Source organism: Hyaena hyaena, unplaced genomic scaffold (assembly GCF_003009895.1).
Source record: "Hyaena hyaena isolate Hyena2069 unplaced genomic scaffold, ASM300989v1 scaffold_735, whole genome shotgun sequence".
In the NCBI taxonomy this organism is placed as follows: Eukaryota; Metazoa; Chordata; class Mammalia; order Carnivora; family Hyaenidae; genus Hyaena; species Hyaena hyaena.
Window position 1 is genome coordinate 72,855 of NW_024081369.1, and position 144,179 is coordinate 217,033.

The following is a 144,179-nucleotide window of genomic DNA, read 5'->3' on the forward strand; positions in this document are numbered from 1 at the left end:
GGGTGGCTCATTCGGTTAAGCGTCCAATTTGGCTCAGGTCATCATCTCCCAGTTTGTGAGTTTGGTCCCTATGTCGGGCTCTATGCTGATAGCTTGGAGCTTGGAGCTTGGAGCTTGGAGACTGTTTTGGATTCTGTGTCTCCCTCTCTCTCTGCCCAGTTCAGACTCTGTCTCTCTCTCTCTCTCTCAAAAATAAATAAACATTAAAAATTTCTTTAAAAAAGCCAACAAATATTGAAAAAACTAATTGAATGTTATGAGAAATATCTGTGCCAACTACTAGTGAAACATAACAGGTTCTTCCAAAGACACATTTCAGGGTAGGTCGAGATTCTTCAACGCACCATTAAATGACAGGAAGTATTGCAATCACATCTACATAATTTGTAAGGAAAAGTTGGTTATCTAATTTATAATTTAGAACTACTCTTTACTTAATGCATATAAGCCACAAAAATGATGTTCTCACTTATTGAAGTGTTCAGATACAAAATGCCTATGCTCTCTCCTTGAAAAACTGACTTGACTATCGGCTTCAATTAGCTGGCTGAAAAAAAATGAAGGAAAAAACAGAGAGCTGGGTGAGACATAAGAATCAACAATCCAAGAATGGGAAAGTCATGGCATACAATTAAGGGTGATGATCACCAAGACAGGTTAAAATGAAATAGCTTAAAAAGTTGTGAAAAACTTGGACATACAATGGAATGCCAATTTCAAATTTGTCTTCTTGAAGATAATACTTCAGTATTTAAATATGACTTGATTATAATTATCTGGTTCTGAGAGTATATATCATAAAGATAAATGCATGAATGTTGCAGAATGCAAAACAGAACAATGTAAAAATGCCCACTTACTTTTCTTGGATAGAAGGAAATCAGAGTTTATTATTTTGTTCTCAGCTTTGATGCATAAAGGACTTTAAGTTGAAGAATGTTTTTGGAAATCTTAAATGTAACCATGAGGGATATCATATAGAACATGTACATTTTAAGAAGAGGGACAGATAGAATCAAACAAGACAGAAGCCATACAGCAAATAAGAGTAAGCAAATGAAACTACAATGAAGCAGAAAAATCTTAACCAGAAAGTTGCCAAACATAATAAATACGTCAATCCTGACAAGAAACAAAAATGAGACAATAAACACAAATAAATACTAAAATTAGGCATTCAGATAGGTCATGAAGCAAAAGCTCAACTATGTGCTGCCTACACCTGATAACTATATAAAATACAATGTTTCAAAAACAGTTAAAAAATGTGATGTACTAAGCTAACCAGAGAATTACAATAACATAATAATATTAGGCAAAGTAAAATGCAAGGCAGAAAGCATAAAATCAGTACAAGGAGACCTATTTATAAAAGTCGGAATTCTTATGAGCCTACCGGTGCTGGAAAACAAGACATCAAAATAGGTAAAGCCTCAAGTGAGGAAAGAACAGGCATCAAAGCACACTAGATGTGGGAGGATTTATTACATTTCTCTACTTTTTTTAAAAAATATTTTTTATTTATTTCTAGGAGAGAGAGAGAGAGAGACAGCGTGAGCAGGGGAGGGTCAGAGAGAGAAGGAGATACAGACTCTGAAATTGGCTCCAGGCTCTGAGCTGGCAGTCAGCACAGACCCCGACGCGGGGCTCGAACCCACGAAACGCAAGATCATGTCCCAAGCGAAAGTCGGACGCTTAACCGACTAAACCACCCAGGCGCCCCTACATTTCTCTAATTTTTGACAGATAAAGCAGACACTAAAACTAATAAGAAAATATATGACTTGTGTAAAACAATAAAAAATAAAATAAAAAGTAAAGTAAATGAGGTTACATCTTCCTCAAATATCTATGTATTATTTCTATAAAGATATTTTATGTACTGGGTCCAAAGAAAACAAATGCCTAAACATAGAGTTCACTCTTGTGTGAACCCCAACACTAGCCCAGGTACTGAAGGGTTTGTCCCTTAACTGGGAGTGACTAAAAAATTTAGTGGATCCTACCCAATGTGTGACTTTGGCCTTCTGCCATAATGACCTCCCCATAATATTTCTGGTATTTCTCAGGTTTATTATACGGTCTCATATACACTTCTCTTATTTGTTGGGTAGGGATGGAGTTCCCCAACTGTTGTGCCCAATTCACGAGTTCCCAGAGACCTCCAAGGAGCTGACACCGATGCAAATACAAAAGGGTCTTTATTACAAGCTCGAGCAGGGGCTCATCTGCTACCGGTGTCGTGGCAGCAAGATGAAGCCAAGAACAATAGCGAATAGGGTTTTTAAGGAGTAAGGGATGGGGGTGTTACAGTACATGTAGCATCATCACATAAGCACCAATTACAATTACAGCTTTGACCATTCAGTATCTGTGAGGTGTTCATTACTTTTGGTGGGACCCAATCATGACTTTTGAGAATCCTTTGAAAGTGACCAATTATGAGGTGAGTTCAAAGGGCCCACGTGGGGTTCAGGCAAGTGGTGAGAAATTGGCTAGTTTGTATCTGCAGTTCCCAGCCTTGACTCAGACCATAGGAATGTTTTTTTGATTAGTTGAACTGAGGGCAGTCCAAGGATGGCTTTAGCCTTGAACAATCTGAGATTGGGACTGGGATTGGAGATACGTGCAGCCTGAGATTTCTCTTAATGGAGGACTTAATTTTTGGCTCTTCACAACCTCACTTTATCTGCTGTCTTAGATGAGCAAACAAGTTGGGAAATTGAGTGCCTTGGTGGCTCAGTCGGTTAAAAGTCTTGACTCTTGCTTTTGGTTCAGGTCATGATGTCACAGTTTCATAAGTCCGAGCCCCAGGTCAGATTCTGTGCTGGGAGCATGAAGCCTGCTTTGTATTCTTTCTCTCCCTCTCTCAATCTCTCTCTCTCTCTCTCTGCCCCTTCTTGACTCACGCTGTCTCTGTCTCTCTGAAAATAAAGAAACTTTAGAAAAAAATTTAAAAAAGGAAGGTGGCAAAACTATCATTATGTCCCTGTGATATGACTGAATACCTAGGAAGCCTAAGGGAATCAATTAAAAAAACTACTACCAAACAATAAATAATGTAGTATGATACCAGATTACAAAATAAATGTAAGAGCATTCCTTCATTAATACAAACAACAATCAGTAGGAGTACATAATAAAAACAAGACTCTGTTTACAGTAACTCCAAGTTCAAACTTAGTAAGAAACATGTAAACTAGATAGGAGGAAAACATTAATATAAGGTGTAAAAAAAGTAAACATAAGCAAATGGGAATACTTAGCAGTTTTTTGAATGAACAGATTCCAAATGATAAAGAGGTCAATTCTCCCTAAGTCAACTTATAAATTTAACATGCCCACGCTAAAAATGCCAACAGACTATTTTTTCATTGTACTAGTCAAATTTATTCCAAATTTATATTAAAAAAGAAACTAGCAAGAATATACAGGAAATCTTTAAATCTGAAAAGCAGTGAAGGGGACCAAGCCTACTCAAAATAAAGACATGTTATAAAACCTCACTAAGGAAGCAGTACAGCATTGGACATGACTAGTCAAATGAATGGAATATAACAGGTCCAGAAATTATTACATATACATGTAGTATTAGGTATATGATTAAGGTATATGATACATGTAGTATTTAGCATCTGAAACATGTAGTATTTGAGTATATGATTATATCTCAAGTTAGTAGGTTAAGTAAGATGATTTTTTGTTAAGCAAATGATACTAATATAATTGGGTAGCTCTCAAAAAAAAGAATGGCATTAGAACTTTGCTTGATTTAATATACTAAAATAAATTTCAAAAAGAGCGTATCTTTAGAAAGAATGAAAAGAAAATATAGGTAAATTTCTTTTTAAATTTGCAGTAGGGAAGGGCTTTTTAATATAACTAAAACCCAGCAGACATAAAAGTCAATAATGTTAATAAATTTTTAAAAATTTAGTCTCACATGAAAAAATAAGAACCATCAAAAGAATAGCTTCTTTTTAAAAATTGTCAACCCTTATAGAAGACAAAGAGCTTATTCCTGACTATATAGAGAATTTGTTAAAATTGATAAAGAAGACAGCAATCAAACAGAAAAGAAGGCAAAGCTATGAAAAGATACATAACAGTAATCGAATAAAAGAAATACAAATAGTCCTTAAACCATGTGTACAACTGTTTCTCATGAAAAGTGTGATGCAAATTAAAACCACAGTAAAATGCCATTTTTTATTCATCATATGGTAATAATTCACAATTTGGACTACATAGGAAGTCTCATACGTTGCTAGTGGGAATACAGATCTAATATGCAAGGAATTTTGTCAACATTTATCAAAATTACAAAACCATTTATTCTTTGTCTCACAATCTTACGTCTAGGAATTTATCACATACATACATCTGATCACATATGAAATAATAATATAGTTACAAGGTTATTCATTGCAACTTTGTTTTCAATAAAAGATTAGAAACAATGCAAATGTCCACCACTACAAATTTGGTGAAATAAAATGTCACATCCCAGCAGAGGAATAATAGAAGGCTGCAAAAAAAAGAATGTTAAGACTCTTTTCTATTAATATGGAAAGATCTCCAGGATGTTTTTCAAAGTGAAAAATAAAAAGCAAGAATATTGCAGGTGAATTCTACTTTTAGTTAAGAAAGAGTAGGAAATGATACATACATGTGTCTGCTTGCAATTATATAAACATTAAAGAACACATGAAACATGATGAACACTGCTACCCACGAAGGGGTGCGCAGTGGAATAGACATGGATAGGTGTAGAAGTGAGATTCCTTAATTCATAATATGAATATATTGTTCCAATATTTGAAATATGTAAATGTGTTATCTGTTCAAAACAAATACAATATGAAATATAAGGAAGATGAAATTCAAGCTGAGAAAAATATTTATAACACATATCACTCTCTCAGGCATGATTTTTAAAGCTATTAATATAAAAGAGCTCTGATAAATTGTTGTGGAACCTGGTCTGGATCACTGGCAGAAGAACCAAGGGGCACAGGGAGATCTTGGAAGGGAGGAGGTTTATTTTACACTAGTGGGCTCAGAGGAGATCATTGTTCAGAGGTCTGAGCCCAGAGCATCAGCAGAGGAAGTAATTTATAGCCTGTTACCTCCGCATTCCTCATTAATGCATGTGACAAGCAGGGTGAGAAGAAGAACCCAGAAGAGGGAGCCTTTGATCAGGGACAGGTATTTCCTTATCAGTCCTGTCGGCCATCTTATAACAGATTTTTCTGTATCAAAATTAGTAAGAAAATCTCTATTTGTCCTTAGAAAAAAGCTGAAAACGACCCTTATACTGAGCTGTAGACTCTGTACAATAATAGTCTGCCAGATATCCTACAGATCCAGGGACTCAGTGGTCTACAATCCCAGAGATTTGGTTCCAGTCCCTCTCAACTGTAGTTTACCAGCAGTACTGACAGTCCAGAGACCCAGTGGGAGATACTCTTATCTGTGTCCCCAAAGATCCTGAAAGAGTAACAGAACTGAAGGGATAAATAGCAATGCAGTAATACTAGGGGACTTCAATATTCCACTTTCAATACTGGATAAGTCATCCAGAGAGAATACACAATAAGAAAACAGTAGACCTGAACAACACTATTGACCAATGAACCTAACAGATATATGCAGACCATTCCATCCAACAGCAGCAGAACATATATTCCTCTTAAGCACACACAGAACATTCTCCAAATAAATCTTATGTTGGGCCACAAAAGAAGCCTTAACACTTTTAAGAAGATTGATATATTAATTTTTTTTTTTGACTGGAATGGTATAAAACTAAGAATCAACAATAGGTTGAAAACTGACAAATTCACAGATATGTGGAAATTAAATAACACATTCCTGAGTGATCAATAGGTCAAAGAAGAAATCAAAAAGGAAATCAGAAAATGTATTGAAACAAAGATAGACCGAAATGCAACATACCAAAACTTATGAGTTAGAGGAAAAAGAGTTCTAAAGGAACTAGGGAAACTTACAGCAATAAACACATAAATAAAAAAGAGAAAGATCTCAAGCAACCTAATGTTATACCTCAAAGAAATAGTAAAAGAATGAACTAAACCCAAAGTTAGTAGAAAAAAGAAAATAATAAAGATTTGAACAGAAATAAATGAAATATCAAAACTAAAGAGACCAAAAAAAAAAAAAAAAAGTCCACGAAAGTGCTGAGGGACCATATGGCAAGTTGAGGGCAAAGCACAAGCTAGCACACCCCACCCACCCAGGTGGAACGTGTGTGACATTCCTCAGGCACTCCTGGCTGCCCAAGAACAAAGAAAAGAAAAGAAATGGTTAGCTAATAGAGATCATAGTTACAGGGGACTTGAGTCTCCATCAGGTTACAAATACCTTAGTCAACTGCAAGAAAAAGGCAATCTTAACAGTAGCCTAATCTCTAGACACCTATAGACTCAATTTCCTGGAGCCCCAACATCATCCCTCCATAGTTTTGTGGGGGACAAAGGCAAGAAGGGATGGCAGGTAAAATTAAATTTCCTTATAAATTGCAGCCCATTGACAAATACTTGAGGCAAACACAAGGTATAACTTTTCTCCAGGCACTCCCACTGTTGTATGACAATACCTTACCAGAGGAAAACAAACTTAACTTGACAATAACCAGGCATCCCTTATGTTGAGTCCTCTTTAGCATATTAAAGTCTCTCTGGAGGCATCCCTTTTGACTTTAGCTCTCCCAACTCTGTAGTTTATAACCAGTGACTCTTTACAATCCCAGTGCAGCTCTTTCTGCCCATAGATCCTGTCCCTGTGCTTTAATAAAATCACCTTTTTGTACCAAAGACCTCTTTAAGAATTCTGTCTTGGTCATCGGCTCCAAATGCCCACCATTACAAAACCTCATCAAAAGTAAGCATTGAATTTTGAAAAGACAAAAAAGAAAAAAAATAAAAACCAAACAAAAAAAACCCAACCAACTGACAAACTTAGCTAAGCTAACGCTCAAAAAAGAGAGGACTCAAACAAACATAATTATTAATGAAAGAAAAGACACTAAAGCTGACATCATAAAAATACAAGAGATCATAAAAGGCTATTATGAATAATTACCTTTCAAAAAACTGGGTACCTTGGGGAAACTGATAAATTCCTAGAAACACACAATCTACCAAGACTAAGTCATGAAGACAAAGAAAATCTGAACAGACTATCAATGACTAAGGAAACTGAAGCAATAATCAACAGTCTCCCCACAAAGAAATCCCAGGGCCAGATGAATTCACTTGTGAATTCTACCAAATATGTAAAGAATAATTAATGTCAATCCTTCTCAAACTCTTTCAAAAATGAAAGAGCAGAGAACATTCCCAAACTCATTTTACTTGGCCAGCATTGCTGTGGTAAGTAAACCAAGTAAGAATTGAAATTAAGTGTCTAAATTGCAATGTATACATTTTTATGCTCTGTGAAAAGTTTGCTAGGTATCTATTATTTTTCAATAAATTAAACTACTTACAATTATATAATTAAAAATAAAAGAAGATGCAGGCAAATAATTCCATCCCATAGAATCAATTTTTGGTTGTTAAGTCCCATAAATAGTTCATTTGGATCCTGGAAGAACTCAACTGTTCTTCCAGGTAGAAAAAAGTTTTAATGGTTTGTTTTCATTTTGTTTTGTTTTACAAGGGGAGTAGGTCTTTAAAAGGGTGTCGTCCAGGCAACTAAATGCACATACTTTTTATGTAATAGATCAGGGCTTTGCAAACCATAACAAATAAATTGCCTGGGGACTTTGTTAAATGTAGGTTCGGGTTCAGAATGATGGGTGTGGACACAGAATTTGCATTTCTGACTAGTCCACAGGAAATGCTAAACCTGCTCATCCAGGCACCACACTCTGAATAGCAAAAAAAAAAAAAAAAAATCTTAAGGAAAGTATAAATGAATCCCAATTTTTCCGCAACGGGCACTCAAGCTATTTGTTCTCTCCACGGGTAAAATGGAGTTATAATTTCAGATGGGAACGCTCTCTCTTTCAGCAAACAGCATACACTGGGTTAGATTTTCTGTCTTGGCTTTTGGCTTCTTCTACTCTGTCATCTGGCAAAATGGTTTCCAGATAAATTCTTTATCTTATTGCCCTGATCAGTGGGGTTGTGTAGTTATCATTCTCTCCAAGCCCTGCTAATGATATGCAGAAAGTCATCGATCATTTAAATTGCCAAAGACATGATTGAAGAATAGCGGTCCCTCTATGGAGGGGGACGGCAAGAAATAATGAGAAAATTTTGATTGGAACCCAGCCAGGGCAGATTTGGGTTAAGAAGAGGCCCACCCCTGGCTTCTTGATTGGGTCTGAAAGATGGGAGTTCAGGGGAAGGAGAAGGAACAGCATGGCCTCTAATTGTCCTGACTGATGAAGGCGCAGCGATTGAGAGGAACATAATCTGTACACCACAAACTGCTCCCCACGTCGGAAGGCCCACCACAAACCCACTTTCTGGCTGGTTATAGTAAATCAATGTGGGCTGAGGTCCAAGATTTTCCTAATAGCTCTTTCTAAGACCTTTGGGAACAATAGATGGGGAAATTACATCAGATTCTCTCAGGAGCCAGAGAACAGCTTTAGGTAGACACTTTCCATCTGTGCATGTAGGAGGATGAGTGAACACAACCTAAGAATTTTGAAGCAAAAAGTACCCATTTTCACCGTCTTACCAGCGACTCCACATATGGACCATCATAAGAGAACAAGTCAAAGCCTTTGAGACTTAGAACTCTGCAGGTGTGTTTACTTCCTTCAAGGTTACCAGAGTTCCATGTCAGGAAATATAATTATTTTGGCTGTTGGGCTCTAAAACTTTTCCAACTGAGGATACAAAATTAGAACTAATGCTTCAGGGCATGCAACAAACTGGGAACAAAAGATTATGGCAATCTTTGTAATAATGAAAGGATATAAACAATGTAAATGGTCACTAATAGGGCAATAACTAGATCAGACAATGGAGAGTATTAGGAAGTTAATAAGAATAATGATTTCAAAAGATATTTTTTAAAAAGCAGTGAATTTAGGGGTGCTGAGGTGGTTCAGTCAGTTAAGTGTCTGACTCTTGGTTTCAGTTAAGTGTTTGTCTCTTGATTTCGACTCAGGTCATGATCTCACAGCTTATGAGTTCAAGTCCTGAGTCAGGCTCTGCGCCAACAGTGCAGAGCCTGCTTGAGATTCTCTCTCTCCCTCTCTCTGCCACTCCCGGCCCCCGGCTCGTGTGTGAGTGTGCGCATGTGCTCGCTCTCTTTCTCTCTCCAACCTCTCTCTCTCAAAATAAATAAATAAACTTTAAAAAAGAAAAGCAATGAGCCTGGAGGGCAATTTCATTTATTTTCTATATGTAAAATGGCAATTTATTTAGAAAAGATATATAAGATATAAAATATTAAGAAGGATGCTAGAGTTGAGAAACCAGATGAGAAGATGATTATTGTGGGGAAGGGGAGGGAGAGAAAGGGTCAGAAATGACCTTGTTTAGGGCAGGAGTCAGATTAGATCAGCCTCAAAAGGCCCATCAGGGCTACAATCCTACCTGTGTGTATCTGAATGGAAATATAGAATAATGTAACATTGTGTGTCCAGTCCTGCCATAAACTGTAAAAAATAATGTATTCCACAAAGACAATAACCATTCCAAACTAATGGTGTGCTAAATGCTACTTTTGGAAAGGGGAGGATAATTTTGCCCTGGGAGTGAAGCCAATGAATCCAGTCCAACTTTATTTATGTTTCACTCTGTTTAGGACTGTTCCTCCTGCACCCAGGATTCCAGAGGCTCTTTGATATTTACGAGCTTTAAATCTCTTTCTCCAAGCTGTTTGGCTTTTAGAGCCTGGCAATGTCAGGCTCCCTTGTTCTTTCTGAAAGCTTTAGTAAGTTGCTGGTCTTGCAGTTTTCTATGAATCAGAAAGTTCTTTTCTTTCTAGGTGGAAAACATTCTGTGGTGTCAACAGGTTGGTCAGTTGCAAAGGATTACAGCAGAGTTAGAAATACAGACAGTGAACTAGAAGGAAAACTTATGAATTCCTGTGAGTTTGTTATGAGTTCAATTATGTTACCCCAAAGATAGGTTGAGTTCTAACCCCTGGTACTTGTATTTGGAAATAGGGTCTTTAAGATGTGGCCCTTAGAGTGGACCCTTCATGCATATGATTGGTGTCCTTTTTTAAAAAAAACAAAATTCAACCAATTGAATTTAAAGATGTCATTGGCTCCATTAAATTTATTAAATGATTCATGAATCTAGCAAGTAGAAGGGAGCTTCACTGAGCTAGAGAGAGAGAGAGAGACAGACAGAGATTTTTAAGGACAGTGAGAGGACATTAAAATAAAAGAATTTATTAGCAGGGAAAGCATTTGTTTAGATGAGGTTGCTTTCCTTAGGGAATGCATGGGGTCTATCAGTAAATTTCTCAGGAGTGACCAGGAAATTCCATGTTAACTGGTTAAACGTTACATTCCCAGGAAGTTGAAACCAGTAGGTTAGGTACTGGTCTTGGTTTCTTGTCTTGGACTAAGTGATGCTATTTTGGGCCTGTGGTTTTCTTTTTCTTTCTTTTTTTTTTTTTTTTTAAATACATTTATTGTCAAGTTAGCTAACATACAGTGTAGTCTTGACTTCAGGAGTAGATTACCATGATTCATCACTTATGTACAACACCCAGTGCTCATCCCAACAAGTGTTTTCCTCAATGCCCATCATCCATTTTTCTCACCAACCTCCAACTCCCTACCCCCATCAACCTTCAGTTTGTTCTCTGTATTTAAGAGTCTCTTATGATTTGCCTCCTGCTCTGTTTGTATCTTATTTTTCCTGTGGGATTCTTTTTTAACACCTTACAAGAAAAGATGGTCATTTGGGGCACCTGGGTGGCTTAGTCGGTTAAGCGTCCGACTTTTGCTTAGGTCATGATCTCACGGTTCGTGGGTTCCAGCCCCGCGTCGGGATCTGTGCTGACTGCCAGCTCAGAGCCTGGACCCTGTTTCAGTCTGTGACTCCCTCTCTCTCTGACCCTCCCCTGCTCATGCTGTCTCTCTCTCTCCTAGAAATAAATTAAAAAATATTAAAAAAAAAAAAAAAAAGATGGTCATTTGAAGACCTAGACTTACAGGGAAATGTCTTGTGGAGACAGAAGCAGAGATTGAAATGATGCAGCCACAAGCCATGGAATGCCAAAGACTGGCAGCTCCACCAGAGCTGGGGCAAAGCAAGGAAGGACTGCCCCTACAGGTTTCAGTGAGAACACGGTCCCGCTGACATCTTGCTTTTGGACTTCCGGTCACCAGAAATTTGAGAGAACAAAGTTCTGTTCTTTTAGGCCTCCCAGTTTGTGACACTTTGTCACTGCAGCCCTAGAAAATGAAGACAAAGTCCATGAAATATGTTGATTCAATGGTAAAAATAATGACCATTTATTGAGTCTGTTGAATTTAGTTTATTTCATATTTTTATTTCTAATCTTTACAATAATCCCAAACAGTGGAAATTATCACCTGTATTCACAAATGAGGAAACTGTTACTCAGTTAGGCTAAGAAGATTTTCCAGGTGGCCTCGTTAATATGCATAGAGATTTGAGCCTGGTCTTGATAGCACCAAAGCCTGGAGAATGAGCCAAACTATAGAAACAAAAATGTATCTGTAGTTATGCCAATGAATTCTCTGTGTAACGTCAACATCTCTCTAAAATAACGAATGGGTATAATCCTATAGAATATTTGTTTTCTCTGGGAAAGTCACAGTTTCTGCTGCCATTAAATGGCAATTACCCTGCAAAACTCTTTCATCCTTTTGATCTCAAACTCACCAAGTGCCCTAACAGAACAATACACTGCAATTCCCAAATCATTTTCAAAAAAAAAAAAACAAAAAACAAAAAACACACCACTTGCAAAAAGGCTTAAGAACTTAGAGAAGAAAGGGGGAAATAAAATCATGCGTGTAACCTCAAGTTCTTTGCTAAATGTTTACTTGCTAGCTTACATGAAGGACAGGATAAGGTATATGTGATTTCTAGAAATAAAACCATTAGGATGATAGGCTAATACTTGCATTCATAGATTCAAGAAATATTTATGGCAGTCCTACTCTGTGCCAAGTGGTCAACACAACCTAGCCTCGGCTCTCACTCAGCTTTGGTTCTCTTGTGCAGAAACAGATAAATACATGGTTTGACAGCTGTGATAACATGGTGGACAAAAGTGAAGCAGAAAAGAGGGATGCAGGGAATAGAAAGGACGCTGCCATTTGTGATGAGTAATCCGAGAAAGGCTCTCTGGCTCAGGAATTTGGGTCTGTTACTGTGTGTTACCATGTAACACAGTGTATTAGGAAAAATTACTACAATGCATTTTACAGAGTGCCCTTGAAGTCACTGGTGAGCTTTTGCTCAGGTGAAAATCCTTTCCTTGGTGAATTTAATCCTCTGTTCTCAAATAACATTCCTTCTCCACCATTACAAATGTAAAATGAAGCTTTCACTTTTAGTAGATTTTGATTCCCATGTGGAAAGTAGGTACTGTAACTAAAGAACTCTATGTGTTTTAATCACATACAGATAGAAGCACATGTACATACCACCAACAGTCATTCTATTCCAAATGTGCATACTTGGTTAATAATCCCAGTTTCTTAGGCGGTATATTACAAAGAAGAGTACATCTGTCATATCTGATAAAGCCATGTCAGAAATGGTGGCTCCAAGTCCAATTCTACTGAATACTACATATGGAAACTCCTCATTTTAGCACTTCCTTGGCCTTCAGGGAAATAACATACTGTGGTAACTCCAAGAGTGTGCGGTAGAAATCTCGGGCTCACCTGGAAATGAGCATAGAGCCAGACCCACATGTAAGCAGATGGAGTCTTGGCTTTCACCAAGATAAATTACCTAAAGGTCCTTCCTATTTATTCACAGAAATAACAGAATTTTTCAGTTTAGTTAAGTCACTTTTACTCTAGGGAGGAATTTTTAGAAAGGTTTGAAGTTTTTAAGATGTTAATGGTTTTCCATGAAAAAGACAACAAAAATACCAATAACAACAAAAACCCAAATAGAACTAGAATCAACTAAGTTAGGAACACTCCAGGTTAAGTAAAGTTAATACTGTTTTCAGCCCAAATATATCACAGCCTTTAATAACTGACTGTGACTCTGAAAGGAAAAGGCAATATCCACCATTTCCAAAAACTGGTGATAGAACTTCTCATGAGAGACAAGTTCCTGGGAATACATTTCTATAAAAACATTTGGCTAATGTTTTTCAGAAAGGCACAATAATGGAATTATTTCCTGGCTGAAGTAAGACTTTGTATGTCATAGCCATTCTTGCTCATTGTTAAACACATGGCTGTCAGGCCATTAGCTAGCTTCAGCCTAGGTCCATCCGTAGCAGATGGGACACAGGTCAGGAAAGCTTTGAGAGCTGGGGTTTAGTTGAGACATGGAAGACTGAGATACAGAATGCACTGGGAAGTTTGGGATGTACAATCCTAAGTCGGTCGGGAAGATGGCAGCATTAGAAATTTGAGTAAGATGTTATAAGATCAGTTGAGATTGAGAGTAAAAAGCATATTTATGTTTTAAAACTTGTTACTAGCTGAAACTATGTTTAAAAGTAACATGACGGGGCACCTGGGTGACTCAGTCGGTTAAGCATCTGACTTCGGCTCAGGTCATGATCTCATGGTTCGTGGGTTTGAGCCCTGTGTCGGGCTCTATGCTGACAGCTAGCTCAGAGCCTGGAGTCTGTCTTCGGATTCTGTATCTCCTTTTCTCTCTGACCTTCCCCTGCTCACACTGTTTCTCTCTCTTTCAAAAATAAATAAATAAATAACATTTTTTAAAAAGTAACATGACATCTAGGGTCCCATTCTCCTCACTCAGTCGGGCAGTGTCTATGGTTGGGATGCTGCCATTTGATCCATTGCCTGCAGTACTTCAACACTAAATTTATATTCTGATTGAATAGAAATTCAGTATTATTTGTTTGTGAATTTACCCAAACCCAGAAATTTCCCCTGGTTTCAGGGGAATTATGTTGTTTTCCTTTCTCAGCACCCTTTTGCCCCTCCTTTGATAAAAGCAAGACTCCAGAGTCCCTGTGGAGAACTACATCTCCCCCAGGGTCAATCCATGTGGTTTAGGTAGACTTATTATTTGGATGTTCCTTAAAGTAGCACATGAGGTAAAAATTTAGGAACAAGTAGTTTATCTGGCAGGTGATTCCTGGAGAAGGGTGAGGAATGGGGAGACAGAGACAGAAAAAGAGGAAATATCTGTACAAAGTCTAACATAGAATCGTTTTTCACAGTTGGCAACTGGAACAAAATCCTATGAGCACTCTTGAAGAAACTTTATAGAAGACAGCTAATAACTGTCTGAAAGCTGAGACATGGGGACTACTATCCATGAATCCCATGACCTATTGGTTGGGGGATGCAAGGCATCAATGCTTGTGCACATCTAGACTGCATTAAGCTCAAGCTGAGAGAGCCTCAATGGCTTTGGAGTACTCTCTGATGCAGAAAAACAGATATGGCAGGTGTCTGAAGCCCTTAAATCTAGAGGTAGGTCTAGATTAACCTAACTTGATTGGCTATCACATCCCTAGGGTTACTGAAAAAACAATGATTGGTTCAAGATGATCATGTTACTCAAGTATGGCCAAAAACAGTGAGAAAAAAATTTCAGCCACTGAGGGGGGACAACAGTCCCTTTTTTCCATTGGGCTCGGAAATTTGAGAGGATAAGGCCTGGAGCAACACAATCCATTTGCAACCATGAGGCAATTGCCTGTTCAAGGGCACTGGAGCCAGGAGAGGAAGAGAGACAAACTGGACCCTGGGATATTGCTTGAGCAGATAGAATTTGTAGTGCAGAAAGTCAGACTGACAGCCTGAAGTTTTAATTGTTGCAAGCCAATATATTTTCTGTTTTTAAGCCACTTTGTGTTGGGTTTCCAGTTGAGACTCTTGACCTGGGTGTTAATTAGAATATCAGACCAGCAGCATCAACATTACCTGGGAGCTTGTTAGAAATGCACAAGCTCAGGCCCCAGGCCAGACTTGAGGATTCAAAGTCTCTGAGAGTCAGGCTCAGGAACCTGTATTTTAACTAGTGATTCTTCTCGATGATTCTTAGGCATGCTGAACATGAAGAACCACTGCCCTAACAGATGCATTAGGTTAACCTGCCAGAGGCCAAAATATCATTGGTAAAAATAATTAAATAACCCCACATCTAAAAACACAACAAAACAAACTAAGGCAATCTTAAATGTGATTTGATATTTGGAGCAAGTTGCTTTCAAAATGTACAAAATGTACCCAGAATCAAGAGCAATCACAATAGCTTTAAAAATTTCAGGGTGACCTGGAAGGGCACCACAGAATAACTGCCATATATTTTTCATTTTTCCTTATTAAAATTTCAGATTTATCTGCACAGCTCTGCCTCATTAGAGAGTTTGAAGGCTGAAAAATGAAGACAAGAGCTTTAGATTTATTCCTTTGGATTTTACTTATTCTGACCCAAACCAGACACAAGAACAATTACAGCAGATTTTTTTTCCTTCCTTCATGGCAAGAGTATCTGATGAAATTTCTTTTATATCCTTGGGTTTGCTAATGCTACTAAACACAGTCACCTTTCAGACCTTGAATGGTATAAAATAACTATTTTCTATTGTCTGATTCCACAAAAATAATTACTCTGAGGAATTACTGGAAAGAAATAAATCCTGAATTTGATAATATTGTCCTCTAAAGCTACACAAGAAAACAAAACTTGGTATATTAGCCAAATTCATGACTGCAGTCAAATCTTATTACATCATAGAATATTAGGGAAGACCAATGTCCATTAAAGGAAGTGGAAATTATAAATATTTAAAAAGAAATAGAGATTTATTAATCCTCTGTGGGAATCATAACCTGTAACCAACTGTTTGCAAGTAGAAGTCCAAAAAGATCCCTTTTAATTCCTAATTAAGACTTGCAAAATTCATCCATATGGAAAATAGTTGATTTCTGGCATTGTTTAAACAATGCTTCTCTCAAACATCATGTTATAATTTGCCAGCAAAAATCTTCCATCATAGATTTAAGAGATTTCTAATTCCCACAGGAATCGGGTTTCCAGGGCTTTTAAAACCAGTTATTTAGAATCTCAGAATACCTTTTCCAGAGACACTATATCATAAAAAGTGATTCATTTCTAGGTTGGTTATGGAATGTTGTCAGCTCACAAAATCTCATTTCCTCTCTTCTCTGGGCATGCAACTAAACTACATTTCCCAGTCTCCCTTGTAGTTGGGTGAGGTCATGTGGCCTGCCCGAGGCTATGTGACTATGCTTTAAAAATATTTACCACACTCTCCAGATCTTCCATTCTCCCTTTTCCCTTATTTGCTGATGAGGGCCAGTGGAGGACTCTGAGACCACAGGGCAGGAATCTGCATACTACATCCTGTTTTTGGTAAATAAAATTAATTGCAACAGAGTTTCTGTCCATTTGTTTATGTGTTGTTTATGGAAGATTTGGCAACACAATGGCAGCAGTTGCAATAGATTGTATCACTCAGGGGCCCCTGGGTGGCTCAGTTGGCTAAGCCTCTGACTGGCTCAGCTCATGATTTCCCATTTCCTGGGTTCGAGCCCCACGTCGGGTTCTGTGCTGACAGCTCAGAGCCTGGAGCCTGTTTCAGATTCTGTATGTCCCTCTCTCTCTGCCCCTCCCCCACTCACACTCTGTCTCTCTCTCTCAAAAATAAATAAACATTAAAAAATAAAAAAAAAAGATTGTATTACTCAGAAAGCTGAACATATGTATTATCTGGCCCTTTAAAAATAAGGTTTACTATCTGCCGAAGCAACCAAGATGCCTGACAGGAGATGAAAGGATAAATAAACTGTGGTACATTCAGACAATGAAATATTATTCACTGATAAAAAGAAATAAGGTATCAAGGCATGAAAAGACATGGGAGAATCTCAAATGGAAGAAGTCAATCTGAAAGGCTATGTACCATATAATTTCAACATTCTGGAAAAGACGAAACTATGGAGATAGTAGAAAGCTCAGTGGTGGCCAGGAGTTAAGGATGGAAGGTGGAACACAGAGGATTTTTAGGGCAGTGAAAACTATGACACTATGAAGGGAGCTACATGTCATCATATATTTGTCTGAACCCACGGAAAATACAACATCAAGAGTGAATCTAAGCTGTGTAATTTAATAATATATTATAAGGTAATATATTAATAATATATTTTGATTTAATATAATATAATGTAAACTGTGATGTGCTGGTGTGGGTTCATTGATTGTAACAATTGTACCCCTGGTGGGGGTGCTGTCAAGGGGGCAGTGGTGTGTGTTGAGATGGGGACAGGGAGAATATGGAACATCTCTGTACTTTCTGCTCAAGTTTTCTGTGAACCTAAAACTGATCTCAAAAGTAAAGTCTATAAATATAGATACAGAGAGATGAGAGATAGATGACAAATGAGTATTCCAACCTCTGTCTAAAGGATTGTGGAGCTAATAGATGGAAGAAGGCCGGCTTTCTGAACGACCTTGAGATCTGGTGTCTTTGGCCACTGCACTTGTATGCTTTTGATTTTAATATAAGCGGTAAACAAATTTATATTTCGTTAATTGTCAAGACTTGGGGGATAAGACCAGTTGTAGAAGCCAAGTTGGGCTATCTGAACTAACACATCAAAATACCCCTCAAAATTATTTGTTTCAGTGCCGATAATATGGTAAAATTGACCCCTAAGTCATTCTGAGGTCTTTCCCAGCCAGTGAGTGATGCAGAGGCCCTTGGAGCTGTGTTGGAATGGAGGGTGTGGGGTGGACAGCCCCCACAGAGTCTGGCCCTAAAGGATGTGGCATCAACCCTGACGGAGAAGGTGGGTGAGGTATTGGTTATTCTTACGTAGGGGTTGTGGACAAATTGCATTCATGAATAGGCATCTTTCTTCACTGAAAAAAAAAATGTAGATGAAGACTTGATTGTAAATACCAAAACTGTGGACCCTGATTAAATAATTTTTTCTATATTTGGAAGTACCCTCAGCAGTAGTTTGGGGTCCAGAAGAACATTCCTTTCATAAGTGGAGAAATACATCGTTTTCCTGTCTTCTGTAAAACAAAACAAAACAAAAACTATGTGTTTTTTCCCTTTATTTTTCAATTCCCATGGATTCAATTTGCCCCAAGAGCTCTGAAATGCTTAGATTTTATTTTATTATCTTTCTTGAAACACACATTTGCTACATCTTTCTTATATTTTGCTGATATTATAACTTCTTTGGAATGAATCCTAGCATCTCCAATGTTACATTGAGAAACTTGAGAGACAGGTTTGCCATTTGCTCTACATTAATGGGCAGAGAACTGTATCCTCGGGGTAGCTTCCTGATTGCTGACTATAATAACCAGTGTCACTTACACAATAAAAAGTTTTATGTGAATTTTTTATTGTCTCCCTCCTGGAAAATTATAGTTGTTGCTCATCCAGCAGATGTGTGAGGCCGCAGGCTGAGTGCGTCTACCTTCCCTCTACATGGTCATTCTGGTCCCTCCTCCAACAGGGACCATCTGAGGCAATCTTCCCAAAGCATCCTTGCAAATCAAATCTAGATCACAGGACACCTTTACAAACATATTTGTGACTCTGCTCCCTTTTGTCTAAACTGACCTCTGTCTATCTTTTGTTCACGTGTAGTTGAAGAGAACTTCCCCCTTTCCTAGTGCCTTAGTGTAGGTTTCCATAAAGGCTGACCCTGAGTGAGAATTTCAGTGAAAATAGTTTCTCTCAGAGGTGACCCCAGAAAACACTGGTAGGCTTACGGGAAAGTTTGATGGGGTGAGAGGGAAAGCAGTCAAAAAGGGTGTGTTATCAAGGCAGTTACTACTATAGACTCAATCCCAGTGGAGAATTCTAGAAGCCCATAGTAGAGCATGCAAAAGAATTATCTTATTCAAAGGATTGGGAGCCAAATCCCATCAGCCACAAATGGATGCTTTTTGGTGCTGTCAGTTCCTTGGAACTTGTAGTTCATCACGGGGTTGGGCAGAATGGGCTTCTTAGTCCAGAGAAACCCCTCAGGCAAAGAAATGAAGATGGTGGGCTTTGAAAACTGAGCTGCTGTGTACTGACAACGTAAGAGCATGGGATTGTGGCAGGCACTGATAGCATCTGCTATACTTTGGAGGAGGGTTCAGTGTCACCTCAGGGCTTTTCCTCAGGTCTGAATTAGTAAGCAGCACCTCAGACAAAACTACCCACTGGAACAAAGGTGTTCTTCTACTTTGCTTTCTCTCTCCCTAAAGAGTGGCTTCATAAGTAAACAGGGTATATTGGTGCTTCAATAATGGAGCTTCAGAGGAAGCTGGAACACTAAACCTTCTAGACTCTTCCCTTTCCAGCACTGTGACATCTAAAATTCCAAAGTTCATCAGTTACATTACAAATTCTCTGGGGGCTCAGAAAGTGAATAAAAAACTTCACCTACATTGACCTGCGACATGAATGAGCCCATTGAAAATGTGAGGAGGTAGTGGATGAGAGGTGTGTTGGTTTTGAGGGGGCTTGTGCAGTGTATGTTGGGGGTATGCAGGTGGCCTGTGTATTGTATATTTGTGTTGAGTGTGTGTGTGTGTGTATGTGTGTGGTGTACACATGAGGAGCTCACCATCAAAGTGGTACCTGAACATATGGGTTTCACTGAGGAAGGTAAATATTTGAGATTCTAAGAACATCTCTACCTTCTCCTTAAGGATCTGGTTGGCCTCTTTGAAGAAAAGCCCCTAAACCATTTATTTAGCATCTCCCCCACCCCCCTGCCTCCCACCCAGAGCTGTTGAGTTCCTGCTGCTTTCAAATTAGCTTCAACTGCAGACTCTGCTGGCTGGGGTGTGAAGGAGGCTCTGAAGTGCTCTTATGTTCCCAGGTAACTTAGTCATGAATCCTGGATGTCCAGAGACCAGTAGAGAAGGCTCAGACCCAGGCTAGAAGAATGTCTAGGGACCATAAATGCTGCCTAGTTTAAGTGAAGAATGTGTAAAACAGGTGCCTTAAGCAAGAAAGCCAGACATTTCTGGAACTTGGACAAAGTGAAATGAGAATACCTGAAGAGCCAGAGAGAACCCAGGCATTATCTATTTTCTAGTGATCGTGCCTACCTTGCTTCCAGTTTCCTTCCATCCGTCATGTTCCCACAACTCACAGAGTGTGCCATGACCATCCTGATCCAGAAACCACTGATGCTATTGAACCAATTTCCCAACCTTGCTATGCATTGGAATTCACTGAAGGATTTTGAAACTGCCAGAGCCTTGGTCCACCCTGGAGATTCTTGTATAACTGGTTTGGGCATCTTGAACATCGGAACGTTTAAACCTTCCTTGGCAGTTCTATTGTGAAGCCAAGGTTGAGAACTACTGCACTGAACCAAGTCAAGTTCAGAGAGGTATCCCAGAGAATGTCTTGGATATTGTTGAACATCTGATTTTCATCTTAAAATTAATGCCTCCAGACCTACTCATGATATACCCCTAAATGCCCAAATCTGCTCTTCCCACTATTTCCCATTTGCTCAGGGCAATGACCTTGATATCATCCTTGACATTTCTCCCACACCTTCTGTCAGCAAATATTGAAAGCTCTGTCTTCTGCATTCATCTGGAAAGTGATGCCCTTTTGTTATCCAAACCGTTACCATCAGGTTCAAATGAACCTTGTTTGCTCATCTGTATTATTGTGATAGCCTTCTAATGCATCTTCCTACTTTCGTCTCCCCATGCCCCTTTAAATCACATCACACAGTATTCACATGAGCCTTGTCTATCACAAACATCATGTCCTTCTTCTGTTCAGAGCCTTCCAAAGTTTCTCATCTTTCTGTGGGTAAAAGCCTGAATCTCATATACCCTTATGTGACCTGCCTCCAGCTATCACAGGTAGTGGGAAATCTTCTATGGAAAGAATTCTTTGGTCAGGAAAGTATGAGAACTTCAATGTTAAGCCAAATTAAGAAGGCATGGTAGGACTTCTCCAAAACGACAGCATGCTATTTATCATTATGAAGTATCCAAGGACACACTGTATGCAGTACCTTCCAAACTCTGTCAAGCAAACCTTTTTCGGAAAACAGTAACACCATCTCCACCTCCCACTGACTATGATATGAACCAGTTTCACTGACGCATAGGGAAGGGAACTGGAAGAGCCTGCCGAACTCCATCACCTGAGCAAAAGCAGGAGGGCCTTAAAGAGAGTGGCCATATCCTTAACCTTCACAGCCAGGCCAGGAATATGGGCTGGATAGCTGGATTTCTGTTTCTGTTCTTCTTTCTAGTTTCTGCATTTGGCAATAAAATGCACAGCTAGTGGATTAGCTGATGTTTATGAATTAAGAAAGATATAGAGATTCAGCATGTTTTTAAGAGTGGTGGTTACTATGGGGATTGGATATTCCAGATAGAATAATGACAACTTATGTATTTAAAGTACATTCTTTTTTGTTTGAAAAGGCATATGTCTCCTTAAAAAGTTAATAAACAGGGGTTCCTGGCTGCCTCAGTAGATTAGGCATCTGACTCCAGCTCAGTTCTTGATCTCACAGTTCATGGGTTCAAGCCCAGCATTGGGCTCTGTGCTGAGAGCTCAGAGCCTGGAGCCTGCTTTGAGTTCTGTGTCTTCCTCTCTCTCAGCCCCTCCCCCACTCATGTTTTGGCTCTCTCTATCTCAAAAATAAACAAAAAATACTAAAATAAAAACAATTAAAAATTATAAGCATATTTTGCTACTTATCTGGACTCAAGAAATATTATTTGAATATGGTAAAAGCCTTTAAAGAAACAGGTAGCATTTAAGTAAATTGATAGCAATAAAAAATGTAAACCATGCTGAGTTGACTGATCTTACTTAGGGGATAGAAATCACATGGTTTAAGAACTTTATTGCTATTGTGCATGCTTGTAACCCTAACAAGGCAAAGATTCACTCTTTTCTGGGATAGGTGTAGAGAGAATATTTTCCATCCTTGTACGGCTTGAAGCACCCTGACATTGGTGGCATTTTGAAACCCAGAAATAGCTTTAAAAACCTGCCATCTGAACCTGGGAAAAGTAATAGGTTTTGATACGGTGTGGACATGTTATGAATTTAGCAACCAACACACTAGGCTCCAGCCCCACTCTACCCCATCTCATGGGCCCTCCTCCTTTATTGCTAGGCTTCTATTTGAGGGCAAAGAAGCTCAGAGTCTGAGACATAACCTGACCCAGCTGTCCTCTTCAGAAATTCATTCCTGCAGCTGTCCAAATGGTGATGTTGTTTTTTCTTCAAAACCTGATTTCTCTTCCTATTCCCCAGCTGAGCTCAAACAAAGACCAACAGATGACATATTTCTACCACCATAGCATGTTTGTTTTGTTGTAAATACATGCAGAGATCAAGAAAGTTAAGCCAAACTTCGCAAGGCCAGGCCAGAGGTGTTAGCAAGAGAATGGCATTACAATCGTTGGACAAAAAAAGAAAATGTTTGCCAAAGATAAGAAAGAGAAAGCTCACAGTCCCCCCACCCCCTTAACATTTTATAGCCAAAGAGGGAAATGCAAACTGTCAGGAAGGAACTCCTTTCTTTCCAAGTGTTTTTGAAGCAGATGGATTTCAGTTAGATGCATAGTAAGGCAATTAGGGTTGCTTTATGTTTAATTATAAATCAAAAGAAATAACTGTTGTTCTCATTACTGACTGGGTTACTTTGTCATTTTGAAACTATCCTCAAATACCATTTTGCTTATATTTTCCATCATCTTTGGAGATTTTCAGGAAATCTCACTCTCAGAAACAGATGCATATACTGGGCTAAAAAATTAAATGTTTCCGTTTTCATTATTTACTGCTATAATGTTTATATAGTAGAAGCTTTCCTCCAATTAATCATGCAATGGGAGTGTTTGATCTAGGAATCGATCCCCTTTGGGAAATACAGGAGAAATATATGAGTGAGGTCAGCAAGTATATGTGGCAGATAGGAAGGATGCATTTGAGAGAGCATAAAAAAATACATACAGGTACAACCGAAATGCTAGGGAAGAAAAGAAATTCTGTTTTGTGGAAGAGAGTGGGTCAAAGACAGAAGTGATATATGCTTTATATCAAAAAGCCTCTGCATATATATATATATATATATATATATATATATATCTGCTTTCAGGGGGCATATCTTCAGGTGAAAGGTACAGTTAAATGCATAATAATATCTTAAGTGGAATATGTAATATATTAGGTGATAAGTGTTATAGAGAACATTTTTACAAAATAAGATGAGGGATAAAGAGTAGGGGAAGAAATGAGTAAAATCCTTTTTCTTTAAGTTTATTTATTTATTTTGAGAGGGAAAGAGCATGAACGGTGGATAGGTAGAGAGTAAGGGAGAGAGAATACTTAGCAGGCTCTGCAGTATCAGTGTGGAACCCATGTGGGGCTCAAACCCATGAACAGTGAGATCACGACCTGAGCTTAAGCCAGACGCTTAACCAACTGAGCTGAGCCACCCAGGTACCCCAGAAATGAGTACAATCTTAAATAGGGTGCCAGGGAAAAACTCACTGAAAAGGTGACATTAGAGCCAAGACCTGAACCAGGTGAGGGATGAGGGAGTGAACCTGATATATAATACCTGGAGAAAGAAGTTGGAGTGGTGGAAATAAGTCCTAAGGTAGGAGTATGCTTGTCAGGTTCAAAGAGCAACAAGGAGATCCATGTGGTTGGGTGAGTAAATGCAGGGGAGAGTGGTAGGGGATGACTACACAGGGGTAATGGGAAGCACCAAGCTTCTGGGTAGAGGTGGAGCAGTTGTGCAGCATGTGCACTGCACAAAGATACAGGTTGAGGGAGCAAGTGAGTCTGTCATCTAGCCAGCCCTCTACTTTCCCAGGTGTAAGCTCTGTTGCAGGGTTGCACCTGCCAAAGGGGATTAGAGCATTTTCATTCTCACAAAGGCACCAACCACTTAAATAAAGTTTCAGTAAACAGAACTGAGAAGTCTCAGAGTTGGAACATTTTTAAACATTTTTGATTACGGACAGTCTATAAACTTCTAGACCATTCAAACCAATGTTTCAGCTCTGGGGAGATGGAGGGTTTGAGCACAGATGTGACATGATCTGACTTAAAAGGAGCCAGTTGTCACCTCTGTTGAGGATAGACTGAAGGGGACATCATCAGATGCTTGGAAATCAGTCAGCAGTGTATGAAACAAATCTAGCTAAGAAATGATGATGACTTACCCTGGGATGGTAGTAGATAATATGGTGAGAAATGGTGTTTGGAAAGTAGAAGCAACAACATTTTTTAATGGCACAGACTATTAGCAAAATAGAAAGGTCCATTGATTCCAAGTATTTAGCCTGAGGAGCTGGGAGGATGGGATTTCCATTACTGAGATGAAACACCTCTGGAAGAGCAGAGCTGGGGACATATTAGGTTTGAGATATTTATTAGCTATCCAGATAGACAGTCAAGCAGATATTGGAATGTATGAGTTTGGAGTTCAAGGTAGAAGTTCAGAGTACAGACACAAATTTGGAATCATTAGTATACAGATTTTTTTCTTTTTTTAAAAAGAGACTGAATGAGGTCACACAGAGAGCAAGTGTAGATGGATAGAGAAGAGGTGCAAGTCCTTTGCATTGTAATTCTCCAATATTAACAGATCATGGAGATATAAGCAAATAACTACCAGAGGCTGGGAAGGAACTGCCAGAAAGTCAGAAGGAAAACCTAAAATGTGTGAAGACCTGAAAGCCAAATGAAGAAAGAGTTTCAGGGAGGAGTGAGTGATCAGCTGTACCTAACTGCCAAGGATCCGCCATAGGGTTTAGCAAAGCAGAGAGGTCATTGGTGACAAAGAGCAGTCTGACCTTGGTGGAACAGTAGAGAAGAAACCTCACCAGAGTGAGTTTAAAACAAAATGAGAAGTGAATAATTAGAGAGATAGAGTATTGGACACTTTTGAAAAGGATTTAACTATAAAGGAAAGGGAAGGAATGGGACAGTAGCTAGAGGGAAAAGTGGATCAAGACTTGTTTTTCAGAAGAAATAAGGACATATTGGTATATTGAGGAGGAAAATCCAGTAGAGAAAAGAAAAGTTGGTGAAACAGGAGAGGGAGAAAATAACCCACTCACACTTATAAGTAAAGTATAAAGGGATAGGATGTAGTACATAAGGGTACGGTTTAGCCTTGGATGAAAACCAGCCTGGGAATTCCATGATAACAGAGGACAAAACAGTAGTAACGGGCACAGATACATGTGAGTAGGTACATGTGATGGTGGGAGTTTGTGCAAGTTTTCTTCTGAATGTTTCTATTTTCTCATTGAAACAGGAGATCCACCATCAGCTGAAAGTGAAAATAAAGAAAGCTTTATTGAAGGCTTAAGAAGAGAAAGGAAGCATGCAACAGTGTTCAAGAGAGCAGGAGAGGAAATTGAGTAGGAAAGTAGGGCATGATTGCCAGGCCATGCTACAAGCCAGCTGTGCTCAGCTAAATGGGTACATAAGATGAATAGGTAGAGAATCTAATTTAATTATGGCTGGAGTTTTGCCAAGAGAATAGGCCGAAGCAAGAGAGAAACAAAGGGATTGAGAGTATATCCAAGGGAGCAATTCTAATAATTAACTTTAGAATTGAAGCCAGGCAAAGGGACCGAAGACCATAAGGAGGTTTCGGACAGTGAAAAAGATGGTAGGAGCAAAGGACTGTAGATCCTGACCCAGGGGTTGAAGAACTGTTGGAGAAAATGACCAGAAAAAGGAGAGAGATGCTTGAAACTGAGATCATGAAGACCTTCTTGAGTGGTGATGATAATGTCTGGGGTGTGACCAGCAGTATGAATGGCTCAGTTGGGGAGGTGGACAAGATCGCTGGAGAAAAGGAGGTCAAGAAATTGATGGCACTGGAAAGTATCTTTGTCAGTGTCTTTCAGATGAGATCGGGCACGTTCAGGGTGGTATGGCCATAGACTGTCAGTGTCTTTCAAACAAAAGCATTATCACCTGGAAGGAGGAAGTTGAAAATATGTTAGGGCATTTTTAAAAATATTTTTTTTAATTTTAGAATAATTTTAGACTTACATAAAAATTAGGAAGGTAGTACCAAGTTTTCATATACCCCCCACCCTATTTCTCTTATTATTAGCATCTTACATTAGTATGGTATGTTTGTCACAATTAATGAGCTAATATTGTCAATTATTAACTAAATCCACAGTGTATTGATGTATTGACATTTGCTTAGTTTTGACCTAGCATTTTATTTTCTACTCCAGGATCTCATCCAAAATGCTATATTACATTTAGTTGTTGTATCTCCTTAGGCTTCTCTTGGGTGGGACAGTTTCTCAGGCTTTTCTAATTTTTGCTAACTTTGTGTTTTTAGGAATACCAACATTGGATGTTTTGTAGGATATACCTAATGTTTTTCATCATGATTAGATTGAGATTATGAGTTTTAGAAAGACCCACTTTACAGAGGTAGCATGCAATCTGCCTCCATTGTATCACGTGTACATGCTATCAACATGGCTGATAACAGTTGATGTTGACCTTGATCATCTGACTAAGTAGTGTTTGTCATGTTTCTTTACTACAACTTGATTCTTTTCTTTCCCTTTCCATGTTCCAGCCTTGGGAAGGAAGTCATTGCGTACAGCCCACAATTCGGGAATGAGGAGTTATACGGGAGTGCAGAGTAGCTACATAAATCATTTGGAAATCTTCTGCATAGTGGATATGTATTTTTCCTTCATTTGTTTATTTATTCAATTATTTATTTATATCAGCATGAGCTCGTGGATATTTATTTTATACTTGGTTTTGTAATCCAATACTAGTTTGCTTATTGTATTACTCAAATTGTCCCAGCCTTAGGAGCTCTTTCTTTTGACTTCTGTGCTCCTTTGACATACCCCCATCATTGTGGACGTTTTTTGTTTATTTTTAGTGCTTACTTTCGAGTCCTTCCATATGCTCCAGGTTCATTGTATATTTCCTGTTCCAGATTACAGTACCCATTTCTCCAAGGAGCTCTGGCTTCTTTTATTGGAGAATGGTATTAGAAACCAAGATTTGAGTGTTAGATTTGCTCATTATTGTGCAGTGTTGTTGCTTCTAGGGTGTCTCAGTTGACAAAGCAAGAAAATATATGTGCATATATACATACACACAGGTACATGATCACAAATATACATATATATGCTCACACACATATATGTGTATATGTTTATTTATGTGTCTATATATGTACACATACATATATATGTATAAATACACTTATGTATATAACTATATACACACATACATGTGTACACATACACATATGTATAAACTTATATATATCCATATGTGTACACATATAGATATATGTATACATATACTTACGTGTATATATATAGATATACCTGTATATATATAGATATACCCATATATATATAGATAGATGTATACATATACTTATGTATATATATATAGATATACCTGTATGTGTATATATCCATATGTATATATACACACATATACAAATAGACATATCTATACACACATGCAAACATATACCCACATCTGTAAATATTTCTATATGTAACAGTTTCTATCATATCTATATTATGCTAAGCATGAATTCATACTGATGTTTCTAACTCTAATTCAGTATCACATGGATTATTCTACCTCCTCCACTTGGTTATCTGTGACCTTCTCTGTTGGAGCATTTTCAAACCTGAAGGTATTACTGGCAATTAAAGGGTAGGATTCAGAGAAGTCAAATACTTTGCAACCCAAGAGATAGTTTCATAGTAGTGAAGAATTCCCTTCCCCTAAATAACATTATTGCCCCCATTGGGAACACTGATTTATGTGGACATCACATCCCCAAGAATTCCAATAGGAATAATACTGTATAGAGTGACAATGAGTGACAAAAACTTCAAGAAATGAAGGGAGTGTCCTGTAAGTGGGTGAATGACTGCTTCAAGGATATGAAGTGAGAGTATATGAGTGAGGGACCTTACTGATAAGCTTATTAGTTTGATTTTATTAGTGGCCCCAATTTTCCAGACCTCCCTGTATTCATGTCCTTTCAAATGTGGCCTTGCAGTGTTTCTTGTGAGGTATGGAATCTACTCCTCCACTTATTGAATCTTAGCTGGTCTTATGAATTGCTTTGGCCAATGAATGGAATGCAGTGAAAGAGATGATGTACCAGTTCCGAGCCTGAATCTCAAGAGTTTTTGGGTGTTTTGCCAGTCTTCCTATGCCTCTGCCATTACCAAGAGAACATGGCCCAGTTAATTTTCCAGAGGATGAAATACAAAAGTCTCAGAACAAAGTCATGCAGCCAAAACCATCCTAGATCAGCCAACAGCAGCTGACCCCCAGGTATAGGATGAGCCCAGTCAAAACTAGAGGAAACTATTCAGCTGAATGGGGCTGTATCTTGGATGGCTTCCAATGTTTCTGGTATGTATGCCCTGGTGAAAACTTTCTTTTGACTGTGGGCTGGACCTAGTGATGTATTTTTAATAAACAGAATACAGCAATGTGATGAAATGTCACTTCCAAGATTAGGTTACAAAAGACCAATTTCTGTCTTGCTCATTCTTTTGCTTCTCTCCTGTAACCATTGCTCTGGGGGAAGCAAACTGTTGTGTTTTGTGAGGAGCTCTATGGAGAAGTCCACATAGTAAGGAACTGATGTGTCCAGCAAGAATCTGAGGCCAACACTCACATGAGTAAGTTTGGATGTGGATCAACCCCCAGTCAAGCCTTGAAACAAATGCAATCCTGGCCAACACATTTATTGCATTCTGAGCCAGACCCAGAGCCAGAGGACCCAGCTAAGCAGCACAAGATTCCTGACTCAGCAAAACTGAGTCATTAAAGTAAATGCATATTACTTTAAGCTGCTACATTTTGGGATAATTTGTTAGTGCAAAAATAAATAATAATACATCAGCCTAAACCTGCAATCTGACGATCTGATAACTAAGTAAATCTCTATTTTGGAGATAGCTTGTTAGGAAGCATTGTCATGGCAATAGACAACTGACATAATGTGAACTTCACACCTGGGTGTTTTTAGGGAGCAGGGAAAGGGGATGGATTAGAAAGAGCAGTAAGGAGAATGGCAGATATTGTTCTCACTTTTCTCACTTCCAGGCCCAAGGCTATAGAGAGGGTATCAAATTTGTTGATTTCTGTATATAGATTTGGCAATTTTATTGTTTAAAAGCTTCATCTTGCATATAGAAATGGTCCTTTTTAGATCACAAAATCTTGTAAATCAATTGCTTAAGCTATTTTATGACAGACCAGAGAAGGATAAATTTTCTTTTCAGAGCTGAGATGCAGTTCTATTGTATCAGAATGTCTATGTGCAGGGGCGCTGGGTAGCTCAGTCGGTTAAGGGTACGACTTCAGCTCAGGTCATGATCTCACAGTTTGTGGATTTGAGCTCTGCATCCAGCTCTGTGCTGACAGCCAGCTCAGAGCCTGGACCCTGTTTAGAATTCTGTATCTCCCTCTCTCTCTGACCCTCCCCTGCTCACGCTCTCTCTCTCTCTCTCTCTCAGAAATAAATAAAACATTAAAAAAAAAGAATGTCTATGTGCAATATTCAAGGGTGTTTTTTTTTTTTTGGTTTATTGTAAAAGAAGATCAAAAGCATATTGAACAGTTTTGTAATAGATGTATCTGCATTTTTTTAATGTTTATTTATTTTTGAGAGAGAGCTAGAGCATGAGAGGGGGAGGGGCAGTGAGAGGGAGAGACAGAATTTGAATCAGGCTCCAGGCTCCAAGCTGTCAGCACAGAGCCCAACACAGGGCTCAAACTCACAAACTGGGAGATCCTGAACTGAGCTGAAGTCAGATACTTAACTGATTGAGTCACCCAGGAGCCCCTACATTTGAATATGCTTTTAAAAATATCACTGAGATAATTATACGTAGATAGAAACAAATGGAAATAATCTATATATACAGAACAGTTAAGGAAAGCCTGAAATAGATCAGGTAGCTAGACTAAATTAGAAGACAGGTAGGTATGTAGGTAGATAGGTAAATAGGTGATAGATCGATAGATGACAGGTAAGTAGATAGATGATCAATGATAGATAAGACAGATAGAGATTCTCTCCATCCACAAATACACATACATTAAAACAGTAAAGTTATCCCAAGTGTAGAAGATGCTATCCTGATTCCCTTTACTTGGGTAGTGTCCCCATCCCCCAGCTGCAGAGCGTTTGCTGCTAAAGAGCTTTAGCCTGCGCACTTCTTTGGAAACTGCTCTCTGCAGTAAAGAAGTTGTCTCACTAAGGAGATGACACTTGGAGTGACCAGCAAGGATCCAAAATGTCCACCCCTTGCCTCAAGGTGGGGTCAACTCTGAGGTTTAAATCTTTGATCTGGGACTCTCTGTGTGATCAAGCCAAGGCTAATCTCCAAAGAAGACAGTATGTTTGCTTACCTCTTCCTTCTACCTCACCAGCGTCTCTGACTCCTCTTCTCCTGAGGAGATAAATAAATCACATGCATTGGAATTCCCATCTCAGGGTCTGCTTCCAGGGAAAATGACCATAAGTTTTATACAAATTTTCTTATATTTTTCACCAATTTAACTTGTAATTCTACTTGAATATTGGCATCCTCCAGTCAGTGTGTGTAGGTGTACATGTATCACCCATGGGTGGCTTTGCACAGGAAGAAAACACTTGACACCCTGGTCCTGAGGCATGATGGCTGGTTACACCGTCAGTCTGCACTGACTCTCAGTCCCAAATGCTATCTTCCATTTGGTCTTTCCATAGAGTGAAAGAGCTCAGTCAGCAGGAAAACAGAGATTCCTCAATTCATCTTGCAATATGGCTCTGCTACACTTGGAAGTTTCTCTGGAGCATCATGAGAGAGAAATGCCTGGAGTCTGAGGTTGGTGCTCAGGGTACCAAGAGACAATTCACATATTATTTATTGTGACATTTGCCTCTGCATCCTACATCTTTCTGAGACAGTACATTCTTAAGATCAGAAACATCAGCCTGAAAGGCACTGGCAGGGAGAGGTTTCTTAAAGGCACAATGTTCCTTTTATGTACATTTCCTTCCTTTCTGGTCCTTAGATAATTAACTGGGTGATAGAGGAGATAATGTGGACTCAGGGTTGATTGAAGCCTCTAGTACATTGTACTCACTTCTTGTATAAAGTAACATGAATTATAAATGCCAGCATCAAGGTACTTTCTAGAGGGTGTAAATCTTTTGATTACTTCCACCACAAGGGGCTTGAGGGACAAAAGGAGTTTGTTTCCATTCAGAAAGGAAGAGAGAAGGAAATCTTGAATATTTTTTAAATGTCATATTGTTGAGCTGCTGTGCGGCTCAGTGGGTTAAGTGTCTGACTCGTGGTTTCAGCTCAGGACATGATCTCACAGTTCATGGGGTCTTGTCCCACATCAGGCTCTGCACTGACTGTGTGGAGCCTGGTTGGGATTCTTTCTCTTTCTCTCTCTCTGTCCCTCCCCTGCTTGCACACACTCTCTCTCTTCCTCAAAATAAATAAAGAAACTTAAAATATTTTTAATAAATAAAATGTCATATTATGAGGGTGTATAGTCACACACATATGCCAATAGGGTTAACCAGCTGTTTTATAAATTTAAGAATCCAGGGCCATCTCCAATGGTAAACAGTGTAGATATGATAATGGGAGCAAAGTTCCTATTAAAAAAGACAAAAAATAGTCTGAATCTGAGAAAGTTTAGAGTAAGGTTGAAGCTGACAAAATTCACAAAGGGAATTGAAAACACATTGCTGACTGACTAGATATCAAGCATTAGGTCTCCTCTTCTAAGTAAGCTCACATAATTCTAATTACAACCCATGAAATAGGTATCCACTCAATCCCTATTTTACAGATGAGGGACAGAGTCTTAGAGAGATTCATATAATATTTCCGAGGTCATAAAATTTGTGAGTGGCAAAGTGTAACTCTTAATATCCTTACTGTTACTAAGTGATGCTAGATGTGATTGAACAAGTCAAGTGGCAAAGGGCTGGGTGAGACTTAGGAAGGTTTGCTATGTGGAATGTGCCAAGAAGGGATAGCATTTGTACTGGACCCTGCAGCTAAATGAAGACCATGAGAGCTTATAGCAGTTAAAAGCAGTCTAGTGCTGGGGCACCTGGGTGGCTCAGTCGGTTAAGCTGAGGTCATGATCTCGCGGTTCATGGGTTTGAGCCCCGTGCCGGGCTCTGTGCTGACTGCCAGCTCAGAGCCTGGAGCCTGTTTCAGATTCTGTGTCTCCTCTCTCTCTGACCCTCCCCTGTTCATGCTGTCTGTCTCTCTCTCTCAGGAAAAAAAAAAGCAGTCTAGTGCTGTGAAGAACAATAAACCTGTGTCTACTTTGATGTGTGATCTTACACAAATTAATGGACTCCAAGACTTGGTATTTTCATCCCTTGAGTAGGATAAATAAAACCTTACTTATTAGGGTCATGATAAGGATTAAAAATGATGTATGTGCAGGGTCTGATACATAGTATATATAGTAAATGATAACCAATCAACTAATTTGTCTGATTATTTGCTTACTTCATGAACAACATAGCCCTGGGTCCTGTAGATTAAAAACTAAGCAATGTAAATGACTAACCACTCAAGACAGTTCAACTGCAATCCCATTGAGGGGATGCATATTACAAGGGCAGTGGGGGAGCTTGTGAAAGGAAACCTTGGGTTACATTCTAGATCTCCTCAGAGAATAAGAAAATGCCATTTCCAATGTTACGTTTCCCTCTATTCCCATATACACTCTATTTCAGTCATTATGAGCAATGGTGAGTTCTTTGCAATCCTACTGCTTCTCTGACTCTATGGCCTGTTTCCCTAATGTTTCTGGGTTTGTCTGGATATCAAATCCTTCCAGCTTAGCCTAGATATTATTTCTCTGAGAATCCTTCCTTGATTCACTAGATGCCTTTCCTATCTTATGCAATAGCACTTTCTATCTCCCTTATCAGAGCACTTATATCCCTGTATTGTAACTGCTCACTTACTCACTTGACTGGGATATAACTGGGTTCCATATGGCCCAATTTATGAGCAGTACTACTTAAAGAAAACAGTTGAGAGCCACTCAAAATGTTACTCTCTTTCAAAAATACCAGGGGTACCAGTGGGTACATTTAAATTAAAACATTTTTAAAATATTTTATTTAGCTAGATCTCGTATTTTCAGTATCTTTTTCATGCCTGAGAGATGCTGAAAAAAAAAAAACACAAAACTAGGAACAACAAAAGCTATTTCTTTGCTTCATTTCTCTCTTCTTTCCCCAAAACGCTCCCAAAAACTCTTACCCAAACCTAGCCTGGCTGACTTTTCTTCCCTCTCTCTTCATTTACAACACTGATCCTTATTATGATGATCAAACTAGTATGTCTACATTATTTGGACTTCTTTTCCTTTTTGCTTTACTAAGAGATGTGAAGATGACTGGTAAGCAAGAATCTTCAGTTGGAGAGATGGAATAGAGAGGAGGGTAGACACATTTACACTTTTGGTTCCTTTTTTTAATGTATTTAAATATCCCCCAAGCCCACCAAAGATAAGGTCTTGTTAAATACTAGATTCTAAGCATTTAGCATGGTGCCTAGTAAAGAGTGGACATTTAGATATGTGAACAAATGAATAGATAACCCAAATGGGGGAAACAGACTTCCTATAAATATTATGAAATAGGCAAATTAGTCTGATTTTAAAGCCTGTGAATAGCAGCCTCTGTGCTTTCCTCTGAGCTAAGGGTACTCCTGAGATGACCCTTTTATCATGTTTAACAAATAGTTAAATCATGTGGTATGGTTAAGGTTGACATAGAGTAGTTCAAATATAAATTCATTCTTAAGAGAGTTATCAAGTCTGAGGTAAATAACCCTGAACATCCCTCAGCTCCATTTTACTTAGTAGCAAGGTACTTACTATAAAGGAGATAAAATGGCTCCAGGGCTAAGATTTTAGTGTTTTCTGTTAAAAAGTTTATTTTTAATCATAATATTTCTACCTGTTGTAAGTACTTTGGGATCTTACTTTCATTTTATCACAATCCAGAGGCTAATCAACATTACCTGCTGCTAAGCATTCACTTTTACTTGGCCTCATTCAGTAGGGAAATACATATCTGCAAGGCTGGGCAAAACCCATGGAAACATATAGATAAAATATTGCTTCAAAATAAAGATAAAGTGGGGCACCTGGGTGGCTCAGTTGGAAGCATACATGACTCTTCATCTCAGAGTCTTGATTTTGAGCCCCAGTTGGGTGTAGAGATGACATCCATCCATCCATCTACCCATTGAGAAACAAACTTGAAAAAAAAATAAAGTAAGCCCAGCAGAATCATTAAAATTAATTTTTATAATTACTCTATTATAAAATTATTCAATTTTAAAAATATAATTATTTAATTATAACAATTATTCAATTCAAATTATTCAATTATTTAATATATGCTCTCATAATAGTAACTACTATATGACCAGGCAATATACACCATGCTTTATGAATACATGTGGATTCTACAAGGTTACAGTGTGAAAGGAAAGCTGATAATGCTCATTTCTGAGAGCTCTACCAACCAGAGCAGCTACATGGTGGGCATGGATATGGGTTCCAATCTGGAAAGAAGTGATGGAAACTACCCCAAAGGGGCAACTAATAAAAATTCTAGTCAATGAAAAGCCTGGATTGCCTGTGTATTGAGAGATGAAATGACTGGTCTTTTATTATTCTCTTCACTGAGAAGACAGAATTACTTTTCCATCAAGAGTTGGAGGCCCGTGGATCTGATGAGGAGGAGGGGGTGACAAATGCAGAAATAAAAGAAGACCATCCAAAGATAATGAATACAGCTTGTTAATACAGAGCCTGCTGTTGCAAGGGGGTCAGCCCTCATCCTTTTGGCAGAGACTTAAAGCAGGCGGGGGTGGGGGTGGTGTGGGAGTGGGTACAACAAAAGGAAGGCTTCTTGCATGCCTAACTGGAGGCTATTGGTATGGGGAAGCTGGTGTTAGCTTAAGTAGCAGAAGGCATCTTTTGTAATTGGTTTAGGGAGCATATTTGGCTTGTTCTTTTAAATTCTGAGTTGAAAGCAGGGACCAAAAACAAGGAAGCTGGCAGTCATAGCCTAAGACTGTTTGAGGCTGTCCATTGCAGACCAGGATTGTTTCAGGCTGGTTTGACTTCCATGACGAGTTGCTGCAGAGATTGTAGGTCATATATAGTCTGGCTATTGTCCATTTATATATTCATTCTCTCTGGGGCTTTAAGCCAGCTGTCCCTCAGATGACTGGTTGTGTTTCAGGAGAACTGGTATGTCTACGTCATCACTGACCTGTAGACACACTGGAGTCTTGAATTTTTCCAACCATTGATCTGCCAATATATCAATCATGATATTTGGAAATGCACAAAAGTGGGAATTTTGAGTCCTAGAATTATCCAAGCTCTTGCATTAATTTAACCTATATCTCTTGGCAAGTCAAATTTCAAGAACTTTGCTTTTTGCAAGTTGAGGACTCCATATGTTCCACTCCCAAAGATGTCATTCTCTGACTCTAATCCTGGAAAGTGTGTTCATCACTTTACCAGCCCCTTTACCCTGGACATATGCAGAAAAGTAGAATGCCTGTCTTCAAGGAAATAGTCCCATGAGCCTCTGGATGAAGGGGAAAGCAATTGTTTTCTCAACCATGTGTTGGGAAATGTAGTGGATAATAAATAGTTATTTTCCTTGGCCTGATTAGGAATGTCTCCCTATGTCATAAGGATTTTCTACTTCATAAAGAGGGACTTTCCCATTTAACATGCTCACATAAAATTATGGGTATTGGAACAAAACTCAATGAATATTTATTGAGTCGTGTGCTATCACAAGATTTTAATTGGAATTTTAACTTGAAAGCTATCTTAGCTGGATCTAGGGTCAGGAATATAGAAGAACAGTTAAGTATCAGTAGAGTGCAGACATAAATAGTAGCACTGTTTTCCTTTACTGAGTAAGGTATCCCTGACTATCCTAATGTTTCCCATTTCCAGGCTTCGGATAGTAGGTAGTGCGATTAACAGGGGTTCATATAATGTGGGACAACTGAATTTGAAATACCATGATTGATAAGCATGTATTCTCAGAGATCAGACCTTATTCAAATCTGAGGATAAACATTTAGTTCAATCCATGTCACTATTAGGTGCTTTATAAATATTTAATAAGGGAGCTCAAAATTCTCAATCCACAGGGGGATCCTGATTTAAGAATATTGATTCCATTTCCCTTAGGTTGAGCCATGTAAAATTGACCTATTGTTCAACTTAACATATGCATCATATTTATTTGTATAAATCCAACAGCCATAGAGGTTCTTCTTGTTTGTTTTTGAATCCTGAAGGCCAGTACTTAATAGTTTCTCATTAGCCTGACAGGAGTGGACTTTGTGTTAGCAAATGTGACCATGTTTAAGGAAATTTTCCTATAGGATACTGTTTGGAATTTTTTACTTTTGAACAAAGTGGAATACACATTCCTTTAAGTATGTTTCAGTTTAATATACACTTTTTCGAATAACTAAGGTGTGGATGATCTACTACTGGTAAACAAGTCATGAATATAAGTATGTTTCAAATTCCTTGTTTTTGACATGGGGTCTCCCTAAGCAAGAGAAAGCACTTTTACCATTATAATTAAATATGTAGTTTTTATTGTTGGCATTTAATAATAGTTAAATACTAACAGATACTACATGGGGTTTCCTTAGCTCAGTGACAAACTCTTATGCCTGATGTGAAAACACTGGAGGAGGCAGAGCAGTAGATAGTAAGCCAAGAGGCTGGGGAATGAGAGAGGGGTGAATTGGGGCTGCTGTGATTACTATATCATTGCCATCTGTCGGAGGCTGGCTCTGACAGGTCCAGGGGTCCCTGAAGGATGGATGGTGTCGGCAAGAGAAAGAGTGAGAGAGCCCCGAGATTCTTTCTGATCACCAGGCAGGCATCTCTGTCCTGTAGGTTTTGGTGTCTTTATTTAAAGGTTCAGCAACAACATGAAGTCAGAGAAAGGAGTTTCTTACAGTGGGAGGCCATTTATTATATCAATTGCAGAATTATTCCAACCAAGGAAATAACAGAATGTTCTTAGTGAAAAACAGGATAACATACAAGTTAAATTGTATATAGATAAGCTAGGAGTTATTCTGTCTGGCTCTCAAGAGGATAAATGTTTCTGAATTGGTTTATTTGTGGAAACTAACATGGGGGCCCTAAATGTGTCAGTCTTTGCACCTGGGTTTATGTTTTAGCTACTCTTATCTATCCTCATCCCAGATGCCAGTGTAAGGGAGGGTGTTTGTGGAATGCAGGCCTTGAGGAAGGGACTGATGCTTCACCAATTAGCAAAGATAGTATGTAGTAACTGTGTTTTGCCCTTAACTCCAAAATAGACTCTTTGTCTCGGGGCCAAGCTCAGTTGTAACTCTTATGTTCTTAACCCCCTTTATTATCTAAGCCTTGGGTCTGCAAGGCCCATAGGAAGAGCCTTTTGACAATCACCCATAAAGCTTTCATCTAAAGTCTCTTTTATAAAGGCAGGAATATTTTTTCCTTATGAGGTATCTGTGTTCAGAATATGGGTCTGATATGGAACATTGTGAGGCCTGGTCAATACCAGCAGCCTCATTTCCAACATGAGCCAGTTGTAGCAGAAGGAGGTACCAGTTTTCATTTCTCATGGCAGGAAATGCAAACACAGCCATTTCCTTGTTGTGACTGCCATCCAGAGAGGCCGGTGCGGCTCCCGGCAGCCATCCTATTAGAAGATGCCTTGCAATCAAAACCTGCTCCTCCAACATCCTCCAAATAGAAAGCCCTGAAGACCCAAGTCATCATCCAGCAGGTATTGTCACTGTCACCTCTAACACAGGTCCTATTTATTCTTTTTTTTTTTTTTAATGTTTTTTATTTCTGAGAGAGAGGCAGCGTGAGCAGGAGAGGGTCAGAGAGAGAGGGAGACACAGAATCTGAAACAGGCTCCAGGCTCAGAGCTGTCAGCACAAAGCCCGAAGTGGGGCTCGAACCCACAAACCGTGAGATCATAACCTGAGCCAAGTCGGACGCTTAACCAACTGAGCCACCCAGGCGCCCCCAGGTCCTATTTATTCTTGAGTAGATGTCCAGGCCACTGGAATATGCCATCTTAGGACCATGGGTGGGAGAGCAGGGGTGTGATAGAATGAAAACTATTTGGACTCCACCCTTAATTTTATTTCTTTATCCACTGCACTTGATAAAGAGGCTCTTTTCCTTTGTTAAGACTTTGTTGGGGCACTTGGATGGCTCAGTCTGACAAGCACTGAACTCTTGATTTCAGCTCAGATCATGATCTTGTGGTTTGTGTGATCAAGCCCTGCGTGGGGCTCTGTGTTGACAGCCCAGATCCTGCTTGGAATTCTCTTTCCTACTGTCTCTACTCCTCCCACTTCAAAAATAAATAATAAACATTTTTTTAAAAAAAGGAGCTTGATAAACTGAGATATTAAAAAAATGTCCAGTTTAATCTAACCTTAAGATAGTTTGAGAAGGGGTCACCTGGATGGCTCAGTTGGTTAAGCGTCCAGCTTTGGCTCAGGTCATTATCTCATGGTTCATGGATTCGAGTCCAGCATTGGGTTCTGTGCTGACAGCTCATAGCCTGGAGCCTGTTTCAAATTCTGGGTTTCCCTCTCTCTCTGCCCCTACCCTACTTGTGCTCTGTCTCTCTGTCTCAAAAATAAATAAACAAAAAAAAAATTACCAAAAAAATATAGCTTGAGAAAAAATAAAATACATTCTCTATGCTATTTCCCTGTTATTAAATTCACTAGCCCATCCTTTTTAAAAACTTAAAGAGCATAAGAATCATATGGGAATCTTATTGAAATACAGGTTGTGATTCAGGAGGCCCCGTGGGTTTGAGATTCTTCACTTCTATCAAGCTCTCAGATGATGATAATGCTACTGGTGCAGGGCTTACACTTTGAGAAACAAGGGTACAGCCACCTTGCATGTTCCAGGTCATAGGCTTACATGACTTGGGGCTTCGATGCAGCTTGAATTCCCTTCCAGTTTATAGTGCACTGTGTGTTCTATACACACAGGGATCCAGAAACAAGCAACCCTGAGCTTTACCTCTTCTGTAACTGACCCTTCAGTCCACTTGGGTGACGTCAGAACCTCCAACTACTCACTGCCCCCTCTCTGGTATCCACGTTAGCTAGCAGTTCAGTGATTAATATCTCCTCTTCCATTTCCCCTCCTTTACTCCAATGAAGAAAGGGAGGGCAAGAATATAGCCAAATCAAACAAATCAATCCTTGTGCCCCAAATAATGTATTATTTCTGTGGGGTCTTACACCCTCAACCATTAAAATGTACATATATCATTAAGAAGACTTTCAAGAGAGAAACCGTATCATACAGGAATGAATGTTACCTTTCTATAATTAGCATTAGCACTCTGTCTAGTATAAAGTTTGTAGTTATAAATAGTTTCTCAATGAACCCATGGAAATTTTAGGCATTAGGAAAAAATGGCAACAGTAAGGTGTTAAGTTGGACTTATAACTCATTGCCCCATCAATCCCAACAGGCAAAGCAATAGTAATCCAGCAGTAGTTTATACAATTATCTCTGATCCAGGCACTACTTCTCTAAAAATGAGGAGATAATATTCAATTGTGGTTTCCATCACAAAGATCTTACCTTTGGTGAGGAGCACACAACAGTATTCCAATGGGAAGAAAATACATTGAATTTTCCTGGAGGCCAGACCAGGCAGCTTGGAGTTCACCAGCGTGGGCAACTGTAGGCAACAGTGCCGGTGCAGGTAACTCACTCATTAAAGCCCAGCTTAATATTTGCAAGTCAAACGAAATAAGAAGAAAAGGCAACTGGCTGAGTAGGACTTATGTTGTCACATGGAGCTTGTCCTGGAGTCCCAGATGCACAGGAGAGGGTTATATCATTAAAAAGATGGAGGCTTTCTCTAAACTAAGCAAAGACTCCCAAACCAGCTACCATTTTGAATTTCTTTCTGGTGGCCCCAGTAGCTGTCTTCTGTTTTTATTGATTTTTTTTCTTATAAAGTAAAATAAATTGCTGTAGTTTTGCAGCAAAGAAACAATTTCTCTCTCCTCTCCAGAAACCTGTAGTAAATAAGACCATTGCTTTTTACACAATTTGTCCTACGTTCATCTTTCAGAGCAGAACAACACAGAATGATACTAAGAATAGTAACCAGAATCTGAATTTATTTTTTAATAACTTGGAGAGAGCATGAGCAGTTAAAATTTACTGGAGAAATTTTAGCATATCTGATTTTTAACTGATTTCTAGACAAGATGGCAGGTTTTTAAAACCCACACAGAAATAGGTATAGGAAACATTTGTGTAGCACTTTAAAATACATGAAAAATTGCACTTTTACAATTTTCCAAGCTCATTTCTCCTTGAGAATAATCTGATGATGAGTACATTTTTTTAATTCTCTTTTTCATACATGAGGAAATGAGGACTCAGAGAGATTTAGAAACACAAGGTCACAAACATCTAGAAGAAAGGAACTTCATTCTCCAAATGCCATGCACTTTTGCGATGCACCTTATTTATATCCTGTGCAGTGGTTTGGTCTTCTGAGCTGTAAAAGAAACCTGTTTAAATGTGGCTAAATAAAAAGGGATCAAAATTGCCTGAGTGATGCGGTTTAAGCCATCTGAAGACACTGTGCTCCAATCACTCTCTTTCATGTTTTGCCTGAACCCTGCCTGGCACCTGAATAAAAAATGATTAGAGCAGATTGTCACTAAAGTGAATGCTGCTTTCCATCCAGGCAGCAGGGCATGATAAAAGAGATCTTAAGGATTCTGGCAAATTAGAGCTGCAAGTCTGCATTTTTTTAATTTTGTGAGCTGATATAAATCACAGGGACCTGTCAGGGAACATTCAGATGTACTGGGCAATCCAACTTCAGAGATAAGTGAAAAGCAAAAGCAGCTCACTGCACATCACAATTAAAGAGCTAGTTGTCTTCAGCAATTTCAGCTTCTGTGGGATTTTCAACGATTTTTTTTTCTTTTCTTTTTTTTTTCTTTTTTTTACTTTTTTAAGTTGGAATAAAAGAGAGAGAATCCCAAACAATCATCCCTCAAGTTCTGTAATGGAACAATTTCTTGCAGTAGTGTGCAGGTCACTCAGCTCATAAGGAAATCATCTGGGTCCCAGACTTTGTTCTTCCTCTGTGGATATCTGGTAAGTCACGCAATCGCTCTGGGGACTCGATTTTCTTACCTGGAAGGACTTAACTGAACTCTGAATCCTAACACTAACATTCTGGATTTCTGTGAAATTTCTCATTTTTCAACAGCCATCCACACATGCATGGCTTTCAACTTGAAATGGCCATTTTTATCCTGTGTTCCTTAGGTGGGGAGTCCCTTTAAATGACTGGCAGATGTCCTTGTTACAGATCAGACCTGGTTAGTGAAGCTCATCCACATAAAAAAAGTAAATGAAAACTGTGGTTAACAGAGCAATTATGTTTCTTTCTTCTTGCTTCTTCCACCTTCTCCGTGCTGGTTCAAGATTGACATCCCTGTAGTATTCGTAGGTGGCTTTTTCTTTTTCTTTTTTAAAATGTTTTCAATGTTTTTATTTATTGTTGAGAGAGAGAGAGACAGAGCACAAGTGGGGGAGGAGCAGAGAGTGAGGGAGACACAGAATCCAAAGCAGGCTCCAGGCTCCAAGCTGTCAGCACAGAGCTCGATGTGGGGTTGGAACTCATGAACTGCGAGATCATGACCTGAGCTGAAGTCTGACCCTTAACTGGCTGAGCCACCCAGGTGCCCCATGGAGGTGGCTTTTCTTGAAATCCCTTGCTCTTGTGTATGATGAAAGTGGACTTCTCACTTGAATGTATGAACTATAATCATTTAGGAGCAGAATGATGCCTCACCTCAGTGTCCCCAGATTGAAAGCCACTGCATTTCACGGTGGATGTTCCAGCCCTAACAACTAGATGCAGAATTTATGGAATGCAAAGCCTTTCCTGTTTCCCTCAGGTTATGACTATCCCTTTGATGGCCTTTACATGTATTACTGAACATCTAATACCGAACAAGTCATTCACGTACACAAAACCTCTTATCCTCATCACAGTAGGCTGTAAGGTCCTCAGGCCAGAGATAAGACTTTCCCCTCAAATATTATAATTCAAAAACACAGTGAAAGGTAGGGAATGACACAACCATGTACCCTCTAGCCTCATCTAAAATAGGTTTTTCCACATTAACTGCAGATTTTCCTCTATATTTGTAAAGAAATAAAGTGTTACCCAAATAATTGAAGCCCCATACCCACTTCCTTCTCTTCCTTTGGAAGCTGTCCCAAGGAAGAAGTTGGTATGTCTTCCTCAGCTATGTTTTACATTTTACTACATATATATGAATATTCATACACAACATTACATTTGTTTTTAAGATTTACATAACTGCTCTCACATTGTAATTTTATTTGTGCACCTAAAGTTGTGTTTTTAAGATTGATCTGCACAGCTTTGTGTTGATCTAGCTTATTCATTTCAACTGCTGTACAGTATCATCGTGGAAATTCATTCAACTCATTATGTTTCTATTTAGATTATCAGATTTCAGTTTATTTATTGAGATTAGATTATCATCAACTTTTCTCTTTAAAAACTAATGTTTCCTATTCTTAACACTAGGGTTTCTTAATGGTATGTATTTAAAATTAGAGCACTAAGTATCCTGTTTTATCCTTATTGTTAGTAATCTGCCTTTATATCCAGTATATAGAAATTCAGACCATGACAACTGTGATAATTGAATAATTTTCCTCCTGTAAAAGTAAAATCAAATCCAATAATGGCCTTCCAGTTGCTATTTTCAAGCCATCACAGTTTCATTTTTGACTACTGAAGACACAATCCTGTTTTTATTTTTAGATGCATAATTTAGGGGAAATAACTATGTGAAAAAGCACTAAAATATTGAAAGAAATGGAATATATATCACTCACCTTTACTCAACATTTCCTATCCCAAAGGAGGAGAAAAATATCTCACTATTAAAAGTCTTCATTTTAACACGTCAAAATCCCAAAACCTTTACCTCCCAACATACTGTGCATTCACATAGTTCCTGTCAGTGCTGCACAAAATCTAATTCATTTCTTATTATTTCCTATTTCTCCTTTTATTAAACACAGATTTTATGATTAATGCCCTGGAAAATGCCAGAAGATATTTTTAAGAGATAGAGAAAAGTGCTATTATTTCTTCAGTGAAATAATATTATAGGGTAACCACTCTGAAAGTGGCAGGATTTCAGCACTCAGGGCAAGATGACAGTAACCTAGCATTACATTGCTCTGGCTGGGGATGATTTATCTGTTTGTTCTGGCATATTACACACAATGTGAATGAGGCCTGGACCTGCACAAAGGAAGGAATATCTCAATGAAAAAACAAAGCATCATTTTAAAATGTGAGGTGACATCCTAAATCAAGAAGAGCAATCCTAAAATACAGTCATTCAACACATGCTAAAAATAGTTATGATTCTGTTCTCCCAGCAGATTCCATAAATCAGATGACCATCATCGCATTCTTTGTGCAGGAACTTGGATAATAGCCATGGTGATCAGCAACTCTGGGAAGTCCTCAAAAGCCTATATGTGCTTTTCTTGTCCAGATTGCCTGTATATTCCTTATTACAAGCAGCACTTACCTCATAGAGGATAACTCCATATGAGATGAAAGAGAAAAACAGGGGTGATTTGTTGAGTTTTTAAAAATTTTTTAATGTTTATTTAATTTTGAGGAGAGACAGAGAGACAGAGCATGAATAGGGGAGGGGCAGAGAGAGAGAAACTAAAGTAGTCTCCTGGCTCTAAGCTGCAGCACACAGACTGACATGGGGCTTGAACTCATGAACCACAACAAGATCATGATCTGAGCTGAAGCTGGATGCTTAACTGACTGAGCACCTCTGTTTTTCATTTTTTTTTTTTAACACCCACACTGTTATGTTAAAGATCCAGGTTGTATAGTCAAAATCAATTCCTACTTCCACTTGTGGTATCTTACATTCACTGTACCATGTTACTCATTCCAAAATTTTAGGGTATACCTTACTTTTTACATTTTCCTTTCTACCCAAAGAATAACACGTTCAATTGATTTAACTCAATCTTTGAGAAATTAATGAAGACCAAATGTAGATAGAATGTACATAGGATGAAGAAAATGAAGAAGTGCAGTTACTGAATAATTTCTATATATGTTATCCAATTTGATCTGCCATTTACTCTGAGCTAGAGGCTTACCTACTTTGTGAATTGCCTTAGGTGAGAATCCACCTATCATCACAAGATATAGCCCTACAACTTGAACCTTAAACAGTCCAGTGATCCTTCTCTCTGCTCATCTCAACTTTATAAACTGAGAAATCAAGGGGCACCTGGGTAGCTCAGTTAAGCATCCAACTTCAGCTCAGGTCATGATCTCACAGTTTGTGGTTTTGAGCCCCATGTTGGGCTCTGTGCTGACAGCTCAGAGCCTAGATCCTGGTTCAGATTCTGTGTCTCCCTCGGTTTCTGCCCCTCCCCCACTTGCGCTCTCTCTCTCTCTCTCTCTCACACACACACAAATAATAAATAAATAAACATTAAAAAATATAAACTGAGCAATCAGTAAATACTTGCCCATAGTAGAACAAACTATAGGTAAGGGGTAAAAAATATATTAGAGTACAAGAATATATTAGAGTATTTCTCTGCCCTTGGTATCTTCAAAATGGTAGGAAGGGGTAAAGAAATAAACCCATATCTGTGAAGATTTATGTATACAAGAAAAAATACTAGCTCAAGAAAAAGCTCCATATGGCAAGTAGTATTTATTGCCAGGGAATAATATAAACAATGCCAAAAGAAAGTTTTGTATAACTCTTTCCAATATTGTACCAAAAGGACAAAGAAACAGCATCATTTCAAAAATTATGTGTTGAGAAAGGAGCAATGTAGATACCTACCTTTCCATATCTTTTTTTAATTATAGCCCATGACATCATCTCTAATAAGAGGAGGGATCTCATATGGACCCTATAATTTCTGTGTATTTCAGTTATTTCAAGTATAAAATCTGAATGGTCATACTTGGCTTTCCTGAAACAAATGGTTCCTCTAAATCCTTACTAATGAATTTGATCAATGTAGACACTTCAGACGTTCTCAGGTTTAGGCTGTTTTACACTAAATTCTGTTCAAAGAGAGGATGGTGATAGCAATCGTTCAGAGGTCTGAGGACACAGCATTAAATTTTACATCGGAGGCATCATCTCCAAATGGGCAGGAGCAATGTGACCCAGGAAGTTTGCTTCCCTTTGACTAAACAATTCCAGGACACCTAGATATTCTGAGACTCAGTAAATTATCTGTGATTCACAAGTTACAATTGGCCTGGATTATAGCCCCATTTTGGTAGAAGTTAAGAACTCAGTGCTTTAGAAGAGTAGAAAATATACTATTTTAACATTATAGAATGGAAGCTTCTCTTCTACCACCCACCTTCTGTCCTTTTTATAGGAAAAAAAGAACATTTCTCTTTAGTTTCTTTACACCCTTTTATTCAACACTCTTCCTATGCATAAATTCACATCCCTCTGTTTCCTATAGAACTATGTGCAACTACCCTGAATGCCTCATCAAGGAGGATAGTACTGAAATAAAGAATATGTCTTACAAATAGTATGTTCAGTAGGAAGTTTGAGTCAGGTATATGAACAAAAACATCTTTTATTCCCAGAAATAAAAAATAGAAATAGCCTTCTCAATATCTTCCTTAAGATAAATCTTTAGGGGAAAAATGCTTTTCAATGAGACATTACATTTTAACTATTATATGCAATAAGATGAGAGTCAAAAGACACAGTCCAGAAAATTAAAGGGATACAAATCTCCTTCTCTTTGTTTCTTAAAAAGAAGCAAAAAAAAAAAAAGGAATGATTCAGAAAGAACTCCCTCCATTTGCTTTCCAAAATGCCACCATGGAGGATAGTCAATGGACTGGAATATTATTTCTGTTACATTGTGTTTCTCATCCAGTTACAAAAAGCATAATCTAGGCAAATCATAAATGTTTTGAATTCACTACCATAAAGAAAAAAAAAATGGAAAGAGAAAGAAAATCCACACCCACAACCCATACAGCATAAAACTCCATTGTTTCTCTTCTAACTTCACTCATTTTGATTGGATTCCCCAGAGTTTAAAAATCACATTTCAGTCTGAACAAGAGCTGCTGAAATCTGAGATGGACACTGAAGAAGTCAAAAGATGCTAAAGCACCCTAACTCAATATAAGTTTACTCAAGCTCCATTTAATCATCATGTAGAATACAGATAAATGACCTGGGTTTTGCTTGTTTGTTTTCAAAATTATTTGAATTTCCTGACAGGATCCCATTTCAAAGAGCCTCTCATCAGGATAATTTGGGACAAGAATAAAGGGTGTATTTCATTCAAGCATCCTTTATTCACAAGAGTCTAGGAAATACGCCAAGCAAATTAATATATCTTAGATAAAAATGTCTAGGACTTAATTTAAATACAGCCTAAATGATTAATTAATTAAATCATTAAATGAGCTCATTTGATCTATTTTGCATGATAACATGCTTTGGAAATAGTCATTAGAAAATCATGTAAATGATGTTCAACCCAAGGGTGAGGTGGAATGGGGGTAATTAATGACTAGAAAAAAATAAACTAGTATTTATTGAGTGCTTATTATAAGCCAAGTACTTCTGTTTGCCTTTACATGTATCATTATGTTTATTCCAAATAACCATACTACAACGTAAATATTATTATTATCAGTGCTTTATATAAGGAAAATGGAGGCAAGGAGAAGTTAAAGAACTTGTTAAAGCCATCATATTTGGTAATTGATGTAATGGATTCACATGGGAACAATCGGGTTCCAGAGCCCATGCTCTTAATCACCACACTGAGCAAAAGGAGGCAAAATTAAATCAAGTGCACAAGTAGGTTAATACTTACAGGTTTAATAGTTAACATTGCCCGTTAAAGAACTTTCCTGAAGGTCTCTCCCAAGCAGTAATTGGCAATTTTGCTAGGATGAAGATATGAATGATGGTCAGTATCAGGCTGGCAGATAGGAAGGACTTACTTAGCAAGTTAGTAAGCCTAACCAAATACCCTCCTCTGTGGCTCTGAATGGGATTTCCATTCTCATCAATTGTCATTCATGCTACAAGTGAATAAGTACTTATAAAAGGCTATAAAAGGGATGATTTCTTTTTGAAAAAATAAAATAAAATAAAATGCATGCTATTGTAGATAAAATTAAAAAGAAGGTTATATCTAGGTCCAAGACTAAAAATGTTTGCTTGGTATTTGTTAACTTATCAAGAGAGAAACAAAGATGGAAACTTCAGTTTGAGATGTCATTGAAGATTCTTGATTTTAAAAGTTTTATTTATTTCAGTAATCTTTACACCCAACATGGGGCTCGAATTCATGATCCCAAGATCAAGAGTTGCACACTCATCCAACTGAGGCAGCCAGACTCCCCAAGATGTCATTTAAGATTCTTGATCATACTGTGCAAGTAGAATCTTCAGCAATTAGAATCTGAATGTATAATATACTTCTTGTAAAATGATGACAAAGAGAGTCAGGTACCCCAACCCAAAAATGAAACAAAAGCTTTGCTCCAGAAAGATTCTCAAAGAGCCATAGCTAGAAAGGCTGAGCAGATGAAAAAGAAGTGTTGACAAGGATCATTTCAAGGTCATATTAGACCTTGATTTTATGAGACTGACACACTGCCCACTGCGCTATGAAGGCACTTTAGACCTTGATTTTAATAAAGTTCAGAGACAGCTATATTAATTAAAAACACATTTCTCTCCCTCCTCTTTTTTTTGTTACTATTATTATTAAAAATGTAACTTTTTCTTTCTATTTTGACCTGGTAATTGTGTCTGGTTGAGCTGGTGCATTGTTCATGAACTTCCTGCCTTTCCTGAGGTGAGAGAGGTAAAAACTTGATTCTGTGTGAATTTGGTAGCTACATTTGTGCCAACCATGGAATTGTGCTTTGCATGTAGTTGTTTGCAAGAAAACTGGGGATAGAATTATGAATAATGGAGAAAAAAGTAAGTAAGAATAATTGTTCACTCATGTAGATGACTTGGCGATCATGAAACTTCGCTGAACAATTACTGGCTAATACATAGACTGACTGACTTAATAATATATGTAAGGACAGGCAAGGGGACAGCTGGCCAGAAGGCGTGTCAGTAAAGAAGGGTCCTGTGACACTTGTCTCCCTTTCTACCCTCACCTTTTCTTTCCTACTTCTGTGACTCTCCCCAATGTGCCTTTGCTCTGCCTTACTCTCCCTTCTCTTTTTTGTCTGTCCAAACTCTCTAATCTTCCAGGTTCACTTCCCATCCCAGAGGGTGTGTGAAATCTGGTTACTGCTGCCCACACAGCCATGCCCTTTACCTTTCTTCCTCCTTAGTTATATTCGTTAAATCATCATCACCTTGGTATGTATTTTATTGTTCTCTAATCATTTCACATGTTTCTCTAACTAGACTGTATATTCATGATCTCAAATAATTAACAGAGATTTGTAGGGTTGTAAAGCAGGAACAAAGAGGAAGGAAGGAAATGAGGGAAAGAAGGAAGGAGGGAGGAAGGAAGGAGGGAGGAAGGAAGGAAGGAAGGCAGGCAGGCAGGAAGGAAGGAAGGAAGGGAGAGAAGAAGGAAGGGAGGGATGATGGAGGCAGGGAGGGAGGGAGGGGGGGAGGATGGCCACAGAGACAGAAGGAGAGAAGGAAGGGAGAGAGAAAGGAAGGAAAGGAGGGAGAAAGGAAGGAAGGAAAGAAGGAAGGAAGGAAGGGAGGGAGGAATAGAGCAAATAAGGAAAGGAGGGAGGGGAAGAGGGGAGGAAGGTGGCCAAAATAAGGGAGAGAAAGGAAGGAAGGGGAGAGGAAGGGAGGAAGGAGGCAGGTGAGATTATACCAACTTTGATGACAAAATGCTTTAGAGCTCACATAAGCATAAAGCTAGTGTTGAGTATATAAAGGTACTCAGCAATTTCTCGTGACCAATTTTCTGTTTCTGGATCCTCCTTTAAAGAACAGTTTCTTTTGAACATCCCTCCCACTCCTAACCTCCCTGCATTGCTACTGTAAGCTAAGAAAAACAATTATTTCAGAGTGCACAGGGGAATGGGAGGAGGGGCTAAATCCTGTATGGGTTTGACAGGTAATTAACTAGCAAAAGAAATAGAAGAGAAAGGATTGAGATAAGAACAAGGCATCTTCCCGGAAGGGTAGCACAACTTCTATTCAAAATATAAACTGGATCTAAATACCAAGCCATAAAGATGTGAAAGCGCTTACATGTATTTTTAAAATGTCTTTGGGAAAGATAAAGCATCATTTTCACTTGCTGATAAGCTACAGCGTGAATTTCAAGCAATACATAGTTATTTCTTCACTTTTGCTCATGGATGTTATGATGCCAATCTCAGGATTTTGGGCTATATATATATTTTTTTCAAGAGTATTATTTTCTATTTGCAGAGAAAGCCTGTGATCATGTAGATGTGAAACTTACTTCCTGTGCCAGTCGTGTGCTGTGCTGCCCTCCAGTCCCCTCCTCACCTGTGCCCTCACTGAGCTACCAGGGCAGTGGGGCTGCCCTCACTTGCTATGTTTCCCAGGCTCCCACTGCAGCACTTTCCCGAGAGGTTCCACAAATGGGAAACTGGGTGAGAGTTTGGAACAGGTGAGGGAGGAAAAGAGGGTGACTCTTATCTCTGGCTTCAGCCAGCAACATGTCTCAAAGTCAACATCCCTAAGTCTCTGCTACCAGGGGACAACACTTTCCTCTTTGTCCTCTCTGTCCCCTAGCACCCATGCAACTGGCTCCCTGGTCCTGATCCTGAATGCAGTATTATAAAATATTATAAAAACAACTCTGTTTTCCTGACAAAATTCTGTATGATCCAGATTTCACAAAGTTGGTTCCAATGGTGCACCATTTATAAAAAACAACAACAACAACAACAACAAAACCAACCAAAAACCAAAAAACCAAACCAAAAAAAAAAAAAAAAAGAGAGAGAGAGTCTTTGATGAAAAAAATATACATTTCTTTTGTTTTAAACTAAATGTTATATTTTTAGCAGTGGCTTGCCACTCTTTTCAAAAATCTCTTCCAACCTATACTTGAAAGTTTATCTGAGATTACTTGTTAGCAAGTCCCACTTTAGAGTGGGGCGGGGTGAATGCGGAGAGCAGTTTGCTTATTCCTTAATTACAGCATTTGCCATAGTTTATATTACAGTTTAATTTTCATTATCTTCTTCCATGCCTGACCCTTAACTGGATTATAAATACTTAGAGGACAGGAGGCACCAGGCCTAAATCGAATATTTAATCTCAAGAAAGTAGAATAGAAATGTCCATGTAATAAATTATCACTAAATGTTGGTAGACTTAATAGTGGTTAGGAAGAAATGATCAGATTTTGGATGCATCTTCCTGGATTTTACCAGGTCCTCATGTTGAATGGATTGTTTATATAAGAATTGATCCCCAATTCTTTCAGCTGGATATGTATAACCTTTCTTGGATGAAAATTTAACTTGAATTGTGTTGCTTGATAAGGCATATAATGTGTTCTAGAGAGGTGGAAGCTGCTGTTTTTATACATAACCTAAGCACTGATTAAAAGCTCTAAGCCAGATACCAAGTCAAGCATTGATGGCTTCCAAGGCTTTTTGCTTTCAATCTGACTTTTCTACCTCAAATTGAGTTATTTCATGATCTTCATTTGTATTACCCAGAAGTAGATCTTGAAACAATGATCCAAGTACAGTGGTAATTAATTTATTTGGGAGGTGATCCTATGAAGCACACTAGTAAGGACTGGAGAAGTGAGACAGGGAAGGGAAAGGGGCCGGTGGAGGGTGTGTTAAACCAGTTACCACTGTGGATGCCCAGGCCTCCATGTTGCTGGAGAACTCTTAATGCACCAAGGGGCAGGAGTTGAGATATTTTCCCATCAAGTCTGCTCCATCCCTGGTTGAGAGCAGCTAGTAGGGCTTCAACTCCATGGCTCATCTAGTCAATTCCATGCATAGGACACACATGCACCTGAGAGAAGAAAAAGCCTTTAGACATAGGGCTGAAGGTTCTTGCAATGCAAAGCCATTAGTAATTACAGGAAGGTAAGTGGCTAGGAGAAATGGATAGGATACCGACAGCATTTTCTATAAATATGGAAGATAATATATATGGTCAACATTCAACACAATGTATTGTATATGCATAAGTTTGTGTGTTTATGTGTAGAAATGGTATGTGTACATTTTTTTCAACCTAAGATCTTCTATATAGAAAAGACAGTATAAGATGAAGAATACATGTAACTTCATGCTTCTCTGAATGTCTGAAATCTTTTCTCTGATTCTTTGAAAATATACTTACAAATTGCTACCTTGTGTTATTGACTCAAATTAGCATACCTAGATAAGTTTCTCTGTGCATAGCATGTGCTTCTATTTAAAATATGTATATCCCACAGCACATAACACAATATTTTGAAGATAATTTAGCTGTTAAATGAAAGGTGTAGTAAACTAGGCTGTTGTGTGGCAATATTTACTTCCTCCTTTTAACTGTAAGGGAGAAGTTCCTTCTGTGTTCCATTGATGTTACGCTTAGCAATGAGCCTTCCTCAGGCCACATGCATGGGTAGGGTATAGCTCCCACCACTTGACATAAGGCTTGGCTACATGACTTTCTTTGATCAGTGGAATGTTAGTACATGTGACACAAGCAGATGCTTTATATGTGCTTCAGGGTTGGAGTTGGTCTCTTGCAATTCTACATTTGTACATGAAAAGAACCCTTCCTCAGGTAGCCACTTGTTTAAGGAAAATAAGAAACACACAGAGTAGACCTGTATCCTCCATGCAGCTGTGAGCCAAGCCCAAAGTCAATCCTTGATCAGCCTATCCACAGATATGTAAACCAGAATAAATAATTGGTTTAAACACTGACTTTTCAGATAGTTTGTTACACAGCATTATTGTGGTAATAGCTAACTGATACAGAAAGTAAGCAACCAAATCCTTTAAGTATTAGAACAGTATGGTAATGGTTATAATAGTTACTGTTTATAAAATATTAGACACACAAATACAGAAATTGTTTTAATATGCTAATATTCTTCCTATAATAGTAATTGAATTAAACCTTTTTAGATATGCAAAGTACTAAAAGTGAGGTTAGAAAAGTAGTGAAAACTGACACGAACTAGAATTCCTTCTTTAGTTAACAAAGGTTAAACAACACACACATAGGATATACAAAAATACGAGGTGAAATATTTTATCCAAACCTAGCTTTTCAAGTCTCAAGACACATTTTATAATCTTACAGAGATCTTTGCTAATCACCTTATTTAATACCATCCCCATTTAACCTTTCTTACCATTATACATAACCCCATTCTCTTTTCTTTGTAGCATTTGTTATATCCTGAACTTCTCTTGTTTATTTATCTGTTTATTATGTGTGTCTTCCACTAAAATATAAGCCTTATTAAGAATAAGGTTCTGTCTGGTTTTCTTATCTTTGTGTTCCAGCATCTAAAAATGGTATCTGGTACTTGGTATGTATCCAATAAACAGCTGCTTAAAAAGTTGATGCCTAATTGCTACTGATAATAAATACTACTTTCCATATTTAAGTTATTCTGGAGGAATTTTTGCTAACTTCTAGTCTTGAATTTCTGCTCTGAATCAGTTTAGTAAAAGCACCAGACTTCATAATAAGGTGTTGTTGGATGCTTGGTTGAATAGTGCAAGCTGCATTACATTGGATTTTTGAACAGAGGGTCTTTTTTTTCCCCCTTAGATTCTAGTGAAATGTGTGCAGTGGTTTCAGGTGTCCATCCTTCATCTTAGTGGAACTACACCCTGATGATGGGAAAATTACCCATAAGCACACTTAGCCTTTATTGGATTTTTCTGATCTTGTTATTCATATCCTCTGGCAGCTGGCTCCAAAACAAGCAAGGGAGCACTACATTCCAAATTGCATTTTTAAAATGTGAATATTGTGCTTGTTACTTTATGTTTTATGCATTGTTTGCAAATAGGAAATACGGTCACCTCATATTTTATGGATTTGCTTTGAAAAATGATTTCAAAGAAAGTTCAACATTAGGAGCACAGAACTTAGCTCTAGCATTTTTGAATGCCTGATTTTTTTCCCATGCCATCTATTTTCTTAATAAAGAGGATAAGTTAAAGTTATACCTTGCCCTTTGGCCTCATTACTGTAAATTGGTAGGGACTAGCCTTGAATTGTGTATACTTAATAAATATATATTTAACAATGAACCAGAAAAAGCACTGTTTGGGCTCTGAATTCAAGAGGTACTATATATATATATATAAATATATACTATATATAGTATATAAATATATACTATATATAGTATATATTTTAAATATAAAAATATATATATATTTTTTAAATATATCTGAGCAAAATTTTCCTCCTGGTAACAGGAGAAAAGAATCTTGGGCAAAAATTACACATTGTCATATAACTGCAAATTTAGGGCCAAGTTGATTGAAAATTCTACCATCAATGTGACTAAGCTAAAAGGGCTGCTTTTAACTACGGGTTACAATTTATTTTGGGGTATGGTTTCCTTTTTTTGCCTATGTTACTGAAATCTTGGTACGTCTTTACAGTAGTAGCTTATCTTCCTATGGTAGGATCATTCTATTGCTTTCGGTTTCAACTGAAAGCTGGAAATGTATCTTTCTCTTTCCACCACATTTTATGTTGTCCCCGCTGTGCCTGTTACTGTTAAAGCCCCCATTTTCTTACTTTTGTAACATTTATTATTATCAGACATTTTTCTTTCTCATTTCCTTGTTTACTGTTTTTGTTTTGTTTTGTTTTGGTTATCTATACCTCCATTAGAAGGTATCTATACCTCCTCACAAAAGCAGAAATTCTTATATTTTACTTCTTTGTGTTTGCATCTTTGTGTTCGCAAATTAATACCTAATAAGATGTGTTAAATTCTTATAATTCAACTATAAAGAGAAAAATAAACCCAGCTTAAAATGGGCAAAGGATTTGAATAGACAGTTTTCCAAAGAAGATATACAAATGGCCAACATGGACATGAAAAGATGCTCAATATTATTAATTATTAAAGAAATCAAATCAAAACATAAACATCAAAGAAATCAAATCAAAACATAATATGATACCACCTCATATATTAGAATGGCTATAATCAAAAGAACAGATAATAACAAATGTTATGAGTAAATTGGTAGAAATGTAAGATGTTGCAGCCATTTTGAAAAAAAGGTTTTCATTTCTTTAAAACATTAACCAATAATTAGTATATGACCCAGTATTTCCACTTCTAGGCATATATTCAAGAGAACTGAAAAAAATATATATACACACAAAAACTTGTATATGAATGTTCATAGCAGCATTATTCATAATAGCCAAAAAGAAAAACAACCAAAATGTCCATCAGTTGATGAACAGATAAACGAAATGTGATATAGCCATATAATGGAATATTATTTGGCCATAAAAAGGAAAGAAGTACTGACACATAGTACAACATGGATGATGCCTGAGCACATAATGTTAATTAAAATAAGCCAGACACAAAACGCCATATAATGTATAATTCCATTCATATGAAATGTCCAGAATAGGTTAATCTCTAAATACAGAAGGTAAATTAGTCATTGTCGGGGGCTGGGGGAATGGAAGAATGGGAGGCACTATTAAAAGGCATGGTAGCTTTTATACAGATGATGAAAATAGTCTGGAGTTAGAGACTAGTGAAGATTGTAAACTTTTCTAAAATATTCCAAATAGTACTGAATTGCATACTTCACAGTAATGAATTTTGAGGTAGCAATTAAATATCAATAATGAAATATCTAAAATAAAATCAGTTATAATAATAACCATTAGTAGGATGCTTGTCTTCTAGGTATCATGCTGAGGACTTTACATGTAACATTAATTATTACCGTTATGCAACTCTATAAGGAAGACTCTATCATTATGCCCATTTTTCTAGTTAGAAAGATTAAATAACTCGTCAAGGCCACAGAGCTAAGCAGTGGTAGAACTGGTCTGCTGGGGATAGCACCTAGGTAGTACAACTGGTTCCTGAGCTGGGGTGATTGCATGTGTGGGAATACTACAGCCAGAAAGATGCATTTTTGTTGACATCATATTTACTGGAATATTTGCTTGCATTTTGCCTCAACTTCCCGAGAAAGAGTAATTCTTTCATCTCTTTTGGGCTCATGAGGGTAGTAAATATTTATAGACTGACTGACAACTACAAATAGCATAAAGTAGCTTGATATTTTTAGACAAGGGTTTTTGTCCAATAAAACAGAAAACAGAAATCAGTTTTAAAAGTTTCAAATATTTTCACAGAAGAGTGGAGGAATGAAATAAAATGGTGTTATTTGGGGCAATAAAAATCTAGAGAGTTTTTTTTTTTAATGTTTTATTTATTTCTAGGAGAGAGAGAGAGAGAGAGAGAGAGAGACAGCGTGAACAGGGTAGGGTCAGAAAGAGAGGGAGTCACAGACTGAAACAGGCTCCAGGCTCTGAGCTGGCAGTCAGCACAGAGCCTGACGCGGGGCTCGAACCCACGAACCGCGAGATCGTGACCTAAGCGAAAGTCGGATGCTTAACCGACTAAGCCACCAAGGCACCCCAAAAAATCTAGAGAGTTTTAATGGCCACTTTCATTTTTATATTTAGGAATGTATTTACTTCATATTTACTTTGATAGAAACCATAAAACTTTGATTCCAGTACTGATCTTGCAACCAGTGCATGGTTCACTCAATCTCTGGGCTTTAGTTTCTTCCTTTTTAATATGAAGGAGATAACTAAACAACTCCATAGTTCTGATAGAGATTTACCACTTTATAATTGTAGGAGCTGTGCATCTTAGAACAAATATACCTGAGTTTCCTTTATATCTCTAGTTTCAGAAAAGGATGTGGGCTGAAGGTCCTCTCTGAAGTTCAGTTAGAGCTTTTTCATGCTCTTCAGGAAGTCCAAAAGTATTTCCCAACATGTCAGTCTGTTGCCCTGCAAGCTGCATGAACCAGGGAAAGTTGCTGCAAGAAGCCCAGAGAGGCCAATACTCCGAGACTCAGTAGGTGAAGTAAAAATCCTGGGTATCAGTTTGGATCTTTCCTCATTCCCAAATTTAATGATAACAGAACCTCTGATGAGGTGGAAACATAAATGATGGACTTGTAGGAGAGGGACAATAATGAAATGTAGCGATTGAAGGCAATAGGAAAATTTACGTAAAGAATCCAGGGCTTTTGGGAATCAAGGGGAAGAATCAAGAGTCTCTCACCTTCTCCCTTCAAGTTCAAAGCCTTTAGTATAGAAAAAATTGGACACGACAAACCCCCCAGATTCAATATTGCAATGAATTACCTATGATAAAAGCATAAAGAGATTACAAAAGTATGGGGTGGACAAAACCAGGTATAGTTTGAGCATGGCTGGTGTTCCTCTCAGTTTCCCTCAGGTACCGTTCACCCTCCCTGTGTTCCATCTCTCAGCTCTGTGTACTGTAGCCTAAGGCTCACACCTGCAAACATCTGCAGGACTGTCTTTTGGCTACTGAAGCTTCTCTGCCCACATCACTAGCAGAGATCAGGAAGTACCTGGTAGTTTACAACCCCTGGAATAGACCTTGGCCAACAAGTAGGAGAGCCCAACTCCTTGCCTTGAGTCAAGGAGAATTCTGAGGTGTTACTTACACTCCATAGCTCCCTGTAGGATTAGGCTGAAACAGAGGCTTTGCCTGAAATTGCATCCTTGCTTGGCTTCTTCCTTCTTCCCTTCACACTTTTTATTTTTATTTATTTATTTTTAATGTTTATTTATTTTTGAGAGAGAGACACACACACAGAGTGTGAGCAGGGGAGGGTCAGAGAGAGAGGGAGACAGAATCCGAAGCAGACTCCAGGCTCTGAGCTGTCAGCACAGAGCCCGACATGGGGCTCAAACCCACAAACCATGAGATCATGACCTGAGCTAAAGTTGGCTGTTTAGCCAACTGAGCCACCCAGGCAACACACTTTTTAAACAAATCATTTTCACAGCAATCATCATCTCAGGGTCAGAGATGATGATTCTGGGAACTTGACCTAAGACATTGGTGTTGTACAGAAATGGTGGCTCTGGTCTCCTAAGATGGCAGAGAATGGAGACCCATCCATCCCACTTCCATAGGGAAGAAGCAATGTGATTGGATCTAAATAAATTTAATGTTGGGAGTTCATGACGATTCTGTCAGGTACATTCTTTGCTGAGCAAATTTCCACTGGGGTTTGTGAAAGACTAAGAAAAAAAATCACTGTAGCCCCAGCAGGGGTTTGCACGAATGGTTGTGATAATGCAAATACTCATATTGCTTTGGACACAGCAGAGGATCACAGAAATAGTTTGGCCATGGAGGCAAGATAATCTTTCTTGATTATCTGCAATCCCCAGGCCTCCAGTACTGGAGGTAACACCAGTGCCATCATACATCTTCCTAGACTAGATGATAAAACTTCTCATGATGGTACCACAGTCTTTTAAATTAAAGGGGGAGATGCATGACTATGCTCCCTAAAGATTCTTGGACAAATCAATGAATGGAGACATAAACAAGAAGTATTAGACTTCCCATGAATGAGAGTGAGTTGGGGCTGAGGCTGAGATCTTGCACGGTCAGTCAAACTTCAAAAAGCAAGGGAGGGAAACACAGTAACTAGTCGACTAATCACAAATCCATGCCAATACTGATTAATGGAATCCATTCACTCCCCCCACCCCCCGATTTCTCCACCTCTGTCTCTTCAGGAGGTCAGTTCATCATCATTGGTCTGGACCAGTGTAGCTATCTCCACTAACCTCTCTGCCTTTAGCTTTGCTCCTTCCCAACCCATTCTCCATACTGTAAGTATAATAATATCCTTACAGCATTCTTAAGGTCCTCTAATGTCTTAAGACTCTCCCATGTCTCTCTACTATCTTCAGCATGAAGGTGAAACTCCATAGCATGGATGTGAAGCCTTTCCATGATCCGGTCTATGCTTACCTCTACAGGCACACCTCACATCATCTCCTTCTGGCATTTCATGCCTCATTCATTACTCACATATCCCTCTCTCTACTATGGTTCATCCTCCCTACTGACTTGGTTTGGACAGTCACTGGTATCTAGCTTTGTCCCAGGTCCTCCTACACCATGTAGTTTCTACCTACCTTCCCTCCTGGTTCACAGGCCAGAACCTGGTATCTATCCACATTGTCCAGCAGGGACCCTAGGATTTCCTTCCATTTAATATTCTGTACATCTTTTTTTGGTGTCAACATCCATATCACAAGGCAGAAGAGAGAAGACAGGTTTGAGATGAGGTTAACTCACACTGCTCAGGCCATTCGGGATGAGATCAGCTGCTTGGTATACATATTTTTCTGACTTTTGCAATAGGTACCTACACAATCGAAGTGATTGCAAAGGGAGGACCACACCTTTGCCATGTCACAGCTTCTTTTCATCAACTGCAGTCATATATGCTTATACACAAGCAGAATTGTAACAATGCCAAGACTCAACACTGGCTATTTTACTTCCTGCCCCAGCCCCTCTTGCAAAAACACCTCCCAGTTCCTTAGACACTAACAGTTTGCATTACTTTTAGTTGTTGTTGTTGATGATGATGATAGAGTTGATGATGGTGATATGCCTTACAGCTAGTGAGGAATAGAAAAATCCATGCAGATTAAAGACCTCCAAGAGGTCTGCCTTCTTTCCTTTACCTAGTCCCTTTCTACAGTATTGATCCTACCTTTATTCCTTTCACAAAGCCGTGCAATAACCTGGCTCCCTTCACCACCGGCTCTGGCTTTGTGGAGGGATTTATTATGAACTCTGGTTTAGCGACTTAAATAGTCTATAATCTTGGCCAGGCTCGAGCTCAGCCAGTCCTGAAAGCCTGCTAAATGAAGCGTGACAAACGCATGCTCATTTAGTGGTGACTGGTGACAGCTGGGACGATGATGTATCTATCCCAACAGCAGAAGCAGGACATTTATTCAGTAATAGCCTTCATCTTCTCTCTCCTCTCAACCTCACAAAATCCCACTTCTCTGAGACAATTATTGGAGTAGTGGAACTTAAATCCCCATATTTCCAGAACCACCTACATAAAATCATCTTCAGGCATGGATATGACAAAGCTAGGGATGTGAGTCCTGTCATTTGTTTCCCTGCCCGACAGAGCAAGGTAGCATCACTGAGGCAGGACCCGGGGGACCCCATTATCCCAGCTCAAATGGCACACAAACTGAGCATCCCATGCCTCCCAAGTTCATTATGGAAAAGATGAAAACCAGCATCTTTAGAATTAACATTTTTTTTGAAATGGTCTAATGAAATCATGTATGCTCTCTCCCACTTCGGGTTGGCTTGTTAATGATTCCTGCTTATGTTTGCCCTTGAAAATTGAAAAGACTTGCTGTTAAAATACAAGAAGAAACCCTCTAGAAGTTAAATCAGGATGCTCTGGCTCCCTTTTGCCCAGCAGTATGTACTGGTATCTCTTTGTGGTTTTGGTTTGCATTTCCCTAATGACTAATGATAGTGAGTATCTTTTCATGTGCTTATTGGTCATTTGCATATCTTCTGTAGTGAAATCTCTATTTAAGTTTTTGCCCATATTTTATTAGGTTGTGTGGCTTTTATTGGGTTGCCAGGGGTTTTTGTGTATTCTGGATACAAATCTTTTGTCTGATATATGTGTGTCATACGTATTTCCTCACTCTGGTTTGGCTTTTAGTTTTCTCAGTGCCTTTTAAAGAGCTTTTTAGAAAAAAAAAAGATGCAGTCCAATTTACCCAGTTTTTCTCTAATGGTTCATACTTTTTTATGTTTTGTAAGCAATCTTTGCTTAGCCAAAAATCACAAAGATAATTTTATGTTTTATTCTCAAAGTTATATAATTTTAAGTTTACCCTTATGACAATGATCTATTTTGAGTTACTTCTTGTATATAGTGTCAATATGACAAAGTTTCTTTTTTTACTATAAATTTCCAGTTAATTCACCATCATTTGCTGAAATGGTTTTCCTTTGCCCATTCAACTGTGTTGGTAATTCTGTTATAAACCAATTGACTCTATAGATGTGATTTATATTCTGTTGCATTCTATCCCACATTTTCTCTAATATCAATGTGTCTTAATCACTGACATCTGGACTGTAGCCAGGCTGGATTTTGAAACTTCGCTTGACATCATGATTGCTTCTCTCCCTCCCTCGCTCCCTCCCTTTCTCTCTCTCTCTCCCTCTCTCTCTACACAACACACACACACACACACACACACACACCAATATTTTCACTGTCTTCTCTAACTCTGTCCAACCTTATACCAGGATCTGTGATCTCTCTGTCTCAAATATCAAAATTTTATTCTCTAGTATAGTCCATTCCTTGAGAAGCCTGTTGTATATGAGGAGTGAGAGTAACTGTAATAAAGCCTGATAATGACTGATATCTTAGTGAACACATTTACATTTTCCAATCTAGGACCTTTAAAAGGTACTATCTTAATGCAAAGATTTAGCTTTCTTGATGGTGGTTAACTTCAGATACCACAATAACTTTCCTACAATAAAGATCACATTTTGGGATTGAGTATGCTATTTGGCACTCCTTAAACCAATAGTCTTCAAATGATGGTAGTGGTACCACTGGCGACATGAGAGAGACTTTCATGTTATACCTATATATTATTTTTAAATATTAATAGTTATATATGTTTTTGACTCTGGATTAAGAACTTAGGAACCTAAAAATACAGTTTCATACAGTATAGTTTTATACTGTATGATTTACCAAAAAAATGTCAGTGCAAAGAAAAATACTGAATATATGATTTGATAATAACGATATATATATCTTCACCAAAATAATGTGAATGTGATTTGCCTTATGGAACAGAGAGAAACTGGCCAGATACCTTCCTGGGGTTTTGTAAATAATCTGACCTATTTCATTTTTTTCCTTCCCTTCTGATCAGATATAAGAACCAGTGGATCCTTTAAAGAGCTATTGTCCAAAGTGAAGTACTAGCTACTCTTTTTGTGTCACACCTAATGTGTATTTCTTTACCTTTGTTTTCTCTTTACCTACCCCAGTTCTGATAGGGTAAACACCATTGCCTCTTTTACGGTATAAGCCAACCCTCTTACTCTTTCTGCTTCCTCTCTACCCTATTTGTAGCATACTAGTTTTCCATTCATGAAAACTTTTCCTGGATCATTAAATTATATGGAAAGAGGGTTCCCACACGCAGAGTGCTTTTAAAGTTAAACGAAAAGCTCCATTAAATGCCCTCTTATCTTTGTAAGCTCGAGGCAGAAAGAGTTCTTTTTTTACTCATTATAACAATTTTTTTCTGCCTGCTCTTAAATATATCTGGAGATTTCAAATCATGAAAGCAATTTAGCTATCAAAACTTCCATAATATAAAAATAATTTAAATCAGACTAAATCAACTAAAAATGATGGATAAAACTGCTTAGAAAAGTCTGTATCATGCTCTAGTCCAAGCAATCTTTATTTCCTTGAAAAGACTGATCTTCTACATCATTAAATTTTTATTCCCATCACTCCTGGGTTGTTTGACCTACGGGAATCTTTCATTGCCTCATATTATCCTCTTAAAATTTTCAAAATTGTACTGAGGTGTAACGTGCATGCAATAAAATGCACAAATCTTGGGTGCAGCACCTGATGAAATGCTACATACGTCTACTTTTGAGCAATCATCACAGTTGAAGATCTAGAGAATTTCCAGCAGTCTGAAAGTGCTCTCTTGTCCTCTCTCACTCAGCACCTTCCACAAAATACTCACTTATCTCATAGCTATTACGGCAGATTCATTGGGTTCTCTTCCTGATTCATATGAACGGACTAATACAATAGAAACCACTTACACAGATGGCTTATATTTCTGAATATTGTGTCTGTGACTGCTGTATGTACTTCTGCCTAGATATGTTGTCTGTTCTTTCCCATTGCTATTTAATATTTCATTGGTGAATGTATCATTATACAATTATCCATGGTATTGATGAGTGTTAGGGTCTTTTTAATTGTGGACAACTATAAATTGTACTGAAATAAGCATTCTTTTGCATATATTTTGGTGGACATATGTACTCATTTCTCTTAGGTATATATGTAAGAGTGATACAGACAAAACAAATGCTTAATATTATAGCCACTGCCAATAAATTTTCCAAAATGGTCGACTGTGGTAGTGATTGCACAACTGTGTGAATAAAGTTAAAAAACATTGAATCATATAATTTATATGGTAGATTGTATGGTATGTGAATGAAGCCTCAATAAAAATCAGCTTCCGTTATATTTCTATTGGGCAAAATTATTTTATCTTAACCTTTTACCTTTCTCACGTCGGTGTTTGATCCAGCTAGAATTGATTTTTTGGGTGTATGGAGTGAGTTAGGACCCAAACTAACTGTTTTTCGTGAGGATTATGAATAGACACAGAACCACTATAGAACAGTCATTCTCCCACCTCACTGCAATGGCACTTTTATTGAAAGATAACAGTTTTTGGCTGTTTCATACCATTGTCACATAATATTCTCTTTTTAAAAAGTGTCTTATTTTTCCAATGATGAAAATAGTATGTGCATGTATTACAAAAGTTTTTAAAGAGAGATATGAAGAAGAAACTAAATGTTATATACAAACCTTCTCAGATACCATGTTAAGCCATTTTATTTATTTCTGCCTTTCCCATGATATTTCTCTGTATCTATAAATAGAATTGAGATGTAAAATAAAATTTATGTTCTTGTATCACCTAATTTCATAATTTTATGTATATTCTAAATCATTAAATATTCTTTGAAAACTCTTAATGAATCTAGACTCAAAATATATGCTAATCTGGGGTTCCTGCGTAGCTCAGTAGGTTTAGCATCTGACTCCTGGTTTCAGCTCAGGCCATGATCTCACAGTTCATGAATTCGAGCCTCACGTCAGCTCTACATTGGCAGTGAGGAGCCTGCATGGGATTTCTTTCCCTTTCTCTCTGCCCCCTTCACCCTCACTCACATGGTTTCCATCTCTCTCAAAAATAAACTTAAATATATATAAACATATATATATACACATATATACATATATATGCTAATCTATTTTCTTACTTTCTTATTATGAGAATTTAGAATAATATTTTTTTATTTATTAAAAAAATTTTTTTTATGTTTTATTTATTTCTAGGAGAGAGAGAGAGAAAGACAGCGTGAGCAGTGGAGGGTCAGAGAGAGAGGGAGTCACAGACTCTGAAACAGGCTCCAGGCTCTGAGCTGGCAGTCAGCACAGAGCCCGACGCGGGGCTGGAACCCACTAACCGTGAGATTATGACCTAAGCAAAAGTCGGACGCTTAACCGACTAAGCCACCCAGGCGCCCCTTTTTATTTTTTTAAGTTAATTGATTATATATTTATTTTGAGAGAGAGAGAGAGAGAAGGAAGGTCAGAGAGAGGGGGAGAGAGAGAATCCTAATCAGGTTCCATTCTGTCAGCATGAGCCTTACGTGAGGTTAGATTTCACAAACCATGAGATCATGACCTGAGCCAAAATCAAGAGTTGGATGCTTAACCAACTGAGCCACCCAGGTTACCCAGATTAACATTTTTAAATACCTAAGAATCAATTTAACCCAAGAGGTAAAAGACCTGTACTCTAAAACTATAAAGCAATGATGAAAGAAATTGAAGACGACACAAAGAAATGGAAAGACATTCCATGCTCATAGATTGAAAGAACAAATATTGTTAAAATGTTTATACTACCCAAAACAATCAACAGATTTAGTTCAATTCCTATCAAAACACCAACAGCATTTTGACCAGAACTAGAACAAAATCCTAAGATGTGTTTGGAACCACAAAAGACCCCAAATAGCCAAAGCAATCTTGAAAAAGAAAAACAAAACAACGCATCACAATTCCAGACTTCAAGTTACATTACAAAGCTGTAGCGTTCAAAACAGAATGGTACTAGCACAAGAATAAATACCTAGATCAGTGGAACAGAAGAGAAAACCCAGAAATAAACCCACAATTATATGATCAAAGGAAAGAATATGCAATGGAAAAAGCCTAGTGTCTTTAGCATAGAAAATTGGATGGCTACATGTAAGGGAATGAAACTAGGCCACTTTCTTACACCATACATGAAGACAAAATCGAAATGGATTAGAGACCTAAATGTAAGATCTGAAACCAATAAAAATCTCTTAGGAGAACACAGGCAGTATCTTCTCTGACATTGGCCATAGCAACATTCTTCTAAATATGTCTATCGTGCCAAGGGAAATAAAAGCAAAAGTACACTATTGGGACTACATCAAAATAAAAAGCTCTACACAGCAAACAAAAAAGTCAACAAAACTAAAAAAACTAAAAGGTATTTAGCTTTCAAATGCAAAAACAATAATTCAAAGATATATGTGTACCCTTATGTTTAGTGCAGCTTACAATATCCAAATTATGGAAGCAGCCCAAGTGTCCATCAATAGGTGAATAAAGAAAATGTGGTGTATATATATATATATATACACAATGGAATATTATCAGCCATAAAAAGGAATAAAATTGTACCATCTGCAACAACATGGATGGAGCTAGAGAGTATAATGCTAAGCAAAATAAGTCAGTCAGAGAAAGACAAATACCATCTGACTTCACTCATATGCAGAATTTAAGAAACAAAACAAATGGGCAAAGAAAAAAAAAAGAGAGAGGAGATAAACCAAGAAAGACTCTTAACTATAGAGAACAATCTGTTGGTTACCAGAGAAGAGGTGGGTGGGGGATGGGTCAAATAGGTGAAAGGGATTAAGAGTACATTCATCGTGATGAGAACTGAGTAATGCTTAGAATTGGTGAATCACTATATTGTACACCTGAAACTAACGTAACAAACACTGTTATGTTAACTCTACTGTAATTAAAATTAAATACTTAATAATAAAAAATAATATTTTTGAAAAAAGAAACAAATAACATTGTAAGAAATGTCTGTATACCTAAATTTTTAATTTAGGGAAATCTTCAGTCATTATTTTTTCAAATATTTCTTCTGTTCCTCTCCCTCTTCTGCTTCTGGTGTTCCCATTATGCAGATGTTATACCTCTGTAGTTGGCCTACAGTCTTTACATATTCTGTCCTATTTTTCTCAGTCTTTGCTCTCTTTGCTTTTCAGTTTTGGAGGTTTCTATTGATATATCCTCAAGCTCAGAAATTTTTTCCTCAGAGATATCCAGTCTACTAATGAGCCCACCAAAGACATTCTTCATCTTTGTTACTGTTTTTGGTTTTAATAGGATTTCTATTTCTCTACTTACATTGCCCATCTGTTCTTAGGTGCTGCCTACTTTATACATCAGCATCTTTAGCATATTAATCATAGTTGTTGCTTTTAATAAATTCCTGATGTGATCATTACAATATTCCTGCCATGTCTGGTTTTCATGCTTGCTCAGTCTCTTCAAATTGTGGTGGTGGTGGTTGTTTTTTTTAATTTTATTTTTTTAATTTTTTTTTATTTCTAGGAGAGAGAGAGAGAGAGAGACAGCGTGAGCAGGGGAGGGTCAGAGAGAGAGGGAGACACAGACTCTGAAACAGGCTCCAGGCTCTGAGCTGGCAGTCAGCACAGAGCCCGACGCGGGCCCGAACCCACGAACCGCGAGATCATGACCCAAGTGAAAGTCGGACGCTTAACCGACTAAGCCACCCAGGCGCCCCTTTTTTTTTCTTTTTGGAATGTTGTTTACCTTTCTTTTGATGGCCGAACACATTGTACCTTGTCAAGGAAACTGCTGTAAACAAGTCATTAGTGATGTGGTGGTGAGCTGTTGGGGAAGGTGAACCATTCTGTAGTCCTTGATTAGGTCGCTTTCTTGAGAAGCCTGTGCCCCTGAACTGTGAACATTACAAGTGTTTCTCAGGTATTTTTCTCCCTACCTTAGGTGGGACATGATGGCTCGAGTGAGCTGGAGTTGGATATTTCCCTGTCTTACATTCAGTTAGGTTTTGATAAAATCCCAGCAGATTAGGCTCCGTTTAATTAGTTTATCTTGAGGGCAGGCCTTGTTAAGAATTGCAGTGTTCTGGTGTATTACCAAATAACTCCTTTTCCTCTCCCCGTGCCAGAAGTATGAGGAGATTTTTCTTCAATATTTATCAAGCTCCCAGTGGTAAATTTCACAAAACTGTGGTGCTCTCTCCACTTCAAGACTGGGTCTCTCTGGAATGTTTAACTCTCTGAACTGTCCTCACTGAGGCCCCAGCAGTTAATCACTGTTCAGGCTTTCCTACCTAGGAACTGGTTCCCATGGAGGTTTCTATTCCTGAGTCTTCTCTCTGATAAGCTGTGACTCCTTACAGCGTCTCGTCTGTCTCTCCAACTTTGTAGGCAGCAGCTTTGCCCTGTGTCTTCCCTCTAAATTCCTCTTATGGATCCAAGAAGAGTTGTTGATTATTCAGTCTGTTCAACTTTTTACTTGCTCTTAGGACAGAGTGGCAACTTCCAACCCAAAGTTGACATTTATTTTTTCAAGTCTTTAGATATCTATAACCAGACTTTAATGAATTAACATTTACACTTGATCAGCATTGTTTATAGGTCAGCTCAATGATGACACAACAAAACAAAGGCCTTATTTAAAATGGATGCATATATTAATATAAAGGAAGGAAGTACATAAAATGAAAAAAAGCCTTCATTTTTTAATTACACTGAATCCAAACCTTACGATACATGAGTTTGGTAATCTCCACCATATTTCCTAATCTTTCAGATGAGCAATCCCTCAACTGCAAAAGGTGAACGGCCCTTACTTCTATGTGTCATAAAGATCACATATGGAAAGCCCTTGACAAAATTTGGCATGTTTTGAAGCTTAGTAAATGAAAACCATTACTTTTCATAGATTCTAGTATTTCTTCTATTTTGGGGTTTTTAGATTATTTCTTGCTTTTCTTTTCTAGAAATAACAGTGAGATATCCATTATCTATTTTTGTATTTGTCTACATTTTGAGTACTTTTGCAGGCTCAGGTTTCTTAAGTTGTGGAAGGTTATGAGTATTTTTAAACCTCAGATAAATGTTGCCAAATTATAATTTTAAATAAGTTATATCAATTTATAGTTCCATCACCAGATTGTGAGAAGACATATCTCAATACTCCTTTGGAGGCAGGTTACAAAGAAAAAGAAAAGTTGTTTTGAATTTCTTTGATTACTAGAGAATCTGCACTATTTATTTTTAATGTATCAGTCAATGACATTTCACTTTTTGTTTTTGTCCTTTTCTATGAATATTATATATGTGTGTGTGTGTGTGTGTATGTATATATATATATGTGCATTTGCTTTATTTTATTTTATTTTTGAGAGAGAGAGAGTAAGTGGAGGAAGAAGAAGTGAGAGAGGGAGACACAGAATCTGAAGCAGGCTCCAGGCTCTGAGCTGTCAGCACAGAGCCAAATGCAGGGCTCAAACCCATGAACCGTGAGATCATGACCTGAGCCAAAGTCAGGTGCTTAACTGAAGGAGCCACCCAGTTTTATATATATATATATTTACACACACATATATATTATATATATATATTTATGTCTTTGGCTATTGTGGTTTGCAGTTCGTATTTATTAAGTCAAATATGATTTATTTTAATTTTCATAATTAATTTTAGAAGGATAATTTTATATATAAGTAATACAAGTATTATAAAAGCATTATTAAAAATCAGACAAGTAAAAAATACACAAGAAAAATCAAATTTACCCCATATCTTTCTACTCAAAAATAATCATTGTCAGCATTTAAGAACTAATATTTTGGGGATGTCTATATATTATCTAAATAATAAATGATAAAGGAATAAATGTAAACTAGTTTAGAAAGATGGTTATCACACTACAATGCTACACTTATTTAGACTTTTAATTAAATTTTAATTACATTTAACCAAAAGTGGTAGGCAAAAACTGCATTGAAATTAAGGAATATTGATCTTCAGATAAATGTTTCTTCACCACCTGACCTTAATTGCCAAAAGAGCAATCTTAAATCAATATATTAGATTAGATTAGAGATACTTTACAATGTTAGAGTATTTTTTTAACCTTATGCTTCAAATTTAGACAAGTTATATTGACTTCCTGTTCTGAAAAACAAGGAAACTGGTTTAGCCTCTTCAAACTCCCCTTCCAATCTTTAGTATTTACATATTATAAATATATATTTAGCACTTACAGATTTAACTTTGTCAAAAATTTTATGAATAATAGAACGGGTATTATTTGATCTTAATTTTAAAGTTTAGGGAATTCAATGCCTATTACTCTTTCTTTTACCATGATTTCTTTTTCTTCTCATTCCTGATTTTAAACTTGGATTTGTTCTAGATTGACCTGATATTTTTTCATAAGCTGGGTTTCTGACTACTCTGATCTCCAAAGTTGCGATTATAGTTGAACAAAATTTGGCTGGGTATTCTTGAGGCTGTATTATTTTTATCCCTTAGAACTTTGTTCTCTGTAATCTTCTGTATTGAATGCTGTGGTGGAAACATCTGAGGCCAGTCTGAAATTGCCTTCAGTGCTCATATGATTTCCTTACCTACCTTTGAAATCAATGGTTGAACCAGAACTTCCCAGGAGATTCTTTGTCTCTTTTTTTTTTTTTTTGTAGTGGCAAATTCTTTTTTTTTTAATATAATTTATTGTCAAATTGGCTTCCATACAACACCCAGTGTTCATCCCAATAAGTGCCCTCCTCAGTGCCCATCACTCACTTTCCCCTCTCCCCCACCCCCATCAGCCCTCAGTTTATTCTTTGTATTTAAGAGTGTCTTATGGTTTGTCTCCCTCTCTCTCTGTTTGTAACTACCCACCCCCACCCTCATCTCTTCCCCCATGGTCTTCTTTTAAGTTTCTCAAGATCCACATGAGTGAAAATATATGGTATCTGTCTTTCTCTGACTAACTTATTTCACTTAGCATAATACCCTCCAGCTCCATCCACATTGCTGCAAATGGTAGGATTTCATTCTTTCTCATTGCCAAGTCGTATTCCATTATATATATAAACATCGTCTTATCCATTCATCAGTTGGTGGACAATTAGGCTCTTTCCATGGTTTGGCTGTTGTTGAAAGCACTGCTATAAACATTTGGGTGCATGTGCCCCTATGCATCAGCACTCCTGTACCCCTTGAGTAAATTCCTTGCAGTGCTATTACAGGGTCATAGGGTAGGTCTATTTTTAATTTTTTTGAGGAACCTCCACACTGTTTTCCAGAGTGGCTGCCAGTTTGCATTCCCACCAACAGTGCAAGAGGCTTCCACTTCTCCACATCCTCAACAGCATCTATAGTCTCCTGATTTGTTCAGTTTAGCCACTTTAACCAGTGTGAGGTGGTATCTCAGTGTGGCTTTGATTTGTATTTCCCTGATGATGAGTGACGTTGCTTTTAAACCCTCTGTGGTCCTGAATCACATCACCATAACCAATGGATATGCAGATGAGTCTTTTAGACAAATGATGCTTAGAACACAAGACTTCTGTATTTGGCTCCAGAGAACACTATGATGGCAAGTGCCAGGGAGCATTTATGTTGCCTCCCATTGTGCTCAAGACTTTGCAGTGTTGAAAAGGCTTGCTTCATAATATTCTCTTCATGTTTCATTGAAGAAACAGGGTTTTCTCTATTTTTCAGGGATTTTTTTTCCCTAATCGGGGTCAAGGAACAAAATGTGGAAAAAAGGCATTGAGTTGTAATAATGTTAAGAGGTGAGAACAAATCATTGTTTTACTAGGTCTAGTTTATACTTTTATGTGTGAGAATTCAAACTGCAAAACTAAAATTGTTCAAGTGTCATATAAACCATTATGCTTTATACATTAACTTACTCTTTAAATGTAAACATATATTCTAATATAGACTAGGATAGTGAAGTAATTAAATATAAAGTATTCAAATTCAAATTTATAATCAATATCATTTTGCAGGTAGTTTTATATTTTGAGAGAGAGAGAAAGAGAGAGAGTGAGCACATGAGTGGGGATGGGGCAGAGGAAGAGAGAGAGAGAGAGAGAGAGGGAATCTTAAGCAGGATCCACACTCAGGGCAGACTCATGACCATGACCGTGATATCAAAACTTGAACTGAAATCAAGAGTTGGACACTTAACTAACTGAGCCACCTAGGAGCCCCATCTTACATGTAATCTTAAAGGATTAGATTTTTTTGCTTTAATTTGTCTTTTCAAATTATATACATAATTAACATATAATGTATTAATAATATAAAGTGGGAATATATTAGATGTTATATATTAAATATATATTATATGTAGTTGATACATATTATATGTAATTAATATATAAATATTATATAATTGATTATATTTATAATTGGCAACATTCTAATTTTATGAGGACAGCAAAACCCTGATATCAAAACATGAAGAAATATATAGGCTAATACCCATCATTAACCCAAACACAAATATTTTTTGCAAAGTTTTAGTGAATTGATTTAAAAAATATATAGACTATGACCAAGTGGAGATTACCTAAGGAAGACAAAGTTGAATTAGCATTTGAAAAGTAATGAATATAACCTACTAAATTAACTTAATAAGAATATGACCATCTAAATTGATAAAGAAAATCATTTGATAAAATATGACACCCATGTACAATTAAATCTCTTAGTAAACTGGGAATAGAACCTCTTCAACTTATAATATAATTTGAAACAATTCCATTTACATAGCATCAAAAATCAAATTCTAGGACTAAATTTAAATGAATGACATGAAAAACTTCACCAAAAGTGGCAAAATATTGTGAGAACTTAAAGACCTAAAGAGTGGAGAGAAAGACTATGTTCATGGATTTAAAGTTTCAGAAATATTGGGGTATCAATTCTCCTCAAATTGATCTATAGATTCAACACAATTATAATTAAAATTTAAGGAGTCTTTCTTGTAGAAATTGATAATCTGATTTTAAAATTCACATGAAACTGTAAAATATCTAGAATAGGAGAACAGTTTGGAAGAAGGATAAAATCAAAGGAATTAGACTACATGATTTCAAGATTTACTAAAAGGTGACAGTAATGTATGCAGTGTGACTCTTTTGTAAGGATAGAAGAGTATAAGATGGGGTAAAATAGAAAGCTCAAAAATAAAACCAAGATATCTAGTCAACTTAATGGCAAAATCTTTTAACAAATGGTGTTGGAACAACTGAATATCTATACAGAAAAAGTTATCTGTGACTCATATCATACAGAAAAATTAACTTGAAATAAATCATAGAAGTAGAGGAAACATTTTTTTTAGAAAGGATATAAAAGTACTAACCACAAGAGAAACAAATTCACAAGTAAGATATTATAAAAACTAAAATCTGTTGCTAATCAACTAAGACACCATTATGAAAATAAGAAGACAGACCACAGACTGGGGAAAAATATGTGCAACAAATAACAGAAGTTTCATATCCTGAATAAATAAAGAGTTTCTATAAACCAATTCTAAAGTAAAGTGACCCCATTTAAAGCAGACAAAATAATGATCTTCATAAAACATTTTACAAAAGATAGGTCAACAAACACGTGAAAAAAATGATCAGCTTCATTAATTATCACCTAAATGCAAAACAACACCACAAGGAAATTATATTACACACATGTCAAAATATCTAAAATTTTAAAGATTGAAAATATTAAGTGTTGATATGTGGGGCATCTGGAAATCTCATGCATTGCACAATCACTTTGGAAATTAGTATTTTTAATAAAGTTAAAAGTAAATCTATGTTATTACTTAGATATTCCACTCTTAGTTAGATATCAAGGAAAAATAAATGTGTGCACAAAAATGACTTGTATAAGAATGTTCATAGCAGCCTAGCTATAATAAGACAAAATTCAAAATATCTTATGTGTCCATTAACAGGCGAACAGATAAACAAATTTCAGTAAAAAAGTACAATAAAATACTATTCCAAAATAAGCAACAAACTACTGATAAATGAAATATCATCGTTAAAAAAAAGAAAAACATGTTGAAGAGAGAAGCCATATGGAAAAGAGTGTATATTGTAAGTTAACTTTATATCAAATTCAAGAAGACGAAAAACTAATTTACCTTCTTAGAAATCAAGCTAATGGTTTTGCCTCCATGCAAGTGTTAGGTAATTGATTAGATTAGGGCTTAAAGGAATTCGTGAACGGATAGAAATATTCTATATCTTGATTTGTTTGATGGTTTCATAGATGCATATATTTGTTAAAAATTAATTGAACAGTGTACTTAAGATCAGTTCATTTACAATGTATATCATACCTCTCAATGAAATGCATTTTTCAAAACAGTAGTAATATTTGTCAGAACAAATAGGTTCATTTTATTTATGATAAAAAGGTTTATCCATTGTGATTTTGGCATCACACCTGCCATGATGGATATTATCAAAAAAGAGATGACAAGTGTTATCAAGGATGTGGAGAAATGGTTGCTCTTGGACACTGTTGTTGGGAATGTAAAATGGTGCAGTAGCAAAGAAAACAGTATGGTGGTTCTGCAAAAAAATTAAAAATAGAACTACATATGATACAGCAATCCTACTTCTAGGTATTTATCAAAGAATTGAAATTAGGGTCTTGAAGATGTATTTAGCATTCTTATGTTCATTGCAGCACTATGCACAATAACCAAGATGTGGAAACAAACTGTATGTTCATTAATAGATAAATAAATAAAATGTGAAACACATACACACACACAATTGGAATACTATTCAGCTTTTATTTTTTTTTTATTTTTTGTTTAAGATTTTTACGAATCAGCTTTTTCTTAAATAGTTTATTGTCAAGTTGGTTTCCACATAACACCCAGTGCTCATCCCAACAAGTGCCCTCCCACATGCCCATCATCCCTCTTCCCCTCTCTCCCACCCCCATCAACCCTCAGTTTGTTCTCAGCTTTCAAGAGTCCCTCTCTCCCACCCCTATCAACCCTCAGTTTGTTCTCAGCATTCAAGAGTCCCTCATGGTTTGCCTCCCTCCCTCTCCCCAACTATTTTTCCCCTTCTTCTCCCCCAAGGTCCTCTGTTAAGTTCCTCCTAACCCACCTATATGTGCGAACATATAGTATCTGTCCTTCTCTGCCTGACTTATTTCGCTCAGCATAACACCCTCAAAGTCCATCCATGTTGCTACACATGGCCATATTTCATTTTTTCTCATTGCCATGTAGTATTCCATTGTATAGATGAATCACATCTTCTTGGTCCATTTGTCCATTGATGGACACTTAGGCTCTTTCCATGTTTTGGCTATTGTTGAGAGTGCTGCTATGAACATTGGGGTCCATGTGCCCCTATGCATCAGCACTCCTGTATTCCTTGGGTACATTCCTAGCAGTGCTATTGCTGGGTCCTAGGGGAGTTCTATTGTTAATTTTTTGAGGAACCTCCACACTGTTTTTCAGAGGGGCTGCAACAGTTTACATTTTCACCAACAGTGTAGGAGGGTGCCTGTTTCTCCACATCCTTGCCAGCATCTAGAGTCCTCTGATTTGCTCATTTTAGCCACTCTGACTGGTGTGAGGTGGTATCTCAGTGTGGTTTGAATTTGTATTTCCCTGATGATGAGGGACGCAAAGCATTGTTTTATGTGTCTGTTGGCCTTCTGGATGTCCTTTTTGGAGAAGTGTCTGTTCATGTCTTCTGCCCATTTCTTCACTGGATTATTTGTTTTTCAGGTGTGGAGTTTGGTGAGTTCCTTATATATTTTGGATACTAGCCCTTTATCTGATATGTCATTTGCAACTACCTTTTTCCATTCCGTCAGTTGCCTATTAGTTTCCTTTACTGTGCAGAAGATTTTTATCTTGATGAGGTCCCAATAGTTCATTTTTGCTCTTGGTTCCCTTGCCTTTGGGGATGTGTCAAGTAAGAAATTGCTGTGGTTGAGGTCAAGGAGGTTTTTGCCTGCTTTCTCCTCTAAGGATTTGATGGAAACCATAAAATACCTAGGAATAAACCTAACCAAAGATATAGGAGATCTTTAGGATGAAAATTATAGAAAACTTATGAAGGAAATTGAAGAAAACACAAAGAAATGGAAAAAACATTATATGGTCATGGATCAGAAGAATAAATATTGTTCAATGTTATTACTACCCAAAGCAATCTACATATTCAATGCAATCCCAATCAAAATTGCACCAGCATTCTTCTCAAAACTAGAACAAAGTATCCTAAAATTTGTATGGAACCACAAAAGACCCCGAATAGCCAAAGGAATATGGAAGAAGAAAACCAAAACGGGAGGCATCACAATCCCAGATTTTAGCCTCTACTACAAAGCTGTCATCATCAAGACAGTATGGTATTGGCACAAAAACAGACACATAGACCAATCGAACTGAACAGAGAACTCAGAATTGGACCCACAAATAAATGGCCAACTAATCTTTGACAAAGTGAGAAAGAGTATCCAATGGAAAAAAGACAGCTTCTTTAACAGATGGTGCTGGGAGAACTGGACAACAACATGCAGAAGAATGAAACTAGATCATTTTCTCATGCCATATCAAAAATAAACTCAAAATGGATAAAGGACATGAATGTGAGACTATTCAGCTTTTAAAAAGAAAGAAGTTCTGCAATACATGACAATATAGATTAACCTTGAGGACACTATGCTAAGTGAAATAAACAAGTCACAGAAAGACAAACACTTCATGATGATACTCATTGTCTCTAACATAGTCAATTTCGTAGAATCAAAGAACGGAACAGTGGTTGCCAGGGCCCAAGGGGAGGGGGAAATGAAGAGTTAATAAATGGATATGTGTTTCAGTTAAACAACATGAATAAACCCTGGTGATCTGCTACATAACACTGTACTTATGGTTAACAATAATATACACTTAACACTTTGTTAAAAGGGTAGATCTCATGTTAAGCTTTCTTACCAAGATAACAAAAATTTTAAAAATCTTTATACAGGCTTTTTCTTGAAAGATCAATAACAAAATATTAAAATCAGTTGACAATATGAACAAACATTTCACAAAATTAAATATAAACTATCCACAAATTTTGGGAAGATACACAGCCTTATTTATTTTTAAAGAAATGCAAATTAAGCAATCATGTGACCCTACCTCTAAAACTGGAATAGTTGAACAGTGATAATAATGTTAATATTTGCTAATATATATAGATCTTCCTCAACTTATGATGATGAGATTACATCAGGGTAAACCTATCATAAATTGAAAATATCCTAGTGGAAAATGTACTTAATACACCTAACCTAGCAAACATCATAGTTTAACCTAGTCTACCTTAAATGTGCTCAGAATACTTACATTAGACTACAGTTGGGCATAGTCATCCATGACAAAGCTTATTTAATAATGAAGTGTTGAATATCTCATGTGAATTACTGAATGTTGTACTTTGAAAGTGAAAAACAAAAGTGTTTTTGTTATTTGTTGTTTACCTTAATGATGTCATGACTGACTGGGAACTGGGGTGCCACTGCCCAGAATCACAGGAAAATATCTTCCCACATATCCCTAGTTCTGAAGAAGATACAAGTTTTAAATTTGAAGTGTAGTTTCTACTGGACACATTTTGCTTTTGCAGCATATGAAGTAGGAAAATCCTAAATGAAAACATTGTTAAGTCTGGGGTTGTCTGTATGAGCATGTAGAAAAGTCCTACATGTATGCACTTTTTATAGAAGTCTAAAGTTGGTAAACTTGGCATATCCTTACTATACTTAATTTAATTCATATCTTTCAAATTTTAAAAGGCCATATTTAACCTATAAATTCCACTTCTTGAAGTTTTTCGAAATATTCTCTCATAAATGAATCCAAAGGAATATACAAAAAAATTCACTCCACATCATGGTCAGAAACCAGAAAATCTGGAAGCAGTAAAAACAACTATCTACAAGGGAATAAGCAAATTATCTATGGTACATCTCTGGACTTTAGAGGAACTACTATACTAATTTTTAAAACTGAGTTAAAACTTGGGGTGCCTGTGTGGCTCAGTTAGTTGAGCATCTGACTCTTGATTTGGCTCAGGTCATGATCTCAGTGTTGTGGGATTGAGCTCAATGTCAGGCTGTATGCTGAGCATGGAGCTTAAGATTCTCTCTTTCTCTCTGTCTCTCTGTCTCTGTCTCTCTGTCTCTCTCTCTCTCTCTCACACACACACACACACACTTTCTCTCCCTCTGCTGTTCTCTCCCTCTCATGCTTTCTCTGTAAAATTAAAAACAAAGAGTTAAAGCTGTGCTATAGGGAAATGTCTTCAGACTCATTGCTATGTGAAAAACAAAGTGGAGGACAGTGTGTATAGTATACTCTCATGCAGGGAGATAATGTCTGGAAACACATCTTTTAATATTGGTCACTCTTGGGAGTAAGACAAGGCAGTAGAATGGGTGGATGGGAGACTCAAATTTTATTGTATAACATTCAAATCTATTTTAATCTTGATTAAAATAAAGATTTATTATATGTCTATAGAGCTGCTGGTAAGATATTTTTATAATATTTCAGAAGGAAAAGAAAAAAGAACATCAAGGAGCAGACTTGTTTTGGATGTGTACACTGATTTTTGTTAAGTCACTAACACTAGTGATTTGTTTTCTCAGTTTCCTAATCTAATATTATCAATATTTTATAAGTAGAAGAAAGCACAAAATGTGATGGAAGGGTTTATATTGCATATTTACATATAATAGGTACACAATGAGATTTCTGATGAAAGCAAAAATGGTTACAAATAATTCCTTTCCCAGTTTCCTTGACCCCTTGCAATGTGACTCTGAATATCTTCCCATCAAAATACGAAGTCAATTTCAACTTTTGAATCTCAGGTGGCCTTTTGATTTGTTTTGGACACAAGAATGCCAAAGAAGCAATGGTGTGCCAGTTCTTAGCCTAGGCTTCAAGACCCCTTGCATCTTCTTATTCTCCTTGTTAAAACATGCCCAAGATGCTTGGTGAGCAAGCCCAGGACAGCCAGTTAGATGATGAGAGAAACATGGCCCACTTGTCCTCATTACTCCAGCTTTTAGACAACCAACCTAAGAAGCAGACGTGCTAGATCACTGGCAGCTGACCACAGAATGCAAGAATGAGCCCTTCAAGGACAAGAGAACTGCAAGGCTGTTCCCAGCCCAAATTGCTCACCCATACAACTAAGAGCTAAATTAACGTTTCCTGTTTTAAGCCACTAAATTTTGGGATCTTTTGTTGCACAGCATAAGCTGATATATACAAGGTCAAAGGGACCCATATTTGTATCAAATCTTGTTTCTTTTGGTTAGTTTGGTTCATTTCTGTTCACTTAGCTAACATAAAACAGGCACCTACAATGTGTTAGCACTGAGTGAGGCTTTATGGTGCCATGCTTCCTCTCAGAGTGGTGGTCATTGGTTGGTGTCTCATAGTCTAGTGGCCACAAATAAGGAGTCTGGGTCTACACTGCCTAAACTCTAGTGGACCTCTGTTGTGTACTTTGGGAAAATTTCTTAAGCTTTTAGTGCATCAATTTTTCATCAATAAAGAGGACTAGCAATGGCACTTAAGGATTTGCTTGTTGTTAGGATGAAATGAGTTAATAATTAACATTGCATCTGAAACAGCAAGTGGTAATTAAATTAAAGATGTTAATATCTAAAATAGGAAGAATATTTTTCTTTGCATGGAATCACCAGTCAGATTTCCAATCTAGATGAGGGAATTACTCTTCAGAAAGGGTGTATGGATGGATACTTATTAATAATATCATAAGTTTCCCTTTATCCTCAAGCTGCTGTGAGTATTGGCTGCTAACAGCTCATTACTACCCACTTTACTCTGAGACTTGCTCATAGTCTACAAGAGTTGCCTCATGGGAGAATGTCTGGGAGTTTATACACAATTTCTGGAGACAGCTCGCTGCTAACTTGCAAGAGGGTAAAAATGATCAGCTCTTTGCCTCAATGTGGGATGTCGTCTCTGGTGCCCTGCATGCTTCAGAACTCCCTGTGGGATTAGGCTGAGTCTAAACTTGAGCTGAACCCATATCTGCACATGGCTTCTTTCCCTGTCCCATCCTGCTTTTCTCACTTCCCTTCTACTAAGAGCACTCCTCAATTAGTCACGTACATTCCAATCCCCATCTCCAATAAGTATGAAATGTTATTTTCTGACCTTGCACCACAGCTTCTCAGGGAAGCTCAGAATGATTTAGCAAACCAAATTTGAACAGTGACAAGATAACAATATGCGAATTACAGCAGCTATCAGGAGAGAAGTTGCTCTTTCTGAGACAACTCAAGGGAGGAACAGGGTACAATATAAATGCAGCTATACTGCCTCCCTTCTGCCTATCTGAATATTAAGCTCTGTTTAACAAAGTACCTGTCTTCTTACCTCACTCAGTGGGAAGGTTGTTCCTGTGGTGATTCTCAATGGATTCTTGTTTGGGTGCAAATTGGCAGCCTGCTTCTTGACAGGGGAACTATGATCTTGTGAGTGACAATTTTGCCTCTGCAGACTCTCCTGGGCAGGGTCTTTCCCATGTCAAAAATTGAATGACAGCAGGGTGCCTGATCTTATTAGTTTCCCTGATGTAAGTCACTTTTCTCATTTATCAACCATTTATAAATCACAAGGTCTGGAGAGTAGACAATACAGAAGGACACTCAGTGTCAAATATAAGGCAAGCTGCAATCTTGTTCTGATAGGCCAGGGTGTCTCATTGAGGAAAGACAGAGGTGCATGTGGGGGACTCTAGGGAAATGCTTCTCCATTGTGCATACAAGTTACTCAGGAACCTTGTTAGAATTCAAGTTTCTGGGCCCCACACAATGTTGAAGGGCACACCTGGTCCAGGATAGCTGAGGAGGTCCACACAGCTACATTTCAGTAATCCAGAAGCCCACAAAAAATGGATCCAATAACACCACTGAGGTCTGGAAAAATTAAAATCAACTTCTGCTTTGAATTAACTCATTAAACTAAAGAGTCTTCTCCATTAGGTTTGGGATGAGCTCCCAAATCTGCATTTCTAATAAGTTAAGCTCCCATCTGATGCCACATTTGAGAAGCAAAGGTAAAAAAAATCTCTTTTTTCTAAAGCTGGGTTTCTGATTCCCTCTGGTCCCCATTCCCATTGACCTTTATTTTTGAGTGAGAATCCTGTGGATGATACACAAAAAGCAAGATGGGCCAATTGATTGATTTATTGATTAATTACTATGAACGAGCACTGATTTAGACCCTGCAGATATATCAGTGAATAAACACTCACAGCACCTGTTCTTAGGGATCTGACACTCTCATGAGGGAAGTAGACAATAAGCACTAAGTAGAAAGTACATATAGATGGAAATAAGGCTTATATGATAAAATAAGAAGGGAAGAAATGGAGGAGGGAGGAGCAGAAGTTCCACTTTAGAGAGATTGGTCAGGGAAGGTGTCTTTGATAAGATGACATTTGATCAGAGGCTTATGTCACCTAAGGTAAAAAGCCATGTTTTTCGAGGAAGATATTGCAGGGAATACAAACAGTGTGTGCAGAGGTCCTGAAGCAAAAGCATATTAAAGGAACAGCAGGGAGTTCGGCTGGGCTGGACTAAAGTAGGTGTTGAGAAAAGTGGTAAAGAAAGAAGTGACTGAATTCACAGGACCATAAGATTTTTTTTTTGAAAAATTATTTTTTTCAAAATTATAAATTATACATACACTGTATGTATAATTAACATACAGTGTTGTATTGGTTTCAGGTATATAATATAATGATTCAATAATTCTACACATTACTGAATGCTTATAGTGATAGATGCACTCTTAATCCCCTTTGTCTATAAGATTTTATTTCAAGTGAGTTGGGAAGTTACTTGAGGGCTTGAGATGGAATATGTGACTTACATTTTAAAAGAATCACTACGGCTTTTGTATAGAGATTTTAAAGGGACAGAGTTGAGCAAAGGAGGCAGAGTGACAGACCTACTACTGTTGATGGTGCAAATTGGGCACATGGGAGGAAAGGGAAGAAGTATTAAGAGTCTAGATAAATCCTGATGCTAAAGCAACACATCCTTCTGATGGACTGACTGGATTTGAGGAGTCAGAGAAAGCCAAGGGTAAGTCTGAGAATATGACTTTGCAACTGCAAGAATGGACTTCCATTTACTGATGTCAAAAAGATTGCAGGAGAAACAGATTTCGGGGGAGCAGAAACTAATACTTAATTTTGGCTATTTTTGGTTTTTGATGCCTCTTTAACTCTCAAAGCAGATATACCAGACAGGCATTTAAATGAGCCTAAGTTGGGGGTGGGGGATATTGGGACTGGGATGTCATCTGTGGAACCATCAAAAGGCAAGGGGACTTGGGCACTTGGGTGGCTTGGTTGGTTAAGCTTCAGACTCTTGATATTGGCTCAGGTCATGATCTCATGGTTTGTGAGTTTGAGCCCCACATGGGGTTCTGCACTAATAGCACAAAGCCTGCTTGGGATTCTCTCTCTCCCTCTCTCTGCTCCTCCCCCATCTCATTATCTCCTCCTCTCTCTCTCAAAATAAATAAATAAACCTTAAAAAAAAAGGCAAAAGGAATGGATGAGTTCAAATAAGGATTAATAGCAAAGCTGTCCTAGGAGTGAAACTAGAGAGACCCCTGCAGTTTGTTGAGGAGATGAGATAATAGAGCCAAGGAGACTGACAAGGAGCATCCAGAGGGGTAGGGGGAGATCTAACCGAGTGGTTTCCTTAAGTGATGACAAGAAGTTGATGAAAAAGGGAACCAAAGTAACAAAACTCAGAGCTTGCCACCAAAACTCATTGTCCTCTCTTTTAAGAAAACAAATCCCGGGGCACCTGGGTGGCTCAATAGGTTAAGCGACCAACTCTTGATTTGGGCTTAGTCCATTATCTCACGCTTCATAAATTTGAGTCCTGCATCAGGTCCATGCTCACAGTACAGCTCCAAGAGCCTGGTTGGAATTCTCTATCCTTCTCTCTCTGCCAATTCATGCTTGTGTGCTCTCTCTCTCTCTCAAAAATAATAAGAAACTTAAAAAAGAAAAGAAACCCCAAATGAGTAATAAAATAAAGTGGTATAAAGAATTCTGTAGAAAAACAGAACAAAACAAAACTCTGCCTGACTGGGAATGCACCTGCAGCCTAAATCCTCCATTTCTTCTATTTATTGTCACAGTATTATACAAGACTTAGCGTTCAGAAGGATTGATTCCAGGCCTCTATGTGTACATAAATGATCAGAGATTTCATTATTTGCCCAAAAATAGAGTCATGCATTTTAGAAAAGATGTTAAATAATAAATGCTGACATTTTTAGAAGGCTTTCAAGGCATCCTAAATACTGTAATGTGGTAGAACTGGGACAGGAACACAGGAATAAATGAACACTAGATCTTATCTTCCAATTTTCCCCATTCATTTTTTAAAGTCAATATTTTTGTTTATCACTTTAAATTTAAAAGAAGAAAGGGGACTCGGGGTGGGGGGTTCTAATCCATTTTAGCATAGAGAGACTAAAAATGTTCTGTCCTGTAATTTCTCTACACTCTTTATCAAATTGTAGCATAAGCTAGAAACCAGAGGCCACACATCAGAAGCTATGTGAATCCTCAAAGATAGTATCTGGACTTGGTATGATACAAGGGTTCATAAAAGTGAACTGTAGCAGCAGCCAATGTTTGTAGTTAATTATTGGGACACTGCTGCTCTTGACTGAACCTCTGGCTACCCTCAGCACTATGACTCCTCTTCTCTTCCCCAGAGAAACCGTTTCTGCTCATCTGGCTTCTTTACCCTTTCAGAGGAAGACTGCTGTTGTCCATTCTGATGCCCAGCCAAATTCTGGTCTCTGGACCATGGGCTAATATGGAGTCCTCCTCACACCCTCACTACCCCTATTACCATCCACCCATTCCCTCCATTTTCTACCAAATCTTATCAAATACCCAGTAACCTCATCTTGTCTAATTTTTTTCATAATGAATAAGAAGGAGGATAAATATAAAGGCCTCCAACCCAGAAAGTTTTAAAGTTCCTGTGTTTTCTATTCAAGTGACCAAGCCTTCCTCCCTTCACTCTAAGATGTCTTCTTTGGTCACTACAGGGTAACAGTCACCTCTGGGCTATTTCAGAATCAAAAAGTATGGCAGAGACCTTGGAGGAGGAAATGGAATTTGGCAAAAAGCTTAGAATGGAAAAAGAAGGGTGATGGTGGGGTTGGAGAAAGGTAAAGGGCCAATTTGTGTCAGGATTCTTTGAGATGGAATATTCAGGGAAGATTGTCCATGGGTCATGTTTTTGTCTTCAGATATTGTTATAGACTGAATTGTGCCCCTCCCCCCAATCATATGTTGAAGTCCTAACTTTCAATGTTGACTATATTTGGAGATAGGGTCCTTCAGGATGCAATTAAGGTTAAATGAAGTATAAGTGTGGGGCCCAAATTCTATATAACTGATCTCCTTATAGGAAGAGGAAAAAACACCAGACAGCACTCCCTCCACAGTGGAAAGGCCATGAGAAGACATGATGAAAAAGTCCTCTGCAAGCTAGTAAGAGAGGTCTCACCAGAAACCATCCCTACTGGCACCTTGATCTTGGACTCTGAGCCTCTAGGAATGTGAGAAAATAAATTTCTGTTATCTAATCCAAAGCCACTCAGTCTCTGGTATATTGTTATGGTGGCCTGTGCAGACAGTTGTGAATACAAGACAGATGTGAATATATAAACAATTATGCTATAAAGATCTACCAGCCAGTTCTCCTATATGTCCAAAGATTTCTCTTTTAAACTAGAAGACAAAAGAGGATGGAGGTGAATTGAGGATTCATAGGGACAGGATGCTCATTGTCATTAAAAATTATGAGCGAGAAACAGGAGTTTAAATATCAATATATGCTGTGAAGATTACTATAAAGCAATGAAGGAGTGGTAACATCAGGTTACTATTGACATGCTTTATACCATGCTCAGTTAGCAGTTTTCTGGAATCCATCTGTCCTTGCTATTTATAGGACAATTAGTTTCTAAACATTTTGAAGATATCAGAGGAAAGAAAAGGGTCCAGGTGGATGGACAGAGAGTTGTTAAGGACTAGAGTGTACATCACATTATCATGGATTATCATCTGACCTGTGCCTGGATTTTTTCCCCCTCCCGTCACCTCTCCTTACTGTTGTTCTTCTTTTTTGTATAAACATGTTCTGCAGTGAAGATTTTTTCTGATTACTACCATATCCCCTTGTTCCTCTTACATTCAAGAGTATGCTTTGGAGAAGATGGCCCTGGCTTAGACAATGAGGGGTAAGCTCCAAGGACCCAAGTTTCCAGGCATAGTGGGAGAGGGAGATGACATGCTGTAGGACCCAAGACTCAGCCATTTTCCAGCCAGGTGAAACTGTATGAACTCTATGAGCTTTGACTGTGACTGTCAAGAGGGAAGGAGCAAACTCCAAGCTCAGAACCTACCACACAGTTGATGGTCACTGAGACACAGCCCTCTATTGGACTGACTTGCCATGGTCGCCTTCATTTCCAAGAGAGTACCCTCCTCTTTCCTGCCTTGATTTATGTTCTCTTCCTTCCCCATTTCCCCCATCTCTATTATATCTCTTTCCTCATTTGTAAAGTGAAAACAACAATGCCAGTCTTTCCCAGTTCTTAGGGGACTCAAATGAATAAGTACTTTATAAACTATAAATTAAAATGCCTTGATCGGTAGATGTTGTGGTCATTACTCTTAGATGGCAAAGAAAAGCGTGGAACCAGGTGCAGAAGTCATTTAGTAGGCAGAAGGACTTAATCCAGGGAGTTTGCAGATAATAGAGTGGCTTAAATAGGAAGCATAGGCAGATGTACACATTTTTCCAATTGTGCATTGTGGAAATTCTTCAAGAATAGGACAGCCCAAGAGACCCCCCCCCCACCTCTCCTCCTATAAATCTTTTCATCCTTTAGGGGCGCCTGGGTGGCTTAGTTGGTTAAGCGTCCGACTTTCGCTTAGGTCATGATCTCACGGTTTGTGGGTTCGAGCCCCGTGTCGGGCTCTGTGCTGACGGCCAGCTCAGAGCCTGGAGCCTGTTTCAGTCTGTGACTCCCTCTCTCTCTGACCCTCCCCTGCTCACGCTGTCTCTCTCTCTCTCTCCTAGAAATAAATAAAACATTAAAAAAATTTAAAAAAAAAATCTTTTCATCCTTTAACAATACCCTTCTTCCAAGATTTATCCTTATTCATAGTCTGTTTCCACCAAGCTAAGTGAAAATTTGGCATTTATTTGCTTTGTATGTACCATATTCGTTCCCCTGAAGATCTGAGGTGGGTATCTGTAAACCTGTTTTACAGATAGGAAAACTGAGGCTTATAGATTTGGCTCAAGGTTACCTGTCTGGTAATTGGCAGAGCTGGATTTCCAATGTATATGTCTAGACTCCAAACTAATGCTTTTACTGTACCTAATAGCTAACATTTCTGTCATTCACTGTGAAGGCCACATCTTTGTGGATGATTTTTTTTTAAGTTTATTTGTTTATTTTTGAGAGATACAGAGAGAATACAAGTGGAGGAGGGGAAGAGAAAGAGAGGGAGAGAGAATATCTCAGGCAGGCTCTGTGCTATCAGCACAGGGCCTAATGTGGGACCTGAACTCACGAAACCATGAGATCATGATCTGAGCCAAAATTAAGAGTTGGACACCCTGGGGCGCCTGGGTGGCTTAGTCGGTTGAGCGTCCGACTTTCGCTTGGGTCATGATCTCGCGGTTCGTGGGTTCGAGCCCCGCGTCGGGCTCTGTGCTGACTGCCAGCTCAGAGCCTGGAGCCTGTTTCTGAGTCTGTGTCTCCCTCTCTCTCTGACCCTCCCCTGCTCATGCTGTCTCTCTCTCTCCTAGAAATAAATAAAAATATTAAAAAAAAAAAAAAGAGTTGGACACCCAACTAACTAAGCTATCCAGGTGCCCCTCTGTGGATAATTTTTTAAAAAAAATTTAAAGGTTTATTTATTTTTGAGAGGGGGAGAGAGAGAATGGGCAGGGGAGGGGCAGAAGGAGAGGAAGACAAAGGTTCCAAACCAGGTTCCAGGCTCCAGCTGTCAGCACAAAGCCTGATGCAGGGCTTGAACCCATGAACCATGAGATCATGACTTGAGGCAAAGCTGGATGGCAAACTGACTGAGCCACACAGGAGCCCTGACAATGGATGATTTTTGATCCTCTCCACATCATGATTCTTAAACTGACTTGAGTCCTAGTTCAACTTTGATCTCTTCATTACAGTAGGCTTTTCTACCCCCCAATCTTCCACTGCCCACCATCCTAGATCTTTGCTATTCACTTGAACATTTTAGACATCATAGTTATTAGGCCTCTTCCTACTTAGTATGGGCACCAGAAGACCCTCCATGTATAGATTTGTATGCATACGTCCATATCCCCAATTCACATTGTAGTTCTAATAGGTAGAAAATGTCTTATATATTATCTATCATTATACTATTTATCATAATATCATGCACATAATTTGTACTCAAAGTCTATTTTTTAAAGGAACAGTAATTGAATTAATAAATAAATGGGAAAAACATTTTGAATAAAGTGTAGTAATAAGTGTTGCTTGGTGTGGAGTGTGACTCCACACAAGACCTTCTACTATACACCTTTAACTGATCATGATGGAAACTATTTCTTATTTTCCATTGCTTCAGATGCTTTGCCTATATTTCTCATTAGCCTTGTGGTAGAGCTGCTAATTTTCTGTATCAATCTTTCCAAAATGAAGTATGAGTGATAATGCACCTTGGGAAAGTATTAATGTTATACCTTATTTCCACATGGAGTCATGAATTATTATTGTAATAATCTTTCAGGCACTGGCAGAACTTGGGGCTGGGTCTACATAAAATCAGGAAAGGTAGAATTTTTTACAATTTGATTTGTATAGGCTCTCTGGGACAATCTTCTTGAAACTGGATAACCTGAATTGCCATTCATCCATTTTCTTACCCAGCCTACAAATATTGATTGAATTCCTACTACATGGCAGGCACTGCGCCAGAAGTTGAAATAGGACAGTGACCAGACAGATATAGCCCCAGCTTCATGGTGCTAATATATGTTGGGGATCTCCTTCAGGGAGAAGCTAGTGGTCCACCCCTATCCTAATGTCCTGCTGTGAGCAGCACACTCTAGGAATCAGGTAAGAAGTGGAAAATTTCAGGAAAATTCTGTCTTCAGATCTGCTGCCCATAGTCACAGAGATCAGCACCCCAGATTTAATTCCCTCAGATTTTGTCTTTGAATGCTTCTCTGCATGGGAATATTTAGCATCCAAAGTATAGCGTTGATGATTTAAAAAAAATTTTAATGTTTACTTATTTTTGAGAGAGAGAGAGAGACAGGGTGCAAGTGGGGGAGGGGTAGAGAGAGGGAGACACAGAATCTGAAGCAGGCTCCAGGCTCTGAGCTGTCAGCACAGAACCTGACATGGGGCTCAAACCCATGTACTGTGAGATCATCACCTGAGTGGAAGTCAGATGCTTAACCAACTGAGCCACCCAGCCTCCCCAGCTTTGATGATTTTAAACAAAGCATGATATTTATGGGCTAAAAGGCACTTCAGCTGTTTTTGGAATGCATGTTGTGTGGAGTATGCGTAACACGCATGTGCATGTTACAAGGAGGTTCAGTGACTTTTGCGAAGTCACAAGACTAGTTGGGGTGGAGATGGAATTCAAACCGAGTCCCCGTTCCATTCTCTTTCCATATCATGCATTATCATTCAATTATATGTAACATGCCCCTGAAAATAAAGTTTTAGGAACTGCTATGGTCCACTGTCAAAGAGTAAGGGCTTTATGTGAATATTTACCACCCATATTCTACCTGTTATCTTTAATACACAAGATGTGTCTTCTACTTTTAAAACATGAAGTTATTTTATATATTTTCTGTCATCAGTGGTCTTTAGGTATCTAGTTCAGTTCTTGTAGTTCCACTAAACTTTAAAAAAATAGTATAAAATGAGGCACCTCGGTGGCTCAGACAATTAATGTCCGACTTCTGCTCAGGTCATGATCTCGCAGCTTGTGAATTTAAGCCCCACATTGGCCTCCGTGATGACATCTCAGAGCCTGGAACCTGCTTCGGATTCTGTATCTCCCTCTCTCTCTGCCGCCCCTCTCCCCCCGATTCATGCTTTGTCTCTGTCTCTGTCTCTCTCTCCCTCAAATATAAACAAACACTAAAATTTTTTTAAAAAATAGAATAAATCTAGTTTAGTTATATGCCAGGAGACCAATCATTTGGAACTTGCGAGAACCTAATATTTCTTTTTTCTCTTCAGCCTTCATGTTCTCCTGATTAATAGGCAGGAGACACTAAGAAAAATAAGAAAAGAACAGTAATATTAATGAGTGTTACTATATTCTAGATTTCACACTGACAGCTTTTAAATATGCTTAAATGCAATTCTTATAAGAACTCTCTTAGGTAAATATCATTGACATGCTCTTTTTTAGATGAGGAAACAGAAACCTAGAGTGCCTTCTCAAAGCTCATCTGACCTCTATCCCCATCCCACCTGACCTCTCCCCATCCGTGGTCCATAAATGAATGCTTCAGTAGGTTTAGCAATCTGCCAGAGCCAGGCCTGAATGGGGCTATGAATCAGTTAGGGTATGATTGAATTTCAAGCCAGATCTGAAAGATCTCTGTATCACACACACTTTTAATTTAGCCATGTCCTATCTCCCTTCCAACAGCATGCATGACGAAACTTATAAACCAGAACGAAATTATGTTAGGTGAGACCAAGTAGGCCTGTAATTTGATACCTTTGTGCCCTGTAGGCATCTAATCACTTTCATGATTTGGTATTCCAGACGCATCTCTTTTCTCTCTTATTCTGTGTTGTAGGGTGAGCCTGTTCAGGGCTCCCAGGGGCACCTGCATCTCAGGTCATAATGGCTTAGGGCTCTAAGAATAACAGATATCTAAGAACTGCCAGAAAGTACAACCGAGTTCTGGAGGGTTTGGATGGTGGGTACAAAGTGCAACCTGGTGGGTCTCTCTGCCCAAACAATATGGTGTAACTCAGAATAGAATCTCCCAGAAAAAAGGGAAGATGAAAACTTCCAACTGCAGAAGCATTTTAGGATAATTTTACTTGAGGGTGTAGTCCAAATGCCAGCAACATCAGCATCACCTCTGGCTTGTTAAAAATGGAGAAGCTTAGGTTTCACCTTGGACCCACACATTACCCTCTCTGGGAGTAAAACCCAAGAATCTATTTCAACAAGTTCCTTGGGAGATTCTGATCCACACTAAAGTTTGAAAACCCTGCTCTACAGTATCAACAACCAACGAAACTGTAACCCAAGCTTATACGCTTGATACTGAAAATGGTTAATACCTGCTACTACAGGGACTCCAGGCCTGCAGAAGATTTAGAGATTTCAACGTCCATTTCTCCTTTTACAGCATCAAATTATATAAGTAAAAATAACAGATGTTTTATACAAATAGAAAGTAAACAAGTAGAAAGGACACAAGCAGCTCTCAAATGTCGTATTTCAAAAGGCTTTGAAAGTTTCCTGTTTGCAAGTCTATACTTTTTTTTCAAAGACAAAATTCACTAGGCCCCTGGGATACTAACCACATTAGTGAACTGAACTACTCACTACCTCTCTGGGACCTTTGGGATGAAATCATCTAGGTTCTAGCTTCACATTGTCCTCAGCCACATGCCAGGCCCAGGGATTCTGCATGATCTAGGCCACTGATGGTAACCTTGGCTTGGAATATCACACAAAGTGCACCTGAGAGTGAGAGGGGAACCATAGGATGGGAGCAGTGTCTGGGACTCTGTTCTGGCTGGTCAGCTCCCAGTGCTGGTTCTTTCCTTCTGAGAGACACAGCTCACCTACCTCTCCATCAGGCTCACCACATAAGGCTCTGTGGAGCCTTGTAGAGCAACAAGAACATTACCAGCTTCCCTTCTGGTTCCGGTCTTCTTCAGCCCAGCTTCATTTTCATAAGTTAGTGGAGGGGATAATAGTGAAGGAGAAACAAGAGTCATGAGAGAGAAAGGCTTTTAGGGGGAACTTGGATCCATGATTCAGCTCTGCATCTCTGTGAGGTGCTGGGTAGAGTCTCTGGCACAAAGAAATTGCTCACAAAATTTTAAAAATAAAACATTCAATACATAGTGGTGGCAATTGATGTATGCAATTATAATAGTATTAGTAAAGGTTTTGTTATTGTTTGTGTGGTAATTGAAATAAATGGCAATTTCTAATGTGTAAATCATTACCTTTTCACATTGGAGAAATAAACCAGGAGCCATGAGTCCTTCCTATTTCCCAGCTTCTTTTCTCTTACTTGTCCCCTAAGAGCCACTGAAAAAAAAGATTATCAGAGGCATATAAAGGGTTATGCCTTAACTAATGACAGGGTGACCCATTTTCTGAGCAGAGCAGGGAATGTGGCATTGTTTCTTGGATCCAGTCTTGAGGCTGCCAACAGGGTGACACCATGGCAGGAGAAAGAAGAAAAAGGAACAAAGTGGAGGCAAAGTAAATGCACTCACTAAGTCAGACACTAACCTCTTTGAGTTTTCACAGTTCTTATATCACTTGCAGTGTACGGTGAAGAAGGTATTGTTAGCCTCATATTCCTGAGGATAGTAGAAGGCGATGGAGACACCTGTCAATCAAGACAGTGGTCCAAGGTTGTGCAGGCCATAAGCACTAGGCTACAGTCTGACCCAGTTCTGTGTGCATCAAGAACTGCATGCTTTCTACCATAACTTTTTCTCCTTCTCTTCTTCTTTGCTGCCCTCACCAGAGCTACCACCCTACATTATTAATGGGGTCATTTGAAAATGAGAACTCACATCAAGTTTAGGAGATATGGAAAGGTAGCAAGTAGATCCACTATAGCTAAGAGAAGGAGGAAGAGTAAAAAGAAAGGGGAAGGTCATGGAAGACACAAGTGGTGGACTGCAAGTGGGAAATGAAGTTTCTCTGGGCGTTCACCTAAGACGCTCTGTAGGCATTGTCCATGTCAGAGAACAGGGAGATGTAATCACATCATTGCTGTAATGGCAAAAGCATAAACTTTTTGCTAAATAAACAGGCATATAAAATACCATTACTCACACAAGTGCCCTACTGCAAGATCACATTCAAAGCCATGAATACTCTCCTAAGACTTTTGAGGAATCATGGCCATACATGTGAGCTGTTTGAAGTGGAACAGCAAACTGCACTTACTATTGTGAATCAGTCTTTGTTGAGTGATTGTATTATGAATGTTATGAATGTCTCACAGAGGAAGAATGTGTTCTTGACAAGAATCTATTGGTCAAAGCCAACTTAATAAGACATCTTCAAAAGTGGCTGGTACTTGCTGGTACTCACAGCCCCGGGGACCTTGCAAAAAGTTGAAATAATGAACCTTTGCAATTCTGCTTGATTTGACCTAGAAATGAAAGAGAGACGTTAAACTAGGGGATCTGGGGTTATTGTGCCTACTCATTTTGAACCAAAGTCTCACATATGCAACTTTCTTTTTCAGTGGGCGTCCATGATGCAGTTCTTTTGTGACACCCAAAAACAATGCATTTCCAACTACCTTCGATTTGCAGACTTGCAATAGATACAGAGAATTACTTTGCCCTTTATTTTGAACTTGACCTACACAAGATGATGTTGAAACGGGAGAAAATTGAGAGGAAAAAAAATGGCTCAGATTCCTGCATCTGGAATAAAAAAACCAAAGGTTTTCCCAACACTACTAAAAACTGTGATCAAACTTTCTCAAAGGATTTGAACTTCCCCTTTTCAGATAAGTTGTATTTGGCATCTAAGTCCAAACCTACTCCCTTTCTGCCAGGCATAGGAGAACTGGAGAAATTTAGGATGCAACAAATATATAGCAATAGTTTGTTTCCCAAAGTATTTTTCATACAATATATATATATGTTTGAAATCACCAAAGCACCACTTTCTGATCTAAGTCATAATTGCACCGTATAGATAAATTCTCTCTTCACCCGGAAGGCATAAATGCACCAATAAATTGTCATCCCTCATGAGCTAATTTTTCTGATAACTAGTATTAGAGTACAGTGTTTCTAAACAATACACTTGTGAATTTATATTTATATAAAATATCTATCCCATAATGCATTTAATTGAACTGGTTGATATCCAATATTCTAAGCATGGTTTTCTTACATGTTGTTAAGTGCTCAATTCTTTTTTCTAATATTAATTAAATTAATTAATATTTAATAGGTTTTCATAATGACATACAATCTGCAACCATGTTCCTTATGAAGAATGACTTTCTGGTTGTCAAGAATCAGGATGCAGACAGTCCTCAGGGCTCAGCTATTTTTCCATAAGAAATCTTTAATTAATCATCAGTTTAGCTTTCGACAACTCTCTCAGCTTGTTCTCAGGTTTGCTCCTTGTTTTCTTTCTTAGAGCCACAGTTCATGAAAAGCTGCTCTGAGATATGAAGGTATTATTCCAGTGGAGGAGAGATGGTGTGGTCACTTTTGCAAATCACCAGTGGTGGCACCTTTACAATGACTTGGTACATTAAACACTGGGGGTTGCCATGGGAAACTATAGATCCTCATATCTTGAAGGTAGAAAAGCTGATAGGTGGCAATTTGTCCCCAGTAGTTTCCATGCTGCTTTTTGTGGTGACAGTAGAGATTCTATTGTTCTAGCCTATGTCATTCTCCTTGCGCAAAACATCTTTTTTTAATTATTAGATTCTCCCCCTGCACCACACACACATACCACCAATCAAACATAGCAATGAGACTGTGTAGATAAATTGCTCTGTCTTGTCATTGATCATAAAAGTTGAAGACCCATGCCACTGAGAGCATAAGGTCTCCAAAAAACCGCCTGGTGCTGTGGGAACAATTAAGGAAGGATGCTGAGTGATAAAGTACTCATTTTACTTTGACAAGAAATGAACACAAATAGTAACAATTCACACTTCATTTGTTCTTTCAAGCCTTCATAATAGATCAAAAATGTACATAATTTTACTCCAAAATTAGAGGATGCAGGATTGGATTATAAGTAAATATATAAATTGATTTTTAAGGTGGCTGGGACCCTCATATAGCCCATGGTGTCCTAAGGAAAACCCAAGAAACAATTTAGGCCAGGCCTTCCTAAGAAGCCCTCTTAGGAATGGGTTGTGACAAACCCTCTCTCTGTCACAGAAATCTTCAAAAGGCTTGCCTTAATGGCCCATACTAATGTTCACCTTCATGTCCATAATTTAATTCCAAATGGAAATACCCAAGCGCCATTCATCTCATTTAAATTTAATTCTACCTGAATCAGGTATGGCTTTGATCAAAGATAGTAGTATAAGTAATTGTAAGACTATTAATCTTGATATTAAAAATAACAGTAATTAGAAAAGCTACCATTTGTTGAGTGTCTTGTGCTATATGCCAGATATCACCATAAACAGCTTGTGGTATTTCTTAATGTAATGTACACTTCAACCCTGAGAAGAAAGTGTTTCTTATTTCTTATTCCTGTTTTTCTCACTATAGAGATAACAAAACTGAGGTTCAGTGACACAGCTATTAGATAGAAGAGTCTTTGCTCATGTCTCCTAAACCACAGATTCTCTAATAAGGCTCACAGGCCCCTGTGTACTCCAAACTTCATTTCACAAAGAAAATTCAGGAACTCCTTCAGCAGGTATTCGCTATTCGTTTTTATGCATAATTAAGAAATTATATGCTGCTGATAACTCTGGTAATGTAATGCCTAACCTCTCACATTCTTCCTTGATTGCCATGCAAAGGATTTGAAAACAGAGATTTTAGAATAATTACCCATCAGTAATCATCTCCACACAACACAAATCACATTTGATTCCCTATTAAGACAGACCAAGAGAATGAGAGGTTTTCACTCTGGAATGTTTTCTGCTGCAATCAGGTTAATTCTATGTTTCCATTCCATTGGTCTTCTGAATTTAAACATGGAAACATGGAACAAATTCTATATAGGGATAATAATATCCCCAATCATGGGTCTTGGTCTACTGGGGAAAAGTGCTTGACTATTAGCTTTCCAAATGGAGTGCTGTCCCATTTAGGTGTGTCACCTTCCAGGAAGAGTTCATTCAGCAAATGGGGGTGGACATTTTATTACTGCAGAACAGTTCTTAACCTTGGTTCACTCCAAAGCTGAGAGCTTTGCAATCACAGCCAGTCACATAAAATAATTCATACAGAAGAACAAAGAGACAAACGTCAAGCCCTTAGTTAATCGATGTCATTTTGTAATACCGATCAACAGTCCTCCAATCCATGGTGATAAATCATGTTTGATTTATAAATGTAGTAACCTTTCAAGATGATCAATATATCCATGATTCTTGTAGGACACTTGCCAAGATTTAGCTTCCTGTCTTTTTCTTTATTTAAGTAGCTCTGGAGCCTTATTCCGGCATCTTAATCTTAACCTGAAAGATCTATGATTTTGCACTATAATCAGCAGGCCAATCAACAAAAACTTCATCCAACATCATCTCTTCCTTCCCCCAAATTTGACTTCTATTTTTCTTTTTTCCACTGTGGAAGACACAGCAGCCATCTCTCTAAGAGGGGAACATGTCTCTCCATGTCTCAAAGGAACAGATATCTGCTTTCCCAAACCTGTCTACCAACAACTGATTTGTGCCCTCCTTCAGTCTCAGGAGGGATGCTATTTCTCCATCTCAGAGGTGTTCTTCCCTTCTTTGTGCTCACAAAAAAGCGTCATGTACACTGCCATGGAAGTTCAAGTCAGGTTATTGTTTCACCTCAGGGCATTTTAATTTAAGTAGTTTTTAATTTTTTAATTTTATCTTGGTGAAACACAAGTGGTTAGGTGGTTACATACTTATTTGGTTTATAATTTACCTTCAATTAAACAAGCACTTTTCTCTGTGTTGCATGCAGTTTTATACATAGATGTTATGCATCATGAAGTCTATAAAGCATACAGAAAAGTGGAAATTTCAGGAATAGTTAGCAATCGAACATTTATGTATCTGTGATGCAAATAAAGAAATAAAATGAGACCGGCACCTCAAAAGCCTCCTGTGTGTACCTTGCCAGTGGGAGCTCTCTCCTTCTCCTTGAGGGTAAAAAATACCCTGACTTTTGTGATAAACCACTTCTTTGAAGCTTTATCTTTTACCACAAAATGAATGTCCTTGTCCCATGTTAAGTAATTTTAAGCACTCAAATTAGGCAGGGGAAGCTTTAGAGAATCAAGCTCACTTTGCCAGATATCTATGGCATACAGAGTGTCAGATATGAAACTAGAAGATAGGGGGATACAATTTAAGAAGACATAGTCTCTGACCCCAAGAAACTCACAGGTGTTGGGAGGCTCTACAGGAGCTCATGAAAGCATACAAGCAAGAAATTTTGTCAACCATCACCATAATAAATAGCACAAGGGGAATTGGAAGGGGAGAGAAACAAAATATAACAAGTCTTGTCATTGCTCTGTTTCTCCAAACCAACACATGGGCTAGCCACTATTAAACTGGGAGAAGAGTATAATCAAATCTTTCTCTAGAAAATGATGTGTGTGGAGCAGGAGCAGGATAAGAAGCACCTTCTAGGTGAATCTGACCAGTGAGCATGTTCTCTGTCTCTGGCACTATGAACAAGGTTTTCCCAGCTCATTTCTGAGACAAGATTCATGATGTGTCAGGCAAGAAAACTTTGGAAGCAAACTTCTTTCTTAATCTTCTAATGACTCAATGGCTGTGCCATTCTTTATATTCCTTATTTGGAAAATAAAGATAATGGGCTACTGACAAAGTGTATTGTGGTGTCTGGGGGATTTAGCACAATGCTTGGCACCCAGGAGAGCAGAACAAGAGCTAGCTAAGCCTTTTAGAGTTGTGAGTTCCAATACCTAAGCCATATCTTTATCGAATAAAGAACTGGGTTGAAAATGAGACTCATGAGAATCTTAAAAATTATATAGAGGCCTTAACTGGGTTTGGCCACGTATATTGTCCAGATAGCCTCAATAACACATTGTTCTCTCTAGGCTGTGTCCTTGAAAACAGCTCCCATGTGGACAGAACATACATTCCAAGGACATGGTGGGGAGTAAGGAGCCTTCAATTGCCCAGGGCCAGCTTGAAGATCAACCAGCATTCACGTTCTCTCTATAACCTCCTCCAACACCAGCTCAGACATGTTCCCAAACTCCAGCAATCCTCACTACTACCCCACATATTTGACACAGGTCAAGTCCTTTTTTTTTTTCTGCTGTAGTATTGTTTTGATATTTATTTCCTTTATTAATGTTATTTCTTTTTCTACATTAAATTTTTAAAAATTTTTCTTGCATTGGTAGTAAAACTATAGTTTAATGGATAAAAATTAAGGTTTGTGCCTGGACAAAGCTGGGTTCAAATCCTGCATTCATTGCTTACTAAGTGTGTGATGTGAGCAAATTCCTTACCTTCTGTAAACCTCATCTGTAAAGACACCTAGTAATATAGCTTCACAGTTTTTTTGGGAGGATTAAACAGAAGAATTTCAGTAGTGAAATCATAATAAATAGTGATTATTGTTGTTTTCATCCTAGTTAGATTCTAAAATCCTTGACAGTGTAGGTGTGTGGCATTCTCTTTCATATCACCCTCAGAGCTGAGGGAAGAGTTTGCTGATATATTCTGCTCAACGGTTGTTTGCAGATTAATTGCTCTGGGCTCAACACCATGACATATACCAATCCTGTCTTCAGCCCCAGTGGTGTGCTACTTTCTATCTGAAAACCCTCTGAACTCCAAGAATTGGCTACAGGTATGGTGTAACAATACAGAAGTGAGGAAAGTGGGAGAGGGTACCTAGAGAAAGTGCTTATATGTGTTTCTGGGATTACAAAGCAACACCAGGTTGCTTTTTAAATAAATGTGTCCGGTTGACAAAACGGCTGTCCCTGACTTTGACAAAAATGATCGATGAAACTCATTTTCTATAGGAAGATGCTTCAGTGAAAGGCAAAGCCTAATCCTAATATTGTTTAGCTGACTGAATTCTCTGTGTCTGTAAAGGTTTTGCCAATTAAAGGTATTTCAGCCAAGTCATCTGCATATTTCTCCAGCAATATGATCTGTCAACTCACACGGCATGATTCCTGCTGCCTTTTGTTAGAATAGAAATTGGTCTTCTTTTTCTTTAATGTTTATTTATTTATTTTGAAAAAGAGAGAAAGTGAGCACTAATGAGGGAGGGGCAGAGAGAGAGGGAAAGAGAGAATCTTAAGCAGGATTCAAGCTCAGTGCAAACCTCAACATGGGGCTAGATCTCACAACCACAAGATCACAACCTGAGCAGAAATTAAGAGTCAGATGCTTAATGGACTGAGTCATCAAGGTGCCCCAGGAATAGAAATTGGTCTTCTTACTGCATGGACATACAATATGCACTAATCAAGACAGATAATCTTTGGAAAATAATTCCAAACTTAACTGGTCCCATAAGTTTTCTTGTTTCTAAGTGATCCCTTTGGGAAGTTCCATAAATATTCTAATCTTATTATCATTTGAAATTCCAAAGGATATGCAACTGTTATTTATAACTGCAAGGACACGGTATTTGGCTTTGACATCAGAGGGATTTGAAATTGTATTTGCTTCTGCCACATTCAAGCAATGTGGTCTTGCAATAATCACTGAGTTTCATTGGTAAGTATAGACGATGAACCTCTGAAAGAATTTCCCAGAATGATGTTTGGAAAATATTATGATTGGAACATACTAGGTATTCAATAAATATTAGTTTTCCCTTAGTCTGGAATTGACTTTGGATTAACTATACCAGCCACATTGGAAAAATCAGTTTAATTGTATTCCAATCATAAACTTCTTTTTTTTTTCATAAACTTCTTTTTGATACAAAGTATAATTACCCTCCTATAGATCCAACCTTCTTCAACTTGATTGAATATTTATTGTTGAGGCTTGGTTCATTGGTGACTTTGATTTCACAAAAAGATCAAATTCACTTCAATGGATAAAGATTCATAAAAAAGTAAAGATATATGATGTTTTATTTTGGGCCTAGTGCTTCGTACAGCTCCAGGCACATAGCAGGCTCTCTATAAATGTTTGTTGAAAGGCCAGTCCATAGCTGAAAATTCCACCTTGAAAGTTGAAGTTTTCAAAGATATTAAAGGTTGGCAGCCCACTTAAATATGTGTACAGTTCTCCAAGAAAGAAATATGCATTTTATGGTAAAACTCTGGTATGAATTTTTTTTCTTTTAGAAATATTTTTAAGTCACTTTAGATTTTAGTCATGTTTTGTCTATAAAACCTTTCCTATAATTCAAGACAGTCTTAATTCCTCACACTGAAGAAAACTTCCACAACAAAATGAATAAAATGTGAAACTCTAGAAATGCTCCCAGGAAAATTAAAAATCTCTAATCGCAACAGGCAAAGGCTATTACTATTATTCAACTTTTGGTGTAAAAATAAAAACACACATACAACAACTCACCTATATTATTTTTTTGGCCTCCCTAATGAAATGTAGATAACATTTTTATAGAAATAGAAACAGGCTCAATGAGGTAAAAATCCCCAGGTCATACAAAGAGTGTGGTAAGCATAGTACTTTTTCACTCTAAATTCCCTGCTATTTACACTTGACAATCATCTTATTTCTCTTCAGTCTAAAGGTCTAAAACTGGTCCTGCCATTGGAAAGGGAGACCTACAGTGTTTGTTGGGAATAATTTTGGTTTTTGTTGATTTTTCTTAAAGGTAAATGATGACAATTACCTCAGTATTCAAAGCCTATTTAATAGACACAGTAGGAATCTGGTTTTGTTATGGTCTCCAGAGGCCAGAAGAGCCTTTTTTTCTCCTTATTTTTCTCAGCTTTTTTTTCCCCAATAATATTTTAAACCTGTATCCTAGACCACATTGTCTGGAAGCAGGAGAAGAATGGGGGATTCTTATGCAAGTCAATACTTGAGGGAGAGGCATATTTGGAGTAGGAAGAGGCAAGATGAGAAGGGAGAACAAGCTGGATAAGGAAGTGGTTAAATTAAAACCTAGCTTTACCTTGAACCCCTGGAGAGTTCTGGAGTTACAGAGGTACACCTTCTTGAGTTAAAGGAGACAAATTTGTATTCCTGTATCAGTCAATAATTAGATCTGGGCCACTCCTGGGATGGGAAGTCATAATCTCCCAGGCAAAGGGGCTCTTGTGAGCTGAAGACAGTTATCTGGAGAAGAGGACAGTTGAGAGTCATTAAAATTCAATGCTCGTGCTGATGCATAAGGGCACATATACCCCAATGATCATAGCAGCACTCTCAACAATAGCCAAATCATGGAAAGAGCCTAAATGTCCATCAACTGACGAATGGATCAAGAAGATGTGGTTTATCTATACAATGGAATACTACATGACAATGAGAAAAAATGCAATCTGGCCATTTGTAGCAATGTGGATGGAACTCGAGGGTGTTATGCTGAGCGAAATAAGGCAGGCAGAGAAAGACATATACCATATGTTTCACTTATAAGTGTAATAAGAGAAACTTAACTTAAGAGATCGATGGGGGAGGAGAAGGGGTAAAAATAGTTGGGGAGAGGGAGGGAAGCAAACCACGAGAGACTCTTGAATGCTGAGAACAAATTGAGGGCTGATGGGTGTCAGGGAGAGGGGAAGAGGGTTGATGGGCATGGAGCAGGGCACTTGTTGGCATGAGCACTGGGTGTTACATGGAAGCTAATTTGATAATAAACTATGAAAAAAACAAAATGAAATGTTCAAAATGACCAGGAGATAGGAACCCTTGCCTGATAAATGGGAAATAGATGGGGCAGCAAGGTGTCCACCCCAACGTTATGGGTAAAATGCAACAATTTTATTTATTTATTTTTAGTGTTTATTTATTTTTGAGAGAGAGAGTCAGAGCATCAACAGGGGAGAGGCAGAGAGAGAAGGAGACACAGAATCTGAAGCAGGCTCCAGGCCCTGAGCTGTCAGCACAGAATCTGATGCGGGGCTTGAACCTACCAACCATGAAATCCTGACCTAAGCCAAAGTCAGCTGCTTAACTGTCTGAGCCACCCAGATGCCCCCAAATGCAACAATTTTAAATACCCACTCAAAGGCAAAGCTTTCTATATAGTAAATTCAGTTCCTACTGAGATGTAAAAGACTGAAATTAGGTCCTCAAAAGAACTATGGATTCCATTAATTTAGGGATAAATGACAGAACCAAAAAACAAAAAAACAAAAAAACAAAAAAAAAACCAGGCAGTTAGGAATACCAAAAATGATTTTAATAATTTCATGATGTAGTATAGAAACTTTGCATTATTTGAAGGAAGTATATGGTGGAGTTAATGACATATTTTAAACTACAAGGAAGACTATAGATAGCATGCTTGCAAAGTAAGAAACTTAACAGTATTCACACCAGAGTTTGCTGTTTTGACCATATGAATATATTTTACTCTATTAGATAGATATGCAATATCCAAATAAAAGCTGCAGGCAATGTAATCCATTCTTCCTTTGAATAACCTACTGGGGGAATTTCAGGCCTGATGATAACATGTTCTGGGTCCCTGGACTTATTTATGTGTTTTCTTTGGCTTGGAAGGACCTGTTGAAACCCCTTTAGTACAAGGTTAAGTATTTCAGGACAAAGGTATTTATTCCAGTCTGGTTTCTAGGCCTCCTACATTGCCCTGGAGAATATCAGAGTTTCCTCTGTTGGCCCATGCAGAAGTGAGACAGATCTGGGAGCACCCCAGATCTCAAGGCACCATTTCCTCTGGCATTCTCTGTGAAGGCCATTTTCATGGTCTGCAGAGAAAAGGTTAAGAGCATGTGGAGAATTTGGATGATGTCTCTGTGGTTGTTTTGTTAATGGGAGTGCCTCAGGGGAAGGTATTATGTCTCATTCATCCTGACTCCTGTACAAGGTGGATATTGAGTGTGATAGAGACAGCTGTGTGGACACTTCCTTATGGACACTCAGCATGACATCATTTCCCAGGTAGGTGGGTTCATGCATATTACTTATCTAATGCTCTGTAACAAATTACCCCAAACTTTAGCCGCTTAAATCATCATTTAGTTGTTATCTTACACAGTTTCTGAGGGTCAGGAATCCAAGAATGGCTTAGCTGGGTGGTTATGGCTCAGGGTTTCTCAAGAGCTTATTGTCAAGCTCCCCACCGAGGCTACAATTATCTCAAGGCTCAACTGGTGTTAGACCGTCTGCTTCTAAGCTCATTCACGTGGTGGTTGTAGGTTCTTTGCTGGGTGTTGGATAGAAGTTTCTCACATGGAATTCTCTCCATTAAGCTGCTCAAAACATGGCGATTTGTTTTCCACAGAGTGAGTGATCCAAGAGAGAACGAGGTCAAGATGGAAGCAGATGTCCTTTATCATATAATCTTGGAATTTATGCCATCATTTCTGCCATGGCAATATGAGAGGGGACCACACGAGTTGTGAATACCAGGGGACAAGGGTCACTGGAGGCTTTGTTGGCATTGCAATGGAGTTCTGGCCAATAGAATATAGGTGGAAATGATGTATGCTATTTGCAAATCAGCATGTGGAAAACTCCCTCCACAATCTTCCATGTGTATTTCCCAATTATCCAAGTGAGTAGTAAGGCCCTTAATCCTTAAGGGATTAAGAATCCAGAAGGGAATGAAACCAAAAGATCATAAGAGACTGCATCCATGATTGACTGCACAGAGCAAACCCTGTGTGACATAAGGGAGAAAGAAACTATTAGTGTGTAACACCACTGAGATCCTTCCTTCCTTCCTTCCTTCCTTCCTTCCTTCCTTCCTTCCTTCCTTCCTTCCTTCCATCCTTGAGGTTTCTTTTACAATAGTTAGTTTCCCCTAATGTGTATATGTGCATTTCAATTCAGAGATTGTATATTTTGATTTTTCACAGCTTTGTTAATATGCACTTGTTAGTATATTTGATTTGTGCAATTATTTTCTCTCTATGTTGTTAGTATTGTCTGTTCACAGTAACATATAAACTTCTGGAGCTGAGGAATCTGTATTCTATTTTGTCTCTATCTCTCTCCAGCAATCAGGTCATTATCCTGTACCTAGAACAACTATTATCCACAGATTGACTGCATGAAACCCTATTTCAACACGAGGGAAAAGATGTCCTATGAAGTCTTAGCCCAAAAAGTCTCTGACCTAAAGAAGAGGATATTTCAAGTCTTAAAAGCTTAACTTTATAGAAAAGAGTCAAAATTTCAAAATCTATGTAAAGGCATATTATGGAAAACAAATGCATAATTTTATACAATAGATAATCCAAATATCTGTATAGGAAAGAACTGTGCAGTGGTACTTTTATTTACTGAAGCCAATTACTGAATATAGTAACTTTAGCTCTACGTAGAGTCATATTGTTTAGTAGAAGTGTTGTATTTAAATATATATTTAATATCATTCAAAATTATGATTATTTAAAATATATTTAATATTATTTATATGTATTATTTATCATTTAGATAATATTTGTATTCTAATATATTACTGGAATCTACACACCTACATATCAAGAGTTTTATTTTATCAAAATGGTTTACATTGTAATCTTTCACTGCATTAGATGAACAGAAATGGCATAATCAGCATCCTCCACTCCCAGAATTAAAGCAGAAGGCTTTTTTCATTTCCTGTACCAAAGAGTTTCAGTTTTTTAGTCTAAGGATACAAATGAAGTGTAGTATCTAGGAAAAATATTCACTTCTTTTAAAATGAGAGATCCTTCCTTGAAAGGTTACCTTGATTTCAAAGTTTCAAAAGTAATTAAGAGCACAAGTCTGCTTGGGGCTCCACTGGCTGTCTGTGACTCCACTTTTTATCACTGTCTGAAAGACAGATGCGGCAAGGCACAGGCATGTGAAATTCCTGACAGATTAACTTTTGGGGAGTCAGACCAAAGTAGAAACCACTGTTCCATTTGCATGGCAGTAAGAACAAATATAACTTATTTTGAAGTGACCTCAACACATATAGTAAATGGAGAAAATGCAGTAGCCTCATTGTTGGGCTCAGATAGACCAAGAATTCAGATCTTTTGTGAGAATTCACTTTTATTTTTTATTTGAACACCAAATTCAATTAAGATGAAGTATGTATTGATTCTACTTTTTTTCAAGTCCTATTATTGGAAGCTCTGAATGTAATACACTTTTAAGTACCAAATCACAAATAACAATCCTATGAAACATATTATTCACCCTCGTCAATTAACCAATGGCAGAAATTTTTCTCAACTTTGATTACCCTGAACACAGATAATGAGTTCTCCTTCCAATTTTTATTGATTTCCTCCTTGCTCTATAGAAAACTATTGGTGTCTGTTTTCTTGTTCAGTTACTAGTTGATTTTATCTTTCATTTGATTTTACTTAAAGTGAAACTTTTTGTGATTGTAACATAACAAAATCCTAGAGAAGAAAGAGAGTCAGGACCACTTAAATTTATATATTTTTTTGGTGAAAACTCAGTGATCCCCTTTCTGAATTATCTATAGTAAATACTATATAGAAATAGTGAGCTTCTCACTCACCGCCCTCTGACCCCTAGCCCTTATTGTTACACACATACAGAAACCATCTGTATTGAAATTATTAAAGAATTTAAGTTTGGGATCTAGAATTTAAAATAATGAGAAAATCAAGTTTGCTTCTATAAAATAAAACAGACCTAAATACACAAAGCCACCTCCACACATACTCACATAGACATACATATGCAATATACTTCCCCATAGAGAGATGTATAATAGGGGATAGTTTTTATTCCATGAGAATTTCTGCATCACAAAAAAAGTGACTTAGGGTGAGAGAAGGTCCACACTCCCCAGGGATTGCAACAAGGCAGATGTAACTGTAAAGGGGATGGAGGTGCTCTGCCTGTGGTCATCAGTCCCTTGCAGTATCCTGGCATTGCCCAATGTGGCTCCTAGTAGATTTTTACAATAATTTCCTCAATGAATTATGCCTCCCCAAGTTTACAACCATATTTTTAATTAAAAAATTTTTAAAGTTTATTTATTTTGAGAGAAACAGAGACAGTGTGACCTGGGGAAGGGCAGATAGAGAGAGGGAGAACAAGAATCCCAAGCAGACTCTGTGCTGTCAGCACAGAGCCCCTAGGTCATGGGGCTCAAACTCATGAAACCACAAGATTATGCCCTGAGCCCAAACCAAGTGCTGGATGCTTAACTGACTGAGACATCCAGGAGTCCCTAAAAATTTTTAATGTTTATTTATTTTTGAGAGAGAGAGAGAGAGAGAGAGAGAGAGACAGCACATGATCATGGGATGGGTCAGAGAGAGAGGGAGACACAGAATCTGAAGCAGGCTCCAAGCTGTCAACACAAAGCTCGAATGATGTGGGGCTCGAGCTGTGAGATCATGACCTGAGGTAAAGTCAGATGCTTATCCAACTGAGCCACCCAGGCACCTCTACAACCCTTTATAATGTGACTCTGCCAGTCCTCTCAACAGGAAGTCTTGAATCTGGTCTGGCCCCAGGACTTAACTTTGACCAACAGAATGAGGTAGAAATGATGCACAATTGCCAAGGGTAGGCATTTGGAAGCTTATGGCTTATGGTTTCACCCTCTTGAAACTATTCTGAGACCACCATGATGAGAAGAAGCCCAGGATGAAAGATCACATGAAAAGAGATGCCCAATTGCTCCATGTCCTAGGTAAGCCTGCACCCAGTCAACACAACCAATAAATGCCCTTACATCTGTGAGCCCAGGTAAGATAGAAGAATAAACTAGGGAACCCACAGAAGTGTAAGAAGCAACATATCTTTCTTTAACTTTTTAATGTGAACTAATTGTAGACTTAATAGAAAGTTACTAAAATAGTATAGAAAGTTTCCATATACCCCTTACTGAGCTTGTATTATCACTGCATACAGCCATAGTGCAAAGATCAGAACCAGGAAATTAATACTAGTAAGCAAAGACCTTATCCAAATTCCATGATTTTTTCCCACTAGAGCCTTTTCTTCTGTACCAGGATCCAGTCCAGAATTCCACATTTCATTTAGTTTTCATGTCCTCAGTCTCCTCTAATCTATAAAAGTTCCTCAGTCTCTCCTTGTCTTTCATGACTTAGACATTTTTGAAGAGGTTCCTGTCAGTTATTTTGCAAAATATTCCTCAGTTTAGGTTTGGCTGAGGTTTTGCATTTTAAGAATGAAGTAATGTCCTTCTCAGTCTATCCTATTAGGGAGTACATAAAGTGAAGTTGGTTTATTACTGGTGCTATTTACCTTGATCAGTAGATTAAGGTGGTTTCTTTCTGATTTCTCCATTTTAAAGCTGCTATTTTATTAACTTTATAGTAAATAAATATCTTAGAAGAGATATTTTAGAATACAAAAATAATGGTTTTAAGTCACTAAGTCTTGGAGTGGTCTGTAACAGATAGATAGATGAATAGATATAAAGATATATAGATAATAGATACATAGATAATAAAGATAGACAGATAGATAACTGATACAAGCCATAAGTCAAGCAGGGACTTCTGTTGGGGAAGTGAGACAGTGTGAAACAGAAAATGGAAAAAAGGGAAGGGTCTATGTATCTTCAGTATCTATGGAAGTTTTGTGATAAACTTGTGAGTAAAGAGATTAGAGCCATTCTGGTAAAGCAATATAGTATTTGGGAGCTAGAGAAGAGAGATAGAAATTTTTTTCTTTTTAAAAAAAGAGCTTAAAGATATAAGTTTTTACTTGACATCTGAGTGCAGAATAGAAATTTTTAAATTACTTTTGGTAATTTGAGTACTTTTGGGCCTGTAGAGTTCCAAGATTTATTGGGGTTTTATAGGATTTTTTTCTTAATGGGTAGTTAAAGGGTGAGATTGTGGGCAGACCCAGACATTCTTTAAACAATGTAATTGTAATTGCTAACATTCCCATCAGCCTATGTGTATAAGATGAATGGGAGTCTACTTATTGGACAAAGCTCAGCCATCCATGAACAAAAAACAAGGCAGGAGTGTAAGTCAGAATGTTATTTCTCAGAGAAAATGTGGCTGATCTTCCTATTGTTTTGTAATAAGACATATACCAGAAGAGTCTGGCATGATGTGGAATCTGAACAGCTCTAACTGCAGCTAATGAGAGAAAAAAATGCACAGGTATCTAGGAAATTGTAAAACAGAATCACAGGTCTTTTTATATATAACTAATAGTTACTGAGCTGCTGGGCATTGGTGATACACCGAAAGGCTAAACAGATAAGTTCCTTGTATTCATGGAGTTTATATTCTAGTGCAAGAGACCTTCAACAAACAAATGCATTATTTAATATGCATTTTAGATAATTCTATACAGTTGCAAAGAGAAATAAAACTGGATAGAAGCAAAGAGAGTGACAGGGTAAGGCAGTTGCTATTATAGGAAAAGCGATCAGGGACAACTTGCCTAGGGTTTGATATCTGACTCCACAAATAGTTAACAGAAGGCCATCAAGAAAAGAAAAATGGGAGCCAGCCAGTGAGAGTAACTCAACAGATAGATGAGACCCAGCAAAAGGAGCCCAAAAGCATTCAACATGGTAGCACATAGAGGTACAAGGCAAGTGATGTGTATTGAGGAAGATTCTCAGTAGATAAATCAGCTGTGGTTCTAAGGCAAGGTAGTCAGCCTGAGATCTATGAACCACGTGGGCCTGCAGGCAGATTCCAGGTGGTCCATGAATTTGGCTGGGGAAAGGCTTCAATTGAATTGGATGTAATTGGATGTAGTTTCTAAACATTTCATGAGAAGCATTTTTTCCTTTTTTTTCCTTTCAAATGAAATTTCCTGCATAAGTGTTATTATGTTAAAAAATGCTTCATTTCTTTGGCTGAAGTAAGTGTCAGAGTCTTTGAAGCTCTCCCTCCTGGTCTGTCCTTGAAAGCCCAGTTCTTCACAGGGCACAGTTTGACTAGTGCTTCTCTCATTCCTCTGTAATAAATATTGCCCTGCCCCACAAGCCTGTAAGTAGAAATACCAAGAGATTTTGACCATAGCTGATAGAGTGATGCACATTAAAGAGCTGGGAAGGTCATGTAAATTGGTGAACTCCCTGGTGTGTGTGGAGAGGTAAACAGTGATTCTGCCTGTCCTTCCCCAGATTTTCCTCTGATCATGCTCACTTTGGCCAACTAACTGACAATTACCTAACCAGGTAGATATTACCCAAATCCAGAATATCCAAAAATATCTTGAGCTATATGTGATGGGACACCTGGGTGGCTCAGTCAAATAAGAGGCCAACTTCTCCTCAAGTGATGATATTGTGGTTTGTGAGTTAGAGCCCTGCGTCGGGCTCTGTGCTGACAGCTCGGAGCCTTGAGTCTGCTTCAGATGCTGTGTCTCCCTCTCTCTATGCCCCTCCCAAGCTCACGTTCTATCTCTCAAAAATGAGTAAACGTTAAAGAATTATTTTTAAAAAGTATAGTGGATTAGAAACGCAGACACAAAACTTTATGTATATGTTACTATGGGGGAAGAAAAATTTTACTCCACCCCTTAAAATTCTTCTGGCTGCTCTTAAGAATTAAATTGGCATAAGACAGATGAACAGGAGAAAATCAAATTTAATTATGTATGTACAGGGAACCCATAAGAATATGAGGCCCACAGGCAGTTAGACAATTGAGGCTTATATACCATCGAGCTAAGGAGTGAGGGTGGGGGTCTGGGACTTCAAAAAGAAGAAAAACAATTTATAAAAAGATGAAAGGGAGTAAATGTCTAGTAAACAAATGTTTTCTGGGCCAAGCAGAAACAATGGGACATGAAGGGGAATTTTAACAAACAGACTTTAGTACGTATCTCCCTGTATACCACACCTAGTTCATACTATGCAGTAGTTATCTATGGTGATAGGTCCCTTCCTGTAGCAAGTCCTCCATCTAATTGTTTTAGGCAGTTAGGGAGAAGGTCAAAGTCTTTTCGTGAGCCTTCTCTTTCTTAACAACAATCAGCCTAAAATAATTCACATGCCAAAGAGACACATTTTAAGGTGGGGAGTTTTGTTTCCCTGAAGTACTACAATTAAAAAAAAAATGCAGACACTATTGATCAATGGCGGAGCGCAATTTACCCAGCTTAAGAAAATGATTTATTCGCCATCCCATAAGACTACACAATTATTCACTGACATGAAAATCATTTCCCAAGCTCTCTGTACCACGTGTATTTGGGAAGAAGTGACAGAGGAAAAAGTAAGAGGGGCAGCTTTTACCAGTTCATGACTGTGGTTGGCTTATTTAATTTACAATGATCTCAAATGATTTTTGTAGAATGGCTGTCACTAGAATTTAAATCTTTGACAATAAATCCCATCGCTAAGTATTTCCCCAGATTTTGTTCAAAGCATTTTGTTGTCAAATTGAGGTCTTTAAGGAGCTATCATCTATTTAAAAATATATTAGAACAGTCACAAGTTCCCTTCTTTAAGTTTCTCAAGAGTTATTACAATTGTGTTTCTGGAAGGTGTATACAAAAATCACAAATCACAGTGCATTCATGGGCCTGTCATGAGCCTTCTAGTAGTTAATGTAAAAAAGGAGATGGAATCTCACCAAAATATGGTGGAACTTTCTGATAGATCTGTCTAAGGAGAAAATACAGAAAAATAATTTTAATAAGTTTCCTGTTACTGAAGAGGGTTTAAGCATACTTTTTTAAGAGGAAGAGCTATATATATCACACTCTAAAATGTAAACCATATTAAAGGCTCCCCAAAGGACAGCATTCACTTTCATTTTCAGCTCCTTTTATGAACTATTTCTTCCCTAAAAGATGATTAGAAAAACATGTTGATCAAGCAATGATAAAATTATTGGATTTATTGAATGACAGTGGAATACCTACCCTCATAGGTCTTAATAGGATCTAAGTAGGGAGAAATAAAAGGAAGATACATATAGAATTTTGGGGCTAGTGGGTCAATTATTTTTAAATTTTATATTTCATATTTTTAATTTTTTTTTGAAACAGAGAGAGACAGAGAATAAGCAAGGGAGGGGCAGAGAGAGAGGGAGATACAGAATCTGAAACAGGCTCCAGGCTCTGATCTGCCTGCACAGAATCCGATGCGGGGCTCGAACCCACAAACCATGAGATCATGACCAGAGCCGAAGTTGGATGCTTAATCGACTGAGTCACCCAGGCACTCTGTTTGTGGGTCAATTTTAAGATGGGTTTAGGAAGATGGGGAGTTGATTGAGACTGGGCAGAATTTATGGCATAGCTTTTTTTTTATATATATATATATATAATTTGTCAAATTGGTTTCCATAAAACAACCAGTGCTCACCCCAACAAGTGTCCTCTTCAATGCCCATCACCACTTTCCCCTCACCCACACCCCCAATCAACCCTCAGTTTGTTCCCAGCATTTAAGAGTCTCCTATTGTTTGCCTCCCTCCCTCTCCTCCATGGTCTTCTGTCAAGTTTCTCAAGATTCACATATGAGGGAAAACATATGTGAATGTTTCTTTCTACGTCATCTTTCTATGACTGATTTATTTCACTTAGCATAATACCCTCCAGTTCCATCCACATTGCTGCAAATGTCCAGATTTAATTATTTCTCATTGCCAAAGAGTATTCCACTATACATATAAATCATATCTTCCTTATCCATTCATCAGTTGATGGACATTTAGATTCTTTCCATAATTTGGCTATTGTTGAAAGTGTTTCTATAAACATTGGGATGCATGTGCCCCTATGCATCAAGACTCCCGTATCCCTTGGGTAAATTCTCAGCAGTGTTTTTGTTGGGTCATAGGGTAGTTCTATTTTTAATTTTTTGAGGAACCTCCCCACTGTTTCCCAGAGAAGTTGCACCAGTTTGCATTCCCACCAACCGTGTAAGAGGGATGCCATTTTTCCAAACACTCGCCAACATCTATAGTCTCCTGACTTGTTCATTTTAGCCACTCTGACCGGCATGAGGTGATATCTCAGTGTGGCTTTGATTTGTATTTCCCTGATGATGAGTGATGTTGAGCATCGTTTCATGTGTCTGCTGGTATGGCATAGCTCTGAATCACTGAACAAGACTTGTGGGCATCTTGAAGAGAGAGTTGATAAGCATGCTATTAGTCATGGCATTTAGGTAACTTAAGTTCTTACAGTTATATTTATTTTCCTGGAGAAGTATATTCTGGAGCAAACAGTTAAGCTACTTTGCTTGTTTTCAGTACTGTTTAACATATATAGAGAAAAATATCCCAGTCTCAATATTGTTTAACACAGAGACTGGAAATTATGGTGATTTCAGTTCTCATTTCCAACCCTGAAAATCTGTTTCTTTTCTTTGGTTTGGCAACATTTTCAGGAAAGTGGTAATAATGATCAATCTCACTTTTGACTTCAAAATCCTCTGTTGATTACACATCAGGAATTTATATACAAAACCAAGTTTTCTCACTCACATTGTATTTGATTTTATCATCATATAGTTACTAAAGACTTGTTCATTTATTTTTTTAATTTTTATTTTTTTAACGTTTTATTTATTTCTGAGAGAGAGAGACACAGCGTGAGCAGGGGAGGGTCAGAGAGAGAGGGAGGTACAGAATCTGAAACAGTCTCCAGGCTCTGAGCTAGCTGTCAGCACAGAGCCCGATGTGGGGCTCAAACCCACAAACCCTGAGATCATAACCTGAGCTGAAGTCAGATGCTTAACCAACTGAGCCATCCAGGCACCCCAAGACTTGTCCATTTAATACACGTATTTTGAGAGCATGTTTTATGTCAGTTTAACTGTTAAAAAAAGTAAATTTGTTCCCAAAATGAATAAAGGAAATACACTCACTGTAAAATCTTTCATACTTACTTAACAAATGCCTTTCATAAGTTGAGTTATGTTTTGAAGGGCAGGGAGGCGTGCATGTAACAATCACAAGTGTTTAATATGAGACTGGATAATTAATAATCATAGAGGTGATATTTAGTTGTTTGGGGTTATGTTGACTCTATACTCTGCTTAAAATCCCAATTTTGATTTCTAGTTTCATCTCTGATATGTAAAGAGCTTGGAATTCATCAGTCCTATTCTTATAACAAGAAAAAGGTGAATAAGATAAAGCAAAGACTTTTCTTGGAACCATCAAGAATTCAGGTCATTCATAGGGCACAGTCACAAAAATCTGGAGAGAGAAACAAATCCAGAAAACATCAGCCAAGATCTATACCTGGAGCAGAAGCTGTAGGAGCCATAATCTGGTGGAAACACTCAGGTGGATATTTGGTAGAATTGCTGGAGGCTGAGTGTACACTAGTTTGGGAATGAAAAGTTTCTGGGGCTGCAAGCTTGGGGTAGACCCTATACATCAGTGTGTTTTACCTCCGGAACCCCATAAAGTTCTCAGGGTAAAGATTCAAGAAAGATCCCCTCAAAGTTTTGTGCAGGAAGCAGAAGTAGGGTTATCTTTGTGAAATATGCCCAGACCATTCTCCATAAAAGGAAAGACACTGCAGGAAAAACAATGGCCAGACCTTCATCCCAGCTAGGCAAGGAATATTCCTCCCACTCCAGCCTCTATGAGCCTTCCTGTCCCACCTAAAGGGAAAAAGGAAAGCTAAGAAACATTTATGAAGGGTCATAGTCCAGGGACACAGGAAGATTGAATTCACTGAAAGATTGAGATTTAATCATAAGGTTATAGGACACTTCCACTCTGCCTTACCTTACCACAATACCAACAACACTTCAGTGTAATAACACTTGGTTTCAGCAGAAAAAACTGCAAGTGTCAAACTCTGAGGAGGAGTACTTATGAAAGCCCAAAGTTAGCAGGGAATATTAAAACAATATAGCTATAGCAAATGCTAAACACAATAGAACTCTTAGCCAGATTAATACAAAACCTCACACTAAAGGCCTATTTACTTCAGGTCCCATTACTTGATGTATATGCTTTCAACAAAAACTTAAAAGGCATGTTAAATGTCATATATGTGTGTATGTATGTGTGTTTGTGTGTGTATCTTATGCTATATATAAATGCTTTATTATGTATTTTATATATAATATATAAGATTATATATAAGAATATATTACATATATTATATTCTATTACACATCCCATTATATTACACACATATTATATCTTATATATAAGACACATATATAACTTACAAGGTCAGAGAATAAGGAAATAGTCCAACAAACAAACAAACAAAATCCCCACAATGTTGGGGGTATGTTAGAGGGACAAACTAGTCAACTGAAAAAAACTCCCAGTGGCCAGGTCTGAGACAATTTAAGCAACATAATAAGTAAAGTAGAATCAATTATAACCCACAGTTTAAAATCTACTAGTCCATATTGATATAAATAAATGGTTGACTAAATAAATAAATGGAGAATAAAAAGCAAATCTCCCTGCAGAAGAATTACAAAGAATTTAATGTAGATACTTGTCCCTCATGGAGGTAGAGATTAATTTTCCTGTCTTTATGCATGGCCTGCACATAGTGAGTCTCTTCCAAAACATATAGTATGGGAGAAAGAAAGAGAGTGAAGAGGAACTTTACTGTGGAAAAAACTTGCAAACACTTCTTGGCCTGGTAATCAAGGTTGACACCAATAGCAATATCATCTTAAATACATGTGCTTTTGATATGATGTGATGACAGTGGCACTTTACTCTTCTGGTCTTGTTCCAGAATATCCATCATCTGTCAGATCATGAGAAAAACATCAGACAAATCCCAATTGAGGGAATTCCACAAAATAACTTACCAGTACTTCTCAAAACTGTCAAGGTCATCAAAATTGAGGAAAGTCTGAGAAATTGTCACCACCAAGAGGAGCCTCAGGAGACATGACAACCAAATATAAATTGGTATCTCAGATAGGATCCTAGAACACACACAAAAGGATATTAGGTTTAAAAAGAAACTAAGTTAGGGGCGCCTGGGTGGCTTAGTCGGTTAAGCGTCAGACTTTCGCTTGGGTCATGATCTCGCGGTTCGTGGGTTCAAGCCCCGTGTCGGGCTCTGTGCTGACTGCCAGCTCAGAGCCTGGAGCCTGTTTCAGTCTGTGACTCCCTCTCTCTCTGACCCTCCCCTGCTCACGCTGTCTCTCTCTCTCTCTCCTAGAAATAAATAAAACATTCAAAAAAAATTCTTAAAAAAAAAAAGAAACTAAGTTAGAGGGTGCCTTAGTGGCTCAGTTGGTGAAGCCTCTGACTTTGGCTCAGGTCATGATCTCACAATCAGTGAGTTTGAGCCCCATGTCAGGCTCTGTGCTGACAGCTCAGAGCCTGGAGCCTGGTTAGGATTCTGCGTCTCCCTTTCTCTCTGCCCCTCCCCCGCCGGCATTCTGTTTCTCTTTCTCAAAAATAAATAAACATATAAACATTTAAAAAAGAGAAACTAAGTAAACATGAATAAATACTTAGAGGTTTGTAATAATGTACCAGCATTGGCTTATTATTTGTAACAAATATATCATATTAATGAAAAGTGTCAATGAAGAAAACTGGGTATAGAGGATAAGGAAACTCTGCATTCTTGTCTCAAAATTTTTCTGTAAATCTATGTTCTAAGAGACAATGTTTATTTTTTTAAAAATCCCAACCTTCAAGAATAATTGTTTTGGAGAATGCAGACTGAGTCATTTGGACAGACTTAACATAATAGCAACATAAAAGATGGCTACTACGTCCAGGAAGGCTGAGCAAATTTCCATGATGTCAAACAACTCGTATGGTTCTCCTAAAGACTCGTGACCATCTGGGTGAAGCGTAAGGATGACACCAACATCTGGATACTCATATCTACACACCTATCCTTCAGCTGTGAAAAGATAGGGTCACTAGGTCACAGAAAAAATCCTCACAAATTTTTTAATACTGAGTCTTCAGTCAAGAGACGGGGATGAACTTCACATAACCTTGAAACAACACTGCCTGGCTCATTGAGAGTGGCTGTCTGTTAATGCTGACATTTTCCTTTGAAAGTCCATTGTCTTGCTTCAGGCAATAGGCTACCAAAAAAAAAAAAAAAAAAAAAAGAAAGGGATGGAAAAGGCAGCTTGAGATTTATGATCTTATTGTGATTATGAAATTACAAAAAGGAGCCAGCCTTGTCCATGCTAGCTGCAGACAAGTGTAGCTATAACTAAAATTTACAGGATGCATAAAAAGAATCACATCGGCAGAGTGCTGTAAATCCTGACTGCCCAGTCACCCCAGCAAATTCCTAATGGATTATCATGCCCTCATGTTTAAATGGCTATTCTTAAGAAGTAAAGGTAAGTGACAGGTTAAATACATAAGCAAACAGTGAAATCATTTCATTTCCTGAATTTGGGATGGGTGGGACGGGTGGAATAACCCACACTGGGAAACAGAGTAGATGTCTGCAGGAAACTTTCATTCACATCCCTACTAGATGATGCACTTGGAACAAGTCTCTAGGGAACAAGGCTCTAGTTAGGGCTCTACTAACATCACAAAACAACATTCTCACCATCAAAGAGGCCACTCACACATAGGGAGAAAATCTGCTAACCTGTGGCAATACAATGAAATAACTCCTCTGAGAGGCAAACCTGGTACTGACTGGACCAAGTACATGTTATATTAAGTCTTTTTTTTAAAAATATTTTTATTTATTTCTAGGGGAGAGAGAGAGAGACAGCGTGAGCAGGGGAGGGTCAGAGAGAGAGGGAGACGCAGACTCTGAAACGGGCTCCAGGCTCTGAGCTGGCAGTCAGCACAGAGCCCGACGCGGGGCTCGACGCAGGGCTCGAACACACGAACCGCGAGATCATGTCCTAAGTGAAAGTCGGACGCTTAACTGACTAAGCCACCCAGGCGCCCCCATGTTATATTAAGTCTTAAGAAGTCTAGATTTTATGCTGAGGGGATGGGAACTTACTGAAGAATTATAAAACTATTATTTGTTTAATTCTAGAAACATTATGATGGTTGCAGTGAGGAAGCAAATTATGAGTCTGTTGAAGTTTTCCAAGAAAGAGACAGATCAACTGGGACAATGGTCAGAAAGATATAAAGGAGGGATCAATGCAACACTGGCATCTTTGTGTGGGAGAGGAGAATGGGAAACCATTCCTAGTTGTGTGATTCTTGCAGCAGGATGGATATTGGTGCCTTCAGTAAGACAGGAAATAATGAAGGAATCCTAGGTTGGATTCTCTGGAAATGGGCTCTGGGATGGAGTATTTCATGCAGAAGCTGTATGGGAAGTCCTCTTGGGAGGCACCTGTGGGGAGTGGGGACAGAGTACTAGGTAGAGTCCATCCCATGATATGGTTATAACTGAGGACTCAACTGATCCTACAAGAGCTCTGAAGATAGAACAAGCCCTCTGAGGTTTTCCAAATTGAGACAAGGGGACTAGGCCTCCATATTCCTATGGCTCACTGGCCACAGGGTGCACTCTCAGAAGGGTATGCCTCTGAGAAAATGAATTTCCTAGAGCCTAAGATGATTTACAGGAAGGGATACAGGCAGATATATCTCCAGCAGCATAAGGATAGCTATACTGATTCTGAAGAGGGGAAGGAGTACCACAGTATCCCCCACAAGGCTATTTTTTGGGGGGTGGAAGTAAGAGTTCAAAAAGTCATTAATTTTTGAGAATAAAATATTCTTAGACTCCAAATTCAGGAACGGACAAAACTGATTGGTTTTGTTTTATTTCTGTTTGTTTGTCTGCTTTTACTACAGTAACAAGTAACCACCTGAGGTTATGCCCCATTAATAACAATATTCAGGTTAGCCCATCAACAACAGCCTCACTGGAGCAACCACACTTCCATTTCTTAAGATGAGCTCACCTGTGACACACCCAGATACAGACTTCCAGTGGGCAACTGAACAGCTGCACAAATGAGCAGGAGCTAGAAATGGATATCTGAGTTGGAAATTAGTTGTAGTTATCAGTTCATGGCCAGTAGCTGGTGCCATGAAAGCAGAGACATTGCCTGGGAGTATATGGAAGATGAGGAAAAGAACCAGGTCTAGAAGCCTAGGAAACCTCCATGGGTTGCCATATTTATCAAACTTTAATGTGTCTATGAATCTCCTGGGGGAGTCTTTTGAAAATGTAGATTCTAGGGTGCTTGGGTGGCTCAGTCAGTTAAGTGTCCCATTCTTGATTTCGGCTCAGGTCATGACCTCAAAGCTATGAGTTTCAGCCCCACACTGTTAGTGCAGAGCCTGCTTGGGATTCTCTCTCTTTCTCTCTCCCTCTCTGCCCGTCCCTCTCTCCCTCTGTCAAAATAAATAAATAAACCTAAAAAAATGCAGATTCTGTGATTCAGTAGACGTGGTGTAGGCCTCTGAGATTCTATATCGACAGAAGACTTCCAGATATAACAGATATTACTGGTCATTGGATCCTTGTTACTATGAGTAACAGGTGTTAAATAATGGGAAGAAGAAAAGACAAAGACCAGAAGATGAAGGAAGATCCACAGAATTCACAGGACGACAATTGAAGTTCAAGAAGACAGTTAGCATTTGGCACGTCTACATGTGCTTAAACACAGGCATGGCTCGAGTGCTAATGGAAAGGCTCCAATTGCTTAGAAAGTCCTGATTAAACCACATACTTACTCCTTGTAGAGTAATATAAAAAATGAGCTCTTCTGACATGGATTCATATACAATATTAGCTAGTAGGGGTTATGTTACTAAGAAACAGAACACTGAGTGGAAGATAAAGTAGAAGGGGGAATAACCTATGATGATTTTGAGAAAAAGGATGAGGCAGAGGAATGGCACCAGGGATAGATCAGCACTGGATAGTTGGCTGCAGAAGACACAAAGAAGGAACATCAGGGAGAGGGAAAGGAACTTTTTAAGTGCAGACAAGAAAAAAGAAGATAGACAGTGCCTGTTCAACACTATTGCCAAAGGATTGTCCCAAACCCAGAAAGCACAAGAAAGAAATGTGCATTCTAAGGAATTAGTGGATTAAGGAATGAACAAACATTTCAAATACACAATAGTTTCATAGATAATTTTGTAGGAGTGGGTGCTTTAGTTGGGGTTTCCCCCAAAGAAGGCTGGGGGCAGGTAGCTTATTTGTGAGGTGATATCATAGATAGAGCAAGAGAATAAGACAGGAAAGCAGGTAAAGCCAATATAAGTGCACATAATCAAGGTCACAGTTGTTAGTCAAAGGGGCTCACTTCTGTCAGCACTTCTGAGAAGCTTTCAGAATACTTCCCAAAGTGTCCATCTGTCTATTCACCACCTTGCATTGGTGGAATATTATCCTCTGTAGACATTAACCCTCTACCCTTCTGGCCTGTTCTTGCTGCAGATTCAGAGGAATCCCTGAGCAAAAAAGGCATAAAGACCTGCATATCCCATGCTGGAGATCGGGCTCTGCCTGAAGAAATGAACTTGACCTCATGTGGAAATGCCCACCTGCAGCTATGGCTGAATTCAGAGGTGGGATGAGGGATGTGATGCCATATGCCAAAGACATCAAACGCAAGGCAATAAAATTGGTGGATCTGTAGATACTTTCCGAGGCAGTGCACTTTGCAGCTTCCAAGTCCAGGATGCTAATACAAAACAGTGGTTAGCTGGGGGTTGCTAGTAGTTGCCTAGCAGTCTAGAAGCTACAATCAGCCTGTTATCACCATGCACAGAGATGCTTTGTAAATACTTCCCTGGAAACTCTGTTTTCCCAAATTAATTGGCCAAGCTAAACCTTTGTAAGCAGTTGTACAAGAGGTAAACTTCAGCTTGGTCCCTGCCAAAATCATCACAAATCCTGAATTAGTCGGATGTGAATTAATGAGCTTTTAGCGGAGCTTGGTTTTTGTCAGACATATTGATCCTGGAGTGAAACAGCCCATTAAAGGCTATAATTAAGACGCAGTTTCTGTTTGAAGATGAAGTGCCTGGGCAGGGACAAATTGCAAGATGCTTGTTCCTGTGAGGCTGACAGGTGATCAGGGGATGAACATGTAGTTGGAGTTTCTCTTGTTTTCCTCCTGATAGGAAACCACAGCCAAGTTTCAAATGAAACAAATCAAGTTTACACAATTAGTTAGACCCTAAAAGCTAGAGGAGCTCCAGAGCCACAAATTACTGTTAGAAATAGTTTTCCTACTAAGCACGAGGAACCTCTTTTGTATTAAATAAACCCTCTTCTTTGCTTGCCGGCTTGCCTGCTATAATAACAGGGGTATTTTTTCCCCTAATTAGACTTCCTCTCACGAGAGAATTGCATTTGTTGGAAAGACTCATTCTAATATATGTTTGGAGTGTTAGCAAAAACCCAACAAGAAGGAGCACTAATAGAGACCAGGTGTAGACTCTAGTGCGTAAGGGACACAGCGAGAAGAGCTGCTGCCTGTGCCAGACGGGATGTTAAGATCCAGGGGTGGACAGTGGGGTGGCAGTGGTACCTGGATGGCCCAGTCAGTTAAGAGTTGGACTTTGGCTCAAGTCCTGATCTCACGGTTCCTGAGTTCGAGCTCCGTGCTCATAGTTCGTGAGTTTGAGCCCCAAGTTGGGCTCTGTACTGTGCTCTCTGCTGTCAACACAGAGCTGGCTTCTGATCCTCTCCCACTCTCTGCCCCTCCCCCGCTCATGCATGCATGCATTCTCTCTCTCCCTTTCAAAAATAAACATTAAAAAAAATGATCTCCTGGAGAGCAGAGGTCTAGAACAAAAGCTGATGGGTGTGTAGAAAATGTGAACCCTTCTGCATTTTCCTTTTGGAAGATTCAGGAAACTTTCTGTTTCTCTCTAATATATTTCACATGGCTGGATTTTTTTTCTTTTTTGAGGAAAGTGAGGAGACGGAGGTTTGTGAGCTGGGTACAAGGTGAAGACAGACTGCAAACAGAGATCACAGGACAACTGCTTGCCACCCAAACTCAGGGCAAATGAGATCCTTTGAAGACAAGTGGTAAAAGGAAACACACAAATCATCTTCTGTACCGGACAGAAGGAGTAAGCAGAAAGGAGGGCAGGGATTTAAGGAGTGAGGTGTTGTACAAAGTACAATATACATTTCTGGTTTCATCCAACTGTAAATTGGAACACTGGTTATCACACTCAACAACAGTTAGAGGGCAAATATAATGGTGCACAGCCCAAGGAACAATAAAATACACCAGAATGTTCAAGTTCACATAATATCCTAAAATAAATAGACATAAGTAAATGAAGAAAATTGACTTTTGCCTTGAATAAAATACACAAGGAAAGGGAAAACACAGATCAGCTTAATCCCAACTGGTGTCTATAAAATCAACTTTAAGAAAGAAGCATGTGATTTTTTACATAGTTCTGATCACAAAGGTATAATATGATTTGTACTCACTTGGAAGAAAACCAACTAGCATAATAGTTACCTCTCAGGAAGACCTGAGCCTATTCAAACAAATTTACCAAGGATACCCAACCGGTCCCCATAATAAGATGATTTCATGACACTCAGAGGTAGATGATCAAGTAATATGTGCACATGGAAGAATGCCAGATAACTGAAACTACTCAGGGGGAGAAACAAATCATCTTGAAAGGGGGAGGGGGTAGAGGGATCCTTGAACAAGATGCTTTTGAGTCAAATTGGCATTGCATTAATCCTAATAGCCCGCTACTGTAAGAAGTATATCCAACAAAATCAATGGATAACAGAATTTTGGTAATGGTTTGTTTTGGTAATGACTTGTTCAGACTCCTTTCTGTGCTTTATACTTATCATTAATTTTATGGCAGTTTTATAAGTATTTTGGCAATAATAAGATTGACATTAGTTTTCAATATAAAGAGAAAAACTGAATTATGCATCTCTCATTCTTATCCCTTCTTTGACTTTAGAGATAAAATTTTTCATTTTGTTCTAATCCATTCGTTTGCATTGGATTTGAAAAATAAGCACAAGTTTCTTTAATTTATTTAAAAATGACATGAAAATATAGATGGCTTCAGAACATATTTTCAAGTCACATTTTTGGAGATGGAAGCCTCACTAGTCCAATAAAGATCTGATTTTCTATATTGACAATCTTATTTCCCATTTGCCATGTTCAATTTTAGCTACACATATGAAATTACCAGTACATATAGAGTCACATTCTGTATTCACACTGAAGACCTATTTACAATTTATAGCATGATTTTATCTGAAGATAATCTCATGTTTTTGGTAGCATTTTTATTTATAATGAAGTATTTCTAAGTTATTCATCTATTTTCATCAACTGGGATATAACAGTATATGTCAGTTGGAGTAAAAGACAATTTAACAAGCAAACAAAACACAAGCAACTGATTTATTGTTTGACTACCATTGCCAAGACCAACCACTTCGATAAATATAGTATTAGTCAAGATGAACTGACCACCCCACTTCTTTAAACCCAGAAAAAATTTCTGAGAAAAATATTAAGTACCTAAAATATTTCCATGAAAATTAAAACTAATAACATTTCAGACTTGTGAACTGTATATGAAAGAGATAATCATATTACTTATTCTTCTGAATATGTCAAACTCCCTGTTGACAATTTGATAAGCCCCTGGGTCCCTTTTGACATCCTATGATCACACCCTTGAGATACCCTTAATTAAACAAGCCTCAACTCACACATCCCAACCCCTATGAGGTATCGGTTTGGTCAAACATTAACCCAACTCAGGCACTCATCCTTTAGCAGCTGAGAAGAATCTAGACACTGGAGAGTTCAAGGTTTCCTTCCTCTCCCCCACAAATCCCAGTGAGTTGAAGAAAGCAGGAAAGCAATTGAATTTCACATCAGTAGACATCATTAAACACCTCTACTCCCTTACACCACAGGGCAGATGCAAGTAACCACACACACACACATATATGTATATGTATATATGTATAGATAGATAGATAGATAGATAGATAGATAGATAGATACAGATATATGGTAAGAATACAGATAGATACAGATATACCTTAAGTATATATTTTATATGTACATACACACATTTATACAAACATATACATGTATCACATATAAAAATGTACTACATGTATATGGATATGGATACATATATATATATATACATACAGATATATATGCATAAATATCAAAGTAAGCTCTTAATTTCCATTGCTACAATTGCTTTAATAAATTACAGGCAAGCAACACTACAAATTTGCTTTTTCATAACTACTCAAATATTTTCAAAACATGTTTGTAACATGTCTAGCAGAGAGAAGCTTTATTTCTTGTCTTTACCCTAAATGCCAATGGTTTAATCTAAAACCTTTTCCTATTTGAAAAGAGCTAACTAGTGAACTCTGCAACCAAGAAATTCTACTTAAATCCATTCTGAAGATGCCTTTTAAGCATGAGCAGCCATTTAAACTGAAGTCTTCAAAAGCAAATCCCAATGGGATGCAATAATTTTATTGTCTTTTACTATGAAATAATGAAAAATGTTAATGTTATGTGAAAACTAAGATATTTTTTTCAAGGAATATGATTTTCTTTCTTCGTAATACTTTGGGTATTAGGGCCCCTGGGTGGCTCAGTCTGTTAAGCATCTGACATTGGCTCAGGTCATAATTTCACGGTTTGAAAGTTCGACCCTACATTGGGCTCACTACTGTCAGTGTAGAGGCTGCTTCGGATCCTCTGTGGCCCCCTGTCTCTGCCCCTCCACCACTTGTGTGCATGCACTACTGGCAGGCACAGATGTGCTCTCTCTCTCAAAAACAAATAAGCATTTTAAGGAAACAATATTAGTATCATATTGATAACATATAGAATAAAAAAATAATTCCTAGTGCTTTTAAGACTACTATCTGTCATTGCAAAGCCCTGATATTCCAACATACACATATATTTTTGTTGTCAACATGTCTACATAATTGTATCCATCATTGGGATGAATGGATAAGTTTAAACATCTTTTCCCTAAAATTTTAACACAAAATAAATACCATATACAAATTTTGCTTTCATTTTTATTTTTCCTTTCTCTCTCTTCTTTCCTGATACAGTAGAAATGACTAACCAAGGGGTGCCTGGGTGGCTCAGTCAGTTAAGCGACTGACTTCAGCTTAGGTCACGATCTCATGGTTTGTGGGTTCAAGCCCCGTGTCGGGCTCTGTGCTAACAGCTAGCTCAGAGCTTGGAGCCTGTCTTCAGATTCTGTGTCTCCTCTCTCTGACACTCCCCTGCTCAAGCTGTCTCTATCTCTCCCTCAAAAATAAATAATTTTTTTTTTAAAAAAGAAACGACCTACAAAATCATTACGGTTACCCTGCCTAGAGATACTACATGGATCATTCATCTCTTTTTCATGAATGGTTTCTTTTGCCATCTACTTATTTGTATTATTATTAGTATTATTTTGACCAGCATGAACTTCCCATTGAAGCCTGAGGGAACTGAATCTCACCCTGGCTTCTGTGAACCCAGGTTCAAGTCCATTTCAGGAGGCTCTAATTTACACCTCAGGGCCTTCTTTCTCTTATGTCATACTGTCATCCCATGTAAACCTCAGAAAGGGTTGCTGCAGGGAGATTCCCTCAGCACAGTCATTTTAATGGACCTTTCTCTGGGTCTAACGGTTCTTCTTCCTCTGAATCAGAGAAACAAAGAGGATATAATTCACTTTCAGAATAGTGGAAAATTAAACTGCTATAAAATGCCTGTGCATGTCCTCAGTTAGGCTCGGCATCATTTGGCATGGGCATCTCCTCTTGTTCCTCCAAAGTAAGGAAACTGGCTTTTCTCCATCTTTTGCCTGAGAACACTGGAGTGTGTCCTTAAAAGGGCCTGCAGGAACTTAGCAGAGACTTTCATTCCCAACACAGGGCAGTGGGCAAGGAAAGACAGCTTCATAAGAAAAACCCAGTGAAGGATTTCATGGATCAGGAGAGCTAGCTGGGAAGTGGCCAACACCCAGCCTGAGGTCAGGCATCTGGGTGGACTCCCTTGTGTGTCCCAAGCTGCTCTTCCCACAAGACATGGGCACAGCCCCCCAAGACCTGCAGGACTTGAATGCTGGATGCTGCCCTGCTGGAAACAAGGGCTCTGGCCACCCCTCGACTATTCCACAGAGAAGACACCCACACACTGAGCTCTTATTTTGCACCAGGCCAGCCTTCTAAACATACATTATCTCACTACTTTTTCTCAGTGGGTATTAGAATTCCCTTTTTACAGGGTGTGTTGGTTTGGAGGGTGAGGGGGAATCAATGCCAAGAGTGGTGAAATAACTTCCCCAAAACATACCACAGAGCAGAGACAGACTTGGAACCTATGTCTGTTGATGCCAAATCCAGGGCTCTTTCTGCTATAATAGGTTGCATTAGAACAATAAAAGAGCCCAACAGGAAACATTATTTTTGAAGATATGTTCCACCACTACCACATTTCCTATAATAAATTGTAGTTCATTTGCCCCAATCTGTAGTCATTTGACTTAATTCTTTACAGTCTTGGATACTTTTTGAGCATCTGTTTAAAGATAATTCCTTTGGGAACAAGAAATACTGTATGCTATTATAAGCTTTGATTCAAAGGACACACTTAGTAAAACAGATCTTCCTTGGTAACAGGGATTTTGTCTCTTTTGTTCATCATAATATTCCCAGTATTCAGAAGGGTACCTGGTTATAGTAACTGGACAATTAATGTTTGTTAAAATAATGAACAGTGAACAGAGATCTCAAAGGTTAGCATCAATTTTGATTGACTGTGTTGATCGGGAAGGCACCATAAGCAAATTGTTTCTACTTAGCACTGTTGCCATGGGAGATGCGAGTAAGCCCTATAGGGTGAGAAACTTCTATTGCAGAAAATAGAATAAAACAGAAAGGAGCAGGATGGAAGGATACTTCAGAATTAGTGTCAGGACCCATAGAGCCCTGGGCTATGGAAATTGTCAGAGCCAAGTGGAAGCCAAGGGTATGGGGACAGTAATGAGTCTGAAACTCTTGGCAGAACCTTAGTAAAAAATCAGCTCTTGGCAACATCCGAGACCTTCCTCTTTGGGAGTCCCTCAGCTGAGTGCAGAATTTCAGGGCCTGACTACCCAGTATCCTCTGTACATGGTCTGTGCTCTTAGTTGTATCTGCCTAAGCACACTGGCATACAGAAGACTGTCCTAAGCCAGGAGTGGTCTGCCCCAGATTGCCTCAAACATAATGCATATGAACTTGCATCCAACTTGGGTACATAAGCTCAAGTAACCTTGCTTTGCCATACACTCCTTTCGGACCGATGGCTAGCTTCCCATGTCATGTCTGCCAAGAAAACTCTTAAGGTTTATGCAAAGAAACAGGTCATTTTTGAGGCCCAGTAGTCAAAGTAGAAACTACCAAATGAGGATAATTGAAAGTTTACCCTTCAGATTGCTTCATGGTAAACTAATGGGACTCAAGATTGCAATACAAGACACACGTAGCATAACTACAGGTGAATAAAAGTCCAGATCTCATTAAAAACCTTCATCAAAATCCCACCTACAACAGATAATATAAGGTTAGTAGAACTCATTACAAGGACTTTAAATTATGCATAGAACTACTATAGAATGCAGAGAGACATTAAGTTGCCTGATGAAACCTGAATTCTCTGTCCAAACCTCTGCTGGTATTAAGGATATTCCTTTTCTTGATGATGCATGAGCATTAGAAATGTATTGGTCAAAGGTCAGGGTGCTTATCTAATGAGTTTTTTCCCTCCTTCTCTTCCTCTTCATTATTATCATCACTATAAAAGTAATACATACATATTGTAAAAGATTCAAATAGTAAGAAAAGATATGAAATAAAAAAATTAAAGACTGTCTTCCTCCTAGTCCTTACTTCTAGTAGGATTTCACTGTTATCAGTTTCCTGTCCATTTACTATACTTATAAAATGGGAAAAAGCTAAAAAAATCCTACATTTAATATATTCACACAGATAAGAGAAGACATGACATCCAAGGAATAGAAATAGAATGCTGCATAAAAAAGAAAAATTGGACATCTATAGAGTCCATGAAAAGTAAAAATACATAAATAGAAATTAAAGAGCTCATTCAAAGGCTAGCGAATTAAGTTCAAGAATAATTCCAGAAAGTAGAACCACAAAAAAAGATCAAAAATGTTTTTTAAAAGAAAAGAAAAATTTGAGGATCAATCCAGGAAATTCAGTATATAAAGTTACCAGTTCCCAAGAACAATCTACATTTTAAAAGGATCTCCTTGACTTTATATTGACAGTAGACTGGATTTTCCTCTATTATTCTGTGATTCTACATGTTATTTTTACCTTTTGGGAGAGGATGGCATAAATGTTATCCTGACTAAAGGAAAAATATTTGGAAGTCTTTCTTCTTTCTGCATTCTATGAAACAGTTTTAATAAGGTTGGATTTATATATTGCTTGATATAGTCATAGAACTGAACCCATGAAACTATGTGGGCCTGGCATTTGTTTTCAGGGGCTTGGTATACAATGTTTTCACAATGGTTTTACTTTATCCTATGGCCACTGGTTTATTTAAAGTTTTTCTTTAATCTATCTTGAGCCAATTAGTAATAATTCAAATTTTCAATTTCTACCAGGCTTTCAGATTTATTTGTATGATTGAACAAGCTCTTCTATTATGATTTTCTAATATTGTCTTCTGATTTTAGGCTAATTCCTTGTTCTTCTAATTTGTAGTATGCTTACATTTCCCTTTTTTCCCTAATTTGTGTGATTTAGTGCTTTATATGTGTAACTGATTTATTCAGAGGAATAATTGTTGGAAAGGTAGATGATAGATAGATAGATAGATAGATAGATAGATAGATAGACAGACATAGGCAGATATATATAATGTATATATAATATATTATTATATTCTATATTATTTCTTAAGACATTAAGTTTCCTCCTTATTTTTTAGTTTTATTTGATAGCATCACATGATGGTTAAAAGCACAGACTTTGAAGTCAGACGTCCTGGAGTCTAATATTGATTTTTCCACTAGTAATCATGTTGCTTCTTCAAAAGTATAAATATAAATAAATACTCTTCTGCTAACCAAATTAAGTCCTCCTTTGATGCATATTCCTGTAACAGCCTTTTGTTTTTATCTTTCTTCCCTTCATTTTCAATTTATTTTTCCACTTATTTTAATTGTGGTTCCATTTATTTAAAGATGCCTCTTGAAATATTTCTATTGAAGATTTCTTCATGGGCATGCCGTTTGTTATATTTTCCCCCACCTTTCTTGAGGTACAGTTGACAAATAAAATTTGTCTATACGTAAGGTGTGCAGCTTGATGTTTTCATATACAAATATTTTGTGAAGTAATCACAACAATCAGGCTAATTAACATAGCCATCAACTCCCATAGATACTGTCTTCTTTTGTTGTCCATTTCTTTTGTGTGTGGGGGGAGAACACAAGATCTGCCTTGTCAGCAAACTGCAAGTCCACAGTACGGTGTTGTTAAATATAGTCACACTGCAGAACATTGGATCTCCAGAACTTATTCATTTTGCATAACTGAAACTTTGTACCCCTGACCAAGATGATTGTGAGTGTCTGGTACGTGAGGTGGAGAATCCAACAATCTCCCCTTGTCTCTGCTTTCCCACAGCATTCAGCAATTAATTACTCCTTCTGGCTAAGGAAATCACAAAGACTTATGTCTCAAAATTCCATAGCCCATAAGCCTCTATTTTGGTAATTTAATGCTCATTTATTTTTGTTCCTCTGCCTCTACTTAGCTGCTTGGCTGTTTGAAGTTTTCCACTCTACCTTGTATATGAGCTGTTTTCTCAGGATTTTTCAGAAAACCTGACAATCTGTTTGAAATTTACATGTTAGCATCCTTCATTGAAGTTATTCACTTTCATTGCACCTGCACATTTTATCCATATTTTTCCAGGTGTTATTGTAGATTGTGACATGCTTGGTTATAGTCATAGCCATTGAGAGAGAAGGATTAAAAACTCTCCTAACTTACTTGCTTTAAAAAAATGTACTGGTTGTCTTCAAATGTTGTTCTCCTCACTTATGACTTTTTTTCTCTTTCTCCATCCTGGTTATCTTGCCTGACTTTCCCCCCTCATTTTCTCAACTCCCTTTCCTTTCTTAGTTTGGGATTTAGTTAGTATTTGGGCCCAAAATGATACATTTCTCTTTATCACCTCTTAACATGAGTTTCTATGTTACATCCTTTAAACTAAGTGGTTTTTGTTTTTGTTTGTTTGTTTGTTTGTTTTTGTTCCCTGGAGGTATGTAGAATGGTCAGTCTATCAACCTACAGTTTTCCAATCTATATAACTGAAGTTCCTAAATCTCCTTCTAGTGGAAGATTTTCCACCTATGGCAGGACTGAATTCTGTTCCCAGCGGGATTAATATTTGCTAGGATAACTACCTGACACTCCTAATAGGTACACCATTTTCCATTTCCCCAGATTACAAAGCACTGATAATCTAGTTCACCACCATGCCATTGACCTTAGACCATGACTTTTAATTCTAGATGCTTCCTTCCCCTTACCTGCTTTAACTTACATGTTTTAATTTGACACATTAGGCTGATTTTCTCAGGTGAAATCCATCCAGAAATAAAGATCTTTGCATTAGTTATTTATTGCTGCATAACAAATGGCTCCAAGACTTAATGACTTAAAATGAAAACCATTGACTTCTGTATAGTTTCTGTGGGTCAGGAATTTGACAACAGCTTAACTGCATGGCTTTTGTTTAGATCTCTCATGAAGTTGCATTCAGAATCTTGGTAGGGCCTGCATTCATCTAAAAGCTTGCCTGGGGCTGGAGAATCTTCTCCCAAGATGGTGTACATACATGGTTGTTGGCAAGATAACTCAGATTCTCACCATATAGGACTTCCTCATAGGCTGCTTGATTCCTCATGACATGGTAGTTAAGTAGTTTCCTTACTCAAAGGGGATAAAGAGGGCAAAGCCAATAGACAATTTGATCAGGCTCAGCTGAAATGGGCTACTGTGACTGGATGAGCCAAGATGAGTCCACTCACCAGGCTGGAGGTTGGTGATGCCTCGTAATTTAACATCTATCTATGTGATCACTCATGATCTAATAGTCTAGCCCAAGCTTCCTTACATGGCAAAAAGAATATTACAAAAGCATGAAGGCAGAAACTGTACCGAAGCTCTGAGACTCACCTCATGTCACTTCTACCACATCCTATTGACCAAAATAAATCACAAAGACAGTACAGATCCAAGGGAAGGGAAACAGTCTCACTTCTTAGGAGATTATGGTTTTTCAGTCAGCCACATTCTTTATTACTGATGTTACTATTCCCAGTCATATCTCATTTCCTCACCCTACCTTATTTAGTTTACTAATTTATTCTTTAAAGCAGTGGTGCTCAACTTTGTTTACCCACTGGAATAACCTGGGCAGGTTTTCAAACATTGGTGCCAGAGAATGGGGTCAACCCACACATATGGATCTTTAAAAGTTATTGAGGTTGTTCCAATGTACAATCAGTGTAAAGAAGTTCCTTACAGGAGGACCAGCTCATTTTAAATATTTTAATCTCTCACACATCAGAACCAAAGGAGAAATAGATGACTTATTGGTTTGTTTTATTTTTTCCTTACAGTTAACTGGCAGTGAATGTATCCATTAGAAAACTGACCAGCAAGACTGCCAGAGCAGTAAGCTTTACCAGACATTTTCTAGACTGGGTGATTTTTCATCATTTCTACTCAACGGAACAGTGAAGAAGCATCATCATTCAATGATTTTTGCCTTTGAGGCTTCTTTCATACATTTTTGTTTCTTGTAGAAATATGACCACCTTGTGACTTCTTTAAGATACTACTTCTACTCCTTAAATTTCAAAATGATTTATATGATAGAAACTGATTCTAGCATCAGCTAGTCTCCTCTTGGGCTGTCTCTATTTTCTGCCTAACACAAGAATGGTTGTGCTCACTTTCTTTGGTCATTGAAGAAAATCCCTTTGTGAATGAAAAGCCCTCATTGGCAGGCTATAATACTGGGTCAAAATTTCCTTACATTCACCTGGATTTCAACCAGTGGCTCACTTCAATCCATCCTGTCACAAAAAACCACCCTAAATTTTGGCATCTGGTCTGGGCCAATGTCTTTGACTTTATCCCAATCTCTGTATTTCCACTATTGTTCATATCTTATGAGTTTATGAAGATTTTGTAATGAAAGCTACTCTGTTTCTTCACCCTGTTTTCTTTCCATTCACCATTTATCTCACAAATGCTAATGTTCACATTTATTTCCATTCTTGGTACACACATCTGGATCTTACCAGGTTTCCTCCTGAGTCATAATTCCCTAAAGGTCATATCCACCAGGTGTGTATTTTTCTACTCCACCTCCAACCATTGCTAGAAGAGCTGGAGGCCACATGTTGGAAGCCAAGAGACAAAGCACACTTTTAAAGGCAAGTTGTAAATGCATTCTCATTTTTTATGACCCCACCCTGTGAGTTTCAGAATTTAGTCTTCAGAAAGACTGAACATGTCCTTTTTATCAGTCAATGAATTTATATAATCTGCTGTGTTTCCATCACTCCCCTGGGGACTGGGAAATTTAGAACTAATGTAATGTTCAAACAAAATTAACAAAACCAAGGGGATAAGATCTGAATTTAGGGAAGGGACTTTTCCACATAAGACCCTTTCTGGGCCCTCAGTTTAGGGTCTGGTTATGAACATCACTAGCTCTGTGATAAGTCGGAAGCTTGACCAACTTTCTGGACCCCCTGGATGCTGGGAACCCTCTGTCTAGCACCTTTTGTTTCTTTAATCAGCACCCCCTATGCACAACATCTACAAGTGTCACAAATTCTATCCTAGAGACTGTGAAACATTTCATAAGAATCTAATCCAGAGTATTCCTTCTGAAGGAAGTGTGGGCCAGAGGAGAGAAGAATCAATGATAAGAAAGCAACAATGCATCTGAACACCCATGATGTGTGAGGTGGTGTCTATACACTATATTTCATTTTCCAAACACCTTCAAAATCCACACAGACACCCTGATGAAGTTGAGGTTTGTGTTGTTAACTTAGTGACCCAAAACCCCTAGCTAGAAAAAGACAAAACAAAAGGGAGTTTGAACCCAGGTTGCCTGAAAGAAGACCTAAGTTCCTTCCATCTAGTCATTATTTCTTACCTATAAACACATAACTTATTATATGCTTTATTAATTAGTCAATTAACTAGGTACTGCCTTGTGATTGCTCATTTATTTTTTTTTTTACTTTTCAAAAAAGTATGCCTGTTATTATCTAGTAGATTGTACAGTGTGGAAAATGAAATGTGTATTATACTTTGTCTTTAATAGCACACATGTAATTCTGATCAAATGGTGGGTGCACTATTCATAGTTACAGAATGAATGAATTTTTAAAAACGTTATTGAGTATAAGAATTCCCCTCTAAAATTGTTAGACTTCCATGACTGGTTCTGCTCAGAAAGTATAAAATTTGCATTCAGTCCTGAACTATCTCCAAGCCATTCTGCTGACTGTAGTCTTGTTCCACTAGCTTCAAGGAGGATTTCTTTCCAATAAGACCAAAATACCAGAATGTGGTAGAATTATTCATCTGTGCTCTTGTCCTCATCAATGTATTCTAAGGGTATGTATTATAATTAGCATTTGAAATAAATCATACCAGTGGAGGCTTTCCTGGACAATATTTAGAAACCTACTTTACAGCTGCCTGCCACCAGAACCTGGCTTACTGGACAGGTTTGGGTCCTGTGCCTCAGAGGTACCTCCTGAGTTGTGTCCTCTGCCTGATCCCATGGTGCACTGCCTTTCTAAATACCAGAGAGGACTTGGTGTTCTACAAGAGCCAGAGGTGGGACTGAATCATGCTCCAGAGAGAATGACAGTGGAAGTAGGAACTCTCATTTTATGGCACATGACTGTTTATAAAGTTGGTAGGACACAGCCTGACAGTGAGAACATTGCCCATTCTGGACATGGCACTCGAAATGAGGAGAGCAAGATCAAACAGCTCCTTATGACTCAGTGCCACTGGCTTGACATATTTTGTTTTCATGAAATAGCATCTACACCTTGATGAATGTCCCTTTCAGTGTCTTTGCATTTTCCCAGCCACTCAGTTTTATTATTGAGGAGTGAGAGGGATTTTTTTTTTCTGGCAAATCTGAAGCTGAATTACCACAAGACAACAGCTTTTCATCAGTATTTGGAGAAATAAAACAACCGCTCCCTGTAGTTGGCCTGTGCTGTTCTCTGGCAATGGGAGAAATTTATGGTGGCTCAAGTGCCAGAGAGTTCCAAGGTCACTTTCTTTTCAGCATGAAAGAAGAGTGAATCCGCACAGCATCCCTGTCCTGATTACACAGTCTGAGGTAAACTAAGCACTGGGGTGACAAATTGAGTTTTGTGTACATAAGGACATCTCTGTGAGAGAAGAAAGAACATCTGCAGGAAAAATGTAGGTGTAAACTGCCCTTATTTAATTTCTTGGTTTACTGTCAGGCCCCTCACAAGTATAATTGTTGTCATCTAACCAAACAGCTCCCCCAAACAGTTCATGTCTTCTAATAGAGAAATATGGGGGCCCCTGCCTTGCTTCAGATGCCACATGAACACTAGAAATAGGGATATTTCTACAGTAGACACATTTATAACTCGGTTCCATTCTCAAACTTCCCTGATTAAGTCACATCAATTTGGCCCTCTCTGTATATGGGAACCACACTCCAGGACATCACTTAGGCCCTGCTTTTATGGAATTTACAACCTATATTGACTATATGAGTTTCTTACGGCTGCTGTGGCAAATTACCACAAACTCTGTGACTTAAAACAACAGAAATGTATTTTCTCACAGTTCAAGGAGTCTTTTCTTTTTTTAAGTTTACTTATTTATTGGAGAGAGAGAGAGAGAGGGAGAGGGCACACAATCAGGCGAGAAGCATAGAGAGTAGGAAAAAGAGAGAATCCTAAGCAAGCTCTGCATTCTCAACACAGAGCCTGACCTGGGGTTTGAACTCAGGAACCACAAGCTCATGATCTGAGAGGCATGAAATCAAGAGTCAGATGCTTAACCCATTGAGCCACTCAGGTACTCCCTAGAGTACCTGCCTCTTCTAGAGGCCAGAAGTTCAAAATCAAGATGTCCACAAAGGCTCTAAGAAAGATTGCATTCCTTGACTCATCCAGCTTCTGGAAGCTGTTGCCATTCCTGGGCGTGTGACTGCATCACTACAGCCTCTGCCTCAGCTGTCACTTAGCCTCTTCTTCTTTGGGCATTTCTTATAAGGGTATTTTTCACTGGGTTTAGGCTCAAGATTATTTCATCCTGAGATACTGAGCTTAATTACTCAGCAAAGACTTTTTTTTAAGATGAGATCACAGTCACAGGTTCTGTGAGTTGGAACCTGGATATATCTTCTGAAGACATCATTTAATCCACCACAGTGGTACAATGACTAAGGCCAACCATATCAAGTGAAATGTGGCGAAAAGTATTCCCCTGATCAACAGCTTTCTTGATCATTGCCTTGCGTGAGAATAGAAGAGCATATCAAAGTTGGAAAGACCTTCCACCATGGAGGTCATATACAAGGTGCAAAATGCGGGGGATGAACTGGCTCCAGTACATGCTTGCAGAACATTTTACAAGCAAGTGAAATACAGAAAGAGAAGAGTGAGGGAAATTTTAGGTAATTATTTCCCCTCAATTGTCTGTAGGAGAGGAAAAGTCTATTATAGCAGAGAGATATTAGCAGGGGTGGGGGAGATAAAAGAGCAGCTGTTTCAGGATTGGATCCTTCCATTTATAAATACATCAAAAATTAGTTTTTCCTCACCTTTGGGTTGAAAGCCTTTGATGATTAGAAACAAGCAACCCTCTTCAAATTTTCACATTTTCTGAAAGACTCTTTTTTTTAATCATTGTTTAAGCTAGTTAAAACATAGTGTAAAATGTGGTAAGTCTTCATGCATTTGGTCTCTCAGCTTCTATGGTAACCATACCTTCCCACCCCCAGCCAAGTACCATTTTCGTCTTTTATGCTCACCTGCCAGGTAAGGGGGAAGATATGGAAAGACAGGATCAGATGCCAATAAAGTGGTGGAAACTCTTTTCCTTAGAGAATCAGATCATGTCTTGCATTATTCCTCCCTATATTCCTCCCTTTGCTGACGGAATATAAAGTTTTCTTCTATTCTGCATATATTGCCCACTGAGCACTTGGATTCCACTTGAGACACTCTCTGGAGAGCTAGCTGCTTTTAAAGTCTAGAATCTTCATAGCATTTGAACCTATCTGATATTTTCTTGTGGATTTATTGGATTATGTATTTATCATTTGTTTGATCGCATGAGGAGGGAACCTCATCTGTACTGCTCACTACTGAATTTCCCAGCACTCACCCAGCACAGAGTTTGACATTCAAATATGGTAAGTGAATGATGGCCCTGAGTGTCTAGGGCAGCAATCTATTGACACTCTACTGATGCCATTGCTTAAAAGCTAAAGTAAAAGGAATAAATTAAGTTGAAATGAATTTGTAAATGTTACTTTAAAAATAGTTTGAATATATATCCTCTTTGGAATTCTCTTAGCCTATAAACATCCTCTACATAAAAGAGAAGAAGAGATGTAGAAAATGTCTTCCTTCCACTACTTTCACCATAGATCTTTCTGTTGTTGTTACTACTTTTGACTACCAATACCTGATCATCAGAGAGCCGTACAAACCTACCAGTTGTAAAGAACCAGCAGAGAGAACTTGGACATAAAGTTGTGGTGGCAGTTCTACCTTTCCCCAGTGGGTAGTGACAGTGCCAGGGATGTATGCGAGGGTAACCAGCTGGAGGCATGAGTCAGAAATGAGTGGGTGACAGCCTGCTTCTGAAGGGTGTCTCATAATGCAATTCTTCTCTCTTACCGGCAAAAAATAGACTTGTCAAAAGGGATTTGGTTTTGTAAAAATAAACACCAGCCACCCCCCCCCCATATTTAATTATCACATTGGCAGGATCCCATTTCCCATGACACATTCCATATTAAAATACTTATAGGTATCTCAAAAATATTTAATAAGATGGCAAAAGCCCAAGTGCCTCTGCAGAGCCAGGTCTCCCTGGTGCAGGCAGATAACTCATTTGCCAACTCAGGGATTATGCCAAATACCATTCAGTATTAAAGTGTTAGACCAAGGCAAGGATATACAGATGTCAGTCTCTGCAGCTGACATTCCACCAAATCTTGGTTATACCAGCTGGTGTTCATGCATCTGTTACCCAAACTCTTTTCTATCTCTTGTGGAAGTGTCTGGACAAGGGGCAAGCCCTGGCCCTTCAGGCACTTACAAGCAGTGTCTGTGATGGGTGAGATGTTGGGTTGAGGTGGGGCAGAGGGCTGGGATGTGAGGTAGAAGAGCAGAAAGAGGCCCAACAGACTCTTGAAGACTGATGGAGTTGTCAAGGCCCTAAGGGAACTCTTGCTAAGGATGGTAAGACCATGGCTAGCTGGACCCAACAGAGGTGCTGAAGGGCTTGAGTGGCCCTGGTACATGTGAGAATCCAGGGGAGGAAGAAGCTCTGGATAAAAGTACAGATAAAAATCTTTGTGAAACGTTGAAGTCTAAGGAGAACGGAACCCAGGTGAGGAAGAGGATTTACCGAACCCATTCACAGAAGAAATGGGGCTGTAAGGAGGTTGGGGTAGAGTCATGTCATTGGTGGATATTGATCAGAAGTCAGCATTTCATTTCAAAGCAAATAAGGAGAAGGGGGAATGTGAGGAAAAGCTCAGGTATATAAAGATTGTGGGCTAAGGCCAATTGTATAAGTACTTTTTGGATAATATTCCACCATAATTTAAGTGGAGACACACCAGTTCACAAAATGTGGCTGTTTGTATGAATCTGACCTCCTATGTACCCATGTTTGGTGATTTTAAGATTACTTATTAATTCCATCTAGTTAACATATTAAAATACTTCCCCCAACTTCACACAAATTAAATATATGTCAATATCCTTATCTTCAGTTTCAATGGAAACTGACCTGGATGCAAATGTACCAAGAAGAAAACTTGACCTAAAGAGTTTAAGGCAATGATGTTATTTGAAAAAACATGACATAAAAGTTGAAAAATAGTGAGGAGGAAAATAAATTAAGGTTTTCTTAAACTTAATGAAGTTTTGCCTTCCCACTCATTTTTAAATTTGCTTAGTTCAAAGAAGAGTTTGTAGTGAACTTAATTTCAACTCAATTGCTGTGTTATTTAAAATAAGCTTCATACCTTTCAAGTCCTGAACAAAATTTTATCAAACTATTTAGCTTGGTATCATCCATCAATTTACCTGCAAAATAATCTTAACATTAATCATTGAAAGGTATACTTCTGGAGAAAATTAAACCCTTGCTGCTCTCAATTTCTTATCACTGGACATTCTTAAAATGTGTGTAATGATACACACACTCAAAAATAAAGATCAAGAATCATACAGTCTTTGCTGTTTTGAAAAGCAAAGAGAAAAATTCTATTGTGTTATACTCACAATTCTGCAACTCTACTGAAATCAGTGACATGCATACTTTAAATAGGTGATTTTTATGGTATGTAAATTATATCTCGATAAAGCTATTTTCAAAAGAGGAAACAGAAATCCCAATTAAAACTTGGTAAGTTATCATACAACCCAAGGACATACAGTCATTTTTAAAAATGCAGTTGTTTTGAATTACTGGCCATTCAAAAACTATTTAAAGTAATATTAACCTGATGGAAGTTTATGTAGCATCAGAAGGACACTCAGAGAGGGGATCAACTTTACACTTGCTTATTAATTTTAATGTGACCTCTTGTGTTTGAGTTACTAGCCCTATAATGTTGAATTATTATAAGTTTTTTTGTGAGGATGAGAGGATCTCAAAAGATAAAATTTAGCTAAATATTATCCTTAGATTCAAAGTATATACACTCCATTTAAAGTCTTGTGCTTACACATCGAGAATTTTAGGTCTTCGGTACTTTTTTCATTAGCCTAGTTATTCTATCAATTATTTGTATGGTGATTCCGTCCATCTAAGTTATTTTAATATTCCTTCTTTTGTGACTTTTTTTTTAAGAGTGGAGAAATGGAGACCTCAAAGATGTGAATGTGTAAGTATGAATGTACCTATTAGGATGGGCTGAGGGTAAAACATTGCCAAAGTTCTAGTGAGGAACTACAGCAACCAAAATTCCCATCCATTGATAGTAGAAATCACAATAGTACACCCACTTTAGACAACAGTTTGGCAGTTTCTCATAACATTAAATATACACTTACCATATGACCTAGCAACCAAAGTGAAATGAAAATCTAAGTTTACACACACACACACACACACACACACACATACACACACAAGCAAGCGTGTGCACACCAAATGTATGCTAATGTTTATAGGATCTTTATTTGTAATTGTCCCAAACTGGAAACACCTCAAATGTCCCTGCATTGGGGAATAGTTAAACACAATGTGGAACATCCATTCGGTGAAACTGTACCCTAAAGAAAAAGGGAACCACTACTGATATGCCCCAAAATAAGGATGAATCTGAAATCTGTTATGCTACATGAAAGAGGCCAACTCAAAACTCAAAAAAAAGACCATAATTCCATTAACATCACATCATATAAAGGACAAAGCAAAAAAAAAAAAAAATGAAGCTATAGAAACAGGAAAAGAAAAGTCAGTGGTTTCTAGAGGCTGTGGATGGGGGCAAAAATTAACCATAAGAATTATGAGGAAACCTTGGGGGGTGTTGGGCTGTTCGGGCTGTTCTGTATCTCAATTATGGCTGCAGTGACACAACCCCAGCATTTGTCGAAACACAGAATTCTACACTGAAAGTAGTCGCTTGTAGTGCATATAAAGTATACCTAGACTTAAAAAAAAAGAAAAAATCTATGAAATATTGGTAATTTCTTAAAAATGATGCCCAAGTCAAGAAAGAGCTCAAACAAAATCTAACAATAAATCAGCAATCACATTTTTTATAAAGTATCTAATGGGACACTTTCACCCTCATACTCAGAAGACCCCATGGATAATGCCAAGGAGATCCTGATGGCACATGGGTCCAATGGAAGTCCTACAGACATTTTTCTATGTGGTACTGAGAGTGAGTTAAGATTTAGTGCTTCATGTTAATGTAGTATGTATCTATTAACTTCCCTCCTATGAATCTACAGTGGTATTTTATATGGATCATATTTTGGTGAATTGAAAAAAATTACCACTCAAGTAATCTTCTGTGTTTTGGGGCTGAAATTAAGAACGCTGTCCAGGGAACGCCCTTCATGTAGATTCCTCTCCATTCCTAATAAAAAGCCTTAGGGGAAATAACTTCCACTTTGCCCTCGTGAATATATTTGAAATTCTGTTTCTTTCTGGGATTGGGTCATGAACTCCCAGGAGAGGAAAGAAGGTACTTCATGAAGATATAGATGCTGGGCGTTCTCCACCACTGACTGGTAGCACATTGGTCACACCAATAAAATGCATTTTTCCTCACTTTAAAAAAAAGTAGAAGGTAATAGGAGAAGGAGTCAAAAGAATGCTGTTACAATAATTTGTAAGATGGTGTCAATATTCTGATTTAAGGGAGGTTAAGAGAATTCAAAGCTCCATTTGTGTGTACATACTTTTGCATGTATGTATGCCCCATCAACTTGCTTCGCTATGATATCTATCTATCTATCTATCTATCTATCTATCTATCTATCCATCCATCCATCTGGAAAAATAGAAAGAGATCAAAGTTGTATACATGTTATTTTGGCACATGTATCTCAGCCATAATAGTAGGTACCTTGAAACTTAGGGATAACATTTTCTCATACAAGTTAGTGAGCATCTATCTGTTCTGTGTCCTGGCACAGTAGTAAATCCTTTGTATTCATTCACTATTTTAATCTTTAGAGCAGTTATTCTCAAAGCGTAGTGCCAGAACCTTTGGAGTTCATCTTTCAGGGGATTTGTAAGGTCCGTATTTTTCCAATTACAAATCTGTTTGAAGCTAAGCTTTCTTTAAACATTTCAACCAAAAGGTGTGCCTGGGTGGCTTAGTCGGTTAAGCGTCCGACTTTCGCTTAGGTCATGATCTCGCGGTTCGTGGGTTCGAGCCCCACGTCGGGCTCTGTGCTGACAGCCAGCTCAGAGCCTGGAGCCTGTTTTAGTCTGTGACTCCCTCTCTCTCTGACCCTCCCCTGCTCACACTGTCTCTCTCTCTCTCTCCTAGAAATAAATTAAAAAAAAAAACAACATTTAAACATTTCAACCAAAACAATATACCATAGCAGACAGAATGCAGAAGCAGATAAGAGAATCTGGCTCTTTTATATAAAGCCATATATTAGAGAGATTTACAAAGTTATAAAACACTGCCAGTCTTCTAAGTGTTTTTTTGAATGTATTATTACTGTTCTTAAGAAGTATATGTTATTACATTAAGATTAGTAGATATATTAAGAATTTAAAATAAATTAAAGTATTTCTAGATGTCTTGGTATTAATTTCCAATATGATTAATATCAATAGACAGCACCCATCTGTAACAAAGCAAAAGCTCTTTTGGGTTCCCAACAAATTTTTAAGTATAAAAGAGGTCCTGAGGTGGTGTGTGTGGAAAAAAAAGGACCTGCTGATTCAAAGAAATCTTACAACATCAGTACGATCATCCCAATTTTCAGATATCCATTATCTCACAAATGTTAAGTAGCAGAGCTACCTGACTCCCCCCACCCCCCAAACTTTGCTCTCTTCCTTATAGCATTCTGTGTCTTTATTTGGGGCATTTGCAAATGGCGTTTCTCTCAAAAGGGCATATGTACCACTTAAGTTCTCTCCCTTGGTAATCAGCTTATTCAAGTGGAACAGATAATAGTAGGGTGTGGACAGACAATATTCCCACCTCACATAATCCCACTGCTACTCAGTCTTTCCTGGAGGACCATCAAGGATATGGCTTCACTAATGTACTACCGAAAAGTTCACAGATAGGAGCAGGACGTATTATTGTCAGAAAAGCTGTGGACAGGTGAGTTCCTACCCCACGCCCTCAAATTCTTTGCTTTCCTGATTCCCATAAAATCCACTACCTGCCTGCATCCTCATGAGCAGTTGTATATCATTTTGGAATAAGTACAATTTTGGAGTCAGTCAGCTTGCCTTTGATTCTATTCCTCTGCCACTTAACAAGATCTTCCACTTGGGACAAGGTGTATTTCCTCTGTTGGCCTTAGTCTCCTCCTTTGTAAAATGGGGTAATGATGTCCACATGAGACAAGGAGTGGGTGGATTTAGTAAACTAACACAATTAAAACACCTGTAGCAGAGCAGGCAAGGAGGACAGGCCGGAGATCTAGACAACCCTGAAGTTTTATGATGGTTGTTTTTGCATTTTCTATTTAGACTTTTTGGGTGGTACAGGGGTTAGTTTACAGTTTACAGTTACTTCACAAATGTCTACAGATGTCTAAAATGTCCTCTGCTTCTTTGATGTGCAAAGTATACAATAATTCCATGTTATCCTATTCTCCCTCAAGAGAATTCTTTAAAGTAGGAAGAAATTATCCTTGACTTCATTATTGGGAGGCAGAGGCCCACCAGAATAAAGATGATGCTTGAGGCTGCAGGACCTCAAGCATAACCAGCACCTCTTGTTTTCCTTTGCTCTTCTTTCTCTTACCCCTCAGCCTGGAGCTGGACCAGGGCGGGGTGAATGATGCACAATGAACAGGCGCGCTTGCCATTTCTATAGACTGTTCTGATGATGTTCCTTTATATTTCTTATTTTTTTCCTTTGTAGGAGAACAGAAAATAAGATGACAGAGAGCAGGCTGTTTACACCTGTCAGGCAGTTCTTTCAATTCTGTACAAATTTCTATTCACAGCAAATAAAACTTCAACCACGGGACATTTCTGATATTCAAGCCATTTTTTTTATCTAGCAAAAGTGGGAATTTCAGCCTAATAATCCTCAGGCACAAGAAACTTTCATAAGTTAAGGGGCAGAAAGAGGGAGAGAGAATCCCAAGCAGGATCCACATTTTCAGTGCAGCCCCACTGTGGGACTCAAACTCATGAACCATGAGATCATGACCTGAGCCAAAGACAGACACTTAACTGACTGAGCCACCCAGGCTCCCCATAAACAAGGTACACATTAAGGGGACTGCACCTTTTTTGAGTCTGTCATCTTTTCCCAAAGGAGTTGAAGGCAAGAAGGAGGAGATAAATAAAGGAGTGAATGAATGTGTGCACACATTCTCTATAAGAACTTAATAAAGCTATCAAGGCCCCCGTCCAGCTCAGACACTTTCTTATTTATCAATAATAAAGAGTGCTCATGGCATCTTCATCATTACTTGTCTAGTCTCCATGAGACATTAGTAAAATGTTTTAGTTTTGTTCCCCTTCTCACTCCTCAACCCAATAGCAACTTAATTCAGAAACATCATGCTTTAGGGGGCTGAACCCACTTCAAAGGAAAGTAGAGTTCCTTGCTATGGGAGAAAACCATAAACTCAGTGTTAAGTTTATTATTAATGGATCTTCTGTGATGGATAATCACATTAAATACTGTAACTACATTTTAAAAGGTCTTGATTCTACAGTAACTTATGAAGCACCACACAAAACACAACTCCTTCCCCAAACCTGCCAATTTGGAAAGGGATTCTGCATTCTGGATTAATTAATTGATAATTAAATTAAATTATTTAAGTTAATATTTAAAAATATTAAATGTTGAAGCCTACAAAAGTGAGGGTGCTTTATTGAATGTGTTATCATTTTTCAAGAAATTGCAAGAATTATTAAAATAATTTCCCTCTTGGTGAACTTAATAGAATCAAGTAAGAATCAAGCCTGAGCCATAACAGAAGTGGGTAATGTTACTCCATTCAGGTAGATGGTGTTCATTTGGATGTACAGAAAACTGGACTTAAAATTTGCCTTTTGGAGCCTCACTATTTCTAAGAGAGCTGTATTTCTGAAACTGATATCACACTCAGGCCTTTTTGAATCATCTACTCCTATCAAGGTTATCCCTGTAAGCGATTATCAGTGTGGAGGTGACTTAATATGAGTAGCCAAGAACAATTAATAAATGTCAATTAAAGCAGGTATTCTTTATTTTCTACAATCACAGGCAGAGATCCCAAGAGAGCCTTGTGCTAAGCCTGATTTCGATTATACCATAAGGCTCTTCTCCATTAATTAGAGGACCTCATGAAGCATACACTTGTCTGCTGCTGGCAGGTCAACATCTGGACCCCCAGCCCACAACTTTCCAAGTGGCTATTTATTTCACAAAATATCCAAAAGTTTCCATCAACAATAATCAAGACAAATGCCTTGGAAATAAAGTAACAGTGGCTCTAAAGGGCCTCATTCAAGAGAGTTTGAACATGGATCCTATTCCAATAAGGATAGGCTAGGTTAAAAATAATCCCCCAAATTGTAGTGGTTTAGCCCAATATAAAGTTATTTCCCACTCATCCTAACTTGGTCATGAGTCAGGACCACTGTTCTTTCAAGCTACATCAATCCTGTGGACCCTCCAGACCGACCTCTGTTTCCTTGATCACAGGCATGGGAGAAGAAAGAACTCATGAGTCAAGCATCAACAATTAGGTGTTGTATGTTGTGGCCTAGAAGCCACATACAGCCTTTCCACTCCCATTTCATTTGCCAAACAAGTCTCATGACCATGCCTCACTTGAAGGGGGACAAAAATGAGATCATCTCTTACACCCAACCAGAGAGAGGAACTTAAAATACTGCTGAGCCACAATAATAATAAAGGCAATGTCTATATTAAATAAATGGAGATTTCATCCATCTTTAAAGCCACAGGATGGGAAATCATGAGAACAAATTCATCATCAATGAAGGGAAACTCAGAGGTGATTTACCTCAATCAAATTTAAGCATTTCTTTAGGAAAACAATCTTTATGCTACTCCTTGTATAACTCCTGTATATCAGTTAGGCTTACTGATTCATTGATTTGCTGATGACAAATGACAAGAGGTTCTCTGGAAAGGGACTGAGCAGCACCAGTCTCCTGGATGAGCATCATCTCATGCTACCTCATTCATTTCACAAAAAACAAAACTTGATTGAAAACATTCTCAAATGTTCTAATTTTCTGAGGCTTTTCTTCAAGGGAATAGCACACTGTTCATAGTTAACATGCTACTTCATTAGAAGCAAAATAGCAGGTCCCTTCCCCCAGCCCTACTCAAGTAAAGCAAAAAATTGGCCTTAGAGCACTCAGCAAATTTTGTCACCCTCATGATTCTTTCTTGGAGTGATACCTGAACATCAGATGTTATCTTAGTTCAAGGACAAGCAGCTAATAGGCATAAGTTGATTAAATTTATTTAAAATGAGCTGCATGAGTGACCTGAATGAGGTGTCCTATTTTCTGAAGGAGAAACTTGCTGTATTTTCCTGCTCACAGCCCTGCACAGAGAGCTGCTGTCAGCAGGCAGGGGACAGCACAGGAGGGAAGTGGGGAGAAAATGAGTTAATGCCATAGCCAATGGTTCTGAGAAAGCCTCCTGGTCTGAAACTGATAACATAGGGGTGAGATCAGTTGAAGGGTTTCAGCACACTGGGTAAGGGGGCAGTTAAAAAAAGGTCAGGTCAAAGCAATCAGTAGAATTTACTCAAACATCTGTAGCATCTTAGGGCTTCTAATGAGAATTTCCATATTAACATTTGGTTTTACCAGGGTCCTGCATAATTTTCTACTCAATTTACCCCTGACAGGTTACAGACATAACAACATTCTTATCACATTGACTTTCCATAATGTAGAAAGATGTGGAAGTTTTATGATATTCTTTGTAGAGTAAGGGAGAGAGGAAAAGAGAGAGAATAACTTTAAGGCAAGGAAACCAAAACCAGGCTCCTTTGAATATTTATCATACTTTTTATTTTTTTCATGAATTTTTAATATTCATCAAAAATACATTAACAGCTCTGTTTCACTTCAGCCTGGGGATCATTTACAAAATAGACAGCAGTGTTCAGATCTAAACAGCAAGTCTTTACCTCAACAGCAGAAACTAATTGGGTTTAGGAAATAAACCCATTGGCTTATTTATGAACTGAGGGTGTGTATTCTGTTTCTATAAGTTTTCTTACCAAAAAGAATTCTGAATATAACTCGGGAATCATCTAAAAAATGCAGTGTTGTAGCATTGAGTTAGATGGTGGACCCTGAGTTATTAAAGTCTATAGACTAAACACTACTGATATTTGATTACTAAGTAATTGGTCTCTTTGCAGTGGGACCAAGAATTGTCACCTATACCTGCTTCCTATAGCATAGAAGCACTATGCTAATAGGCTAAGTCTGTCACATGTTCTATATTTATTACTAGAGACAAAGCTCCAAAATATCCAGATGGAAAATGTTTAAATGTGCTTCCCAAGGAATCTGCCCACTGAACTCCTTCTTAGAGCTTAGAAGTAATGCATCTTAGGTAGGATCTATACCTGCAATGTTGTCTTTCCTCTCAAATCAATCTAGTTCAATTCTGTCTCTATTTAAAAGTACATTCTGGAGTTCCATCCACAGGGAGGGTCCATGAAATTGGGGACTGAAGTCATGTTATTCTTTTGCCAAGAAGCAAAAAACCAAAAGTAAATGTAAAGGAGAAAAGGAGACATGAAGCTAACAAACAAACAAAAAAAAATCATCTGCATATAATGTTCATCAAAGTGTTAAACTAAAATGAGACATGAGTTTTCTCACTTGATGGTATAAACAATATAAGAATTGTTTGACTTTCACAGTTGGCCCTTCCTTCTTCAAGTGGTCTAGAAGGTCACTTTATTAGACCTGTGGCTCTGGTCACCACCTGGCCTTGCATAGAACAATATTTTGATAGTCAAAGTTAGGTTAAAGCTCTTTGCTAATTTTCCACTTTTAAAATTAACCTATAGAGAAAGTTATATGAGACAACTTTGGCTTAAGGGAAGGTAAGTAATGCTAAGCTTGACAATATGAAAGTAATATATCTGAAAGAAAATAAAACATAGAAAAGAAGAAAGCATAGGCAGATGTGGTGCTAAAGCTGATATAAATAGAGGCATGATAAAGGCAAGCAATAGAGCTAAAACAATAAAGCTACCACACATGGGAAATGGGGGGTAAAGTGAATTAAACCCTCATCTTTCATAACAGTGAGTCAACAGACTTCATGTAAAGTTAATAAATCGAGAAATAATGGATATGTTATGTAAAGTTAAGGAAGTAACCAACAGAGGAAAAGAAAATAGGAACAGGAGTTGAGACAAGAAAGGGAAGGAATGCATCATAAGCTCTTAAGTACTCTTTAAATTTTAAAACCATGCACGCTTGTAAATTTTTGCAAAAGTGAAGAGTTAAGAAAGAAGTAAAGAAATAATTGGGAAGCATGCATTACATTGATTTACAGCACAGCCAAGAGCAGAGAA

The 144,179-nt window shown here is 38.1% G+C and overlaps 1 long non-coding RNA gene across 1 annotated transcript; it reads left to right on the forward strand.

The window, feature by feature from the left end:
• Positions 1–41,233: 41,233 nt before the first annotated feature.
• LOC120220921 lies at positions 41,234–118,881 on the forward strand. The gene is made up of 3 exons (XR_005525690.1): positions 41,234–41,457; positions 116,995–117,125; positions 118,483–118,881. It is a non-coding gene; the product is annotated as an uncharacterized LOC120220921 (long non-coding RNA).
• Positions 118,882–144,179: the final 25,298 nt, after the last annotated feature.